The sequence below is a fragment of the Microchirus variegatus genome (assembly GCF_963457635.1).
Source record: "Microchirus variegatus genome assembly, chromosome: 2".
Classification (NCBI taxonomy): Eukaryota; Metazoa; Chordata; class Actinopteri; order Pleuronectiformes; family Soleidae; genus Microchirus; species Microchirus variegatus.
In genome coordinates, this window is record NC_139803.1 from 14,186,031 (window position 1) to 14,330,209 (window position 144,179).

Consider the following 144,179-nt stretch of genomic DNA (forward strand, 5'->3'; position numbering starts at 1 on the left):
GATCACCTGATGAGAATCACAGGGACGTTATAATATAATTATAACACTAAGATGGAGTATAAATGGAAACAGCTGTACCACAATTACCAATTCAATACGTATTTATTGCATGCCTTTTACAAAGAGTGACATTGTGGGACATAAAACTGCATAAGTCGACAAATCCTTACATATTAAAATATTTAAACTGACTACATAAACAGCCCTTTCTATGTATGAATTGTAGGAGTCAGACACCATGGTCGTCTTTTAAAAAAATAATATTATCCAGGAAAAATATGACCTCATTGAAAAATAATGTTGTATTTTTAAGTAGAACATCTGAAAGCATTACAAATCAACAGGTATGCTTCTGCTTGAACTGAAAGCTGACCTTATGCTTCACGGGCAAACGAGTCCTTCTACAAACAACAGGCCACTGTGATTGAATATGTGCGGTATAATGTGCACTTTTAAACCCCAGACAGGCTGACATTTTCAAGCTCCACATTCACCCGTGGCTATTTTTCAACCGAAAATGTACCCAGAGTTTGTCCTCTGTGCGTCCTAAGTGCAAATGGAAATTCCAGCGCTGACTAGAATGGCTCCCCTTTTCCTGTCTACGCCCCAGTGTTTCCTGCCTGCTGCATGACTAGGTGTGTTGACTTTGAGATTGGAGCGGTTGACTTCGGCGGTGCATATTGGTTCAACTGTGGAAAAGGGTGGGAGTTTCTGCGGGTCAGCCGCCCACCAAACACCAATTCTCCACTTTGAGCTTCCTCTGGCTCCTATATAATCTTCTCCTCTTCAATCCAAGGGCACGTCGGATACAAGTATCTGTTTAACATGTAGCTCCGCCTAAATTAGAGGCCTCAGAGCCTGCATCGCGAGTCTTCTTTTGTCCAAATGCAGCGTATACTTACTCCCTGCATGTGCCTGTGCTGCTCTGTCATATACAGTGTCCATTAGTGCTATTAGCTGCCGTGTGACTGCACGTTTTAAAGAATGTCGACTCAAAGAGGTGGCCTTTAGAGGATAACTTCCTCACTTCCTGCGTAGGTAAATATAGTGTTTCATTTCCTCGCCGTATCCACAGCAGAGATGTCTGTATCTGTGATGTGTAGGTGAATCTGTGAAGCACTCAGGAGACTGTGAGTGAGATTACTTTACAAACAGAGGGCTCACAGAAGCCTGCCTGACTGCACAGGAACAATACAGTAATTCATTCACCGACTCTTTCTCACTGTGATATTAATCAAGGCTTTGTGAGCCTCTGCAAAGATGAGGAGAGGAGAGTAAATACTCTGCTGCTTCTTAGAAGTTGTATTTGAGCTAAATAAAGCAGCGGTGAGTAACTTTTGGTGATTTTTTTGTTGTTATTATTCTGCCACTGGTTTGTCCTGCCGAACAGGAAGTATGTAATATTACTGGACCTTGTGAAGCAATACTACCAGACCCGACTGAGGGAGCGTTTGTGTGTATGCAGGGGCGAGCAGGGACTGAAATCAGGGTTGATGGGGATTACCCAGTTGGCAAGATGGAATCCAGCTACAGTTACAAAGTCAGCCTACTAACACCTAAAGAATATATCAAGGATTAAAGGACTTTCCTGTCTCAGCAGGATTTCAAAAAAATGTGTCCATGCATTTATCTTCAGCAGGCTGGACTACTGCAACAGTGTCCTTACAGGTCTCAACAAAAAGTCCATCAGAGAGCTGCAGTTCATTCAGAATGCTGCTGCTGCTAGAGTCCTCACTAAGACCAAAAAAAGTAGATCATATCACTACAGTTCTGAAGTCTTTACACTGGCTTCCTGACTTCAAAATACTATTGTTGATCTACAAGGCGCTGAATGGTTTCGGGCCAAAATACTATCTCTGATCTTCTGCTTTGCTATACGAATCATCCAGAACTATCAGATCGTATGGGACAGGTCTGCTTCTGTGTACCAAGAGTCAGAACTAAACATGGAGAGGTAGCGTTTTCAGTTTCTATGCACCACATATCTGGAACAAACTCCCAGAAAACTGCAGGTGTGCTGCAAATCTCACCTCTTTTAAATCAAGACTGAAGACATTTCTGTTTGTAGTTGTACTTTGAATTGAATGAATGAATGAATGAATGAATGAATGAATGAATGAATCGTTTATTTCGGGCATGACAAGTAACAAACATCTGCACACAATTACCTTGTTGTTGAAATGTGCTGTCCTTTACCTTGCCTTACCGGGCCTCAGGGTTCTGTGAAGGACATATTCAGCCTCACTTTGGCACACTTTGAATTCCTCGACCAGGCTGGTAATTGGTTTTACAAGGGTTAGGCTAAGGCACCTTGGTAGTCCAAGCCACTTCCTCACCTGTGAGTTCACCAGCCTCTGCAACACACCTGATTCAAACGGTCAGATCGTCATCAAGCTCTGCAGAAGCCTAATCTGGATCAGGTGTGTTGGAGCATGGCGACATCTCAAACATACAGGACAGTGCTCCCTGGAAAACACCGATCTAAAGTTTACAGAAATAACAAACCACTGCTCATTAAAAAGGAAATAGAAGATCACAATAATAAAAGATTCTGAAGGCAACAATGAATTAGCTCTTTGTTGGAAACCAATGAATAACTGATGAAGCTTTTATTTATTTATGCCCCCGCTGGTAACTTTAAAATGTAATTAAAATAGTGTATTTATCTCAGTATAATCATAGGGAGCATTTTAAGCCCATCGGCTAATTTCACCATCTTCATTTCTAAACCTGCAATTATTCCTCTTCACTGAAACAAGCAGAAAATGGACTGAAGGGAATCCAGTCACAGACCATGGTCTCCATCGACTTCATCACATTTTTTAAGCCTGAGAGATGTATAAACAGTCAAGTATTTGCTTTGACTGATTGACAGAATAAAGAGAAATTGAGGCAGGGTGGTATGAAGTGATTAAATATGTTTATTTGATTTACAGACATGTACATTTACTATCCACCCCCCGCAGAGGGAGCATCACAGTTCAGTTCTAGAATAATATCCTTTGATTTCTCTGACACTTCTCTTGTACTGACTTGCTCTAAAAAATAAAAATAACCTCTGTTTTCTGTTCAACACCAGAAATAGGTTTCTTTATACAACAGTTCTTGTATAACAAGAAATAGCATACACTCTCAACATCACGTCAGTGATTATTAACATCGAATTAATCAATACAATGGACTTAAATTCCTACAGGATCGATGCGAAATCAATTCAATTTGGCAAAGTGAAACACGATTCATGACCCATCTGACCAGAGCCAACATTCCTTCTGATGACAAGCATGACGTGACAAAACCTCTGTGGTCGAGGTCGTGAAGTTCGATGCTTGCCTACGGTTCAAATCAATCCCTGAATGTAAAGTGTGCAAAAACGATTCAATCAGTTCTTCTTCAAAATAAAATAAAATAAAAATACAAGAGCTTCAAAAAAAAGTGAATGACACCCATTGTGTTATCTTAAAACATCACGTTGCACTTCTATGTGAGAAAAAGGTGTTGACGTATGATCACAGTAAACAGGATGTGACTGTAGAAAGGTATAGTGTCGGTTCATCGTGATACAAAAAGGATGAACACTTCTAAACATTCTAAACCCAAGGACGTACAATAAAGTGTAGTATACTCAAACCTTAAAACTTCCCTTTATAGATTATTCTTCATTATGTAACAAATAAATACATTGCATCCAAGCCATCATTTACAATATATTAAAAGTTGCTGCATGATATAGCTATATATATATATATCTGTTGTAGTTATTACAAAAAAATCATTTGGTAACATTAAAAACAGAAAAGGAAGGTAAGAAGCTTAGTTCATTAAGAGGACGGAGGTGTGTAAACACATCACCTTGGACACAATCACATTCAGAGAGCTCCACGCACGTTGGAGAGAAACTAAAGCTAATGCTCTGGCAACAAGGACACGCGGCCCACACAGCACACCCCACTCACAGCCAGTGAGTCACGCTCGCACACCGATGCTACAAGAAACACCCCGATGTCTCTCTTTATTCCTCTGCTGAGGTCAGCCTATCCCTCTCCTCCTCCTCCTCATACACCTACTGTGTTTTCTTAAAGTCTGCAAAGTGCTTTTATGCACAACTTTGACTTCAGTAAAAATTGTCTCCACCAGGTCGTACACTTCGAAAAAGGAATCCGTCAAGGTAGTTTCTGATGGAGCTACAAGATCTGAAACCCTATCCTTGGATCTTGCATTTAATTTGCATAAAAATTACATGGAATATCATGTTATTAATGCATAGCGTAATCCAATCTAATCCAGATTTTCTGTCAACTGTGTGGGGACTCAGTTACCGCAGTGACATCTGAGGATGTGGTGGTCTGCTTTCAAAGGAGGGGATTCCTTACTTATCCATTATCAGTGATAAGAGGCCGCCTTCACTCAAACCTGGGGCGAAGGGATTTCCTGTTCCTGTCTGGGACCGCAATTTCCCTCGCTAATAAACCAACGACTGCTACCCGAGCGCTTGACAAAGATTCTTTTCTACTCATCGTGCAATGGGATATGTACAATCGCGAGGAGGGAAGAGTTCTTTTCACAATGCCTGCTATTGTAAACCGGCGCTGACTGGACTGGAATCTACCATTAAAGAGTGACTCTGTCTCTGTGAGGGTGTTGTGTCCCAGAAATTCAAAACCAACCATCAGTGAGTGAAACCCAGCTCACTGATAAGGCAGTGTGGATTAAAAAAACATCAGCTTCTTATGTACACAGGTATTACTCCTTTAAAAGCCACCAGAGTAGCATTCCGTGTACTTTTTAAAACAAACAAACGTACAACATACATTATAAACGATAAAGTATAGAATCCAGTGTCTGCTTTAAATAGATTGCTTTGTCGGAAACAATCATAAACAATAGTTTCCAGTTTCGTTAAACAGAAAAGAAGAAAATATATTTTAAAAAAATGTGCAGAAATATCTGATCTCTGTTGTGTTCTCTGGCACCGTCGACACAAAGTTTAAGTGCTAAAAGATACATCTGAAAACACAAAGGAAACAGCTGTTGATGTGATAGCTCCAATTTGTTTTTAAGGCTGATTGACTGACCTTTAGACAGTAACACTTCTTTTTTCTTTTGGCTCTTGATTGATGGCTACGTTTACATGCACAGTGACGGTTCGCCCGGATAATGAAAATACTGATTCGTCGTGTGTAAACACTGTATTTTACGTGTAAAGTTAATACTGAACAAATAAAGCTGTGCAGAGTAAACGGTTGTTTGAGGGTCCGTAATCCTGCAGCACACATTAAGAAGGTACTTAAAGTTGTAAAACCTCAGCAGAACAAATTTTATGATCCTTTGAAAGAAAAAAAGCGTAATTACTAATTTCGATGTAAAAAGCCGAACGACATTGTGCATGTAAACGTAAACAGCGATGAAGTCATGAGGGTTGTTCAGTGATCAGTGCAAAGTCTGAAGGAATGTAAATGACACTGCGGCACTTGGTGCAGATCAACAGCCCATGTAACAGACAGACATACAGACAGACAGACAGGCAGGCAGACAAGTCAGGTTCATGATCAGCATTCAGTAGTATGGCATCAGGACAGGAGTTGAAGGGGATCTTTTTTTTGTTCGTTTTTTTTTTGCCACCCAACCTTCTCCCAAGAAGGTTCAGTGGATCTTCACAGAAAGAAGTGAGAAGGAACAACCAAGTGTTGGTCAAGTGGCTCCTGGTGATTCAGAGGCAAGACGCCTCCCTTCTGTACAGTTCTATGTGTAGACAGGAAGAGCAGCAGGAGTCAGGATGATGATGATGATGAGCGTGGTGATGGTGGGGGGGATAACAGGGAAGGTGACATCACTGTTGTTTTAAAGAGGTGGATCAGCTGCCCTCACTCGCCTCCATCGTGCTCATTAACGTTTGTTAAGTTGCTCCTTCAAACGGCTGCTCATGTGGCTGTCACCTGAGCGAGAGACAGGAAGAGAAGGCAGGAGATGAATATGAGCAAGTAAGAGTCACCACAGGGCATTATTGTGTTATTATCATGGAGGGTGAAAGCTCCTGGGTCAACTAAATATTCTCCTGTACACAGCAAACCAGTTTATCTGTACAACAGTACAGGCCACAGCATCACGGACATGTATTTCATATTGTATTATGTTATACAAAAAATGTTTTTGCTGGTGTTTTGGACGTTTCACTGATAAGTATGACGTGATTTACGGCTGCATTTGATATTTGATGAATCAGTTCAGTTGGTTTTGTTCAATAAAAAAGCTCAGTGACATTTAGCAGATGAATATATGATGGGACATAAACTATTAAGAGCATTGGGAAACATATGGTGTCTGAGGGAAAAAAACTATAGGCTACAAAACATGAACTGCTCAACTGGGATAACATATTTAAATACATTTACTCTACATTTTTAATGGTCTAGGTCAGGGTTTCTCACTCAGTTCAGTTCAGTGAGCTCTGCTGAAGCCTGTTAATGATCCATTTATATGAATCAGGTGTGTCGGAGCTGGGAAAACACCTAAAATATGCACTTCCACTGCAAGAATGTATTAAAATGAACTCAAGCGGGTCAACCAGAGCAGACTCTAGAGTAAATTACACTGTCCCCTTTAGGAAAAGTGTCTTTGGACAAGCTGTATTTTCCTTTTGAGCACCCAAAACCTGGGAAAGAAGTGCAATACGAGAACTGTGGACTCGAAACTCATTGACCAAACACTCGGTAATCTGTAAATTGTCTGTTATTGCTGTATTGTTTCATATATCTAACTTATTCTTATTTAATAGGGACCTAGGGACAAACAATGAAAATGAAATAAAATTTTCATTGATATACGCTGTCCCTGTCTTATATAATTACTCAAATGAGACTATTTCCCAAACAGGCCATGTCTGTGATCTCTTTATACTGGATGAGAAAGACACTCTGCTACACAAGCTCCTACAATGGGATTAGTGCAGGGCGCTTGGCAGAGCAATGTTATAATCTTGTCTTGCACCCCCCCCCCCCCACACACACACACACACAGACACCTTAGAGACACAGTGCAGACATACAAAGTCACATGAATGTGCTCCACTGTCATACAAACATGGCTAATTAGCCTCAACTGGAGGATTAGCTTCTAGGATATAGAAAACGACGTGTTTTGGTACGAAAGATGTATTTTCCTCTCAGGGTTTAACCATTTTTTGTGTCAACTCTCAGCCCATTCTGAAGTTATTTGAATTGAAAGCTGTAAATGTTTAAGATGAAGTGTAAGCAGAGGGGAGATCTGATTGTTCTGGCGGACGTACAAAATCTAATCGGCTGAATTGTGTTTTTTGGCCGCAGATGACGGCGACTGTAACTGGCTTTACGTTGAAGGACAGTTGGACAAAGCAGCGAATGGTTTCTGTAAATGAAACAAAAAGACGTGTTACAGAGAGAGACCTCTGCTTCGGTTTCGTTGATCTGATTACGAAACAAGGAGATGTGAAAGTCGAGAGGGCTTTTCAGAACGCATTGTGAGCCGAGCGCGGGTCACATTAGAGGGAGAATGCACGTGTGTGTATGTGTGTGTGGTTTGTGGTCACTGCCCTGTACTCAGCATCGAGTAACCCACAGAACATTGCTGAGTGAGGACTCTGAGCCTTTGTTGAATGATAAGAGCACAAAGAAGGAAAAGTATGTGCCTGCAGCTGAACAAACAGCTTAATAGTTAAGGTTTGGTCTGCGGTGACGAAAAAAAAAAAGGAATTGTGCCGCGACATAAATTTCCTTTCCTGAGAATTAGAGGGCTACGGTTTTTGAATAAAAGGAGTATGAAACTGTGCTCTCAGATCTGCCGCTGATCTCTTGACAGTCCCCAGATTAGGGATGTCCTCTCGCTCTCTACAGTCGTTATGTGACTCTGGCCAGCAGAGGCTGCTTCTCCCTGCAGAAGAAGTTAAATGAATCGTCGCAAATCTGATCTCAAGTGGGATCAGCAGAGATTAATAAGGTGTATTAAAAGCAGTCTCTTCATCAGTTATTGAGACGTATTTTCTCTCCTCCTCTTCTGACACGTCAGAAAACAATATTTTTCTGTAGTTTATGTCGTGTCACGATCGGCCCCTTTAGAAATCCTACACTCTCAGAAATAAAAGTGCTAAGTTGAACCATATAAGGTTCTTTGGCTTGTAATCATAGGAGAACCCTTTTCTGGTTCAAGGTGGAACCTTGTTACCAAGAACCCTTTTAAAACCCTTTATTCAGGGAAAGGGGTATAAAGGGTTCTCTGGATCAAAATGGTTCTGACTGGAACCATTAGTGTTACCAAGAACCCTTTTCAGAAGCAGTAGAAGAACACTTTTGGAACCCTTATCTCTAAGAGTGTAGGACTTTCTCGTGTTACATTTCTGGATTTGAAATGTGCATTATTGGTGTTATTTTGCAGTGTTTTCACATTGTGTATGTTGCCTGGTGTTAGTTCCTTCCTTGTTTGCCTGTTTGCTTTGACTTCCAGCCCTGGTGATCTTCCTTGATTACCTACACCTGTTTCTCATTGTTTTCACCTGTGTCTCGTTAGCTCACATCTTCCTGAGCAGCTACTATAGCTTCCCTTTTTGTTTGCCTCTGTTTCCCACCAGTTTGACTGGCTGATTGTACTGGAACCTGTGTTTGCCCCTCTGCGAAATGTTTGCTCCAGCTTTTGACAATAAGACCCTGACAATCTCTTCACTGCAACTCGCTCTTTTCCTCTTTTAATTGACTCTTACAGCCACATGTTGTTCCTCTGGGATCATCGGTCATTGATTATAAAGGATGTCATGAACTGTGAACTGTATTGATTTTCGGCTTTACAGTTGTAATGTTGCTTGTAACTGATTGAATTATCCTCAGTTGAAAGTTGGTCATCCAAGAGAATAGAAATAATCAGTTCATTAGAAAATCCAGCTCTGACCTAGTGAAACTGTAATGATCTATAATTATCTCCCTTTTTAGCAGCACAGAGACAAAAATGTAGTGTGACAGAGAACTGATGGGACCTGAGGCTGATGAACTGTCACAGAAACCTGAGCTGTGTAGCAGCCATGTGGGAGTCTCTCATGTCTCCTGTACTTAGCTGAGAATGTTAATGGTATCATGACAACGGGAATAAACATTACAGCATGTTATGCTGTAAATATGGTACTTACAGTGATAACAAAAACTAAAATGTGCTGGAAAACACTGGGCAGTGGGAGGTCAGGACTCACTCCCTGCACTGACTTTGGCCAAGCAGCGGTAAAATGAATGAATGCATTTATGATCATGATAACATCCTCTTCCGTCCACCAGCCAAAGTACACTAACTAATTTAAATGTTGCAAAAGATACTGTAAGTATTGGCAGGTGATAGGTACATAGATAGGAGGCAGTTATGATAAAGGCAGCAGTACAGTATACACAAATGACCCATTTTCTGTTTTATGCACACACAAAAACACAAATAAAGAAACCCTGATAACTGATTAGAAAAGGGGTAAACCTTGACCTTTTGGATAACCTTTACAAATAAGTCACAACAGTCTCCTTATCCTTCTAATCAGTGCGTTAGAGTTTAATCTTAGTCGTTGCTGGCAACTACAGTTACTCTCCATTGTCCCACTGTCTGCAGTTGTCTGGTGCCCTGCCAATATTGTGTATTTTCTTTTCCTTGGTTAATAATTGGAGACGTTTAGCGCTCTGTGCGTGTCTGATAAAGACAGGAAAGAGGGAAGGCAGCTCAGGTCTGATAAGGCTGCCAGAGAGTTGGCCAAATAATCACCACTTTGAGAAAAGCCTCAACACTCCCTGAGTAAAATGGGATGGGGAATGAATCGTTGATCAATCGTTTGAGTCTCTTCATATTTATCATCCAGAGTGTTTACACTGACATGAAGCCCTCAGTAAGTGTCTTACAAGTCCTAATGAAATGTTCCAGGACCATGTTTTTGTTATCAACCGTGTAGACATTTGTTTAAAGCTTCTTTATGGGAGAAGGAAATTTACCTGGTCATACCTTGACTGAGGACGGTGGTCGTGTCAGCTGGCTTAACCTGAGGAGAGAGGAGTAGTTTTGAGACAAAAAATAAAGTCACATACATCAACATAACAGATACTCCGGTGCTTTTGACCCCTGCTGGGTCTTTACACCATCAAAGTGCACTGGCCTGGCGCACGAGACGGTTCTGCGCTCACCCTTCACAGTGTGTAAATGTGGGGAGGCAACACGCACCCGACTCCAGCTATTAATGGCAACCCTGCGGCCAAATAAAGTCGACAACCGAGAAATAATAAAGCATTCTTCGGGGGCTGGAAATAGACAAGCGCGCTCCAGTGAGTAACGCGTTCAACTTTGTGCCTTTTTTATAAATAGAGCTGAGTATCTGAGGATACACTCAGAAGGAGGGCTGCTGCGGCTCTGTAAAGTTGGAGCGGGGGGAAATTTATAGCGTAAAGGGATTCTATATATAGCACAATCATGCAACAACCCTCGTTGTGCAAAGTTGTGGATGCTGTCACCAGTCTTGGTCCCTGAGGTGCTGTTTGCAGCTGGTTGCATAAGAGCTGCTGTTGTTCAAATTAGAGTTTTTTTTCTCCCTTCATTGGAATGTTTAGTACAAATCTGTACATTTCTGTACAGAGGCCCTTGAAAGACTATGTGAGGTATGCAGCTGTATGTTTGCTGTGTATATACATTATAGGTGAACGTTAACCAACCTCCTGGTATATGATTAACCCATCAAGGCTGCAGGTGAAGTTCAAAACAAGCCATTTTCTATGTTGGGTTTACTTTATGATGGATATCTGATGGAATTGTATGAAAATGGTTGGCAAGACACTTTATTAACATGTCTAACACTCGCTTAATATAGTCAGTATATAGTTATTTGTACAAATGAATGGGGCATCAGTAAAATACTGATTAATGATTAACACAGCTGTGAGTTACAGTTTAAATTAATCATTATAAAGGGCATATTATCAGGTTTAGGAAACACAGATCTCTATAAATCACTGTGTTTTTGCATTTTATTGATGAAACAAGATAAATCCATACTGAAAATGATCATTTATGACACCCCCCTTTATTTGAAGTGTATATGCTTTCAAGAATTTGACCTCTAGACATCTCTGTTGGGGAGAAAATGTGTGGAAATATCACAGGAATGACCTCACAGGGACTCTGTGTGTGTGTTTCTGTTTCATATCGAGGCTGTTAAACATCTGCCGCTCCATTAGCTTAGCCCTACAGCGTGTTGTGTGAAAGTCGGGGGGTGGTTGTGGTTAGATATAGCTGGAGTGAACTTGTGCCATCTGCCCACACATGTGCAATGATGTGGACAAGTAGTTTGAACCACATATTTAACCACAAACCAGCATCTATTACTGGCACTAAGGTGGCCAGAGTGTGACTTTTCTTTTAGGTGGTGTCGTGCATTTATACAATTTTTTTCTTTTTTCCTTCGAAGGTGCCAAACATAAACCACATGAAAGTAGTAAAGAACCCTTTAAATATTACACTGAACCTCACATCATAAGTAGACTCCTCCTCCAGTTTGTCTTTCAACAAAACAATTACACATTAGCTCTTAACCTTTGGTTAATTTACACAGAAATCTCCCCCATCTCTCTTCAAGGGAGGGATTTAATCGTGGGAACAACCAGAGCTCGAGCTCCACAGGGTGAAGAAAAAGTGACTGTAGACAGACGTCAGACATCAGACTGCCATCCTGTCTAAAAATGTCCCTCATCTTCAACAGGAAGGAAGTCATTTCTGAGAGCGCTGGCACCAAGGGAGCGAGTCGACGTGATAAAATAGTCGGAAAAAATAGTCTGAAAGGAGTCATGTCTCACGTCTGAAAGAGGATGCGTGAGTTTGTTTTAGCCTTTTAAGGCCATAACTTGTCAGCTGCTGCGCCATTTGCGTTCACGTCTAGGTGAAAAAAAAAAAAATGAACGCACAAATGAGGGAGGAGGCGGTAGCTAGTTAAAGTCCAAGTAAGCACACTTAGACAAATGAATGGCGAGAACAGCTTGTGTCAGCTCTGTAGCACTTTTAGCTGACTGGGACTTTTTATTGGCTGGAGGGCCTTTCTGAATCTTGCAGGGCTGCTGGCACCGTTGCTGGCATCACTAGGCAGCTTGAGTCTGACACATGTCACATCCCTGCATCAGGCTAAAAAGAGCACAGCAGTGTCCAGATCCAGTCTCTAACCTCTTTGAGTCTGCACGGCACTCAGAATATAACCAATATTATTGCACACACAGGGGAGTGTTTGGATTTTCTGAGCTCTTACTTGGAAAGTCGGCGGAAGACAAGTCACGCGAGTATTAAATATTTAAAAGAATGGACGACAAAATAATAAATGAAATAACAATGTCTGAGTCACTTACTGTTTCTCGGCCTTCTCTCTGTCGTCCAGGAAAAACAGGGCAGTGGCCAGGAAAAACATGCCCCCCAGGACGATGATAAAGGGGCAGAGCATGAGGGCATAACCCAAACTGAGGAACTGCCACAGTGCTGACGTTGCATAGCTCTGCTGGAGGCCGTCGGAGATCTGCGCCACGACACGCCACCAAGAATCACACAGACACACACACACGAACACAGCAGACAGGAGAAGAGAAACTTGAGTAAAATGATTCATCCACCAAATGTTCTCTAAATAAACACTGGCGCACACAGCACGACTTGTTGGAAACACACTCACATTAAGAACACCTGTTTTGTATCAATATACCTCAATATTTTTAGGAAAGTGTTAAATTATTTTGACACACAATTAAAAAATGCATGTTTAAATCAGAACACAACTCATGGATTTTGACTGGGGATGTTGTGACAGAGTTGGTCCAATAATGTTTCAAATAAATTTGATTTATAGACAATTTTGTTGAATTTTTTTTATATTATCTGTATTATATATGTATCTGCAAATCTTTGTACAAGACTGTGTTTCAGCATAGTTACAGAAAAAGTAAAAGTATTTTTTAATGTGTGGCAAGATTTTGCAGCGAATAGCTCATGTTGCTGTTGAGGGCTTCTGTAGCTCTGGTGTTCAGTCTGTCATGCGTGGCGCTGAGGAAAACACCAGCTGGAGAATAGTGGGTGTGATGTGATCATTTCTGCCTCCCACTCACAGGGCAGCTCTCAAACCATGGATGGAGAGAGGAGGAGAGGCTGCCTGGAACAGATTGTGTGTAGGTATGCACGGCAGGAACGAGATGGGGCTTCTCGCCTCGAGCCTGAGCGGCCGTAGTTCACCGTGACTGAAGCGCATTGATTGAATGGTCATGTCAACGGGAATGAGGTTGTTTAGTGGGAGAACTGCTGATAAGAGGATGTTGTGTGTAGTGCACATGCTTTCGTTTTCGCTGATGAATCGTTTTAGCTGATTTATCCATTAGAACATTTTACAACCTATCATTATCAGTGGACACATGGACGATTCTCCACATACAGTCCACTACACAAATGCCTGCTGCAGCTGCCACCTTGTGTTATCAGATGCACTACTAATTGGGTAATCATTAAATCACTATTTTTTAATTTCTGATTATTTTTCTTTCTTTGAGACTATGAGGACTATGAGCCGATTAATCATGCTTTCATGCTTCAAACCATCATTATTCGATCCACACTTTAAAAATCCACTATTGGAGACGTGTGAATGTCCAGCGCTCATCAGGTACAGAAAATTACCTGCAAGTTGCAGAGAACAGCTTGGCTAAAAATACACAGCGAACTGAAGCTAAATCTAATTATCGAGGTGGAATTTCTTGGGAGATTGTTCCAAGCGTTCCCCTGCCACCCACTCTGCCTGTGGCCGTGTCCTGACCATGAAGTATACGTAAGAGGAGTCCATTATGGGCTCTTCAGGGAATTGCCTCGGCGTACGAGCTGATAGAGTTGGATTGCGGCTTAAACTCAGAACGGAGGGTTCTGCATGCACTTGAGAACTTTTTCTGAACCAATGGAAGTGGTTAATGTGTGGCACGATGGCACCATGTCTCCCACAAAAAGCAAAACTATGGCGGGCCGGAAACACCACATTGGTTTGCAGCACTGATCACATCATCTGCTGATCTGTTTGCTGCACAAACCAATAGGAAACCAAAAGCGCTCACTTTCTCCTTGTGGTTGCTTAGCAATAAGGACCCAGTCTGTTTTTCTCGCGACGCAGCGCAAAAGGATTTTGTGCCAGTCTACTCGCATATCTGCACATGCATGCTGTGCGTCACGACAGGCCCATCACACTCGCATGCTAAACCTCAGCTCAGGAACTGAGGCAGCGAGTGGTGACGCACTTGGAGCATTCTGCGCTTCCTTGGTCAGGAGTTTGTGGAGTGAGAAACCCCCCGGACAATTTCAACTGTGTTACTCAGAGGAGAGTCGTGACCTTCGAGGCTGGACGGAGAAGACCACAGAGGCTGGTGTGGTGCAAAGTCTGGCTAATCCTGGCTGACAGTGTCTTTGTGTGTTTGCTTGAAAACTGCATTGATCTGACAATTTGAAGTATGACCAAAGCAGTTAAAATTATACTCCCCCTTCAATGAAAGCTGTCAGGTTGAAACTACTCTTTATATGGTTGTTTTGTTGGGTGAGTTTATATTCTTCTGTACTTTATCACACGTCTAAAAATGGCCATAAAATTTTAAAGTGTCATTGTACAATGAGAGGAAGTAAATCGCTCACATTTCAGGAAGTCCAACCAGTAAATGTGTGGCATATCTGCTTAATAACTAAATCTATTATTAAAATTGTAATTTTTTTTTGTAGATTTTTAATCACTAATCTAAACATTTGCTGCAGCAGAATTGCAGTGACTGAGTCAGAAAGCTTTCAAGGTTCTGCATTTCTAATGCTGTATTTGACTTGGTAGGCGGGGTGTGGGCTGTGCCCGATGGACAACAACACAACAGACAACAATAGAGGACATCCAGCAGCTCTTTTTTGTGGCTGTTAAGCTTTGTATGAGAATAGACTGCGGCCGGTTGCCTCAACTTACATTGTATATTTACACCGATCGCAAGGGAGTGAAGTTTTTTTGTTGCCCAATCAGCTGTCACCGTTCTGCATCATTTTACTGTTGTAGCCCAAGGGAAGGGCACCAAACAATGGAACGGTTGGGGCCAGTTATTTTGGTATTATTCCTAATGGAAACGCCAAAAACTACATATGGTACTATACTGAAGTTTTGTTTCATCTGCAGCAGCAATTCAGCACCAGCCTTTGCGTCTGATTTCCAGAGCATGGATTTTGTTTTTCAGATGCCAGTTTTGTTCAGTCGTTGGAAGAACTTGAAAGTTCACGGAGACGACAACAACAAGTTGAACTTTTCCACTCAAAGAGGGGAATGTAGCTCAACACACGTCGGTTTGATTCACTAATCAAAGACTTCCACCGCCTTTTGTTAACATGACCTCGGCTGTGAGCCAGAGCTATGACAATAACACACCATGTAAACACCTTACAAAAACCATTCTTTTTCAGCGTATCATAAATGGCGACAGAAATAGTCACATTGGGATAGATTGCGCAATGATCTATGGCTGTATTGTTGCTCCAGCCAGTGTATGTTTGTGTGTTGTCTATGCAAAGTGACACACTTTCCCCCCCGGTCTTTGTTTGTGCTCAAAAATGCCACACACAATGTTTACCTCGGTGCAGTTACTATTTAACTGCACAGACGTTCACTCTTTGGAACGATAAGAATGCAGCTTGACAGAGGTGAATCCTGTTTCACGCTCCATTGAGCAGAGAGCAGCATTTACATTCTGACGTCCTGGATGCTATTTGATGGGGCATATGCAGGCAGTTTGAAAGGGATGGGAAGGGGAGGGGGGTTTGGCTGTGACCTTGAGAGTCCTACCTAGACACGCTGTCTACTCTCCAATCCAATCAAATACAGTAACACCAATTCATCCTGAGAACCATGGGATTTCCTGGAAAATGCCACTGACAGCCTGAAAAGTGGTGAAATCACAACTCCGTCCACCAGCTCTCCTGAGACATGTGCTAAAATCTCCTCTTCGCACTGGCCCACTTATACTTAAAGCCAGAGCTGAAGTGGTATCTATATGCACGTGTTTATATATTAACGACATACTCGTACAGTAGATACGCTGCAGCAGTGCATTCCAGCTCGGATATCTGACCTGGGGTAAATCCCCTACACACCCTGATCACGACACATAGCTGCCTCTGGGAGAGTCTTACCAGGCCTATCAGGTACGGGCTTCCTGCGTCACCCAGGAGATGTGAGGTGAAACTCTGAAAGGCGACGGCTGTCGATCTCCGCGTGGGAATAACAACAAACTGCGAGGGGACAGAGAGAAACAGAGGGGGTGATAAATACGTGACAGTGTCAGTGAGGTGTCTGTGAGGTGATGAAGACAGAAAGGTGGAATGATTCATGTTTAAACAACTTCTACAGTCATCAATTATGTAGCACAGAGGCCACTTGTCTGGGTCAAGATGACACAGATTCAGACAGAATAATAAAAAATCAGCAATGGGCTGTCTCAATTTTGACATGTCTCCAAACCAATTTACGAATTAAGGAGCTGATTGGTAAAGTGCACCTGTCTTGGCTCGCTTTTTCTCCTGTTTTCACTCTTATGTAGCATGATTATCTGAAGATTTCTTTCACCTGTTTCCTCTCTCATCACTCTCACTTCACTATTCCACAGATGTGTGCTCATGCTTTCAGGACACATGTTTTTGAGTTAATACACAATATAACTAACTAGATAACAGATAACATCTCCTTTCCATTTGTTTACCTGAGCGATAAATGAATCTGTCAAGACAGTAATTATCAGCTCCACCAAAACTGTAGCCTACAGAGTCCAATCACACACGTCACAACTCAAAACTACCTTGAACTAGATCAGTTATTAAGCAAATCAGCAAATTACTTATCATTTCTCTGTACTTACCATTAAAATATCTGCTGTTATTGCCCAGTTGAGGAAAAGCAGCGTCTCTCCTATAAAGATGCAAACCTAAATAAAGGAGAAGAAAAACACACATTTAAATGGTGCTGATTAAGAGAAGCTGCACAAAAGACTACAAACCAGACACAGAGCCAAAAGAGGAGGTTGCGGATATTTCTCCCGTGTGTGGGAATCCGCTGCTGAATAAAAGTGCTTTGGCTGTGGTGGTTTAAAGACATGTTATTATGCTGTGGCCCAATTATATGTGGATGTGTAGGCCTTCATTTTGGTCACATGGAGCCGAGTATTCCGCTGAGCTGAAAGAGCTGCAAAACACCACAGGATGATACAGATTGTGTTGTTTATTCTTGTCAAAGCTGTATCTTCTGTGTGGAAATATTTTAACACTCTCTGCATTTAGATGCAGCTGCGAGATCTGAATTTATGTCCCACTTCTGAATGGGGTGGGGCAGATAATTCTCACTTTAAATAAGATTGTGCTGTTGACATACTTTATGTAGATGTAGGCTACTGTATGCAAACAGACTGGGAGCAGATGCGATTTGGTCACTTTGTCAAAAACAGTCCCGGAGGGATTTTGTTGCAGTGGAATCTCATGTATCTGCATTGACCAGTTTCTTCTGGCACGGTTTAACATGACCACATGATGTGTGTGTGTGTTTCCTGCAAGGGGAATAACACTTGTGCCAATGTGCCAGATCTACAGTACAGTACAGAGGATTACAGAAGGAGCGTGACAGCGAGGATGTTCGGAGAGTTGTGAACCAGACACCGTGACCGACACGTTGCCTCTGAGAAGCGAGAGAAGCCCGGGCCTCGCCTGACTTGATTGTATGTTGACGAGACAACAGCTGCAAGAGGTCAATTGGGCTCGCCGCGGCGCAGCACGGGCGGTAACAACCACATCACGCCTGATAGTATAACACCACTGTCAGCTTTTTGCCATGAACCTGAGTGTATAACTGGAACTGTTTACTGGTACATTCCAATCTGAGAGAAAACCATTTGTATCGCTGCCTCCAGTGTCAGCAAAAAGCTGATGCATGTCTCTATCACACGGTATCTTAATAAATTGGACTGGACAGATATGCTCATGATGTAATTATAATGATTACTTCCACACCTCAGAGCTAATCGGCTGAGTCATACCTCTGTTAAACACTTGATTAGTGGGAACCTTTGACCCACCGGAAGCTTGTGTACATTTTAATCATTATTTATGCCAGTAATTATTTCACACTTTGTTTAGAAGCTATTAAATTACTTAACTGTATTAAACTGACACCTCACATACAGTACACTGTAGCAGAAATCCTGCACTGATCAGACTTACTAATGTCAGCCAAGGTCACATTTTTTAGGATATGGAAGCCGGTATTTGTTATGTTCTCTCGCACGCATGGAAAATATTTTCCATCTTTTGCAGCTTTCCATCATCGCCCAACTTGTTGAGAGTCAGTTCCTATGCTTTGTCTTTTGATAAGAGAGCGTGTGCTTGGTCAGTCCAACAGCTCCGAGCGCATTGTTTCAGGGCAGTGACTGTAATGTTGCACCCTTTTCCGGCTTCACAGGGCAACGGGACGCTCGGGTTTCTCTGTACACTCACTGCTGACTTTTGGCCAGATGTGGTTTGAGCCTCAGATACCTGCAGCAACTCCTGAGGCCAGCTCAGTCTAACCTGCAATTAAACTAGTCATTACACCTCCAGGTGTGAAAGCAAGTGGCATTGTGATTCCAAAATTAACACCACCCTGGGGAGAATTTACAAAGCTTTCTCTTGTTACCAGACATTCTGTTTTAATTCTCAGTCCCTCAGGCTAACCCATAATTATGTGCTAATATCACTCTTTGTCGGGTGGACATTTTTCCTACAGAGGCCTGTTAATTCCTCAAAAAAGAAAATACACAGTGGCATTATGCATAAACGAGAGACATTAGACGTCTTCAGCACCAGGGATTACTGGTGGACCAGTTTATGTACAAGACACTGCAGACAAGTTTTTGGTGGGGAACATGGCTGCACAACACGGCAACTTACATTAGGTTCTTTGGATTTGGTCAATTTGAAGTGTCCAGCTCCTCGGCCTCAATAAGAATGGCCTACATCTGAATGTGTATGAAGGAGCTAAGTGGTAGGTGCAAATAAAAATAAACTTCTCCCGTATACACAAATTATATACACAACAGGAAAAGAGCCTTACGTAAGCTCCTACGATGCTCTTCTTAGCCACCACAAAGATGAGGCAGATGAAGATGGCCGAGCCCAGCATGCTGACAGCACACACCAGCGGGTCGGCTCTTTCGGTCTTCTGGCGACACAGGCGCGTGGTAGCCGCCCCGATCACCACACCTAACAGCCCTGTCACGCAGGTGATCGCCCCAAAGATCAGACTGGGCGGCAGAGCAGAGAAGAGAGGACAAACCTGTTATTTCATTTCATAAATGCAGCAAAGATGGTGCAACACAGAGCAGCTCTAATGCCACCGAAACCCAGGTCGTCCACCCTTTTACACGTGGTTTGCAGAGTCTGTCTCTTTCACAAGTCAAACAGAGGCAGCAGAGACTTCAAAGTCTGCGTTCAGTCGTTGACCTCTCACCTGTCTGTGCTGCTGCAGATCTCTTTTGTGCAAGGCTCTGCCGTCTTCTGCACCACCTGGGCTCGGGCCAGGTATACAGGGATCCACATGCCGAATGCACCTGTGGCAAAGGACACCGCCGATGATGCCAAGGAGGAGAACACATAGCTCCGACTAGGCACAAAGGAAACACACACACACACACAGTCACACCCAAAATTCAAATACGTGATTACATTGGCTTAGAAAAGACAAGTAAAAAAATATTATTCCATAAGTTAAGATAATTAAAAAGAGGATTAAAGCAGCTCTGATCTTAATGGTACATGATGCAGACAGTTTTAAAATAACATTTTACATAGGAGGTGAATGTAGAAGAAAGTGTCACTACAAAGAGACTGAATACTGTATGTGGCTTGTCTCCTTAAAAAGCCAAAATAAACCTGCATGGCTTTATATAGAGTTAATAACATTTTTAAAGGAACACAGCACACAGGTCTTATAATAAAGTGGGTCAACAGTGTCATGAGTAAAGCTCCCACTCAGTGGTGAGGGAATGATTGTCCAATATGTACTTGTGATGACATTCCAGTCCTCTAATAACTACTATAGCTGTGTCGTATTGGTATTTAGAGGCTCTGGTTGAATTTCTATGATCTATGTATCATTTAGACGACGAAACATTACAATTTCCTACAGCTTGTGGTTATGAAATGACCAAACTGTGCCCGGCTCTATGAGATCTGCTAGTGAACTGGTTTCTCCTGGATGATTTTAGAGAATATAAGATCCCCAATAGGCCCCTCTCCCAAAACCCGGTGTTTCCCCCCTGTGAAGCCTTACTTCTTGGCGAGTGCCTTCATGTCACAGAGCCAGGATGTGCGGTGCTTGATGCGTCCTCCCATCTTATCAGCACTGCCTCGCTTCGGCTCCGGCACGAAGAGCAGGATCAGAGTTCCTGCTGTGATCCCTAAAAGTGGGGATACCTACGGGGACAAGGAAGATGTATAAGTCTGGACATCAACACTTGGGTCAGTACTTGGGAGTGGTTCTAAGGGAACAGATGTGAACCACTGGACAAAGAACAGTGTGTTTATAATCTGAATGGACAACCACGCCTGACATACTATACAAGCCCTGTGGAGCTAAGAACATTCCCCCCACTCACGCTGTTGGCAGTGTGTGTTTGTTTATGTGTGTGGGCTTGTCTATGTGTATAACACTCAAAAAGAGCTGTTTGGCTTTGAGAGCTGCTTTGGGAGCTCCACCGCACCAAGGTGAAAACCTCACAAGTGCCCATCTGCGATCATCTTTTCTTTTATGGGTTATGTGGATGCATGTTCGTGCATGTTCGTGCACATGTGTGTGTGTCTCAGTGGGGGGACACAAAGACAAAAGGCAGGGTGGGATGTGTGGGAGAGCATTTTGTGTGAGCAATACAAAGTGCTCACGAAAGCAAAACCAATTTCATCTGTCTGGGGAAAAATCATATTATTCATATGATAGTTTGTAGCCAATGGAACCCCATTTATATGTATAAGCGCTGTGTTAATGGGAAACTTGGTTGTGTGTGGGTGTGTATGAGTGTGAGGCGTTTTTCACTGAGGGAGTAATTGTTCGACGTGGCTCATAACGCAGCTGATAATGCAGCTCAGCGCCGTGGTTATAGCCTCACTGGTGTGAGGGTTGCTCCGACACTGATCATTTCCTTCCTCGTATTGTGTCTTCTTCTCTGCATGTCGAGTGTCTTAATCAAGCGAATAATGTGCTCTCAAATGGAGACAGTTTAAAAGGCAGCTCTTTGAAGAGGAAAATAAAACATTACGCACAACGTTTGCACTCAAGTCCATTCGTTGTTATTCAGCGAGACACGACGACCTTTGACTTTGACTCCCATGAGGACAATTAGATACTTCCTTCATGGGCGATTGGCAATCAAAGAAATGAGTTGCTGCCGTCTCCTGCTCTGCCTTTCTATATACTGTATCTCCCCCCTTCTTATCGGCCACATTTTCAGGAAGGTAGCAGGAATTCATCATGCAAAAACAAACGGAAACGCTATGAGGTTTTTATCCCTAAAGCAGGATACTGCTGCACACAACCTGTTTCATGTTTCTGTATCTGTTTTCCTCTGCATGCCACACCGGTGATTAATTGGTGTTTGAATTGTTTTATTGGAATGTCATTGTGGCTGCTGTGGAACAAGCTGCCCTGCCCTTTGGTTTTTTTTTTGTTTTTTTAAATTCATGTTCCAAAGAATCAAGACAAAATTGACTTCCTGCTTCCTGAAACCCAGTGAGCTGTCATGCCCAGGAATCTCTTCCTACACCACATGCTAAAAGAATGTTTAATGCCTTCCTTTTAAATGTCACTCGGTTCATAAGAATGAGTCGGGTCATAATATGTTGTAATAATTGTAACAGCTGACCCTTAGGTCAGCGGTTCCTATAGTAGTGAGAGTGAGAGTGTTCATTGGTCCTCTCCATTATGAGTGGTATGTCTTATGGAGCTGTTGACCTCTAAGTGTTTACTCTCAGCCACTCAGTAGAATCCCAGTAAAGTCCCATGACAACAGTGATTTATGGCCCTGATTTAACACCTGCATCTAAGACTGCAACTACAGCAGTAACAGTCCATTATTGCAGTATTTATCATTGGAGGTAACATCTTAGTATATATTTTTTTCCAGAGTTGAAGTTAGCCTTTACATAAAAAAGATCACATTAAAGGTCCAGTGTTTAGAATTTAGGATTTAAGTTTATTGACAGACATTGATAAGTGTGGATTTCTTAAAAATATGTTGTATGTTCCAGGTAATGATCCCAAATGAATTTGAAGCCACTGACTTTTGTTTTCTATAAATAAAATTGAGAAGTGCAAACCTGGACTTTCCTCTCCATTGTTCTACCTCTGCTGTTACAATGAGCTGGTGCTTACTGTTGTGTGACTGCTTCTGTAGAATTTGATGTAACATTTGCCGGAGCGACCACAATGAACTTTGTCTACGAAAAGTACCTAGAAGGACCGGCATTTTCCCCGGGAGTGACGAAGAACAAAAACATTTCTGCTCGATTCCGTTTCATTTACTTTCTACAGTGAAAAAGTCACCGACACATTGTTATTTCAGTGAAGCTGACACTGATGTTTTACTACAGATGACGGATGATAAAAGAGAAATGTTTCAAAGCTGAATTGCACACATCGACACAAATATATATATACATATATATATATGTATATATATTATTTTTTTTTTTAATTATTATTATTATTATTATTATTAAAATTGAAATGAATAGAAGTATAGAAGAACAGAAGAGATTTCGATGCAAGGGTTTTGCGCAAAACTGGCAGCTGAGTCGACGGTGATGTGGACACTGTTGTTGTGTAAGTTTTTTAACCTTTAACTTTGTCACCTCCTTGCAATGTCAGGGCCTGTGCAGCAATACACGTCCCCTAGTGCTTCTTCCACCACTGACCCCAGATACAAGACAAGCCTCACCGCCTCTCTCAGCAGGAGGGACTCTTTTTGTTTTCCATTCAATTTCTAAGTGACCCCAAACCTTTGAACGGTAGTGTATATATATGTATATGTCGTGTATGTGGTGGTGGAGGATGATGAGGATTTGATTTGTCCTTACCCTCAGTGACCAATGCCAGTCTCCTGCAGCTACCTTGGCACTGGATCCCAGGATGTAACCCAACCCACTGTGGAGACACAAAGCCTGCATATTAGCAACACAAAGCATACTGTATATGACTGAACAACATTATACAGAAAGTATATGAGTCATTGTCCTGGGTAAACTGAGTCTACCTACACTCATACACATCCTGATTAAAGCTGCATTGAGTGTTTGGATACCTGACACACACAGAGAGAGCTTATGACAGTGTCACTGATCACAGCACCAGGAGCAATTTTGGCTATTTGTGGATATGATGTGTCCATGTAGTTAGAAAGTGCAGGTGCAAAGTTACAGGCTGGGAAGGCAACCAAGTGCAGTACTAACATGGTCGTCCGCCTCCAAGGCTGCGAGTGTGTGTCTGTGTGTGTGTTGTCACAGTGTAATTGAATTTCACAGCATTTTAGCTGAGTTACAGGCTGTTTTTCTTGTGCCACAAAGAGAAACGGCAGTGAAATTCTTTAAGGGCAATGTTACTAGATCAGATCGGATCAGATGAAGTGGGGCCCCTATGCGGTGACAAGCCTCGGCTGTGAGATAACATCAGCATTCAAAGGATGAAGAGGATTTAAATAGTAAACTGAAGGTATGAGTGGCATCCACACACTGAAAGCTGTGTATGTGGATATTATCTATAAAACTGTTATGCACGAGTAAATAAAGAGTTGGTTCTTCAGTGGTATTTGTCAATGATCAGCACAAGCACTTTCTTATGAATGTCCCCTTTTTTGAAGGGCCATTATATGAGATACCAGTAACCAGATCTTATCACGACTAGACTTGGACTGTGGCTCAGATCAAACTAATTGTAAGACATCAGATACTGTAGATGTCTAAATTGTAGTCCTTGTCTATCATCAGTTGGACCAATATGGCACGAATGCTGCATTTGGGGTTAAAAAGGAGGCTAATTATCCCATCAGTCAGGCTCAGGCTAGTTTCCTTCAGCAAATGAAAGATGTTGTCACTGCTCTATGTTTCCAGGAGGTTGTTGAAAACGCTCCTTTCCCAAAATTATGTTTTGGAACAGTAAAACATGGCATGTGCACCACAAATTGTGACCCATGAAACTTGCATTTGAATAAGAGAGCAACATTTCAGGCAGCCGAAGACGAGACAGCAACCTAAATAGCTATTTGAAGCTCAAAAAGGATAAGGTCTGCAGATTTTAGCTGCTTTCGTGCCCCAAAGGTGCCTTCATTTTGTCACACTATATCTTAATTACTAAGTTGCTAATATTCATCACTAAAAGTCAATGAAATGTCTGGATTTCTTTGCTCTTTAAACCCGTTTGTCAGCTCGTAAGGAGCTTGTTTAGCATTTTAATAGCAGATTGTGGCAGTAGATTAATGATCAAATATGACTTGACTTTTCTTATCAGCATTGGCTGCTTAGGGGCCAAAACATGTTAAACTGGATTTACACACACATCGCAAAGAGGGAAGCAGTGTGTACGTTTTTGTGCCTCCATGATTAGTTCTCCAAAAATAACATGGCAGTATAAACAGGCTCAGACAGCATATGATATTTCCAGTGAGTGACTAACGGCTAATCTTATCAGCGTCCACCCAGAGAGTGTTTGGAAAGTTCAACACCGACAATAAAACTTCAGTGTAACAAAATATGCTCACATTAAACACTGGCTTCACCCAGCACCCTCTCTGTGGACCATGGTTCAAAATGATGAGGAAAAATAAAAGAGCAGGGGAATCCATTTCCTGTGAATCTGCTCTAATTCCTGAGGTCATTTCCTGGAGACGGTCATAACAACCTCAGTTTAGAAAACTACTGGGAGGATGGATAGGATGTTTGACTGCACTTTACTGAGGCCCACTCTTTCACCTTCTATTGTCTGTGTTGCTGGGCAGTTTACTGCCACCTAAACATTTTGGCAGGTCAAAACACAACCACTCAGAGGGCGCCTTTGCCTTTCCTTTGCAAATTTGTGTCCAAATAAACACACGGCTTAGTTACATAACCATTCACCATTGTATGGAAGCGCTGCAATGGCACATTTAGGAGACATGTAAATAATTACATATATTTAACATAACACCGTGGTGTTGCAGCACATTTCCCTTTTCCTTTGCTTCTCCTTTTGTGTGATTCTGCGTGCACTAACTGGCAAAGAGCGAAGCATGCTGCTGCGGCTCAGGTTCATGCTATTAGGCACTGTATATAACAATAAAGCTCAAGTGGCTCCAGCGCTGCATCCACGGGTACATTCATCTTTTATTACTTGGCTTTGTTTGTTTACTCCCTGTGGCCCTTTTTCGGATTGAATGAACTGAAAAGGCTGGAGATTTAGTCTGAATAATGCCTCCTATTCCCACATCTCCAAAAAGGCTCCCACCCTGCTTTAAGGTCGACACAGCCAATTGTGATTTTTTTTTTTCCACTATTCTTTCTGCTGAGCTCTTTGTGTGGCTGACGCTGAAAAAAGAGCCAGAGAGTAGAAAGCATGACCTTCACGACGTGAGGATTATTTCAATTATCTTTGCTAATGCCTCTCGCAAACATCTCGGATAATACACCCCACGTCCTTGTTGTTCAGACAGGATCTGTCTGGCTCTCACCTTCCTAGAGGGATGGCCAGGTAGAAGACTGACAGCATCATGGTGCGGCTGTTGTTAGTGAAGAGGTCTCCGATGATGGTGGGAGAGATGGACGAGTAGCTGGACTCGCCGATGCCCACCAGTCCTCTGGAGATCACAAACAGCCAGTAGAACTGCAGAGAGGAGGGAAGAAAGAAGTAGAGGGATATTATCAGGGATTGTTTTGGATGAGTAAATAAATACAGAATTCACTTTACTTGTTCAGATGTCTTTTTCTTATCTACCTTTTGAACTCTGATGGCAATAAATGAAACTAAGCTGGACTTTGAATTCTTGCAATATTAAGCAGCAGGTCTTGTTCAGAGTGCCATCAGTTTTTTTGCAGATCCATATTTTATACAGATTGGAAAGTCTAGACTGCAAGCAAAAAAAGAATAAATAAATCTGCTTTAAATTACTTTGAAGGTAGTATGAAATGTGATTAAAATTCGATTTTTGCAGATGCGTCTCCACTTGAAAGCCCCAGTTGCTCACATTGTCTTTTGATCACAGACACAGACGGGAATCTGTGCTCCAAAGCGAGTACACATGCATTACTACCAAAGCAATCCAAGCTGGATTATTATGGTCTGGACACAGAAATTCAGTTTGATCTTTTGAAAAACACAGCCTGAGATGTGCCAAAGTGCAACATTTAATGATAACATCTATTATCTAATCAAAGCTGGAAAGACAACAGTGGGTTGAGTCAAATGTGACACACAACCAAAACAACAAGTATGTGGTTGTTCCATTCTTAAAATAATTAATGACTTTCAATCATTCATGCCGTGACAGTGACAAATATAAAAGCCACGACACCGAGCCGTTAAATGTTAAGTCACACGTGATCTGCAAAGTTAAAAGAGGCTCATTTTCACTTCATTAAAACTGGGAAATACAACAGATGATCGTGTTTTATCTTCTATGGCATAAAATGAATAATAAAAAAAAGATAAACGCCTTTTATCGAAGCATCACACTGACTGGAGGAAGCATTGCTGTAGGCAGCTGGATTGTAAACTGTTTCCATGGCAACCACAACTCATTGGGGGCCTGTTCTAAAAGCTGCAAAGACATCAGATTTCCCCCCACACAGCGGACTGAAGTGAATTACAAACACTGGCTACAATTTTGTCTCGCGTGCATTATGAAAATGCATGTAGAGCTTATGCAAAATCTAATAGTTAATGATGTCCGTAGCCTGTCTTAAGAATCGTCTTCCTTGTTGGTTTTTGTGGTATATTCCATTCATTTCGACCTTAAACATACACAAGCACACTTGTGTGTTGTAATAATGCAAGTCTACGCTGTGAAGGAGTGCGATAAGGTAACACTTTACAGGGTTTTATCAGCAGTGGGAAGAGATTTATGAAGGCGCTGTGGGCAACAGAGGCAGAGCTAAGACGGTGACCTCAGAGATGACCTGAGCTCCCGTTGCCTGTCACTCAAGGCCTCACTCATGCTGGCGGAGGGGAAATCATGTCATAAGTTCATGCATACATTAGCTGTGTATCCTTATGAGACTACAACCTGCAAATGTGTAGAACAATGAATTTCAACTGACCTACGCATAATAATTGAAGGATTATGATCTGTTGTGGTCATGCAGGAGAAAATATGCAGTTCTAGTTCATGGCAGTGGCAAATTACATAAGATCTGCATTCTGTATCTGCTGCAAACCCGTCCAAATGACCCTGAGTGTCTTAAATGCATCATGTAAGGACTGACGTCGTAAGCAGTAATTAACATTTAATCACATGTCACATCTTTCATCTCATGTGCCGCGGCGCTGTTACATAAGCAGTGTCATTATCTCTTGCCTCATTTGATTGGCACAGGGACATGGAATAAAAGTTGCGGTTGTTGAGGAATGCGGGGTGGATCACTCTCCTTCATCCTCGTCAGCAGCCGGCGACCTTTGTGTCACATGTCAGCGAGGGAGAGCGCTTATTTTTCATCTTAGCCATAAGGAGCCTGAATGTTTTTCCTGCTCTGACAAATGGATGCCTTCTTGTCTCAAGCAGCCCAACTCTAAGAAGGCTTTAAGTTGAAGGATGTCCTCCTGGGATCATCAACATCTCTGAGCTGTCACTTTCGCTTCTTCAGCTCTGGGCTGAAGAGCAGTGAATGGTCGTACACTCAGTGAAGAGACAATACAGCGGGACAGGACTGCTCAGTAGCCGTGCCATGTGCTGCGTAAATGTAGCTGCATGGAAGATTTAATGCTACATATGCTGCATACTCCTCTCCAGTCATTTCCTACTTGCTCTTTGTTGATTTATAGGCAGAGTCATTCTTTATTAATTGCCTTGTCGGCTTTTGTTTCAAAACACACAAAGCATTTTCAGGTAGAAGAAACATTGTGGCACAAGATGAGTGCCTCGGCTCAACGTAAGGCTGCAAAAATAAGACTATTTACACATGCATGTACTACACACACATGCCTTTCACTATTATATGATGGACACTGTCACCATCCCCCACAGCAATTCTGTAATTGTTTGATGTGTGTGACACAGCCCAGCACGCAGAGGCTTTTACAGATATCAAATCTAAATCTTCTTGTCAAGGGCCAGCAAGACTTGTCTTGTAATGGAGACAACGCTGAGACATGGGGGCCTTCATTAGTTGATTGGCTACTGGCCAGTGAGCCACAGAGAGCAAGAGAGAGGCAAAAAGGTTGGACATAATGAGAACGGCTATACAACAGCTAAAGCGGACTTAACAAGCGTGTCATTTCATTTCACCAGCCTTAAGATGAAGCATATCCACATCATAACTGAGTAATTAGCTCGTCAGTGAGGAGAAGTTCTGCTGCTGTCGGAGCATGTGTGTGAGTGAGGCCGTACCTCTTTACTGATGAAGGAGCTCAACAGAGTCACAATGGACCAGAAGAAAATGCCACAGCTCAGGATGACCTTTCTGTTGAAGCGGTCGCCCAGGTAACCAAAGATGGGAGCTGCCACCATGAAGCTGCAGATGAAAACTGCAAATGGAGAGAGAGAGAAAACAAACTTTATGATGTAGTGACAGAAAATGGCTGTTATTGAATATGTATCATAATAATAGTCATGTCTACAGTCTTGTGTTATTTCATTGCATTTTGCTGTTTAAACCCTTGCATTCTGACTGGACTAAGCCGAGCACTTCACTGCTGCCTGGTCCCACTTAGTGAGACAAGACCTGTCGAGATCAGCTGTGTGATACCAGTGAGACTCAGTGAAGGACTGCCAGAGGACAGCTCCATTCAACTCGACCCAATTAAAATTTGCATTACACTTCACCTACATTTGCTCCAAAAACCTGTCAAAAGAGTATTTGAATCAGTTCTGCATGGATATAATGGTCAGAGCGAAAGGTTTATATATTTATTGGTCCTTTTATTGAGATTTTTCCAAGAGGGCAGCACAACAACATGGTCACAGATTACAACAACACAAACAGACACATTTACATATGTGCTTTTATTTTGAATTACAGCTAATTGTTCAGCTCTGGAGTGTGAAAAGCAAAATTGTGTAAAAGTTTATTTATGGTCAGTTTGCTGAGATAAAGCTAATCAGAGAACATTGTCAAGCAATTTGTTACTGACCACATACAAGGCAACACATCGTATAACAGCACCGACTCTTCGTCACTCTCTCATTAGAGGAGAATTGTGGTGACTTTGTGGCCTTGAATAATTCCTCCATCTTAATTTCTTACAGCTGAACGTACAGTATTATATATAGCATGGTGAGAGGAACAGGAGTGGTTACAAAAAATGTGTTCCCCCTAATTGCCTCACTACTGACTGGACAAGTAGGAATCAGTCTTGGGGCTTTTGGTCAATATTCATGAAGCAGGACCAACCCCAAACAGACCTGAATTTTTAATGCTCTCAAACTGAGTTTTGTGTCTTTGCAGAGGAGCGAGGGCAGCAACAAGGGAAGCCGTGGAGAACGGCGTGGAGTGTTCTGACACACCATCAACATAAACATACAGGAGGAGGAAGGAAGGGAGGGAGGAAAACAGATGAGAGAGATAAGAGAAAAGCGGGGTGTGTGACATTAAATAGAGGCATCACTGTCCCACAGCTGCTAGGGCCAACCAATAGGATAAGGGACAGTAATCACATTACAGCACAACTGGAGTTTGTGATAGTATGACATGACAAGAGAAAGTCCTTTCATCATCCCGTTCTGGGAAGAGTTACCCAAAATATAGTGTGACAATAATCCTTTGCTGCAGGTATTTAGATGAGATGACTCATAGCTCTGCTAAATTTAGCGTGTTTTCATTACCTCCGTCGAGTTTGTTTGTCTGTTAGCAACATAACTCGAAAAGTCACAGACGGATTTTGATGAAATTTTCAGGAAATGTCCGCAATGGTACCAGAAACAAGTGATTAAATTTTAGGCGTGATCTGTAGATGCTATCACTGGTTACAACACTGGCTGTCTGACCCAGATGTAATTTGTAGGCACTGAGCTGCCTTGGCAGAGGTCTGCGCTCTCCAAGTGCTTTTCTATTTTTTTTATCATTTTATTAATATTTATTAATGCTTCAATTTTAGTTTAATTTCATTTAATAATGCCGTCCTACAAAAAGAAGTAGTAATATGAACATAAAGTTTAAATTAAAAGCAGTCTTATAATGCTGCACTCATGATGCCAATCATTCTCACTTACTCAATCAATTCCAGAACGACGTTAAAAATGTGAAACTTTTAATTAATATCATGATATATTTATGCACCAAAGAAGAAACATGCATGCACGGCAGTATCCTGCCGTGAAAAAGTAGGTCAAAAAGAGATAAATGTAATTATTGTAAAGCAATGACTGCACTCTTACACGCATACTATTGTAAATGAGACTCTCTCACTTCCTCTGTGTGTTTTATCTCTGTTTATCTCAGTCTTCCTCTTGTTGCCAGTGTGAATTCTTCCTCTCTCTGCATCCTACAGCATTTTCATGGCTAAATACTGCAGGTTTATTGTGTAATATTAAATCACTAAATAACTCTGATACCCCTTATTTTCTGTGCGGCTTTGGCGCTCACCCTGCAGCCACAGAGACACACACACGGGCAGGGTGTTCAGTAGTGCATAGTGTAGATAAGCTAAAGGAGAGGCCAACAATCGCTCGCCACCAGCTGCTTGACCTGGGGGTTTTTAAAAACCAGAGACCAGGAGTAATGATTCTCGCTGTTGAGCGTTTTGTCAAAAATACATCCACTCACATTATTAATAGTGGCTAATTTGAGGTCATTAGCAGGGCCACACATCACCATCTCTGTGTGTGTCCCATTCCATGCAATTTTGTGATTTTGCTGATTAACCACGCCACTTTCCGAAGGCTCATTATCGCCTCTTAGCCGTGTTAATCTGGGAACAAAGTCAGGCCTTAACAGTGAGATCCCATTTATTGGGTGTTAAACTTACCGCTTATTAATCGCGCCTCTTTCTAAGCTGTGTATTATTTGGCGTGCACTATGCAGATGTTCAGATGAATTGGATTCGTAGTTCTATGAGCGTGCAGTGACACAGGTAAACAACGTTTAGTAGCCTCTTTGTATTCTAATGCTATGATGAATTGAGTTACAAAAAGATGTTATCTTTGCGGACATAGCACAACATTGTCACATTTGTGTTCCACCCAGATTCCACAGTGCCTGAGTTTATTTACTTTCTTCTGACCTGTCAGTTCTCATGATGACGGGAAGAGGATGCCATGTTATATTTGACCTTATTTATCAGACGTGTCACATACATACATCAGCAATGCTGCCATTTAAATTAATGTGATGTTTTAACTGATATAAAACGAGATTATGGATTGTGTGCATGTGGCATGGCCCTGAGGATAAAAATTGATAACATGATCCCAATTTATGGAGGATCATGTCCTCCCAGGAAATGCCCTGTCACGATAAAGACTGTCTTTTAAACAACCCCAGTGTACTTCTGTCACTCCTGACTGTATAGGCTGAAAATCTGGGACGTCTGTCTCACTTGAAAACAATGCTTGTCCTCCTTTTGATATAACTCACAGCGCCGTGAGAGATTCAGGATGGTTTCTCTAAAAATAAACAAGGAGTCCTTAAAACTTCTTCCCCGAGACAGCGCCATTTGGGATCAATGGGATTAAGTTGTTTGGTACAGAACACTGACATTTCTGTGGCAACAGCACACACGGCTAAAGTTACTGTACAATTTACACAAATGACGGAATTCATACTGAGCTATCTTAAATGTCTCCATATTCTAGTTTTATTTTGAAAGGTAGAGTGCGTGAAATTTAGCAACCTTTATTGATGAAGCTGCAGCTGATTATTCCTCACCTCACCCTTCCATTCCCTCGAACGATGTTTACACTATTCAGACAAAAAATTAAGTTATAATGAGTTATAAAAGCAAAATAGTCTTATTGACAGTAAAACAAACTCGTTCAGTTGGACTGAACAGGTTAGTGGAAACATGTCGTTGACATCCAGTAAACACTTCCACATTTGCATAAAATGTTGCCTGTCCTCACAAGTCACATTCCTACATTGACCAGTATCATTTTTATAGTTTATTTTTGTTTTTTATAGAGAAAGACCACAAGTCTGAATGAAAGATAAGCCCCTGGTGACTCAACGTGGCCATAACTGCGTCTGAAACAAACAGAACGCAAGAAAGACCCCGACAGTGTGGAGCTCATGATGTGGGGAGTGAACCACAGACGTCCTCCTGTGGATGTTTACACTGCAGGCCGAAAGGGGAGGAAACGTTTTCATAACCTCATTTACAGGACAATGGTCAGCTTTGACTACTTGAGCAGACAGCCACCAACTTTCAGCACATTTACTTAAGCCGTGTTTTCAGCAGAGAAGCAAAATTAGCCTTCATTATTGACTCTCGTTTTTACATCTCACCTCATTATTTGCTTCAAAAAATACATAAAAAATAATTAAAGTTGAATTTTTCGTGTCGGCGATCAAGCATCGCCACATACATTTTTTTAAATTTTATAATAATATTTGCTATTTGCAGAGGGAAGTGACTTTAACAAACTCTGCAGTATCAGCTGTGCCTGACATCCTGCCCTTCTCATTACGCTTGTGTAACATATTCCCCTCTATTAGCTGAACGAACACAGAATACCGTCTTTAAAAACCATTCTTTATGTCCACACCAGCAGCCTTGAGTGGAGAAAAGTGCTTCAGCGAATAAAAGGCAAGGACTCTGGCGACTAAATTGTTGTGCATCCTCATAACAATGCGGCACAGAGCAATGCAGAGAAAATGGGCGATGATTCATTATAACCTTAACGAGTAGTTTGAACTATTAAGCTTGTGTAATAATGTCTCCTCATCAGGCTACTGTGAACCCATTGGGGCTCGTCTAATGGAAACGGTTTGGTATTTTGAAGCCTCTGTGGAGAAGGTGCATTAATCATAACTCCTTATCTAGTTCAATTTCCCTCTGCAGTGAAGGCCTAAAAGAAAGCAAAAAACTTTTGTGTACTTCTGAAAGTACAGATAACAGCAGCCCAGTGACTATCCTCCAACATTTTCTCACAAGGAACACAAAAGAAACCTAATTTCAGTCCTATGTGTGCCTCAGGTACAAGTGTCCAACCTGTTCTGATGGCCTCCTCTCCAGATTCCACATGAGGTGCTGTGCATATTTCTCACAGTCTCTCAAAGGGGAAATTACATCAATTACCATATCGTCTCAGAACATTCCAGGAGAAGACAATGGCTGTGAGGCGTCTAAAAGCAATCACAGTCACAGGTAGACTGCAGACGCTTTAGTCAGGTATTTACTGTGAATCATGTGAATCACGCTGTATATTCATGTGGATGAGGAGGCCTGCAGAAGCCACAGGATACAAACACAAGGAGGAATAAAGTGTGATATTTATATTTATATTTATTTAAGTCCATGGAGTGTAACCATGTATCCATCCATCAAGGACAAAACCTGTTTTAGAATGTGTTTAATCGACGTTCACTCCAGGTCAAATTACTTTGCAATGCACACTGTTTTTTTATCAGCTTTGGCTCCGATTGGCCCGTAAACACGTTAATTACTATTTCGTCATTCTCTATTTTTGTGAGAGTTGCTCCATTTCTGGTGCAACGCTTTGTGTTCTTCTAGGGCAAAGGATCTTCTATTATAGTGATCCTTACTTTTTAATACTTGGAAGAGCACTCAATATAATTGACTTGACAATCAAATTGTCGAAATGATTGAAAGACCTTTTTTGTACCCACAAATGTTAGTGTGAAAGAGGCTGTACAAGTGTAAAAGTTTTTCATTTTAAACTAACCAAATTCTACAGCCATAAATGTATAAATGTCAGAGAGTTCTTATTTGACCATTTATCTTCATTACTTATCATCACCATCATCATCATTTATTCTCTGTTTCCATTAGTGACACCTTATAGCCTAAATTTAACACATCATGAAGTATCTCCCACTGATATTGGTATTAGCGAAAGGGTTGATTGGTTAAATTGTTTTTTCTAATTAGGTTTATAGGGTGTGTGACTGAGACTGAACATTTAGAAACATAGAAAGTAACGATATTGAATGTACTTCAACTAAAAGACAGGAAAACAGACAAACAAGCTCTTCTAAACACACACACACACACACACAAACATGGCAGCCTGTGCTTTCAATGGCCAGTGGAACAATATCTTCGGGATGACTCACCCCCTATATTTCAATGCCGCTTTGAATAGAGCATCAGCAGGAAGTGTGGACACACATATGATTTTTTTGTGTGTGTGTGTGTGTGCGCCCTCACAATTGATATTCACTAAGCCTGTACAGACAGCATTTCCCTATGAACACACTAGTTTCCGGTGAAGAGAGCACCTGTGAGGCTTAGCATCCTCATGATGTGGGATAGCAAGTTCTCAGCATGTGAATGGGCTGTGAGCGTGGGATTTTTCAAATTTGTCACAAAGGTGATGATTCATCTGAGATCAGGCTATAAAAGTGAACGTGGTACTTTGTGCTGTAAAAGGGGCGAAGCGAAACTCTCTCATCGATGTGTTTTAGTCTTCAGGTGATTGAAAACTGAAATGAAAATGAAACCAATATCCAGTGTAATAAATGACATCATTAAGGTGCTCTCTAGTCTCTACCTGCTAAAAGTCCCTATTCCCATGATCCTTTTAGGTTTGTAATTTGGGTATTTTCCACAGTAGCTGAACAGTCATTCTCGCAACTGTGAAACCTGACAATCTGGACAGTCGGTGAAATTCCAGTGTTAAATCACAGAACTGGGGGGGACAGAAGAAGCACATCCTATCTGCAGGCTATACTCTGACCTGTTCACTGTGGTGGACAAGGTGTGTGTTGTCTTAGCGTGGGAGCTCACGACATTGTAAACACGGCTGCTTCTATAAATACATCTTTCGTCAGTGCATTCAGAATGCATGTTGACTCTCTGCTCCACCTTTGTGTCTCCTGTCCTCCATGAGGTTATCTGCTTTCTGCAACTGGGCGTGTTTGTCTGAAGAATACACTACGGATGAGTAATGACTGTTTGTCAGAAAAACAAAACAAAACAGGAGGTCGTCGGTCTTGAATTCTCTCCATTATCAGCCAGATTAGATTATATAGAGCCGTGACTGCTTTTGATAACATTACAAAACAAAGGCTTCAAATAGCTCTGAGGATTATAAACAATGCAATGAAGCAGTGGGCTCATCATGATCATTCATCAAGTTGTTCCTCAAAAACAAAACAATTCTGTCAGATTCATGATGTGATAAACTGAATTAAACTGTGTTTGTATATAAATGAAAAAATATTATTGTCGTTTAAAGGTCCATTGTGTATGAATTAGTGACATCTAATGGTGAGACTGCAGAAGGACGCACCTTATCCGATTTTTATAAGACAGTTACAGTGGCCTTTATGTACCAGAAAGGATGTTTATGTAAAAAGCTTCCACTTAAATGTGACACGTTTGTCCATTCAGGCTGCCATAGAAACATGGTGGCCCAAGATAGCAGCCATCAAGGCCTTTGCCTAAACTAAAACTACTCTATCTATTCTATTCCAACTACTATACTATCACGACTGATAGGTAGTATATTCATTTTCTGGCAATAAACCCTCCGAAATGTTCCAAACTGGATCTTAAAATGAAGTTATTTTTTCATAGTTGTAGAATAAAAGAAAACACAACTGATTGTTTTCCACAAAGTCATTCAAATGTGTGTAAGTGTACGACATTTGGTCATGCATGGTGACGTCACCAGAAATGAGTATTTAAAGTAGACACAAGCAGAGACTGAAGACTATCTTATCAATACAACAGGAAACCCAACCCTGCATACCACTGTCATGGATGTCATCACACACAAAAATCAGATCATTCAGTCAGACACCTGTAGGTAGACATATGTAACCCAGAAAACAAAACACCTCACAGGCTCTTTCACAACTGCTGTACTTAGCAATGGTCAACAGAGGCACAGGGACACAATCACACTGAGACGCTGGAATAATACATCTGTCCATGACATCAGGACTGCTACTACTGTCTGTTTGCCATGAGGTGGGGGTTGACAACGCTGCCCAATAGATCTGCAGTAAAACCAGGTTCTGTGCTTTCTTAATAAGATGGCTCTTTCACAATAAAAGCACTGACTGTGGACAAGAGGCTTTTTGGTAAATGTGGTATCAGTGTCTGCTGATCATATACTACTACTACTATTACCACTACTGCTGCTTCTGCTGCCACTGCTGCTACTACTACTGCTACTACTACTATTACTACTACTACTGCTGCTGCTGCCACTGCTACTACTACTACTACTAATATTACCTCTACTACTACTACTGCTGCTGCTGTTGATACTACTACCTCTACTAATACTACTACTACTACTAATAATAATATTACCACTACGACTATTACTACTACCACCACCACTACTACTAGTACTACTATTACTACTACTGCTGCTGCTGCTGCTACTACTACTACTACTACTACTACTAATAATAATAATACTAATAGCACCCACGGCTCAAGTGCTTAAAACTAAATGAAAAAAACATAACAACATTCTTATTATAGAGATAAAGTGCATAACTGGATACATGGGAATATAGGAAATAGGAGAAGAAATGTACATGTATAGAAATCCTCTTTTAATTTCATCTAACTGTGCAACTGTGTGAGTGAACACACGGTATAATAAAGTATTTCATTGAGAAACATGTACGTTTTACATGTGTACATTAACTGGTTTGATGTCAATCTACAGCTCCAGTAATAAACTGAGTAAAATTGCATGGTACATTTACGACTGAGCTCGTTGCTGTGGAGACTTACCAGCGTGTAGTATTTTAACAGAATGCAGCATGGCGGTTTGCAACATCCCCAGTGTATTATATTCTACACAACGCTAAACATAATGCTGTTTACTGGAGTTGTGGGATTCATAAAAGCTCTGTGTGTGTGTGTGTGTGTGTGTGTGTGTGTGTGTGTGTGTGTGTGTGTGTGTGTGTGTGTGTGTGTGTGTGTGTGTGTGTGTGTGTGTGTGCGTTTCCAAACGCAGCAGAGTAATTTACACTTGGCTCTGACTGCTCGCTATGATATTGAGATGAAATACGAATGAGAGAAAAATCAATATTCATAACCACAGAGGTTGGATAAGACGTTCGGTTGCTTGATCTGCTTCAATGCTGATTTCACACTGTCTGAAAGGCACAGAAGATCTGACAATAACAAAGAAAAAAATTCCTCTAATTCGCTGCTAACCATAGTCACTGTGTGTCCAGTGCACAGTGGCAACACTGTGTTGTGTTTTTCTATGAGGTGAGCAATACTGATGGGAGTGGCAGCTTTGTTTCTCCCTCTAATGATTAATGGGACCGCCTGTGGAGGGTGTGATACACAACATTTGTTTGAATAGGAAACCAGAGCCAACCAATGTGTCTTACTGAAACACAGACATTCTCACCGCATTTCTGCCTCCTGGAATCCCCTTCATGTGGCTCCTCGAACATTTCTACATTCCCCACATTTCTGATCACCACTAATTCTCCAAGAAACCCCTCATCTCAGACTTCACCAGTGTTGGGTTACCGCTGCATTGGCTGCGTCTTGATAAATGCCACATGGAGCCTGGGAAATACCCTCTCTCGCCTTATTTCAGTCAAACTCAGCACTCAAAAGCAGCTCCTGCTTCTACCGAGTGCTAATGCCAACCTAAACCCCATTTTATTTTACTCAATCTTTCAGCTTCTCTCAGAGTTGATAGCTTGTCACTGCAGCTGCGGCACATCTCTCTATACCTGCTCAGTGTGAAAGCTGCAGCTGGGCAGAATTACTCACTGCTACAAATACCATCCTCGCTGCCAGCAGTTCACTGGAACATCATCTTTTGCACATTACCAGTGCATCGTATAAGCAAAAGCACATGGTTAGAGCGAAGAGAGGTGTTTTCATTTTCTGTGCGTGTGCTTTCATCTAAGTGCAAGCTCTGCAGTGCAATCCAGGCTGCAGCATTAATGAAAACATAGTATTTTTTTTTTTTTTTTTTACAAGGACACTTTCTTGTGGCCAGTGAAATTGCACTGAGCTAAAATCCAGCAGCCGAGCACTCAAGCACAAGGCAAGGTGGGTTTTTTTCTGCTATTTTCTTGCACTAACTACAAAGCCAGTTGACTTAATGACAAGCTCCAGAAATGTCTGTGTTTGTGTTTCGCATGTTGCCTTTGTTACTGGGATGAAAACTGGGGCTCACACACACACAAAAGCACAGTTTCCATCACTGACGTAAACACAAACACCTAATTGACCGGTAGACCAAGTGAGCAAGCCGTGTCTTTGACCTTGACTTGCTGAGGTATGTGTTTGAGTAGGAGGGATGTGGTGTGTGTGTGTCTGTGTGTGTGTGTGTGTGTGTGTGTGTGTGTGTGTGTGTGTATGTGTGTGTGTGTGTGTGTGTGTGTGTGTGTGTGTGTGTGTGTGTGTGTGTGTGTGTGTGTGTGTGTTCCTGATTGATCTGTTGATGTCGCTCTGCACAGACAGAGATGTGAAGCCATCGATCGGTGTTCGGCCTCTATTTGGGAGAAGCAGGAGGAAATAACATTTAGAATTGTGTTGTCATTTGTGTTTGTCAAACAGCAAAAAGGCCTTTTTATCCAAATCCACTTCTCCTTCCACCAGAAGGGCTTTTTTCGTGAAAACAGTGCTTTGTCTCACTCTGGACTGGATACTTACTAAAGTATCCACTTACATGTAGTACACTGTGCACACTGTATACTATATAGTGGCTTTCAACAGGGAGTTTTTATGTAAAGCATGGCTGAAATTTGAATTCAATTGCATAGTCACAAGAAAACAAAGAGATTTGAGAACCTCATTGTTCAAAGTGAGTACGAAAGAAGTGTGACATTATTAAGGCTTTTTAAGAATGATCTACACTTTATGTTCCTTCCTAACCTTTTCCACTGTTCCGAGTGCAACATTCTCAAGCTAATAGCGCACTACAGGTTCCCGCCAAGTGGCAAGTGGTCGTGACATCACCTAAAAAGTATCTGACCTCCCACGTTGATGCTTCCAGAAATTGAACTTTTGCAACCAGAAGTTTGGAGGAGTCACCTGCAACCAACCAGCCTCCAATTGGATGCTACCAGCTGTCGGTCATGACTGGTGTCCATTCATGATCTTATGTAACACAAGCTTATCATGGAAATAGTTATTGATGTTGTAAATCAGGTAAAAATTAGCCTAATTTTCCCACAAATTTACATACAAACAAATTTTAATTATAGGTGCCCCCTAGTGGCTATTCAGTATACTGATACAGTGAGGAAACCAGAAGAGTGCGTCCATTTTTATATACGGTCTATGGGTGCTGCAGTTGTTGGTGTTTACACTCTTTGAGAGTATATGGGATAAAACACATTGAGACACAGCCAGGGTTGAGAGACTGCTTGTTTCATTGGCCATAAAATCCCGATTGGATCGGCAGTCACTCAGCAGCAGCGCTATTGGTTTGTCAACAGGAAGTGGAGGGGAAGAAAACACGGCGCACAGTGCCAATCATCACCCAACAGCTGCCCTCCACTGAGACGTGTCCCATAAAAACAGCCTGAGATAGAGACACATATAGACATACACTCACACATGCACGGTGTGATGGTGACGCATCATCAGGTCATTGTTCTATTCTGGTGAGAGCAGGATGCGTGGCTGCTGAACACCATTGCAATGCAATTATTTGGTTTTCGGGAATCAGTAGCAGAGAAGATTAAACCTCGATGCCATGCATGACCAGAAAGAGGAAGCCACAGGTGGCTCCTTCTTCTCCCTCCATTTCCTTTCAAGCCCTCATCTCCTCAAACGCCTATATGGTGCTAGTGGGGGCGACGACAAGGCAGCAGCAGCTGGTAAACTGCTGATAGACTGATAGAGAGAGAGTGAGTGTGTGTACCAAGGGACACCAGTCATGGCTAGAGACAAAATAGGAGCAGCTGTGAGTGGCAAAAGCAGCTGATCAAGCACTGATAACTCAACTACAGGCTGTGTCCAAGGAATCAGAGTAGACTCCATTTAACAGTAGATATATTTGATTGACACCCTCACTGGTCATATGGCTGCACCTTAGACTTAAAGCTTTGTTGTTGTTGTTTTTGCACATGTGGGGAGCATAAGTCTGATGTATTAGCATGGCTCAAGCCTTAAGTCTCACACAGCACCTGTGGCCTCATTCTTCTCAGCTCACAAGCTGGCTGAATGGCAGACTGACACCATGTTAAGACTGGTGATATGTCAGTGGTGTGTGTGCATGTGTGTGTGTGTGTGTTTGGCGGTGTCGACTTTCAGACAAGGTGGACAGCCACACACAGAACAGGACGCAGACAGTCTGCGAGCTGTTTTGAGCGCCGGCTCCTTATTAAGCCGCCGGCCTCCTGTACATCCAGCTTGACTGACCCCAATACCTCTGCTTCCATGCTGCACCAGTGGAGAATAATTATAATGCCAGCTTTCATTATAGGAGATAATTTATCCCATTAACATTTTTTTTTGTTGCCTGGTTTGCCTCAAAGCACTTCAATACAATAACCTCAGCATGTTAACTCTCAGATTTCTCAGTCTTGTTAACAAAAGGGTTCAAAACTGAAGGTAATGCCATCCAGGTGAACCCCCCACCCTCTCCTCTTCCTTTCTTCCATTAACCTTTCCTGCCCTCCATACCCCCAGGACCGGACCTGTTCACAGCTGTGTGTGTATGTCACTCACTTCATACAGCTGCTGCCTTAAGGCCATTTTGACTGGGAGCTCCTGGTGCTCTGACAGGTCCGCTGAGCTCAGGTGAGACCATCTCCACTTGCTAATGGACGGAGCAGTTGAGCTCCAGGCTGACCCAGCATACCTTTACTCTAACCTGACTGACAGCTGTGAGAATCTAGTCGTCTTACGCAGACAGGTGAGACCTCGGGCTCCTCAGGCAACAATAACACGTGCACACACAACAGAAATGAGCACTTACCTCATTTCAATTTGTTGTGTAAGCTGCTTTTTTTTTTAAAAGAGTCGTTGCCAAAGAACAGAAATAACCGGTGCTGTGGTGGCTGAACCTACCACAGGGTGTTTTCCATGTGTTGTCCCTTTACATGTAAACACCACTTTACACCACTGCATGGCAAAAAACATTTATCTGACCACTTACTTTACTGCAAACAGAGCAAATATAATGCAACTTTTGCTTCTAGACTGTTTTAAAGGGACACTGTGTAGTATTTATGGGTTTATATAACCCAAAATCCACTTTTGTATACATATTATGTGCTCCTGCATTGTCTAGTCGCTGTATAATATTCTTTGTTTCATTTTCGTAGTGTTTCAAAAAGTCATGTAAAATAACATGGTCGCGGGCCGCTACTGCATTACCACGACACCATGTTTCTACGGGAGCCTGTAAGGACAAACGCGCGAGAAAAAATCAAGCGTCTCTTTACTTGTAGCGGAAGTCCCGCCTCCTCTCTCTCCGCTTCGTCTGCTACGGCCGCGGTAGCTCGCCCTCTCCCTCGCCTCACGAACCTCATCTGCTGACACGGAGAAAGACGACGAGGACGACATTTGACCGGCTGCGGATACCGTATCGCTCCGGGAAGGGAGGGGGTGAGCAGAGGAGCAGTTCTTTGTTGTAAATTTCAGCCTCTCCTCTAGATGGCACTATAAACTACTTACTTCACCTTTAAAAGCACAATACTAGGGCTGGGGCATAATTCAGTAACAACTGTGCAAACCCACTTTGAGACACAACATGCAAGTGCTATTGAATATTTTACCTCAGATTTGTGAAATGTTTCTGTTCAGCAAGCATATTAAAATGAAGTTTGACTGCTTTCTTCAACTTTCATTAGAAAAAATATATCTTTGGCCAAATCACCCAGCTCTAATTTTACTGCATCATTAGAATCTAAGGCCACTTTTCAAGACAGATAGAAAAGTGACTATTTTGCAGCGCAGCAATCAAAATGCAAATGCCACAGTTGGTCTAAAAGGCTCTTCTTGTGTTCACTCGAGCTAGAATTTCCCCAAAGCAAACAGCTTGCGAATAACAAGGAGATATTGGACATTTTTCATTCCAGTAGTTCTGATCAAGAGCCAAAATAAAGGCTGAAACGCTCCTCTCACTTAACTCGAACCAGATCAGAATTCATAAAGCAATTCTGACTCAGACCTGTGTTTATTGTAGGACTTGGAGCCTGCAGTTTGTGGTCTCTCTTTTTTCTTTTTCTTTTTCGAAAAAGTGTGAGGGTGACCTGGCAGCGAAGAAAGAGAGAAAGCCTCAGCGCGCACACACACAACGCCCACTGCGTTTGAAACACATACGTGGGCAGTTTGGGTTCCCAGGTGCACAAAAGCTGCCAGGAACGGAGTGAAGGCCTGGTCTGCAGGTGCTCACAGAGGCAGGGATTGTTCCCTCTGGAGAGAGCGGGAGGTGGGTGGTATAGGGGTGCTTATTGTAAACATATACACTCGCACACACCGACACTCTCCCTGCAGCGCTCTGATTACATCAACCTCCTAACCTCTTCTTCACATCCAGGCTCTCTGTCTGCGCCCACCCGCGCTCACAGCCCCTGCGCTCGGACACCCAGCATTCCTCAGGCCGGTGTGAGAGAGCGAGGTCGTATGGGGATCAGGGGCCAAGCGGAGTCTGAACCATGACAGAACAGAGGCAGAGACTAGACAACCAAAACACAAAAACACTCTACTTTTAGCCTCTCTGTAACCTTCAAATGCAGACGGTGTAGAGGCTAAATCAGCTACACATGCCTCTCTCTACTAACACACTCACTGTGTGTGTGTGTTAATGTGTGTGATTCTGTGCCAGTGTGGCTGTATGCATGGTCGAAAAACTGAGCCAAGACAAATGGAATTAAGAGTCAAACACCCTTCACAGTTTCCTGGTGCATGTTAATATTTTATACTGACCAGGCATCACCTGGAAATGTGAGGGTGTTTTCACAAATATAGACAATCTGCGGGTTGAGAAACTAATAATGCTCTTTCCTCAGGCTCATTTTTTATCCAAGTTTGATTCTACACATCCGAACCATGACCAGTTTGTAGGTAATGCGAAACACCTGTGGATTTCTTGACTACTGCAGCCAGAAAAAACAATGATATGATCAAAAAATTGTGGATGAGAACTTGAGAAAGAAAAGTGTGCTATTGAAAGAGCAGCTGCGAGAAAACATAGGGTGAAACTGGGTGGAAATGCAACCTGGAAGTGATGAAATGGCTTATTCACTGAAAAGCCAACAAGAATCACAACAGTGATTTATTTTTCCTGGTAGATATTTTTGTCGTCAACGCACCATTCACTCCCCTAAAGTTAGTCTAAGAACATCAAGTGGTGAAAGGGGGGAAACACTGGGCTGTATTCTTTCACCCTCAAACTCAAACCTGCTGGGCCTCAATGGCACTTTGTGTGCACATTTGTGTGTGTTTGAATGACTCTGAGCTCACACAGAGACAAAACGGAGTCCTGTCCTCTAGTGGGAGGACTTTGCAAGGTATCTCTCAAAAAAAGGTGATTCACAGGAGTCCTGAGTGGAGCAGGAAACCCTGCCCTAGAGCTGGAGTCCTCTAGACGCTCTGGGTTCATGCACGTTCTCAAGTGAGAACAGCCTGCATGGCTCCTGACGTTGTTTTCCTTTTAGTTGACCTTCTGTGTTACTGCCGCCGCAGGCTGTGAGGAATTACTGCCACCAGAACACCTTCTCTTAGATCAGCCTGCGACACTTGGGTAACAAGCATCAGTTTAATTGCTTTTACAAGGTTCTAGAGCAGCTTGGAGGTTTGTTCTGTTGCCTCACAGCAAAAAAGGTTCTTTGTTTGTCTTTCTGTGTGGAGTTTCCTGTATTTTCATGGACTTATTATGAGTCCAAAGACATGCAGATTGTTGTTGGGTTAAGCCTGACACTGACACTCATAGAAAGAAAATAAGAAAGAAAGACAGAAAAGGATAGATTGAGAAAATGTTGTTAGCCAGTCTCAGTATGTTGTTATTATCGGCTGAGGTTGACCTATGATCTTTGAGTCAATTTTTATTTGATGAAACAGTTAAGCTGTCAGAGCAGAGGACAAACTCTTGTACCATACAATGATATAATACTGGAGACTGTTCATAATAACAGAAGTAAAAATCACAGGGAGAATTTGTCTGAATCTGACTATGGGTGTGAATCTGAGTATAATGCTTGTAGTGTAACTGGCCTCTCGCTCCTGCAATGAACCTCAAAGGATAACGCAAAACAGATTTCTACAAATCAAAAAAGCTCATAGTTCTTTAGTTGAAATGCTCTACCCAAACAACCCTGGATAATCAGTGATGCAATTTCTTGCCAAGGAAAGCAATACCTTACCTGATTTCATCATGTAAGAGCTAGTTCAACTTTACACTCTTTTTTGATACAACTTCATCAACAGAACATTCTGAATATAATGTTTTCATATATGATTTCTTGTTTAAATTAACTCTTTTATTGGATTGATTATGTGCATAATGTGCATAATTTCTACCTGCACTTTGTACCATCAATATCTACGGCAATGGCAATCTATCGATGATATTTTTCATCGATTTTCATAATCGATTAATCTGTCGATCATTTTCTCGATTAACCGAGTACTTGTTTGGTCCGTAAAATGTCAGCAAATGTTGATCAGTGAATGTCCTGTTTTGTCCACAAATGAAAGTCATTCAGTTTTAATGATTTCTTTGTTATATGGAGCAAAGAAACTGATCTGTTCTAATTTTAGAAAAAAACTCTGAATCGACTGACAAAATTGAGTAATCTATTAATAATGCTGCCCTACCCATTATTACACAGAGTGTACATGTGTTAATCTATGTACTTAAAGAATTAAAGGTCTTACCTGTTTGCAACAAGCCCATTCCACTGTCTGACACGTCATAGTGTCGCTGAATGTCGAGCAGGACACCTGTGCACAAGAGGAGAATGGAAACATAAATGTCTCTTCAGGACTTAATCATGACCATTACCACAGGTATTGAAATAGTCAAGTATCTTTGACATCAAGCTAATCAAATGCTGGCTTCATGCTCATCTTTTGTGGCTTGTGATTATTGGTGGACATGATTGTTAAGCAGTCGCACAGGAGCACGTTCTGTTGATCTGTCTGATAAGTGCTCTCTTGGCTGCAATACAGTGCTCAACTTTTGTTACAAAGTGCTACAAAGATTTCACACAATGCTATACATAGTTTTATACCATTTTTTTTTTAATAGTGCAAGAGCAATTAGTAGTATTAAATTAAACTTTATGTTGAAACACACACAAAAGCAGCCACAAAACCATATGCAAACACAATCTTTGAAGCTGTCCTAATACTGTTAGTGATATATAGAATATTCACATGCTGTGCATGACTCTGAGGATGTGCCCGCACATAAGCAGCTGAATATCTGCTCATGCCCAATTTATGACTGATGTGTTCCGCGTTTCAAAGTCAAAGGAGCTTTTAAGGCTCTCGTAAACTGTTCAAACACGAGTAAACACGCTTCAAGAAGTCTCATCAAATTAATTCTGCTGCTCTTGAGACTGCACCATCTTAAGAAAGTTCAAAGTCTTATATTTCTTTTTTAAAAAGTGAAGATCTTTCTTAGAAACGCATGCAGTCCAGATGCAGCGGTGACGTGCTCGGCGGTGCTGTGTGACTGTGCGAAACCGGCGGGCCAGTCTTTGGGAATTGCAACTCAGCTCATGAAAATGGAACGGCGGTGTGACTAACATTCTAAAAGCTGGTTGCCTCTGATCTGTCCACGCCCTTCGTCTGAGCCCGGCAGACCTACATAACCTAGCATAACCTGACCTTCAGTGCAGGGTGCATCACTGCAACTTTCTGAAATACCTCATGCATCATTTCCTTGTCAACTCGGGGACTTTGCCTCAGAGGCCGGTGAGAAAGATCACAGCCAAGCAGGAACATAACTACATCCGACGTAACAGAAGCTGCTGATTCTCCATTCCTCGACATTGACATCTCATGTATTTGTCAACAGAGAGAGACACGGCGTGTTTCCCAGGCGGCGAGCGGCGGGCTGGACTGTGACTGGGAGCAGAGACACAGGTCGGATTCCTGTCATCTGAGTCAAAACACCTGCTCACATTCTCACACTACAGGCAACATTCCTGTTCAAGCATTATGATCACAACTCCTCCGCCGTCTTTCTCTTTAATTATGACATAAGGCTGCTTGTATTTGTCAATCGGTTTCGGCTTTAGTCACCTACACCAAACATTGGAAAACACCTGTGTCATCAAATCAGCATTCCTGCAGTGAGTAACCTTCGGTGATTCATTTCTTACACGTTATTATTCTGCTATTATATGCTGTGTCCATCTGAAAACAGCCTCTGTCAAGCAATACTATCAGCTCTGACTGAGCGCGGTAGGGGTTTGTGTGTATAGAGCGGCAGCAAAGAGGCGGGTGGGGACAAGAAGCAGTAGAATTCACTTCTGAACCACTACTTTACATTTTCAGTCATACTCCAATGCTCTTTTGTTTGCAGCCGACTTTACTAGCGCAATGTTGCTATTGCCTCCATCAATCACAGCACTGATATACAGAGAAACATAGAGAGTGATCAAGTGTGAACTCATTTGACTTATTTGAATGTAACAGACATGTTTATATGTAAAATAATACACACTACATTTTAGAACTGCATGCTTGCAATTCATCTTCAAGGCCGGTACAACTCAAGTCTCAGTCTAATAGTCCAATGTAGGGTTAATGATGGATAAAAACTAAATCTGACATTCATTCTTCGTCCAAAGGGACTTTAGCTGCGAAGGCAGGTAAAGCTTTGCTGAGCTGGTCTGCCACTCAGTACTGCACTAACACACATGCACACACACACTTGGTACCACTTGCAATCATAAAACACATCAACTTGTCATCCCTACATGGCCGTAGCCGACAGCATGACAGTGAAAACAAATCCCCGAGCACCCAACCCTCGCAGCTCTACGGTCAGCCTGTCACGCAGCGACAACAGCATTCAAGGGTGCACTGTACGGCAGCAGCTGTACTTGTAATTGGCCTGAAAGAAGTGCTTGCACACTCACACTCACTCACACACACACACACACATGCAGCCTGCTGGGAGGGAGACTCCTGTGCCAGATGGTGGAGCGTCCCTTCTGGAGAGAGTCTGCGCTTGTCTGAGGCTGAGCCACACCCGTCTGCACTTACTACACTATTATCACACAACTGAAAAAAAGGTGGTTGGTACAATATAATCTACTGTAAAATGGAGAAGAAAGATAAATAAACAAGAGATAAACTGTTTTCACAACACCACAAAAGATATTGTGTTCCATTTAAATAAATGGTGGAAGTCGTATCAAAAACATCAGTGCTGATTCATGTTCAATGAGCTGTGTAATATGCTGTACTGTAATCTGCATTAGAGATTACAAAGAGCAAGCTGCAGGTCTGTGTTTGTGTAGCAGTGTATCACAGTTATCATCTCTAGTGAGGGTTTATAAAGCCTGGCAAATCCACCACGGCCTTTTTGAATTCACTAAAACATCAGTATTAAGGTGGTTATTTTTCATACGCCACCTAAGGCTAATATTTTTGGATGTTTGAGTCATGTGTGTTTTGACCACGTCTTTAAAAAAAACAAAAAACACTGAGACAAAGAATCAGTGATGTATCTGAAGAGGTACGCACCGCAACCCTCACCCAAGCTGGCAGCGCCCTGCTTAGTTGCCATGGCAACACGGTACGTGCACTCAAAAAAGATAAAGGTCAAGAGACCACAAAGGAACTCAGCTTTCCAAATCTCCAAACTGCCTCTTTATTATTCCTCGCTGCAGCTGGATTCACTGTCTCGATTCAGTATCTGAACATTTCTGTAGCAGAGCCTGTCGAGGTGTTCCTTTTATTACACCTGCTCTGACACCATAGCAACAGTGGAGAAAAAAAAAGTCATATTTCACCACTGCACACTTATATGTGTAATGCTGATCTTTTCAACTGAGCAACATTAATGAGTTTATCAAGTCTCAGGCCTCAGGGGGGTCTGTGTGTGTGTGTCTGAGCAATCGTGCCAAACAAGAAGCATTACAGGAATGTGGATCTTCCTGACTGCACACAACAATTACACCAGGTACTCGCAGTGTGTACACTGCAGTGATAGCTACAGTCTCTCCCTCCCTAAAGTGCTGTACACTCCCTTAGTTTAGTATGATACACAGAAAAACAAGCTAAAAGTAATGAATAAATACAGTCCAGAGTTGATACTTTGGACTCCTTTTATGCATTTATTGTGACGCGGAACAGAAGACGCTACTGTATGTGGCTCCAGTCGCTCACTGCAGTGAAAACACAGTGTTGACACAGCGTCAGGGGCTGACACTTATTCCACTCTCTCGTAAAAAAAAAAACTTTGCCTTTATGACGACGGTGCAGCTCAAAGAATAAGTGAGTCAAATTGGTGAACGCTCGCGAAAACCACAAATGCTACATTTAGAGCCATGAATGGTGAATGATCATTCTTTGATATGAATAGGAGTCAGTCTCAGTTTAAGGCACCAGCTGACTCTTCATTAACTGTACAGACAGGGGATTTGAAACACCACACAAATTGACAGTTTTTTTCCCCTCAACTGCAACGTGTGTGGAAAAAGCAACAATACAGAATAATCTCATTAAGATTTCAGGGAGTGAAAATATGGAATCATTTTTCTCATTTAGCTGAACATTGTTCCTCCAAAGATGCCTTAAAATCATCTCATTGCTTTTTATGTCCTATTGTTTTATATGGGGTCACATTCTATTGTTATATGTTTTGTATAGTCTAGCCATATTGTCTTCTTTATATTTCAGTGGGCTTTTGTATTTAGGTTGAGGCTTCAAATAAGTCCAATCAAATTCACGCCTCTCAGTGAACTGTACCTATTTATTATCTTTGTCATTTTTGAGTATAGTATTGTGCAAAATCCAATCCAATCAAACTAAAACGAACATTTGCCTGTGGATATAGCGTGGTGTTCCTGCAAGTCGGACTTCACCATCACCATTCCTTACACAGTTATCGACAGGTGTCCGAACACGCAGCCTGTTAAAAGCAGATTTTCTATCAAATCCCAGACTGACACTTTCAGATCTTTGGCCCCTCTGATTCTATTTCTGCGCAGAGAAACTAGGCTAAGATGAGGGAGAGAACCACAGTCCAATTTAATAGTGATGGGAGTCAGTGGGAGACACAGCTGAGAGGAGAGGAAATAGGTGGTCAGTTGGCTGGTAAAGTTTTCTATTGTTTATACATTTACTGTATGCACTGTGTGTGTATATGCTATGTGTATTGTTCAACCTTTCCCCTGGTTTCACTGAGTGTGCATATGTGTGTCACAGTGAGAGAGAGAGCCAATGGATGGAAGTCATTCGTTGGCCAGAGTGTGGCAGGCAGCGGTGAGCTGCTCTGCTGATGTGGCCAGATCCTTCCCCTCCGTTTCTCACAAAAAGGGGGTGATTCCTTTTCATCCGTCACCCCCATCAATATAAATAGTCTGGGAAAGGAAGGAGAGGTGGAGGGGCATAATGAGTGAGGAGAAAGTGTGCCTTTTTCTGGTCGTTCTTCCGACCAGTTTGTGGATTGAATGTGTTTGGGAGACAATGAGAAACAGAGGCAGCAGAAGTGCAGAGGCAGGCCCCGGCTGCAGAGCAGCTCAGACTGCAGCAAGGAGAAAGGTGACCACAAATATGCCCGACTGCGGCCGGCGGGCTCCTGACCGACTGCTCTCCTCCCTTGCTATGTGGCCGCAGTGGGCGGGGGAGCTCTTTTTCCATTCCACTTCCTTTCCCTGCCACACAGAAAGGAAACGTGCTGCAGATGTCTGGGAAAACAGTGTCGAGAGCTGCAGTGCTGCAACAGGAGGTGGATTCCCCCCAACGGTAAATTTAAAAAATCAACCAGAGAGTGTGATAGGGTGCTCTACAGAGTTCACACAAAACCACCTACACTGCATGAATGTATGAAAGTGCAGTAATATTAGATTGTGGGTGTGGGTGTGGCTGGCAGTCGGCACGCACGAGGAAGCGAACGTGTGAAAGAAGGCTCATGAAAGCAGTGACAGGTGAGCTAATTGGCACAGCTGTTGCTACTTTGTGATCATGTGCTCCCTTTATACGCAGAAGCTTGCTGGACCTGGAGGGAGACGGACTGCTGCGGAAGGGGTTTTTTCAGCACGGAATCTGACATGTGGAACATGTGCCACTGCATCCATAAAGGCACTGGAATTTTATTCATATGTGTGCAGGCTTTGTGTTCTGTCAAGAGAACTCACAGTGGCAGGGAGACCTGCAACACGTTCCACAAAACTCTTAATCCACCGCAAGCTTTGTTTTAGTTATAATTTCCTTTTGAGAGTGGCCCTACTGTAGCAAAATTGTTATTTAATGTGGGTCATATCCTGAGATCTTTGACATTTAATATGGAATTATGTGAATGAAGGTTGGTCTTATATGTAAAAGCTTCCAATGACATTACCAATGAATTCAAATTATGGTTCCAGTCCATTTAGGTTTGAAGGAGACAGTGTTCATGTGTAACTAGAACTTTGAACTACTATATTATACTATATTATCTGGCTATAATCCAATAAAGTGATAAGTGACAATGTTCATTCAAGCATTGCTAAAACAAAAAAGCATGTTGATGATGACCTAAGACTGTTACACTCCTGTATCCTCTACTTCAGGTTTCCTCTGGGGATCACGTCAAGTTAGTGCAACTATTGTAAAATAATCTACACAACCACTGCACGGCAGTTCTAAACCAAGATGAATCATCTCAGTAAGATGAGTGCAGTGTTGATCCACAGATATTACAAATACTGTGTCATTTGAGACAGATTTCACTCTAATGTGCGCCAGACAACCTGGAGCTGTATCACATTAAAAGGCCTGCCAGCTTTACCACTTTGATTAAAAGGGTTTTCTTTTGCACCTAATTCGCTTTCACTAATCAAAAGCTTAAACTCAGCTCAAGGGCCACGATGCATTAGCCCCAGCCAGCAAGTGCTAAATATTTGATAAAAGCGTAGAGGATGTATCGTGAGTCTTCGAGGGAGCAGACTAAACGTATAGGGTCATCAATAATACAACTCAACGTTCGTGGGAGAAAATGCACGACATGTATCGGAAATGAAAGAGATGCGGTGAAGCGAATGAAGCGGAGGTATTTGAGAGGAGATGAGTCTGCGCGACTGTCGAGGGAATCGCTGCACGGCGTTCACACCAGCAGCTCTCAGGAATACCGATCTGCAAGAGAGTTATTTATGTGGCATTTTGAAAACATTATCCAGAGGCTCGGGCAGTGTTTTTTTGAAGGAGAAGTTGATATGGGCAGCGTCCCATTCACACAGTGCTGAAAAATGGTTTAAATATTCAATTTGACTGTCTTATCAAAAGGAAAACATTTATTCAATGACTTCATACATACCTAGTAAAGCAGAAAAAGAAAAACTCAAGCACCAGCAACAGGGCGGTACAATGATTCACCGACAATAATTATTGCAAAACACTTTTCTTCAATTATAATTATAATAATAATAGAAAAACAAAACTGCTTTGAATGTTTTGCCTTCGATTGTTGTTGCTGTTGTTGTGGTTGGTTTCTGTTGTTGGTTTCGTCATCGTGGACATTTGTCACAATGTGAACATGTATTTTATGATGATAACCTTTGTTCACATCTGGTCCAACACCAACAAGTAATCTCACAAACAACAAACAAGATCTACATGCAAATTTCAGCATGGTAACATGCTTGAAAAGGCAATGTCGATGGTATATGATTACAATTTACATTGCCACGTCTCAGGCACTGAAACGAGGTTAACTTTCTATTTTTAGCAGTATTGATTTGTTCATTTTCTGTTTTATTTGTTGCAATTCAGTTCTCCTGTCCTTCATTTCATCTCTTTCCCTCTCTCGTTGTTACCTTTTCTCTTCCTCTCTATGTATCGCGTGTCCCAGCCTTTAGTTGTCTAATGTTGTTGTTCTATCTGTGCCCAGTCTTGTAATTTAGTTTCGCAATTTAGCATGCTACAAATTGTACGAACAAATGAGTGAACTGAATCAGAATTCATCATGAGTTGGACATTAATTTCAATCTGAACCAAAGTTGTGGAAAAACCATCTGACCGAATGACATTACCATCTATGAACACACACCCAAAGAAAGTATAAACACCCTAACACCTAAAATATTTGAATTTTAACTCAATAGCAGCAGATATAAAACATGTACTAGTTCACTTACATTACCCATGTGTGCACGTGTGCTAGCCTGTGTGTGCACCACTTAGTAATCCCTGTGCTTTTACATAATATTGTGGAGGATTAAAGTCATAATGTAGTGTTTTTTAATGAGATTTCATTTCTCCTCAGTGGTTTTATGAGGATAGGAGGAATCCAATATGGAGGGCTCTGGAAGGGTTTCCTTAATTATCATAAACTGTAAGATAAGCACTGGAAAATTGCTCGACTTAATGACACTCATTTACACAGTGTTTTTAATTACTGAAAGATAAAGAAGAATACATTACAATAGCGGTGATTAATATAGTCATTTCAATATGTGAAGCTTTATTGTATTTAATATAAAGACAGTATGTCTGACAGAGACCTGACCTTACCTGACTTCACCTAAATTCCACCAGAACATCAGTAACAGCTGTGATGTAGTATCACGATAAAAGACGAGGAGACATTACTTTATTCTTAGCTCAATATTGCTTCAAAAATCAAGCACAGTCCAGCTGGTTCCTGACAAATACTAAATTAAGCTATAAATTGTCATTCATACAAAATGCTATTTTGATAAAGCCAGTTAATTAAAAAAGGAAAACTGTCTGTTTTCCACCATAACTGCAAAAAAAAACTACACTACTGCTTATGTGATGTTCTACTGACACCCTAGAGTTCAGAATCATACATACAATAATAGCATTTTTATTCAAATGCAGTCGCAGTGACCTCCCTACAGTCCCATCATTTCCAAAAGCAATCATCGCAATGTCACTCTGACACTGTCTTCATTTAAGGAGGATGTCACTTATTTCCAAAATCTATTTAATCCCAGATGGGATGGAGGAGTATAACGCTGTGCCTGTGCGTCTAATTGCCTCATGAATTATAGATGCACGTCATTACATCCCATGCTTTTTTCATCAAACACTGTGAGCAAACCAAATCTGTCTTTTTGCACAAACTCACAAAGAATGATCTCAGGTGCTTTTTAAAAATAAAATTAACTCAAACCTTTCAGTCCAACAAATCCGAATCCATCACATAGAATAATTCCTTGGCATTTGTGAATAGAATGTTACCGTGTGTCTTATTAAGCCTCTTGCACTGTTGACCTATGGGCTGTCAGTCACATTTCTAAATGATGAGGTGTCACAGTTTTCGGCGTGGGAAAAACCAAGACATCTTTTTTCTTGTTCTTCTCTATCACTTCCCCCCACATACCAGGCCTGTTTCATTAATTGACAGCCCACATACCTGTGGCACAGCACACGGCTTCAGGCTTTCGCTTATCCGTCACGGAACACTACCAATATGCACATAAGCTCTGCTCTGTACACATGCGTGCAGCCTGAACCAAGACATGGACTCAGGTGCAGGAGACTGCAGACTTGTCCGATAGATCAATGAACACCGCAGCATTAAAAGCCACAGCCTCCATGTTCGACAACACAGACCAGCCTGCAGATGGATAATTAAATCTTTGAAGGTTTTGTGCAATCAAAACAATGCTGACAGAAATTCCGCCCATCCATTCTGGCTTTCCAAACTGCACCTGCTATTGTTTCAACCAAAATCAACCACAGAGCAAATTAGGGCTGTCACTTTTTTACCCTGAAACTCAGACATCCATTCGAAACTTGAGAGGGAAAATGATACACACAGATAAAAACAATGTTGTTGTGTGTGTGTGTGTGTGTGTGTGTGCAGGTGAGAGCCAGGGGAGTATCTTTGAAGGAATAACATGTCATGCAATATTCATTTGCCTGCCAAAATTCGACTGTGTTATGACAAATTTGCCTCGGAAATGTGCGAAAATGTGAGGGCTGGACTAATCAGGGAGAATGTGATGCTACTAATTTAACAGCTGTGTGTGTTGTCCTCGTCCTCTCAAGGCAAACCCAATGACACGTTCACAAAGGTATTAAATCCTGAGTGTGAAGCTCTCACATCACAAAGACACACTAGTTCTGTTAGTGTGTGTTTCCACCTTTGACCCGTGGTATTAACAGAGTTACCAGTCTTTGGACAGTGCTCATTCAACCCAGCAACGCATACTCAGCTCACCAGCAATGATAATCCAGCTGCAATCTCATCTCCAGTGCTGACAAGATGAATAAATAATATTCATAAAAAAAAGCTGTGAGGCAACGCTCAAACACACACCGGATTGGTGGATAGAAAAGATTACATTATTCCACTACCAGGCGCCACTATTTACTCAATCACATGTAAATGAGAGGAAGGATTGCGTTTTCCTCAAGAAGGAAAGGCTTTTCAAGAGCAGCTCAGCTGTAAATCAGCACTCTAAATATTATTTTAGCAACTGTGGGAGCTTCCAGGAGCTGAGAGCTAATATTACTTCTAGCTGCAGGTCATAACCGCCGGGTGTAACTTATACCACAAGCAGGTCAATATTAGATTCCAATCCTCTCAAGAACAACTTGTTGATGTGTCAGTGAGAGAGAGAGAGGGAGAAAACGCCAATTTCAGCGCGTCCCAGGACATTACAGTTCCATCACTCGTGACTTCAAACACATTCAAAGCTACTGTCCTCTTGATCAAAATTCAGTGTGTGTGTGTGTGTGTGTGCCAGTGTTTGTGTTTCCCAAGGATACAAAGTAAATTGCATTTTCTTGTATTTCCATTTCATCATTGTTGCATGTGGCACTGGTCTCAACATTGCTCACAGGAACATTTGACGATGACCTAGACAACAAAAAATTTCCTTTACTTGAGCGGCTTTGTTTTCCTCTGTCTTTTTTTTATTTTTATTTTTTTATTTATATTAGAGTGTATTAAAATTGTTGTGTGGAGAAGGGAAAGGAACTATTAATACTACAGTTGTCTGTATTATCTGCATCGTTGATTCGATAATAGGGAATAATAGACGTGGTGAATGAAAGGATTTTTGACTGTCACATTTTAAGTAGGGATGAGCTGTTATTTGACAATGTGTCATACATCGCAAAGTGCTTGACACCTTTCAAAATGTCTCCTCTTTCCATCCTGCCTTAGGAGGTGAATTTTAGCACTTTCCTCAGATTAACACTCCTGTTCTCAGATCATGAGACAGGAAGGTAGAAGGAAGATTATAACATTTTGATGTGGGGGTTTTGTAAAGATTGGAGATCCTCTGAGCCTCGGCTGGCTCATTGATCATGTTGCTGACACTCTGATGTGTCTTTAACAGCCCTCTCAAGGCTGAACTTAGTCGTTACTGTGTTTAACATGGGCCTGTAATCCTAAGCAAACTCTTAACACTAAAGAAAACACCAACGCCCTAACGTCCACTCTGCACTCTCCTCTGATTACGCAGGGGAGGTCAGCGATTATCAGGCTACCACTCACCGTTTATGTCAAAGATCATCAGGCAGCTTGAGTAAGCACTGTTGTCATTGACCGGCCACAGGAAGTTAGAAGATAAGAGAAAAGACATCAAATAAAACACCGTATGATCAAAGCTCTGATATTGGATCCTGTCAAAAACGTGATGTTACAAGGATCATTGTATTGGTTTATTTATATTTTTAGCAAACATAGCTGCAGCAGTTCCTCTTTGCAACGCACCTGTGCACTGAGACATATTTAAATTCCTGAAATTGAATCAGAACTGTTCGTTTAAAATAGAGTGAGAGATGCAGAGGGCGAGATAAAATAAGCAAAGCATCGTATTATGTGTTGCTATTTATTTTATCAGGGTTTAAAAATATGTGCATGGTGTACTGTACGTGTGTAATGTGTGTGTGTGTGTTCAGACTTGACAGAATCAGGTCTCCAAGAACAGCTGGCGACAAAGGGTTTCGATGTAGTTTACTCGCCACCAAGAGCGATGACACGTCTGCAGCACCACCGACTGTGACTGGGCCAATCTAAAAAAGAACTCACACTACAGTATGTTGAGAACAACAGGGTGTACCTGTCCATTTCCCCTACCTTTTAAACTCACAAGATGAAAAACCTCCGGTCTATCGCCACTAAGTAAAAATACCCTTCCCCAGAATGCAGCACATGTAATAGCCTCATAGCTGTGATGAGTGATAGGCTATACAGTAGGATGCAAGGTTGGGGTAATGCCAAAATAACAGCTGTAAGTAGGGGAAGAGTCAAAGAGTCACCCTTTAAGTGGCCAGCAGCCGAGCCATGAAATGGTGCGTTCATAGCTGGAGGGTCACAGGGTGAAAGCGGCTGCGAGGGAAGTACGAGTGCTTGATGGCAAAATCTGGAGTAGCCACATAAAAGGGTCTGCACCAGCACAGGAAGAAGCTCTGTCTAATTCCATGGGTTACTATTACAGACGTCGGCTAAATCAGAGCCTAAAGAACACACAGACTGTTTTCTCACAGCAGTGGGAACGGCACGCTAGGAAATAGACATAAAGAGATTAATGGAATATCTGTGGGAAAACCAGTCTGGAAAAGTCCACTTGGAGGGATGTTGTGTAAAGACTTTAACATCTGCTGAGCGGTGTCAATATTTTGCTGTTAACAGTGTGTGTGTTTTTTTGTTTTTTTTAAATATAAAGGACACAAATTCAAGAAAATGTGCGTAAGTCATGGTGCGGTCTTTTCAAAGAGACGCTCATATTGCACAGCGCAATTTGTCTAATTCAAAACAGCTTGACATCTGATGGTAAAAGCGCAGCAAGAAAGAGGCAATAACCCTATAAAGTAAATTACTCGAAGGCCCCACCATCTTTTTATGCCTCTGCTGTTGTTCGGGGACATTTAATGTGAACGCTATAAACCGAGAGTGGGTGAAATTGGGAGAAAAGTGAAGGGTGAAACAACCGACAGCTAAACCCCAATATAACCGGAGCGCAGCCTCTCATGCTCAGTAGTGAGCAGACACTTGCAGCATATCTATCCATGACATATTCATGTTACTGAGAAGATCTGCTGTGACATGTTTACGTCGACAGCTAAAAAAAAGTCACTTGAGATTTGGGCTGTCATGCTGCTGCAGTGACAGTGTTTTCTCCTTCACCATAGCTGCAAAATTTGATTTCTTTCTAAATCTTGTGTGCAGACACCTACACTGTCTTCACTTCTCTTTGTGTCTCGCCTCTGTGGAACTGAAAGTGGGGTGCACTTTCTTGAACTCTGTCCGAGTCCACACTTCTCAGTTCTTCCAAACTTTGTGATTCTCTCAATCAATACCCAGCAGAACCACGTACAGTTTGGTACCCTATCCTGTTTTTTAAAAAATATACAAAACCATTGTCAGGTCTGATAGTTTTGCCTAAAATAGCCTGTTTTCACATGTAGTACACAATATATATCGTTGCTATTCACAAAGACCAAACAGAGGCAGAATAATAACACACCAGAAATGACTCAAATAGGAAATGCTAATGTGCCAAAGAGCCCCAGGCCTTTGTGGACAGTGATAATGAGTGGCCACGAAGGAACTGGACAAAGCTAACAGGCAATAATCTGCATAGCCTGTCTGACTGGATATATCGCTGCATCATTATGACTGTGTAACAAGGAGATTGCCTTAAGAGGATTTTGACACTGTCATCTGTGTCTATATACGAAATGCCAAAGGTTCACATGTGAGTGTCCAGTGGGATGCAATGCTGTTTTGGCGTATTCTAGGGACGACAGCTTGACAGAGGCTGCTCACCTCAAGGGGCCTGGATGAAGTGTTAATCTGCAGCGCCTCAGTATTTCTGATCAGCACAGATTAGGCTGCGGTCAGTCACCCACAAATGGTCCCTTTGGCGACTGAGAGGGGGGTGAAACTGGGTGCACACGGGGGGATGGCTACAACTAATGCAAGCAAATAACCTAAAGTGCTGAGTGTCTGCCTCACACAACTTCATATTCTTAAAAAAAATCCCTAATCCCCTCTTTATGGTAAGCTGTAGAGGATCTTGGACTGTCTGCTGTGGGACAACAGATAGAGACCATCACCAGGATTTTAAGGTTTCAAAGCCTCCTCAAATTAAATTAAATGCAGTGGTCCTCTTAATCTCTGGACTCTGGTGCAATTCAAACGCCAAATGAAATACACTGAAGTGGCTGAAGGTTAAGTGCCTGCTTCCAAAGGCCAGACACATGTGACCCTATCAGAGCATCGTAATTCATCCAGCTGCACTGACGCCCTCCACTCCAATCTTGGTATGGTTAGATTGCCATCTCATTTCCTTGAGCTATTGCGATCCGTTAAACGCATGGGGACAAAGAGCGAGTGCGTGATCGCCCTCGACATCTTCAAATGTCCCAGACGCTCCCAATTTCTGCCTCGCCTACATCACAGACAGTCATAAAAACAGTCACAGGCTTCTGAAGTGGTGCTTTACATCAGGTCTCAGACACTGTATGAAGAGCTGAAAGCAGAGTTTGGAGGTGGCTTCTGTTAGTCACACCCTCTGCTGCTCCAGCACCCTGAAACTTGTTGAAATGAGTAGTTTACAGGATTAAAAATGTTCAGGTACTGACTATTTATCTATTTTATCTATCTACTGTATATGTTTTGCTTTGTGACTCAAATTAAGCAAAACTGTGTGTTCTTTTCAACCTAAAATATGGCTGACAACAACCAGTAGCTAACGTCTCATATAATTATTTTTGTTTTGAAGCTGCAACTCTTCACAAAGTGCCAGAGTTAAATAAAACATATTGGCAGTAAATCCATTGAACCAAGAACAAAACAACCAACCTCCCATAAAAAAAGGCAAGACATTTGGACGTCTCTCTCTCTTCTTTTGTGGTTCAAACCATCATCTTGGATAAGTGACGCGCTGGAATCATAAACTGTAGTGTCTATGTGGTGTTTTCGTTGTGTTTGTGTGTGGCTTCACCTCTGACATGATTCAAGTCACTGTCAGTGCTGCTGTGCATTGTTGGGGGCGCACTTTTACCATCATTGTAGCGGAGCAGAATGGCCCCGGTGTCTGGAATGGTCACCCTCTGTCTCAGTGACAATGCTTCAGTGATCCACACATTCACTACAGTAATGGCCGTTGGTACAAAGACCTTTTGACGTTGTGTGTGTGTGAGGGAGGGGGGGACATGAGCAGCGCTCAGGCTCAGTGCTGCTTGCATTCTGCGTCCAATTCCCCTCTCTGACTGCCTGCAACTGCAGCAGCAAGCCCCTCCCCTCTCTCATTCAGACCTTTAGAATGTGTGTGTGTGTGCACTCATGCTTGCATAATTGACATTAAGATCTATGAGTATGCGTATACCTGCTACTAAGGGAGCTTAAATGAGAAACAGAACGCAGGAGAGTTGAAAAAGGCAAAGAGAGACAAGTCTCACGGGGATTGAGACCTGATGGGACAAAACAGTGAGGCAAAAACCGATCATTCATTTCAGTTCAAACCATCTGTTAAGCACAGAAATCACATCAGGAAATAACTAAATTAAATTTAAATGTCCAGTTTGTTTTGTCCAGCAGCAAAACTATTAATATATCATACAGAAAACCCCACCACATATGCACCAAGACACACTTGGAGAGAGGAGCTACCAACACAAACGCGCTGCTTCCACCATCTAATTGCTACTACAATGTAGCTCCCACAGCAGGAGAGGAGAGAAAAGCCTTAAAGAGATAGAGGGGAGAGTTGGACGCAGGAGGGTGACCAGCTTTTAATGAATGTACTGGTTATGTTGGGAGCAAATGGCCGCTGGTGCACACTCTGTGTGACAGTCTGATGCACATGCTGCACATACATAATGCAAAACAGTCTGGTAGTGTTCAGGAGGCAGGGAAGGGAAGGGACCCCTTCTGCATCACATGCACTGTGAGCACAGGCTCTCCCCTCAAAACAGCCCCCCCCCCCTCCAACCTCATCATCTCTCTATCTCCCCAGTTCCATACTCTCTTTATCTCTCACTTCCTTCCGTCACAGGACAGCAAGTGCTCGGACGTCCAGCAAAGTTGACAGCTTTGCAGAAGAAGGAAAGGATTTGCTTTTTAATGCACTTTCCAATGTCCAATACAATCCCAGTTTTACAATTTTGAATTTCTACTGACACTGACATTAGTCATGAGTCTTTTTTTATCTCCTTTGCACAACTTAGCTGTTCCTAAGACACGTTCTGCTTAAGAATGTGCCACTTAGCTATTTCAAAAAGATAATGCCCTGACTGTGCGACAGACATCTGCAGCCCTCCCTCACTGAACATCTCTTTACAGCATGTTGCCTGATCATATTTAGGGTTGCCAGATTCTCATTTTGTCTTTTTACATTATTGATCCAATCACTGTGTCCAGTCTCAGACTGATGCTTCTGAATTGGAGGAGAATGGTGGACCCGAAGGTGAACCGAGTTGCTGTTTTGAGCCTCTTTTAATGAGTGCTTTCCTCTGATCAAAGCTTGAGGAGGTGTGAGGAGACAGGAGAACAAATCGCTGCTTTAGAGGGAGACTGACACACCCGGCGACTGAGGATGTGGATGTGGTTCTTTCAAGCTTGTGTTGCTGTGACTGAGTGATGCTTGATGATGCAAAGATTAGATATGCCACTGTACATCAACACATTCTTGGCGTGGCTGGCTGTCTGTCCAGCGACTAATGACCATTTAGGACTTCCATCATCCAAAGCTTTAGCCGATCAACTGCTAAAAGTTGACAGACTGGACCTGAAGCACCTGAAGCCTCTAGGATGACAAGGCATGTGGCTACTTAGCCAGACACATTGTTCTTTAATAGCCACTCCTTTCAAACAGCAGCTTCGGGGAAAACTGCACCCTTTTTCTAATTTATCAGTTACACATATGCTGATAATTAGGGGCTATGTGACAAACAATAGTGCAAATAAGTAAATAGACATGATCAAAAGACCGACTTATGTTGTGTGACCGTATCATATGAGTAAGTCAGCGAGCAAGCTTATCAATAGAAAATTGCACTTTAACCAAGGAAGCGTGTCTTTGTAGAGAAGAGTCTACTCTTGCCATGGACACACTTCCCTGCATCCATGCTGCAGCAAAATGCTTAACCCGTTCAGTGCCACAGTCCAATATCCAAACTGATTAGTACAAAATCAAACATCCACTTATCCACAATGGATCAAACTCAGACAAGGATTGAAATGTTGACCTATGCAGTCTGGTTCATAACAAGACGAATCGTGTTATCATAACCAATTTAAATTAAAAACAAATCTGTCAAATGGATGTCTTCATTTTGTATCCTTACAATAAATAATAATGATGATAAAAACATCTTCATCCTGCTAATCTCTACGACTAACACATAACTAGGCTCAAATATACAGTAGGTGTTCTTTTCTCCACCACACATTTTACTGCAAGACGACAGGCTTGATTTCTATCTGCAGTGTTCACTTTTTCATCAAACATGTGCCGGATCTCGCAGCTACAGGGAGAATATGTGAGGAGGTTCAACACCACGTGGCCTCACTGCAGCATCATATACAAAAACATACACAAAAAAGACCACAATGTATGTCTAAAAGAGACCACAAGAACCTAATGACTGATTTTCATTTTGCATTTACTTAAACATGCTATGACAGACAGCTGAGCTCTCTATCTCTCACACACACATTTTACTTCCATCCATAGAACCATAACCAATAACATAATCAAAATTCAAGTCTTAACCAGCTCCTTAGGACCAGGTTTTGGTCTCCATGAGGACTACTGGTCCATGACAAGGTCAGTGTTTGTGCTAGAAAAATGTCCTAAAGAGGTGACAAGTGACACATACTGATCCATCAGCAGTTATCTACCAGCTCTGGGCAAAAATCATTAATGTCAAGCCTTTACTGAAGTGACCGTGGGTTATCTGTTTGATTTAATCACAACACACACACACAGTTAGCAAGCGTGGAAACACATCTGACAGCCCGGTGGAAGAGCTGATTACCCGCTGCGCCTGGACAAAACCATTGTTCCGTGCGCCTCAGCTGAGATGAGCCCACAGCCAATTAGTACATGTGCCACCATCATTACAGCGAATACAGCACATACTGATAATGAGAAACAGAGAAAAGTGAGGTGTCTCTTACCGACTACAGTGTATCTGTCCAGGTAATTGAGGATGTTCCCAAAGCTGAGGATCACGGCGGCAGCAGTCGGTGTGCGGCATCTGAGCAGCGCGGCGCGGAATTTGTGGCCGGGTTTGCACGGGTGAAGGTCCGGGTTCGATTTCAGTCCGGGGCTCATGCTGCCCGACAGCGTGCGCACCTCGTCCGAACTGCTGCAGCCTTCGATCTCGCATCCATCGCTCTCCACGCACATCTTCTGACACGAAAGATCCAGCGCAGGAAAAAAGAACACAGAAGGTGGAGAGAGACACACAGAGAGAGAGGGAATAGTTGAAGACTCCGGTGATGATGGTATGTGTGATTTTAAATAGAAATGAGTCGTAGTGGAATTGTTGTCTCGGAGTGTTGGAGCGCAGCAGCGGCTCTTCTCGGGAACATATTTCTGTGCCAATGCGCGCTGACTGACTGGCTGACTGTGTGTGTGTGAGCGTGTGTGCGCTCCTGCTCCTCACTTCTTTTTTCTTTCCAATGGACCAAGTGCTACAGTACAGAGTGGGGGGGGGTGTGACCTGGCTGTAAAAACTCCTCCCCTGAAGCCCGCAGCGACGACGACGATGATGATGGTGCACCTGATACACACACAGAACAGGACTGAGCTGCTGCAGATCCACCAGCCTTATTTCTAAGGAGCAGGCGAGAGGGGAATGATGGGGTGGGTGTGACTACATTTAATTTATTCATTTATTATATTATTTAATGAGGTTTGCTGAATCAGCTGAATCAACAACCTTGTAATCACTTCTAAAAAAAAAAAAAAGAATAATTGTTTTTAAGTTGTATTTATCTGCTATAGAAATACACTTCTGTGTATAGTAAATATGATACAAATGGTTTTATAGTGTTGATAAGATACGTCTCAGAAACGTGTGAGCAGAAAGTTTCAAAAAAAATATATATATATATATATATGTCATAAACATAATGATATGACAAAAAAAAGTGGATTTTGTGGATTTTACTCCTGGTAAAAGATTGATTTACCAAATGATGATCTTGTTATAATTTCCAGAAACTGTGAGAAGATCAGCGTAGGGCTTTTATTTCCTTACTTCCTATTGAAGGAAGTGATTTTACATTTAGTAATAGTCAATTTTATTGTACTTTTTTCAATCCCATTGTCCTCTATTGTTTTGAAAATGGGACATGTGTCTTATAGTGATCACATTACACATTTGTCCCTGAATGTGAGAAAAGAAAACTGGTTTTTTTTGGTGGTGTCCCTTAAAAATGTACTTTTTGCCCAGTTGCCCACTGGCTCATAATCTTACTAAATACTATTACTACTGCTACTGCTAATACTCATTCTTCTCATTCTATAATAGACAAAACAACTAATAGTACTTCAGACATATATATTATACCACCTTTGTTTTGTAAAAACAACTGGCAGGGGGGAAAAAATAATAATATCAACCATCACCTACCTGTTTATGTCCTGACGTCTTCGAAAAGTCATAATTACATAGCTGTTATAATGCTAACTAGCCAGCTGACTTGTCTAATTAAATTTTGGCTAGCTGTTTTAAAGTGGAAATAAGTAGTTTAAAGTGCCATCTAGAGGAGAGGCTGAATTTACAACAAAGACCTGCTCCTCTGCTCACCCACTCCCTTCCCTGAGCGCTACGGTATCCGCAGCTGGTCAAATGTCGTCCTCGTCGTCTTTCTCCGTGTCAGCAGATGAGGTTCGTGAGGTGAGGGAGAGGGCGGAGCTACCGCGGCCGTAGCAGACGAAGCGGAGAGAGTGGAGGCGGGACTTCAGCTACAAGTAAAGAGACGCTTGATTTGTTCTCTCGCGTTTGTACTTACAGGCTCCGGTAGAAACATGGCGTCTCGCTGCTAACAGTGGCTATGCAACCGCGGTCCGCGGTCATGTTATTTTACATGACTTTTTGAAACACTACGAAAATGAAACAAAAACTATTATACAGCGACTAGACAATGCAGGAGCACATAATATGTATAAAAAAGTGGATTTTGGGTTAAATAAACCCATACATACTACATATTGTACCTTTAAGTTAACATTACCTGATTCAAATGGACATCAAGCTCTGCAATAGCCTGATGGCGAGCTGTTCATCTGAATCAGGTGTTTTGGAGCAGGGCGACATCTAAAACATGCAGGAAAAAATTAAAAAGAATTCTACCAACATTTTTTTTGTTGTTTTCGTTGGGCAAATATCCACTCGGGCTTCACGTCAATATCCATCTCCTGGTAGATTGCAGGACATTCCCCCGGTTGTTTACACAGATGATAACAACACTTGTTATTGTCAGTGCTCTGAACCACATGTCAAACTGCATTTCCAGTTCAAAGTGTTTGCACTGTTTTGTTTTCCCAGTGATAAGCGGTGGAAAATACAAGAAAATTAACAAAGCGATGCGTCACACCGAGCATGCACAAGTAGCAGAATCCATGTTTGTCATTGACATTCAATGGTGGTTACAGAATAACACTGAAGGAAAAGAAAAACGATGAATGAATGCAATGCCACCGGCAGAGTTCTGTGTCCCATCACTTCTCTATTCTCCATGGCAGAAAGAAAGATGTGGAACACATTTAATGACTGCTGGGACTTTTGTTCTTTTGCTGGCACCAGTAATGTAAGATGACAGTGCCGGAAGGGGAAAAAAAAACAACTACCTGTCTCTGAATGGATGGAAAAGGTGTTATCCGTGTTCTGTTAGAAATCAGGAGTAAAAATATCTTCAGCTAATTGTTAGAATGCTTTGTTTCTGTCACAGAAAGCTGTGTAAAGGAGGGGGTTTATCATTCTCAGAGAAGGTGAGATATTAATTTAAAATGACAGATCAGTGCATGTATAAAAAGGTGAGTGCTTGCTCGAGATGGAGCTTTCCTGACACCATTACAGAGAATCTGCTGAATAACAAGCAAGGACATTTGCCAGGAGGCTCAGACTGAGTAGCCTACTAATGACGTCCCGCCGGTGAGGGCTTACTTTACCTCAATGAAACAAAAGCATGCATCCACATGCAAATGCACACAAAGTGTGAAGATGCAGAAGATGATGGAGGTTGAATCGTGGCATCGGTTTCTTGGCATCCCGACAGGCCCCTCCTGTTCTCACTGTATCCGCTTCCCTTGGGCTTCTATCTTTCGGAAAACCCGGCATGTTGTTTCATTTTTATGCAGGTGGCTGTCTTGCGTAAATGATGCATGATCTCTATTGACATGTGTCAATGACATCACAGCATGGGTGACTTCTGAGACGGCTGAGGTTGAACTCAGACGTCTCAGCACCTCTACCACCCTCTGTCCTTGGAGCCCTTTCAACAAGTTAGTGGTTCGTGGATAAAGCACTAGAGGATGGATGGATGTGGTTTGTAACCTGAGGGCCTAATAATATACTCTATTATTTGATAAACAGATTAGCTGTATAATAAAAAAAATGCTTTATTCAATTAAGGCAAATAGTCAAGGTGAAATCCATTCTGCCAAAACATGACCTTGAAAAACTCATGCGCTCCTGCATCGACTGGATGACTGCAGCACATTTTATGTTGGGAGTTAGTGTCGCCTTCTGCTGCAGCTCACCTTCTAGGCATGAACATATTTCTGGCTTCCCTTCTACTGGCTGCAGGATCCATTCAAAGTCATTATTGTTTGTTTACAAGTGTCTTAATGGCCTCCCTCTGTCTTACATCTCCCACTTGCATCAGCCGTACGGTCCTTCGCGTCCCTAAGGTAACCCGATCGGCTGTTCTGCGTCGTCCCAAAAGCACTCAAAAAGGATCGAGCCTTTGCGGGAGCAGCTCCCAAATTGTGTAATGGTTTGCAGCTACACAGGTCTCATCACTTCCTGTTTTTAAGTCTTAAAAACATCTTTCCTCTTTGGCATTTGGCGTAAGTTGTACTGTATATTTCCTCTGCTATTACCGTAATAAAGTGGTAATCAAAAAGTGGAAATAACAATGAAATAAGTGACATAATGGAGAATGAATGTCAACATTAAACCAATTCCCAAACATTTTAATGCGAAGATATTTCACTTCTGACAGCATACATGGATTTTTACCTGGATATTACCCTGGAAATAACATAGCATTACCCTATGTTAACCATTAGTACCATTACCAAACTGGAAATTGCATTAGCAATAAGACTGTCTTTTTAATAAAATGACATTTTATCACATAAACATACAATGTAAACCTGTTGTTTTAAGCGAAAATTAATATTTAATTAACCCCAGTACTTGTTTGCCTCTTAATTCAACAGAACACAATGCAGCTGGTGTTTACTTTTGGCCCACAGCACACCAGGGGAAAAGGTTTGGTTTCTGCATCCCCTGAATGAGACTGAAATTCAGAACAATTATCCTCTCACTTTAACGTTATAACATCTCTGTCTGTGAATACACAGAGCAGCAGAATGTTTTTTTTCTGGGATGCAGGAAAAGAGAAGAGGTCTAAACTAAACCAGTCAGTGTTCTCTGGGCTTCAGGAGGGAGCCACAGGACACAGTCGGCCCTGTCTCCCCGTCTGAAACCACCACCTCCCCTTCTTTTTCTTTGGGATGTTTGCTATGCTGCTCATGTCTTTGGGATCTTGTGTGTGTGTTTTTTTCCCTCATCTTCAGAGCAGCCCATGGTGGACCTGGACCTAGTATCTCTTGCATTATGCTACCATGTGGCCTGGAGCTCACTGAGTCACTACCCCAGCCTTCCTTCCTGTCTCAGCTCAGGGGCCCGAGCCTCCAGTACAGGATGGGAGATAACTGGCTAATCGCCTGGCGCAGTCGCCTTAGGACGATAACACTGACGCGTTCTGCGGTATAACATGTGTCTGGCCAAAAAAGTTTAAATGTCCCACTGACACATGTCTATCAGCTGTGCCTCTGACGCACATGTCTCCACCTCTTTAACTCAGTTCCAGAGAACATACGCTCTTTTCCACCGAATTTTACCCACATGTTTACAGGTTTTTTTAATAGTTTCTTTGGCACTACCCTCTTAGAAATAAGGGTCATTCTACAAGGGCTGAGGTTCTACCTGGAACCATTAGCTTCTGAGGGTTCTTGGTAACACTAATGGTTCCAGTAAGAACCATTTTGATCCAGAGAACCCTTTAAAACCCCTTTCCTGAATAAAGGGTTTTAAAAGGGTTCTTGGTGGAACCCTCCAAAAGGGTTCTCCTATGAGGGCAAGCCGAAGAACCATATGGTTCTACTTAGCACTTTTATTTCTAAGAGTGTAGTTACAGCACTTTAATGTCCATTTTTCCCATAAATGGCTTGACTATAATCCACATAAACCAAAGATCTTTTGTTTTTTATTCTGTACGACATTATCTAATGGAGAAATATACAACTAAAGAGTGAAAATAACGGTATTTTGTATGTGAGTGATCTAAAGAAATGTCCATGTGATTGAAGATGAGGAAGTGGTGACCAATTTGAGTTTGATAATGTTGTTATGCTATAGCAATCACTCAGATTAGAGTAACCCCAACCTTTTCAGAGCTACACAGGGGTCAAATACAGCGAAATATAATCTGTGCTATTGTTTAATCTGATTTAAAGTTTGCAGTTCTGCTTTCAACTTCTTTTTAATGTATGTAAAACTATTTAATTATTTATCTTTGGTAATCTTTTACGTCAGAAGCAATTAAAGCAATCGACTAAAACAATAATCACACATCTTTTTACGGTTCTCCCATTGTTTCTTCCATCCACAAAACCACGTTTACTTCCAGTTAAACAGTCACGTTTCCTTTTCCTGCACATGTGTCCCGTGTTCTCCGAGTACAATATGTACAGTATGTTAAAGATCCTGTGGGAAGCGAGTGGACATACAACCATCTGACATTTGGTTCTAGTAAGTAGAAAAAAACCCCACCTTCTTTTCATTTGTGAGGGGTTTCCTGCCTGAAAAACGCATGTATTAGTACATTAAATACTTGTAATTCAAATGTATTCTTGGATCATTTCTGCACTTATTTGCCGGTTTATCACTGAACCAGACATTTATGGACAAATAGTCAACTGTTGATCCCTACATTGTCCTCAAAGTCAAGTATGTCCCGTTTGTTTTAAGAACCGTAGCCGTCTCGGCTTTTGCCCGATTGTTTAAGTGTGGGCTCTGCTGCTCTGGCCTGTTCTCCCACCGTGACCTCCTGACCCCTGGACTGTCTGTGCCTGACAGTAGCTTTCTGGAGAATGTCTGGTGCTGGAGCAGCTGAGGATTTGAATAGATCTTTGCTGATGTCCCCACTGATCTGGGGACTATACTGTGCCCTGTTGCAGCAGACAGCAGCGAGAGGGAGAGAGAAGAATGAGAGCAAGCGACTATATATAGTGTTCCGGGTCAGAGACAGCATCTTTTATATGGCCATTTAATTATTTATTTGACAGCTCCCACCAAGCTGGACTCCTTGGTCTTGGTTCATCAGTCTCACTTGATCTGTCTGGGAGGTAAAAACCAGCTCAGACTCCACTGCCCTGCCTCAGTGTCATCACTCTGTTTTCTTGTGTTAGAATAATGTTCCTCCTTTATTCCCACTTAAGCAGAAAATCAAGCTCTCATTTGAAATGTGAACTACCGTGTGGCTGAGAGTGATTTGCAGATCTGGTGCCGTAGTTCATATTTATAGGCTGCATGGGTCTTTGTAATTACCCCATTGCCGGGTTAGGCCTGTGTCTTTGAATGGACTCACGGCAGCCCAGTGGCTGGCAAGCTTCGGGAGCAGGAATGCTAAATACATAGGACCAGAATGTGAATATGCCATTATAAGGAAAACCTCAGATTTGGCCACATTTGCGTTGCCGTCCACTCGCTCCCTGCTCCAAACAAGTCATTTTCTTGACACTGAGAAACGCTTTGATTGGTGCTCTCCAGCCTTTTGTTTTAAAGGTGCATTATGTAATAAATCTAAAGCAACTGGCCATAAAACCCTCCTCATATGTCACAGAGACTCAGGAATAATGTTCATATAACAAACTGAACTCACTAACAACAACAGTATTGCCAAAATATTTGCATTGGAAAAAATATTTTGCAGACTGTAAATCATGTTTATGTTTTGAAATCATGTTTTTTGCATGTGGAGCCACCTACCACTGCTACCAATCATTGCAGTCAGTAGAGTCTCAGCTGCCAAGAAATCACAGGTTGCCAGTTAGAAAACAAAACCTAAAAGACCTCGGTATTTTGAATTTGAATGTAGTAACTGTTTTTGGCCACATTCTTACATATGGCACCTTTAAATCAAAACATAATGATATGCATATATATATGCATATTTCATATCAAGCTGAATAGCACGTTTTTTATGGTTTCTATAATGACTACTGGGGTTTTTCTGCATTTACAATCACCAAACCACTGTGCTAATTAACGCCAACACATTCTCAAGACTTTCGCACACACACGATCCAATTAGCACATTTCATTTGTGCTTGTGTCACCCTTCAAATCGCAGCATATAAACAATCATACTTTGATTTCGTTGGCGACAATCTCACTCACTCGCTCCTCTTCTTCACTGCACTACACCGACTGTAGGTCGGACTGAGGCCTCGAGGACAGGAAGGCCTGTGTGACGCAAGTGTCCAGATAAGGGGCCGGCAGGGGGTGAAGAAGACTTCTTCCTCCGTGTGATGTCACGCCGCTGCAGCAGTTAACTGGCGATAAGCAAAGAGTACAACTTCACATCCACAAATGTGGTCTGACTTCTCTTATCATTCTCCTGCAGCTCATCATTGGAAGAGTGATAAGCTGTGTCTTCAATAGCAGTAAACAATTAAGTACATTTTCTGGTTACTGTTGATATTAAGACGCCGTTCTGACCGTGCACTTCTCCCCTTACTTGTACCAGCATGCAACCATGACCAAAACATGGCTGTTTTCATGACTAAAACGTTCCCTGAGTAAACACTGAGTGCATCCACTCCCTCCTCGGCTCCTTCATTGATCGGGCCTGGACAATTTATTAGCCATTGTGACAGTTTCCTGTGCAGCCAGGGTCGACAGCGGGAAACGGGAAGGTATGCAGATAAAGTGCTCAGAAACATGGCGCACAATACCTATTGTATTTTAATTGCAGGTCGAACAGTTACCTCGAAAATGTTTTCCACATACCTTTCAGTGTGCGTGTATGTGTATGTGTGTGTGAGAGTGCTTTTTTTTTTGTTATTCCACATATACATGTCCTGTTGCCCAAACTATTCCCCCAGCATACCAAGCGATCACGTCACTTCTGGAAAATGACAACTTGAAATGCTGAAATGTTCAAAAACAAGAGGAAATGCCGGTAATCAAACCGTTAACAAGGACTCTGCGGCCTTGAAGGACGGCTTTCTATCGGTAAACGTCAGGTTCCGTCAACATTTCTTGTCCGTATGACGGGAAATACTTTGTCAGAAATCTAATAAATCAGCACATTGAATGTGGCTCAAGGTGCCTGGAAAGTGCCCACGATTTGTTTATGCACAGCTCACGAACCCTGGCTGCTCCAGTGAGAACACGAGCAGCCGGGGTTCAAATTCAGACCAATCCTTTTGTACTCTCTTCACGTATCAGAAAGTGGCTTTCTTTGGATTTGTCCATTTAGAAATGTGGCTTAACAGCCCCCAGAAAATAGGACCCTTGTTGATTCTAAGACTGAAAAACAAGACTTTTTTTTATTATTTTAAAGCGTGTATAAACATGCTTATGCACTCTTAGAAATAAGGGTTCCAAAAGGGTCCTTCTACAAGGACTGAGGTTCTACCTGGAACCATTTGTTTCTGGAAAACCCTTTTCCCGAAGAAAGGGTTTTTCAAGGGTTCTTGGTAACACTAATGGTTCCAGTAAGAACCACTTTGGTCCAGAAAACCCTTTAAAACCCCTTTCCCGAATAAAGGGGTTTAAATAGGTTCTTGGTAACACTAAGGGTTCTCCTATGAAGACAAGCCGAAGAACCTTATATGGTTCTACTTAGCACTTTTATTTTTAAGAGTGTGTGTAGTTTATTAAATGTCTGCCAATAAACTGTAAACAATCTCACATCGGACCTCTTTTTAAAAATATTTTTTGGGCCTTTTTGGATAGGATAGTGGAGAGAGACAGGAAACAGGAGGCAGAGAGGAGGGGAGTGACATGCAGGAAAGACCACTTGGTGCAGGATTCGAACCAGAGTCGCCTGCAGCGAGGACTATAGCCTCATCTGAGCTAAACACTGACCCCACATTGGACCTTTAACAATAAAATACTCGTGACAATCCAGCCCACTTATAGGACGAGCTTGAACCAGTGAGAGACGTTCAGCTCTTGCGAATAGGCGTCCATGTCTGTCTGAAGACTTTAGAAACTTCATACTGGAGTCTGTAAATACGTCTTGTTTGTCTGGTCTGTGCTTGTTTTTGACAAGAGCTGCCACGTCCACATGATGAATGTTTCCACCTATCCTGTTCCATGCAGAGAGGTCGCAGACCCCACACTCACAGTTTAGGGTCCTGTGGACATCAGAAGTACATATTCAAGAGGGGAGACACTCAATATGGGTGTTTAACATGGTGATACATCACACCAGCAAGTGTAAAAGGACATTTTTTATGAGCAGATCATCTAACGTTTGAGAGAACTGGTTAATGAGTTACACATGGTGGTGCAAAAGTCCAAAACTGCTGTATTCCACATTGTGTTTTGCTTATCCATTCACCAGGTTTCAAAGCCTAGTAGCTTTTTGGCTTATACAATGGCGCCATCTTGTGGACATTCGCTTGTTGTACAGTTGTTCTTCTCGAGACACTGCATTGACTTCCATTCATTTGAACAGCCCTAACAGTGTGTTATCCCTAACCTTAACCTAAACACAAGTAAAATATAAGGCCTTAACTTAACCAGCTCTTCATAAATGAGGGAACAAAAAAAGAACACACACATATACAAAAAAAGGATTTAAATTTAGACCAACCTCTATTTCTCATTAACATACATGGTTGATACCATAAATCAAAGTGAACCAATTACTAATAAATAGCTCTACCTCAAGAGAACTGCTTTGCTGACACCAGAATGCATTAACAGCTTCAGTTCTGTGAGTCTCCTCTCTAGATTTCGCTGACGCCTGTGAATACTCATGTGTGTCGTTACCGAGCCTCATCAAGTACATTCAACCCAATATAAAATATCCTGAATTTGCACAATGCGACGTGTGGATCATCAGATCCATGATCCCAGCCAGGTGTTGCCTCCTAATGAGACCCAGAAGTGCCACAAACTGGACCCTGATATCTGCACATAACACATAACTTCCTCTGCTTGCCTCTCCATTTCCCAAGCATGACAGAGAACTATGTTGGCCCTTGCAAACCACACACACTCATTTTGTTTCTTTTGAGAAAAATAAATATACTGATCCTTTGTTCCGATCAGTATGGATCTTTAAATCTGTCAATTGGTAAATTAGTTGGCATCAGGGTGTCCAATTTAGGGTTTCTATTGCGTGGTAAAAGTCCAACTTGACCAGTAACGTTAGACGGAGTGCAATTTTAGATTAAAAGAAAAATAAATGAGCATCTATGAATACTATTTCAAATAGCACAATTATAGTATACTTTAAACTATAACTTGTGAGACAGCTGTTACAAAGTAAAAAGACCACAAACATCAAAGGACTATAATTTATTTATAATATTAATTGATATCAACATGTTTTAATGTAAAGGTTGTAGGAGATGCATTTCTAATGATTTGTTATGTAAATAAATATATAAATAATAATAATATATAATTAATATAAATGTTTTTCATTTTGGGGATGGCATTTGTTGCAGTATGTTTTATCTCGAGAATACTGCAGTTGAAGGTATATATCCAGAAGATGGCAGTACCTCATCCGTAAGGACGTTTGCTGCCGTAAAAGCAGAACGAAGAAGAAGCCGCAGCAGCAGCACTAGCAGTAGGAAAGGCGACGAAGAAGAAGAATGACAATAATGTCGAACGGAAAATAGATTGGACGGAGTCTGTGAAGCGAACGTGAAAAATAACCCGTTTACCTCGAAGTATTGCCATCGAACATAGCTGCATTATAATCGCTAAAGTATGACAGAGCCTCAGTCAGCGCTGTTACTCAGGAGACAGCTTGCAGGTAATACATTCTTGGTGGTAGCTGATGCTGGCTGCCGAGCTGACGATGTACCCTACCTTTAGCTGTGATTCAAATAGTGCTAGCGCAAACTGTTTTCTTCTACCTTCCACACTAACGGTAAGCTCCTGTGACAAATAAACCGCGTGGGAACTGTAGGAGCAGATATTGCCCGGCACATTCCTCTTTTGATAAGAAATGGAATTTGGCGTGTCCGGTGTTACTTAGACTTGAGTTTAGACTTAGCATGCCGATTTCAGTTTGAGCCGCTGTCAGAAGTCCCAACGTCAATCCATTATTGTGCTAGCCTGAAACAGCTAGCCTAACGTTAGCCCCGAACTGGTTCGATGTGTTTACATATATGTTAACCGACATAACAAATAGTGTTGTGCAATTTGTCACGTATGGTTTTGTCCTCTACGGCCTTTGCAGTTGTTACTTTATACATAAATCCAACGAATATTCCATTAGATGACTAATGTTTTGGTTAATCACATAGAGTCCTTAACCTATATAGCTAACTCAGACTGTAGGCTAAAGTTAACGCTGCTGCTTCTGTTGTTAGCATCAACACGACAAGTTAACGAGCTAATGTTAACCTCTGTTAATTTAAAAAGAGTCACCTGCGAATTCAATTTAACCACGTTCTAAAAACGTCTGAGCGGAAGAGACGTCGTATCAGGTTTTGGGGTTGTAGTACTCATTTCAGATAGAGAAGAACACATTTTAATGATATCCAATTGAAAAGAGAAATCCATCTTATTGTCAGGAGGTATTAGCGCACATGGTCCTCCATTTGATTCTTATACATACATTTATTTTGCAGAGGATGTTGAGGTTTATATAAATATAACAGTAGTTTTATCTTCAGCACTCGCTTGCTTGAAACATTTATAAAATGTGCATAAAGTGAGAATATCACCTAGCATAATCCATCCACTTGAGAATTATTCATATATTCAAATAGAGAAAATGTTAAAGTGCAAACCTCCACCAAGACTGCTCAGTTTCCCACAGTGTCAATACATGCAATAGGTGAACTGTATCTGGATAACCACCTAAATTTTACAATTCCATCATTGGGCCAAAATAACCTACATCCCCAGAGAAGTTCATGGAAGTCCATGTCCATTTTTTTGCATTACTGGCAAAAACACAACATAACCTCCTTGGAGGAGACGATAATTGAAAACTGTTACAGAAGTCAAAGCTGGCCAATAAAGACACAATTGAATATGTTCTAATCTTCTCAAACTAGATTCCCTGTTAAAGTAAATGTAGGTTTTCTAGAATCTAGAAAGCCCATATAATAGTAATGTATGCATAATTAACTAATAATGAAATAGTTCTGTATCTTGCAAGTTTGTAAGTTATATGTACATTAAATATGCATTTGGTACAGTTACATGATTTAAGAATCCTGACAAGGTATTTGAATATTTAATCTTTATATAACAAGTATTCCAAGATGAATTTATGAATTGTATTGGTCCTTGTAATCATGTGAAGTCAATCCAAAAATCAGTGGCCTGTTTAGCATATTTTGGGTATGACGATATGAGACATTGTCAGTTAGACTTACTATGTATTGGTTTTTTCTCATCCAGAGCTGAACAAAAACCCAGTTGAGGGATTCTCAGCAGGCTTGATTGAGGATGATGACCTTTACAGATGGGAAGTCCTCATCATTGGCCCTCCAGATACATTGTAGTAAGTCTGTTATATTTTTCTCCTTGTTGCTCTGTTATGATGAATTTACAGTGCTTGCACATTTTTTACAGTGTTGACCTAATATATTGGATTTTCTCTTCGATCTTTTCCGTTCACAGTGAAGGTGGTGTGTTCAAAGCTCATCTGACATTTCCCAAAGATTACCCTCTCAGGCCACCTAAAATGAAATTTATCACAGATATTTGGCACCCGAATGGTAGGTTCACATTTTCCACACTGTCGGTGATGGTTGCTGTTGTTTAGTAGTCAGTTCTTGAAGCTCCAGAAGGTGCAGGTTTCATCTGTTCCAAAGTGATCATGTTATTTCCGTGCCTGTCTGAAAGCAGAGCATGTTTGCTTTATTCGGTGTAATTTATTGAATAAGGTCATTATCTTCAACTGCTTTTATTGAATCACAGAAACAGTGAGGAGAATACTTTACTGCTCAAACGTGACAATCGTAATACACAGTTGACAGATGACAGTTTGCATACATTCAAAATTTCAGCTTCATAAATTTTATTTTTTACATGTTTTTTTTCCCCCAGTTGACAAGAATGGAGATGTATGTATTTCTATTTTGCACGAGCCCGGCGAGGACAAGTATGGTTATGAGAAACCAGAGGAGCGTTGGCTGCCTATCCACACAGTGGAAACCATCATGATAAGCGTAATCTCTATGTTGGCTGACCCAAATGGAGACTCACCGGCCAACGTGGATGCTGCAGTAAGTTGATATGTAAAAAAAAAAAGTTATGCAAAATCAAATAATTTTCTTGGTTTTGAAGGCATTAAAATGTAAATGTATGATAAAGTACATGTTTTGAACTATTTATTTGTTCACATACTCTCACACATTGTTATTTTACCCCATTTTCTTTTGTGCAGAAAGAGTGGAGGGAGGACAGAAATGGTGCATTCAAAAGGAAAGTTGCCCGCTGTGTACGGAAAAGCCAAGAGACTGCGTTTGAGTGATGTTAGCAAGAATCTAGCTTCATGTTTCAGGGCAAGTACTCTCAATTTCCTTTTGTGCCTGAATCCTAACTAACTTGAACTGTTAAGTCTAACTTGTAGTGTAAGTTTATATTGACATTGTAGTTTGATGTCAATATAAACTTACACTACATCTCCAACTATGTTCTCATGTTTGTTTTTTGCCAAGATCACATTTAAGGTTGCTGTCTAGTTTGGTAAATTGCAGCTAAAGGGCATGTGATACTGTACTGTACAACGGCTCAGTCAAGTGTGAAATATTTAAAGACGTAGCCATAGAGACTGACATGTCACAAAACCCAATCTGAAATCGGAATCTGTGAAGACTTAAGCTCACCCAGCCAATTAGAGATGAGACAATAAAGGCTCAGTGGTCAGTCGGGAGGCATGAAACTGAGCTGGACTGTTGGGCCAGTTTCTCTCTGGATGTGTGTGTAGTGCGTGATGGAAGCAGTGCTGATCTGCTGCCTCTTGGCCATGTCTGTCGTTCACACCGTGCGCATGTCTCCTGTTCTTCTACCGCAAAGCATCCACACTGCTTCTGCTATGTTTTAGCTAGAGTTTGCTTTTGGAAAATGTTAAAACATACTTTTAAATACTCCTCTGTACTCAACAAAATGTCAGGACTCTGTTGGTGCTGCCACATAGAGATAGATAGAGATGCTGAAACTGTAAAGATGGATAATTCCTTTATACACTTCTCTTGTGGAAAATAGGTGAGTCAAAACTCAGGCAGATAGTATTTAGTTTCATAAAAAGACAGGTGTGCTGCAGCCTTGAAGTGCCGTACACACTAATCCAGTTAGAAAACAAGCCTTACATGTGTTTTTGTGACTCGTCTTGAGTCAGAGGCTCCTCCTGTTGACAAATGGTGTAGTGAGTGAGTGAGTGAGTGAGTGATGTGTGCATTGTAATGTCTGTTGCTCGACATTGTGTCACTTGTGTCACAAAATTTAAGTCTATATTTTTAGTTAATGCGCTGGCAAACACAAATTGGCTGGTTCTTTCAGTTGCCAGTTTACACGATATCATCCTGGTGGTGTTTGTACTTTCCCAGCAGTACTGCCGTTTATACTGTACATCGTCTCCTTCTACTCTCGTGTTAAAGACCAGTCCATTTAAGCGTATACAAGTTATTTGACTTATCTGAATTGAATCATCTTGGTATGTTAGTCTAACTAAGAGTAGGTTGATTTTACTCAAACTGCTTACATGACACTCAGAAACCTATTGTCTTGGTCTGACTAAAATCAAACTTTAAACATGAGAGAATATGTTCTGGTTCTGTTTCTGGTCTGACAGTTGAAGTTGCTTGCATAGCCATGTTTTAGAAAAAAATGGCAGCTGTCACTCTTCCCACCTTTTAAAATGTTTGATATTCTGAATGTGGTTACATCATAGCTTTTAACTTGCTATTGTATTTCTTCACCTGTTTCTTAAACAAGGATTTGCACATTGGATTGTTTCAGTAAAACAGATTTATTACCACTATTTTAGAGTCGGATCAGCTGCTTCTCCAACTCCATAAAGTAAAAATTACAAGTCTCATAAGTTCAAAGAACACCTGAAACTGTTTGAAAACGTTCACATAAACTACCTGACCTGTTAAAGGCTGGCAGGTGTTGTTATTCTTGGGTTCACCCATTGTGTTTTAGATTTTTCCGTGGCTCAACTTTTTGATTATTTCTTCTGTTCTGTTTTATTGTCCCCCCACAGGTCTTAATTGAAAATCAAGATGGCACTGTTTCCTGAACTCTTCCACCCGCCAGGCTTAATTGCCTTTTGTTTTGGCAGGAACAGACTGGCTATTGTAGGCTACAGTTGAACATAATGACGACAACCAAGGCTGAGAAAACACCAAGCAAGTGCCAACTCCAAAAAAAAAAAAAAAAAGTACAACAAACAAACCCAGAAGATGATAAAACATTTTTCAAGTCTATGAACTGCTCCAACTTTCAGGAAGATATTGTAAAGACATGTATATAGCACAGACTAAACCGGATAATATATAAGCTCCCTTTCCATCCATGAAGACTAGACCAAATGGATAGCGCTGGTTCACATAGAATTTTATCCACTCTCCCTCTCTCCACTCCAGCATGCATTAGTTCTCTTCAGATTGTTTTATCAGAATGTCTTAAATGGAGAGTCGTGATCCTGTCGGAAGGATGTCACCTGTGAAGAGCTTGGTTCATTCAAGTAAGACATACATAATGTGACTGATGAAGGTTATTTGGGGTTTTTTTCCCACCGTAGTTTACAAAGCTGTTCTCTCAGAACTCAACAATGTACCTGAATCGTTTAGTTTGTCCTCATCTCTTGTAAGTCTTACCATCTTTGCTCAGTTGACTTGAGAAAGGCATACATACACCCCCTCCCCCCCCTCCTTACCTCACATACCTTTATGTGCATGCTAAGTTTTGTTTATCTTTTTTCAAAAGTGCCTCCTAATAAAATGCTTGGCCACTTCACCCTGCATTGAACAAGTGTTAATAATGTGGAAAAAGAGGGAGACATTGTGTACCTACAGTATGTGTGATTTTACTGATTAGCCAGTACACAATAAATCATGGATTGGTAACATTTTGGTGTAGCAATAATCCCCCTAGTATGAAGTTCCCCCTGTTAATTTTCCATATCCTGATAAAATTTGAGGTCGTCCTCTCTAATATTCTGTTATTTTAGCAGCCTCTCTTTTCCTTATCTGTGCTGTCCTTGGTAAGAATTGTTATGCATGCGTTAGGTTCATTTTTTTTTTTTTTTGCTTTGTGTCTTGCTGTGTGTTTCTGGGATTATCTTCGAGGGGTTGTGTGTATACAGTATGCTTGCCTGTTTTGTTTTTGTCATGTCATGCCCTGCCCTGACCCACAGTCTCATGATTATTCTGCTTACTGAACTATAGCAGTTTGGCCTAATGTACAAAGACAAAAATACTGGTGTATATTTTTCATGTTATGAAACCTGTTACCTGTAGTGCGATCTTCTAAAACATGACTTGTTTTTTTTTTTTCCAATATTTACTTCTGTTTTTAATTTCGGTTGGGTTTTTTGGTACAACATAAATTTCATATTGCTTGTGGCAAACATGACGGAAAGAAAAAGCCAATATCTATATTTGACCTGGTTTAGTGTTTAAAAGATATCAGGGTATCTCTCTGTCATTATCTGATTCCTCAGCAGGATTAACCCTAAAATTATATTTTGGTTCAATGTTTGCCAGATTAGTTTATAAACTTATACATTTAGACGACAATTAGATAGAATACATTTTCCTCTAATCATAAACTCTTAATATTTCACCATTTACCACAAACATCATTATAATCAACTTTAAATAAAAACACTTCCAGACAAATATTTAGAATGTAAAATATGTAATGAATTTATATAAAATGAAAAATGATTTGTAATATGGTCATCTTTTAAATGACAATTTACACAACCATTTATTTTTAATTTTTATTATTCATTGTTTATTTAGTGGATATTGGTAGACATACATTTCGATACTGACATATAATGTGAAAGGCACAATTCAATGTGTATTATTCAATTTTTGGGTTAGTGTCAATGATGACGAGCCACTCCTCAAATGAATATTGTTTATCTTGTTTACTGATACCTCTTCACAAGCACAATACCATTCACTTAGGAGGTTTGATGATATTTCTTATTGCACACTCAGAATTTTATCCAGTGACTAATACTTAGTGCTCCAAAAATTAAAATAACTGAGCTTTGAGCTCGGAAAGCAAGACCGTATGACATTAACAACCAATGAGTTATATTTGCATATTTTATTTACGTGTTCAATAATTATGTTTATAGACAACCCTAATGCCAAGTGAAAATGATATAAGCAGACAAACAACTTGATGAGAAACAATGTAATGAGAATATCAACTGTTACTGCAGTTGCTGATGGGCAACGCCTTAATTTTACAACAAACGTCTGCAAACTCCAGGAGGTCTTTCATGAGTGTCAGGTAAGTAATATGGGTTTCTTTTAAACAACTCGATTGACTCATTTATTCTTGTTTAATTAAGGATTAGGAGCTGTTTTGTGACAGTGGATCTCCTGCAGTGTGCATGTTTTACCTTCCACATATTTCTGAACAGGACATTCACTGGGAGCACCTGAAGGCAACACCAGTGTTACAACCTTTAGTTACATAGATTTTTAATGCAGTCTATTTTGCTATTCCAACAAATCTTGATTACTCTGTGGTGTTCCACAGGGGTCCATTGTAGGACCGTTATTGCTTATTTATATCAATGATTTGTTTAATTTCTGAGTATACTTTATGAGATAATGCTTGCAGATAACACAAGCCTTGGTCTCTCTCTTTCAAACTTATTTGAATTTCATAATGTATCATAAATACTCTTTGATATATCAAGGAATCATTTTTTATAATCTTTGTTGAAAGTGTTGAAGTGTTGAAAAAATGCGTTAAAATAACTAACTGCAGAAAAATAAATGCATCCATTTGTATAATATGGAGGGTTAATCATATATAATTGTTAGTAACACTTTATTATTATTATTATTATTATGTGGCTCCATATTTTGTTATTAATGTAATCAAGACATAGTCTGAATTGTTTCATGTCATTTAGTGTATGCCATTGTATTAAATAACTCCACAAATCTATTAAATTGTATAAACAAACTGTGGTTTAAATCACGAGTGTAAAAATATCTATAACCCACGAAGAGCAGCTGATATTGGGATGAACTATGTCTTTGAACGCAGCACCGCTGCCTACTATCTGTCTCTCCGTCATATCGCGATAGAAAGACTCCTCCTCGGAGCTAACGCTGAGCAACATGGCGGAAGGTATGAGATTGATTTTTTGGACTATCTGGTACACTCCCTTTCACACTCGTTTATTCGTTGAACTGTCGGACAGAATCAACCAGTGTGTCGGCTGGTTAATATCCGGTATAACGTCTGAGGTTGAAAATACGAAGTATTGCGACAGCCTTCTTGTCACACTTAGCCGACCTACTGTCTAAGCTCTACCGTTAGCTGTCGCCGAATTTGCTAGCTGAATTTTAGAGTTAGCCCGAGCTGGGCAGGAGATGTTTGGTCGACTGGACTGTCTGTGGTGAACTGTTTTTGTTTGAGAACATAGGTTAATTACATGAGTGTGGTTAAAATACTATTGTTAATATTCGCATAAAAATGTTGATATCGGTGTGTAGCTAAATGCCAAAGTCAAGCTGGGCATCAAAGTGTCTTCACTGTGTTGCAATAATTTCAACACAAGTCAACATTTATTTAACCGTCGTTTCAAATTGCTGTGCTGTCCTCAAGGATATTTAATGTAATAAAGGCTTTATGTGTCAGCGACGATCGATGGAGTATATGACCGGGAAGGTGCTAGGTGTCACTGCCTGTCAGGTATTACCTTCATCATCTATGTTATGGCCAAGACATAAGCGCTTGTCTGCTGTGTCCCTCCTTAAATCTGCGTATTAAGTTAAAATTAGAGAACACATAGTCCAACATGAGTATTTATTGTAAACACAATTATCTTATCTGCGTGTCTAATGTGCAGAAAGCATATTCAGATATATTAAATGATGGATCCTTCACTGAAATGAAACGGATGACATTACACTTTCTCCTCTGTATGACTTATTTTGCAATTGTCTACATTCTGTTGCTTGTACTAGTGCCATTAACCTTTACTTTTATTGTGTTATTTTTGTTTGTAAAGAAACCGATTGGGTTTTCAGCCCATCATCTTATAAAATCGTAAACTCAATTTAGTTAAAGTTTTGTTTTCATGTGTTTTATTGTTCTTAAATGTTGATGGCTTGCACATGCATTTGTCTCAGGAGATCTCAAGAGTATTAAGTATTAATTAAGTATTAATTTTACTGATGCAAGATATTAAATACGAATGTCCACTGGCTGGTCGGTTGGTCTTAATGTGCTGCCCCAGCGATACACCCTTCCTGTCCTCTCCGCTTATCAGCTGGTCTTTTTTCGAAACACCCCTTGTTCCTTGTGACCAGTAGCTGTGTCAGTAACGGTTTACGAGGAAGGACAAAATAATGTGCCGCCTCAGCGTTCTTTCTTCACTACAAACTTTTACTGGTTTAAAGGAAGGAAATAGGACCTACTTGCACTCTGAGGACTTGTGGCTGACATGTGATGCAGTGTTGTAATAACAATATGTGTAGAAAGAATAATTCAGTCAGAGGAACACGGAAAGGTTCATCCAAACTGAACTATTGTCGTTAGATTTGACATTTGCAGGTTCTTAAAAATTCAGAGATGTGGTTCCTGCACAGAAAATCATGGAAAACTATTTTTTGTGGTCACTTTGGTCACATGGGTAAAGAGGTTTGAACAAGAATGGATGCCCTTATAAAATTCCCCTTGTCTTTGATTTGCCCTGCCAATTAATTTCCAGTGGGAATAATGCAGTATACGTTAGAATACTATAAAAACTATAAAAAGATGCAACCAATACACTGTGATATTAAGACCCCAGACCACATTTCAAATCCCTCTCATAACATTTATTTAATGGTAGTTATTGTCATATAATTACTGCCATAAAAGCCATCTTTAATCAAAAGTCTTTGGTTTGTCAGACTAATTTTGTGAAATCCATCTCCTCTCTGTAAGTTAAAGTGCATCCAAGGTTCCAGTTCTGACATGCTTTGTATTCCTGCATTTTGTTTTCTTCCTTCACCCTGGCGCGGGGCAGAGGAGGTGGCCAAGCTGCAGAAGCACCTGGCCCTGCTTCGGCAGGAGTATGTGAAGATGCAGCAGAAGCTGGTGGACACAGAGAGGCGCTGTGCGGTGCTTGCTGCCCAGACCTCTGGTCAGGGCTCCTCCAGCCCTGCAGCTGCAGACACCTTCATTAGCCGTCTTCTGGAGATCGTGGCTGACCTCTATCAGCAAGAACAGTACAGGTGAGATTGATGCTGAACAGTTTGAGTGGATGGGTGGACGTTTTATTTTGTCCAGCAGTCCTGCAATTGTCAAAATGTTGTTGGTAAAGTTATTAAATTGAATTAAAATTTGACAAAAATGCATGTTGAAAAGCTGCAGTGCATATTGGAGAATTACACAAAAGAGACAACTCTTAAGCAATTTAGCATTGTCACATCAGCTATTATTATTATGTATTCAGAGAAAAATGAAGCCTTCAAATAAAAGAACACAATACCTACTGTGAAACATGGAGGTTTTGCTGACATGGCACGCCTGGAATCTGTGCTGGGCACAATAAAATCTTAAGACCATCTTTCAGAAAGCTCAGTCACAGTTTATCGTTGCGCCAACAGGACAATAATCCTAAAACACAGTTAAAAGCACCCAAGAATGTCTCATAAAAATGGTGGTGATCCTGCCAGGTCAAGGTCTAGGGTATCCAAGGTACCCAATCCGCAGGAAGGCCAGATCTAGTGTCCCAAGCCTGGATAAATGGGAGAGTTGTGTCAGGATAGAAACAATGCTGTTCTTCCCATTAAGTTATTTAAGGCAGACTTAAATGTGCCAAATCAAATCTGCGGATTATCCACTGTGGCGGCCTCTAGACAGGGAGTGGCCAAAAGGCGTCCTGATTTTAATTCTGTAGAGCATCCACGCAAAGATCTAAAACAGTGTGGAGTTAACACATTTGTCTGTGTCTGCTCTGGTGTATTGTGTGATACAAATGTGCCTACATCTGTTAATATGCTGCTACATTGTTAAACATAGTTAAATTTGTTTTTCACATAACAATGTGAACATCTGCGACTGCGTGCTCTAATCTTGTCTTGACATGTCTACACTTGAATAACCTGAATAATCTGTTTCTTTGTCAGACCTGGCGTAATTTGTATTTTCATGAATGTGTTGCTTTTGCAGCGATCTGAAAGTGAAAGTTGCCGGGGAGAATTTCAGCGCCCATAAGTTTGTGTTGGCTGCTCGCAGTGATGTTTGGAGTCTGGCTAACCTGGCCTCCACCTCTGAACTGGACCTATCTGGTGAGAAACCATGGTGGTGTGATGTCACTGAATTAAAGCAGTAGCTTCAATTATTATAACATACACTCATCCTTTCCATATCCATCATCCAGTCAACATGCTTGGGTTGATAAATAATGAAGGAGTATTTATTTTGGCATAAATTCTGAAGGTTGTCAGAGTCCGATGTAATACAGTAATACAATTATTCTAAGCAATGTCTGTGAATATTTTTCTTTGGATATTTATCCCAGTAATGAATTGCTGTTATTTTGTTGTTTAGTGTTCGCACAAATTATAGATGTATCTGATCAGTTGTTGTACATTTCTAACTTGATGTTATCATTTATTCCCAGATTGCAAGCCTGAGGTTGCCATGGCGATGTTGCGCTGGGCTTACAAAGATGAGTTGGAACTTAGTGAAGATGATGCCTTTCTTATTGACCTGATGAAGCTGGCTAACCGCTTCCAGCTTCAGCTGCTTCGAGAGCGGTCAGCACAACTTCTGTCTCTAACTCCCCCTTGTGCCCCATTTTCCTTTCACACCAACCGACCGAGGCAGATGGCTGCACATCTTTGTGTCTTGTTTCCACTGCATGATGTTGTCTATGTACAGTGCCTTGAGATGATGTATGTTGTGATTTGGTGCTATACAAATTGAATTGAATGCCCTTTCTTGTGCAGGCGTCACTTAAATTGTGCTCATTGGCAAGATTACTGTTCCCGATTATGTTGAAAAGCAACACATGCAGCTTAATTGCCTGAAATACATCCACTTTCTCATTGGGGACAGGTGTGAAAAAGGTGTAATGTCTTCAGTAAATGTCAGGAACTGCATTCGCTTCTACCAAACTGCAGAGGAACTGAATGCCACCACCCTGATGAACTACTGTGGGGAGATCATCGCCAGCCACTGGGTAAGACCTTTCAGATGTTGATTCTGTATGGTTATTGAACAACTTGGAACAAATTAGAATAGGTGTTTTCTTTCTTTTTGATACATCAGAAACATGTTGGGCCCTATTTAGACAATCTAAAGTGCATTTCCATGGCGTGTAAGCTGAAAATCTGTGATTAAAAGGAATAGTTGAAGGAATCCATTTAAATAAGTATTAAAAGATATTGCACCATTGAGTTAAGACTATGTTTTTGTTGGTCGGTGATGGCACAGTGGCTTTCTGCTGCCTCAAGATAGCAGTGTGCCAACATTGAGCCTGACCACTCCTCATTTTAAGACCAACACACACATGGGCTCACGAATGAGCACAAATGCATTTTGGTACCTGTATAACGTGGGAGCTGGGCATGAAAATGGCACTGGTTGGAAACTAGCATCAACACTTGCACTGTGAAACGACCAGTCTCATTTTCTCTGCATAACATTATGATATTTTGAGATTTCTATCTGTAGAAAATGGGGGTTGTGTTGTCGATGTTTCTCTTCACTGGCCAGTTTTGATTTTTGGCCCTAATCATTTTATTCCTTTGACATTGTCATTTATAAGGATGATCTGAGGAAAGAAGACTTCAGCACCATGAGTGCCCAACTTCTGTACAAGATGATCAAATCGAAAACAGAATTTCCTCTCCACAAAGCCATCAAAGTTGAGCGAGAAGATGTTGTCTTTCTTTATCTCATTGAGATGGACTCACAGGTCAGTTGACACAAGATATTCACTGTTATCTTCTATTTTTTTATTTGTATAGAGTGTAACCAGGAGGATAAATTAAAGTTGTTTGTTTAAGTTGCAACAAACATGTTGGTTTCTCTTCCAGTTACCTGCCAAGCTGAACGAATTAGACAACAATGGTGACTTGGCATTGGACTTGGCACTCTCTCGCAAATTAGAAAGTATTGCCACTACTTTAGTTAACAACAAAGCTGATGTGGATATGGTGGATCAGAGCGGCTGGAGTCTCCTCCATAAAGCCATCCAAAGAGGTGAGGAATCACTATTTTAATGCATTTTTATATGACATGTACACTTTCAATTTGGCTGTAAAATTGTGAATAAACAATGTCTGTGATTGGGGCTAGGTCATTTTTCATTAACATGTTTTTCACAGTGTAATATTCTTCAATATCATTATAACAAAGGTTCCATTAACCACAATTTCTTTAGCTCTCATTTAGGGGAAAAACTAAAATAATTATCAGTATTGACTGATATTAAACATTCTTATCAATACATCATTTTTGAACATCACCCAGCCCTATCTCGGATCATTCTACCTCAACATTGCCGCTTTGTAAACACAAGAATCCACCAATGAGCAACATTTCTTTCCTGCATTCCAGGTGACGAATTTGCATCCATCTTCCTGATTCGCCACTCAGCTCAGGTGAACGCCGCCACAGTAGGTGCGGTGGAAACCCCACTTCACCTGGTCTGCTCTTTCAGCCCCAAGAAACACTCCGTGGAAGTGATGAGTGGCATGGCGCGAATCGCAGAGGCTCTGCTCAAAACTGGAGCCAACCCCAACATGCAGAACAGCAGGGGCAGGTGTGTTGCTGGGCCCTTGGTTTTCTGGGTTTTAATGAATTGCAGAGGAGGGCAACTACATTGTAAAGCATCACGATGCTCCAACCTCCAATCGTGTTTTGTTTTTTTGCAGAACTCCCTTGCATGAAGCCGTGGCATCAGGGAACGAGCCAGTGTTCAGCCAGCTACTACAATGCAAACAGTAAGTATCTGTCTTCATGTGGAATTAGTGGGTTTGTTTCTGACATCCAACGTTGCATACAGTTTGCTCGGTTTAGATTTGTGACCAGAAGGAAACCAAAGCTAGTTAGTAATTAAAATAACAATGAAAATGATGGCATTTGTAAAATAACATTACTGCCTTCTGCTGTATTTAGTCATGCATCACCTCTCTCTCCATCCAATTAGGCTTGACCTCGAACTCAAGGACCACGAGGGCAGCACAGCTCTGTGGCTCGCCCTGCAGTATATCACTGTGTCCTCTGGCACGTCAGTAAATCCATTTGAGGATGACGTACCGGTCGTGAACGGCACCTCATTTGATGAGAACAGCTTTGCAGCACAGCTCATTCAGAGAGGAAGCAACCCAGATGCACCCGACACTACCACAGGTGATTTCTTTAATTCATGTTGTTGCAGTAATGTCTGTCCAGGTGGAATGATACTTGTGATATTAAATAAAATATATATTCTGGTCATTATTCTAGGAAACTGCCTCATGCAAAGAGCAGCTGGGGCAGGCAACGAGGCAGCATCTCTTTTCCTCGCTACCCACGGAGCAAAGGTCAACCATGTCAACAAATGGGTGTGTAAGAACATAAATTCACATGAATCGTGTGCATCTTATTCTGAGCTTTATTAAATGGTTTGTGGCATCAAAGATGTTCACTCCCTGTTTTATTCAAGGGTAAAAAAAAGATTTTAACTCCTGCATAAGTGTAATACTAACTGAAATCTTATGGATCCCTGTGCCTTTTTCAGGGTGAGAGCCCGCTTCATACAGCATGTCGCTGTGGCCTTGCAAGCCTGACAGCAGAGCTGCTCCAGCAGGGTGCCAACCCCAACCTGCAGACCCAGAAGGCCATTCTGGACGAAACCAATGGTGTGGCTCTGCAGTCCCCTCTCCACATGGCCATTGCTCACAACCATCCAGATGTTGTCTCTGTCATCCTTGAGCAGAAAGGTCAGCAACCTGTAATACCTGTAAATAACTGTAACTGTAAAACTAGTTACACTCGTCCATTCTCTACCGCCTTATCCTCCACATGAGGGTCGTGGGGGGAGCTGCGCCAATCTCAGCTGACAATCCTTCTTCATTTTTTGCAGCCAATGCACTTCATGCTACCAACAACTTCCAGATAATTCCTGACTTCAGTCTCAAAGACTCCATGGACCAGACTGTGTTGGGTCTCGCCCTCTGGACAGGTACACAGCTCTGCAACTACTGTAGTAATACTGTTGATTCTGCTTTAACAGTTTAATCTGAATTGTTTAGATAGATATGAAATATATCTGTTATAATTCTGCTCTTTCAGGTATGCACACCATAGCAGCTCAGCTGTTGGGCTCAGGCGCTTCTATCAATGACACTATGTCCAATGGACAAACCCTTCTTCACATGGCCATCCAGAGACAGGACAGCAAAAGTGCCCTCTTCCTTCTTGAACATCAGGCAGACATCAATGTTAGGTAATCTCAGGGTTATGCCGCAGATGTAAGATTTATGGGTTACGAGTTTCACATTGTACCTGATTCTTCGGCATTGTATATTGATGTATTTTCCTTCCACACAAGGACCCAAGAGGGACAAACAGCGTTACAGTTGGCCATTAGTAACCAGCTCCCCCTGGTGGTAGATGCCATTTGCACAAGAGGAGCTGATATGTCTGTGGTTGATGACAAAGGCGACCCTCCACTGTGGCTGGCTCTGGAGAATGGCCTGGAAGATATTGCCTCCACACTGGTGAGACTCTTTATCAGCCACTAAAGCCAAAGATTTCCACAAAATCTTAGACCTATGATGCATTTTGAGTGTTTTGTTTCCTGTTTGTCTCACCTAGGTCCGCCATGGCTGTGATGCGACGTGTTGGAACATAGGGCCTTCAGGATGCCAGCAGACCCTCCTGCACAGAGCTGTCGATGAGAATAATGAGGTTTCTGCCTGCTTCCTCATCCGCAGGTCTGTCAGTCCTTCTTAACAGTAATGACCAATATGTGCAGAGATTGTGAATCTTTTCGATGTGAGCAAGCTATTATGATTTTCACAAAGCTTGTTAATGCAAAATATGTCAAAAATGAGGGTATAATACCCACTGAGAAGTTGCGATGCTTGATGCACTGAAGTAAAGGTATTATAATTGAATATGTGTTGTGTGTTTGTAGTGGGTGTGACGTGAACAGCCCCAGGAAGCCAGGACCAAATGGAGACGGAGACGAAGAAGCCCGGGATGGACAAACACCTCTACACCTAGCAAGCAGTTGGGGGTTGGAGGAGGTGGTGCAGTGCCTTTTGGAGTTTGGAGCTAATGTTAACACACAGGTCAGTCCCATTACATACAGAGGGGTGGGTAAGGGTGGGGTATGTGGTGTTGCATTGACCGTAGCCACATGCACTGGTCAGGGTAATGGTGAATTGTGATGTAGAGGCTAAAATGATCTTAATTTTATGCAATTCTTGTGTTTGATCCATTTTTTTGTTGTTGCCATTATCGTTGTTATTCTGCATGTTCGTACATAGAATTTTAAAGTATTAAAAAGGCAATTATTCAGTCTTGTGTTTGACAGAGGACTGATAGATGTCAGTTTTTTCTAAATTTCCCGTGGTATAAAAAGAAGCTTAAATAACAGAATTTCACAATCATCCCCAAAGTATACTTCTACTTGTACTTTACACTACAGAATGAACTGTTTACTCCTGTCATTTCATCAGGATGCAGAGGGCAGAGCTCCCATCCACGCTGCCATCAGCAGCCAGCACAACGTCATCATACAGCTCCTCATTTCCCATCCAGACATTCGTCTTAATATCCGTGACCGCCAAGGAACGACCCCCTTTGCCTGCGCCATGACGCACAAGAACAACAAGGCTGCAGAGGCGATCCTCAAGAGGGAGCCAGGCGCTGCTGAGCAGGTGAAAGAGACTAAAATGCATCCGTTTACAGTAATCATAATTATGTACATTTACAAAATTCCATGAACTGACGTTTTTAAAATTCCATTTCCATCCAGGTTGACAACAAAGGGCGTAATTTTCTCCATGTGGCGGTGCAAAATTCCGACATTGAGAGTGTCCTGTTCCTCATCAGTGTCCAAGCAAATGTCAACTCCAGGGTTCAGGATGCAGCCAAACTCACACCCCTCCACCTGGCTGTCCAGGCTGGATCTGAGATCATCGTCCGCAACTTGGTAAATCTTTGCTGCTCCTCCTGTGTTTAGTCCATTTTAAGTGTTAATGAAATATTTGTGCCGGTGATACTGTTTTTTTTTTTAATATTTCTGTTTCCAGCTGCTTGCTGGAGCCAAAGTAAATGAGCTGACAAAACACAGGCAGACGGCACTGCATTTGGCTGCTCAACAGGACCTGGCCACTATTTGTTCTGTGTTGCTGGAGAATGGAGTAGACTTTGCAGCTGAGGATGAAAATGGAAATAATGGTACAATTTATAATTTTATCTATGTATCTTTTTTAATACAAATGCAACCAGTTGAGTCTGTTTAGTCTCTTGCAATTTACTTATTGCCAACATAGATAGACGATGACATGATATTTGTAGATATTGCTTTATCCATGGAGTCATTCTCTTTAATAATAGTCTTTTAACTATTCCATTTGGAGTTGCTGTACAATATTTGTGTGGTTGACTATACACGGTTACTCACTTTTCCTGCTGCTGTCTTTCCAGCTCTGCATCTGGCAGTGATGCAAGCCCGCCTTAATAATGTCAGAATCCTTCTCACAGAGTCCAACGTTGATGCTGAGGCTTTTAATCTCAGGTAAGGAAACAGTGCTAATAATACCTTTTTAGCGAAATTGCCCGAAACATAACATTTGTTAAGATACACGTTGTCAACCTGTGTGTGTGTGTGTTCTCCTTAGGGGTCAGTCACCAATGCATGTACTTGGCCATTACGGCAAAGAGAATGCTGCAGCCATTTTTGAGTTGTTCCTGGAGTGTATGCCGGAATACCCTCTGGACAAACCAGACAATGAAGGCAACACAGGTACTGTAGCATACTTAATTATTCCAATCTCATGTTTTAATACCATTATAACTACACGTCTTAAAAATACCTGTGACTGCTATTTTCTTGCAGTTCTGCTCCTGGCCTACATGAAAGGAAATGCAAATCTGTGCCGTGCGATTGTGAGGGCTGGGGCACGGCTGGGCATCAATAATAATCAGGGCATTAATATTTTCAACTATCAAGTTGCAACCAAACAGTTGCTCTTCCGCCTTCTAGGTATGTTTGTACACTTACACCACTTATCCTAATTGTGCTCATTAGGCTAATAATTACTATTTTACATTTGTTTAGACATGCTGTCCAAAGAGCCGCCTTGGTGTGATGGGTCCAACTGCTATGAATGTGCTGCCAAGTTCGGGGTTACAACGAGGAAACATCACTGGTTCGTACTTTTTTTTTATCTACACAAATTTAGGTTTTATTAAAGCTGTAGTGTGCAACTTCACACACTGCTGAATAAGTCTATCTGCTCCACAGTTTCTCAGTATAGCAGCATGTAGGTCTTGCGACATTCCCACACTGCACTTCGGGAGAGATTTGTTTTGTGTTGCAACACAACAGTACCGTTGTGCAAGTAAAGCGAGACGGCTGCAAACAGGTTGGAGTGTACGAAAGGTCCATGGTCTACTGCTTTGTTCTCCACATGAGGGTTGCAGGGCCGCTGGTGCCAGGGTACACTCTGGACAGGTCACTCTCACACCCATGGTCAATTTAGAGAGTGTCCAATTAACTTTTTGGACTGGGAGGAAACTGGAAAAAAAACCACTTTTTGCTAGCAACAGCCCTGTCATGAAAAGTTTCAGAAGGGAATTCTACTTCTAAAGTTGTTAATGCTTCTTGTCCCCACCTGTGTGCTACTGTAGTATTGCTTGCCTGTTGTCAGATGGACACAACATATGTGACATAATTCCTGTTTATGGAGACCAGAGGCAGAATAATAACAACAAAGTTACGCACTGCAGCTTGAATAATTACCCTCTGTGTCATCTTTTATAATTAATCCTCAGTCTCTCCTTTGTTTTAACTCCAGCCGCCACTGTGGGCGCCTCTTGTGTCACAAGTGCTCTATAAAGGAGATCCCCATCATCAAGTTCGACTTGAACAAGCCTGTGAGAGTGTGCGACATCTGCTTTGACGTATTAACTCTGGGTGGGGTATCGTAATGCAGTGGCCTGGATCTCCCCCCCACGCTCTGACAGTGGCCACGCCAGGATCAACTTGACGCAGATAATCAGGCACACCAGGAGAAGGAATATCAAGCGGGCCAGGGACACACAAACAAGAGATTCCTGGACAGTAATGGACCATTGCCTTTATACTATTACAGTATGAGAAACTATTAACATTCTAGAGGGACATTTCAAATAGAAAGTCAAACATTTGTCTTTTTTTTTTTGTTTCCGTTTCGATCAAAGTGTCTTTGAGTGGATCAAAGGAGCTCCTCCCGCTTGGTGACAGCCAGTTAGCCAAAAAAATATGTGGAAATTCTAATCACAGCAAATTAGGAGATTCTGACTGTAAAAAAAAAAAAAAAAATGTTTTCAATGTTGAAAACAACTATCCCATGATCCTCCTCCTCGGATAAATAATAGCCTATTATGCCTGTGAATGTCAATTAGTAGTCTTAAAAGTATCATGGTCATAATCCAAAAAATCATCACTCACACTAAATATTACATTCCATTTTTGACCTGCCAGGTCGTCGTCGGAAGAGTGTAGACCCCCACGATGTTGCCTCAAGTCAAGTTGTCGTCTTGACCCGTCATAATTAACGCTTTTGATTTCTTAGCCTAACAGGTGCACTTTATCAACATCACATGACATTTCCGATCATTGGGTAGAATGTGGAGAAGAGGGAGCGCCGGGGGGCGGTGGGGCCTCTTTAAGTATTGTTAAATTGTACAGATAAATGTGTGATATTTTTGACCACTACAACTGTTTTGTACTTCAATGCAGTTTGTGCTTGTCATTGTGACAAACCTAAATCTTGCCTCTGTTAATCTTTTATGCACATTGTTTAATCTTTTATGCACATTGTATTGTATCTGTATGCTCAGATATCTAGCCTGTCTCTTTCTGGTGTATCCTTTTAGAGAAAGGGAGGACAACTTTACATAAAGGTCATCAAAAACAAGGCAATTGAATTTTGAATTTCTTCCTTCTCGCTCATATTGCGGGATTAGTAGAAGTCCCTGTGTTTTCTTGAGGTTTGTGCTACAGAAGAACAGGCCATGAATATGCCCTTTTTTTCCCAGACTGGCTCAGCGACTAATTCTCTCCAACAGGACATGACTCAGCATGTGGAGGGCAGCCTTCGTATTCCTGCAGGTGGGGGTTTTTCGCTGCTGCTCTCAGATCCTGAACACAGACACAACGAGGACGAGGGGATCCTGTAGAGTAGAGCTTCCTCGGGACGCCCGTCCAGTCTCTCACCACTCCACCACTGGAAAGGATACCAATAATTAATTTTAAAAAGAATTCTTTAATTTGATGATGTCAGAGCTTTTCCATACCTCTTAGTTGAGCACCAGACTCTTCCTCCTCTGGAAGAGCTCCACTCTGAATTGCAGGTCGGAAAGCGGACCTTCTCAGCCTCGGACTTGGCTTTGATTTGCTGGCCTTCAGCCAATGACGCCTCTACCTGCGACAGGGCCTCTGTTGGCTGTCCAGCATCGCTATAGAATCGACCATTTAGCACACCTGGAATTCGAGATGGGAGGATTTTTTATATTGTTATTTAAGATGATGGACATTTGTTGACAAGGAGTAACTAGACCCAAAAAAATGGAAAACTCTTGGTTTGATATGGATCTCCTTTAGCTCAACGACATCTACAAAAGGTCACATACCCACACTCTGGTAGTCCCTCTGATAGAAGGCCAACCAGTCATACAAGGCCACCACCTGCAGAGGAGAGAGACTGGACACATCATCAGTCTGGCCACTCTCTGTGAAGTCTCCAGTGACGAAGGCCAGAGAAGCATCTTTGCCTGAAAATACGAACATATACGACACAATAATTATTTTAGTCAGAATCAACATTTCATATATTGAGTGACAGATGTCTTCATTTCAATCATCAATCTACATTTAAATGTATGCAATGTGAATTTTATAGTGTATGAATGTAGATCTATAAATGTCATTTTTTTTTACATAATCGATTAATTTGTTGATTCTTTTCTCAATTATCCGAGTAATCGTTTGGTCTAGAAAATGTCAGAAAATGCAGAAAAACCTCAAAACGATGTTGTTTTGGCCACAAACCAAAGTTATTCAGTCTTAATGAATATGTATATTTCTTCCTGTTTTCCCCCCATTTGGTTTGGCACATTTTTTATTATGATATATTTTGTAATACCCTACTAATATACACATTTAGATCCCCTGTTTATGGTCAGTGACAGTGTTAAGACCCACCCAGCATTATTTGGGTGCGAGTGTGGAATGGAGTATAGAGAATATTTGATTATTTGATGTTTGTCTGTGTTTAGTTTGATTGATGGATAAATGTCCATGCTGTTTGATAAGCATAGGCTGTACTGCAGGTGGGGAGGGATGGAGAAGGCCCCCTTCTTTGCCTGGGGCCCCTCGGAGTCTAGGATCACCACTGATTATGACAATGACAAAACAATAGACTTTTGCACATTTCTCTCAGTCATGTACACAGTCGATGGATAAAGTGTGGAATCACCTGCCATGAAGTGATAAGCACCGTCTGGTCCATAGTGCTTGTTTCCCTTGTTTACATCAAACACCTGTCCCAGTATGGCCAGGTAAAGTCCTCTGCTGCCTTCCTCTCCGTCGTACAGGGACAGTTCATGTCTGCTCAGGATCCTCTTACGCTCCTGTGTTCGTTCCTTTTCCAATCCCACGAACCACTCGCGAGGAAGGAACAACGCTGCGAGCGACACGGCGAAAAACGCCACCAGCGCGGGGCCGAGCATGCTGTTCATTCATGCATTTATTAATGTATTAATGTATTAATCGATTCATTCAACCTGACTGCGTGATCCGTTTATTTACATCATCTCATATCCAAATCAAACCACTTGCCTACCGGGACAACAGCGAGCGCTTCCGTGAACGGGAACACACTGCGCATGCGCACAAGTCGTAAAAGAAATTGAAGCATGGGGGTATTTTATTTTGAAATATTATAATAAATCATACTGTCAAGGCAAATGGACTTATTTGACGCTTCTAAACAGGGCCGGCCCAAGTCATAAGCGAACTAAGTCGCTGCTTAGGGCCCCGTGACCACTAGAGGGCCCCCAAGAGCAATTAACTAAAAAAATAAAATAAAAGTTTGGATTGCTGTAGTTTATTGAGAATTTTTCTCCCCGTTTTTACCAAAGCTTTTTCACAGTTTTAACATAGTTGTCAGATGTGATTATTTAACTTTATATTTTATTTACAAACCATTTTTATTACCTTCTTCCGGGTGCCTCTGTTGATTTACATTATTTGTTTGATATGTGTCTGTTTATTTTATTTAATGCTCTGTTTTTTTTACATATAAAAGTCAAATCTTTGTATTACAGGAGTGTATTTTGAATCCCCCCCAAAGATTGTGCACATTTTTAGAATTTTAGACCTTAATATCTTAATATTTTATTTATAAACCGTTTGGTTTTATGTATTGATTCTCTGTGTCGCCAGTAGGGGGAGTTGCTGAGTTTGCCAAATATTAATTGAAAGATTTTTCTGTAAGTTTGCAAATCTGGTGTCTGCTTCCATGCAACAAAAAGTTCTCACATTTAGTTTTACAAGTGTATTCATATTTGTGAGAGAGTAAAATAAGTAGCATACCTTTAATATAGTAGGTGTGTGAATGATCAATAATCATTATTATTGGCAGTAACAGAGGGCCCCAAAATCAAATTTTGCTTAGGGCCCATTGGAGGCGTGGGTCGGCCCTGCTTCTAAAATATGTATTAACTTGAAATGATTAACAATAGTATTGACATTAAGAATGTGCCGTATTTGTAAAGCATTTTTCTGAACAACAACAATACAACAAGTATGTTAAAATAAAACCAACAAGAGAAATGGAAACATGAACCAACAGCACAATAACAAAAGAAAACAACAATAAAACACGAAACAAACTAATAAAAAAAATCACAAACATCAAGAACAGAACAATACAACAACAAGACAGGCAACCTACAACAGACAGTAAAACTTCACAATAAAACAAAACAAAACAAAAAAAAATGGCAGTGCAGAAAGTCCTGATTTTCACCAAATAGCTAGAATCCAAATTATGTTGAAACACTACCTTTTAAATTACCTGACTTTATGGAAGAACAATGTCTGGAAAAATGACAAAGAATGTTGTCGACCATGGTTTTATATGGTTTCACTAACAAAATCCCCAGGGACGATTACACGTTTTTACAATTGGAACACGTAATTTACAAAACACTATATAAACATGCATGTGAATGTGTCTTAATGAGGGCAATTTTCCATTATACAAGAAGAAGAAGGCGAGGATAAGAATAAGAGAAATAAATAATTCACAATGTCATGAAAATAAATGTACAGTATGACATAATACTTATTCTATAACAGAACTCAAAAAGTGAATAAGAGAAAAGAAAATCATTAAAATGACATTATTATTACTGCTATTATACATTATTGTACTGACACTCCCTATCACTTGGTGGCGGTAATGCGCCAAGTTTCGCTGTTCAGCCGCCCAAAAACAACAACAAGGAAGAAGAAAAGGCTGACGTACAGTACGTCAATGCGGTAGTAGTGAACGGCAGAGTTTCGCTGTAGGTGAATGTTGGAAAGGTCTGACCGGCACTACGTCGCTAAACTGACAGCCAACGGGCCGCGGGGATTGTCGGAGCCGCCGTAGGTCGGTGAAACAGTCATGGGGAACGTAGAGAGTGGCTGCGGTGGAGGCAGCGGCGACGAGGAAGACGTAGAAACGGAGAGCCCCGGCTTCGCGGAAGACAGTCCGGCCTCTGCGGCCACTGGCGGCGGTGTCGGAGCGGTCGGAGGCTCCGGTTCTGCCAAAAGCGGAAGGGGGTCGAATAACGTGGCCGTGCCTACCGGTGGACCACCCAGCCCCGGTGTCCTCTTAGAACAAGTGAAACTCAGAGAGGCGGCGGCCCGTATCGGCGACTCGGGGGTCGCCATTCAGGAATCTGTCCTGGCAGGGAATGAAGGGGCCCTGGTGCGGTGGCTGGAGGACCGTTTAAACCGAGGAGAGGAGTCTGTTAATGTCGAACAGTTCTGTGAGATGTTGGAGAGCAGGGATGCTCCGAGAGAAGAATGTGAAGAGGTATAAAGTGCTTTGAAGTGTCATAATTGTAGCTGTGTCCCTCGTAGGTGAGAGGGCAGAACTGCTGATAGCTGATGCCATGCCCATTTACGATGACAGATCAGGAAATATCGACCAGTGAGCTCATAAGAGCCGTAGATATGCTATATAATCTTGTGAGGTTGGCAGCGAAACAAGGGGAATGAACTGTCAACATGTCACCTTTGCCTGCCAGGTTTATTGTCCCTGGCAATTGTGCTCTGGTCTCTTTGGGCATAAAGAGTTGCTTAGTTGTCTGTTTGCTGTCATTTGGTGTTTAACCAATGGATGCTAACTTAATTATTGTGCACTTTATTTTACTTTTGGCTTCGTGTGACCATTGCTCATTGATTTCCTCAAAGTATTCAGATTTAGAGTAGTACTCCACCAAGGCTTCAGTGTCACTTTCCTATCTCGCGACAGTGATTTAAAGAAATCCTCAATCCATGTCTGTATCACCACCAAAATATGATAGTGTTTGGGCCATAACATATCACCAGAAAATGTAATCAAAACAATGTGTCTAGTCAAAAACATAATGTCAAGAGAATAAATCGAGTGGCTTTAGCAGAGCTTAGCACTCAGAGAGTGCAAAGCTCTGCTAAAGCCACTCGATTTGCCGTAGTATCTAGGTTCGGATCTCTACCCAACTACACGGTAACATAGACCTAATTGATGTTCTATAACTTGACATTTTTCAAATTAAAATTAACATTCTTTTGTTTAATAATGTTATTAAACAAAAGACTCTCCTAACTTGCAAGGTCAACACTTATTTCAAAGAAAATACAAATCTATCAGATTACCCATAACATTTTATAATTCCTTCCTTGTGCCATAACCTACATCTGCAGAAAATACATTTGAATCTAAATTTGTAAGAGTCACTGTTTGTTGTCTTAGTTTTTTGATTACTCAACGTATGTGTATTGTCCCTGTTCCCATCTCAGGCTTTTGGACAGTTTGACGCTGAGGGTGATGGGGTGGTGGATGTCGAGAGCATGCTGATTGCGTTGAAGAACTCCAATGGAGCTAATCTACAGGGAGAGCTCAGTCATGTGATAAGACAGCTACAGTCTTGCTCTCTAACCCCAGGTACAAGATATGATTTGTTTACCTGACACTGAACAAGATCAACCTCATTTGAGTAGGCACTGCAGATGGGTTAACCCTTTAAACTAACACAGCCTTGTTTTTTGAATTTCTTCCACAGGATTTGTTGACATTTTCTCCAAGACCAAAGACCGGTTAGGGGCACATGCATCCAAGATCCTTAAGTTCTTACACAGGAATCGTATCCCCAGCAGTGCCATTCCATTCCCTGTCTTAGAGGGCTACAATAATATCTGCACCATGAGGTCCAGTGTGGTCCAGGACTACTTGGAATTCCTCTTGCAAAAAGAGAAAGGTGAACACCAAAGATGCAGTATTCTAAACAATATCTTGTGTATTTTAAGCATATACCATAGACTTAATTAAATAAAGGGACTCCGCTTCTCGCAAAAAACAATTACATTTGAATGGAAGTCCACGGAAAAATGATCCTACTTCTTACTTGATTTATAACATCAGTAAACGTTTTTCCAAGGAGTTAATGTTCTTAATTGCTAGTTCCAGGTCTTCTTCAATAGAAAATTTGGTAAATTTGTAAATTAGTGTGATTGCCAGTTTGTACTGCCCATTTGTTGCCTGGTTGTAAGGGTGTCTGTGAACTTCTGCTTTCAAAAACATGCTAAGTGCTCGTCAAAATTGCACATTTTGGGGCTTCATTTTGCTGGAAGACTATGTCCACTTTTTATAAACAGTCAATGATGAATGGTAACGGTAAACGCATATTTAGCACAGCAGCTGTATCCTTTTTGCTCCACTACATCCACACGGTCTGTATTTGTTTCTTTCAGATTTAGATATCCAATACAGAGCAGAACTGGACCGCGATCCCGAGGTGGACAAGGTCAAGGTGGTCACTCAGTGCTACAGCGCAATAGAAGCTTCGTCTAATGTTGCCGACGTTTACAAGATAACAAATGGGGAAACTTCATCTTTCTGGCAGTCAGATGGGAGTCCACGCTCGCACTGGATCAGGTAATGATATGTGACTCAAGACTTTGTAGTGTTCTGAATCATACATCTTAAGGAGGAATCCTGACTCTTTTCTGTTTTCCAGGTTGAAAATGAAACCAGATGTGGTTTTGAGGCGGCTGGCCATAGCTGTGGCTTCAAATGACCACAGCTACATGCCTCAGCTGATCTCATTGGCCGTGGGGAAAAAACGTCGCTCCCTGCAAGAAATCAAAGAGGTCCGCATCCCGAGCAATGTCACGGGCTATGTTGTTCTCCTGGAGAATGCAAACATCACGCTCCCCTGTGAGTCACTACCTTACTATGTGTGTCTGTGTAGTTGAGTGTTTATTTTTTATCATTTTTTTTTTTTAATCTATGGCTTGTGTTTTTACTTTACTGATTCCTCCAGACAAACATCCTGCAGAGACAGGGATAGGTTCTATGGTACTGGTTTACGTGAAACGCCTCACTTTTAAATCAGCATATCAGCTACCATTTGCCACGCTCCTGAAATACCACCTGTGTAGGCACCTGTTTACTTAATAGAAGCTGTCAATCCACACCCCTATGGACTAAAACTGCCAAAGCTATTTTTTGTTCATGGGGATAATTTAGTTAAAATCAGATGCAGCTAGAACAGATATTAGCATAGATTAAAAAGATGGTGGAAAAAAACCCATCTGGATTTTAAAAGCAGTCTTCTGTTCTGAACTATTGTCTGGTCTTGTTGTTTCAAATCAAATCCTTGTATTTCAATTGAACAAGCAGCCACTGCGGTCAGGTACCCAGGGTTAACATATCTGCACTTTACATCTCTTACATCAACGTCATTTCCTTACCACAAGTCTCATAGATCTATCCACAGTGAAGGAGTTGGTACTAGTTTCACAGACATTGTGAATGCTTCTCTCGATCTCTGAACATCAGGGTCCAGTTTTGACAAATATTTTCTTTTGCCAATCTTTAATAGATGACATGCACTTGTCTCTGGAGAAGGGAAGGAATAAAGTTATTATATCTATCTGAATTCAGATTACCTAATATTATTGACTTCCGCCATGGAGGTATATGTTTTCGCCGGAGTTTGTCTGTCTGTTAGTGACCAACATAACTCGAAAAGTCATGGATTTTGATGAAATTTTCAGGAAATGTCCGCAATGGGACCAGGAACAAGTGATTACATTTTGGCCGTGATCTGTAGACGCAATCACTGGTTACAACACTCACGATTTGGCAACGCAACAACGCGACGGCAAGGTGTATTTTGTAGGCACTGAGCTGCCTTGGCGGAGGCCTGCGCTCTCTGAGTGCTTTTCTACTAACCTCAGACATGTGTTTGTTCCCTGCCCTAAATTGAAAATCTATACTCTTCTTATAAAAGCCATAGTATGTGCTCCCTCCATTCTTTACCTCATTTAATTCTAAACAAGTAAACAACATTGTTGCTTTCACAAATTTCTCTTTCAGTCGTTACAACTTTAATTTGAAAAAATAGTTCCCTTTGCTGAACTAAACATCTTAAAAAAAACCTGAACCAAAATACTCAAATTTCTCTGGTTTATTTCGTCTCACATCACAAACAAATGCTTCAAACTTGGCAGGTGACTGACTCGGAGCACAATGTGTGCAGTGCCAAATTTGTTGTGGTTTGGATAAGAAATGCAAGCGATATCAGTAAAAACCTGGCACACAGTGAACAGGTACTGCACTAGTATAATATAAGAGTGAAATACTTGCCGCTTCATTTTTGTGTTTGTGAAAGTGGTTGTTTGTAGCAGTGATGCGTTTCACTCTTGGCTCCCTTTGTCAAGATCTTTTTATAGCATTCTCAGAAGACCCGAGTAATGACTGCGGCATTTTTTGCACTATGTATTCCATCACTGTGCCCTATAACCAAATTATCTCTTCAACAAATCCCAGACATTCAAATCAACATCAAGCGATGTCTGAGCGACGGATGTGACACCAGGATTCATGGCTTGAAGACTCTTGGTTATCAGATTACCAAGAGTAAAGAGGTGTCTGTTTCGGATGCTTCAGCCATCTGGTACCTGTCTCTCCTCACTTCCTTGGTCACTGCTTCTATGGAGACTAACCCTGCACTGGCTCAGACTGTCCTTCAGAGCACACAGTAAGATACTCAATTTAAACGTTGAAACGAACATCAATAACCTTTGTATTAAAAAAGATATGATGTTTCACTTTCTAGGTTTTCACTTTTGTTTGTATTCTCCTTCTAGAAAAGCCTTGCGGCACATGCCACCATTATCCCTGACACCGTCATCCACGGAGTTTCCCAAGTTCTTCTCTTTGAACATCCTGGAGGAGGTGGATGGATTTCTGCTCAGGATAGCAGAGTAATGACCTCAACACACACACACATCCATTGCTGCCACACTGAGCTCATAATGCTGATGTCATCACAATGAAAGCAATGGAGTCGATCAACAATAGCTGCAACAAAAGGGCCAAAACACGCTCCATAGTCATTTAATTATCATGTTATTGTTGTGGCGCACAACACTGGCTCTGCGGACCAATACCAACTTGGTGTTTTTCCCTGTCACACCTGCACTGTACTTGAAGTTAGAATCAAGTTAGATTTAGGAAAAGATGTACTATATGTCTGAAACATCACAATTAGGTGTTTTACTCAAATTGTTGAGTTGGTGTTGAGTCACCAAACTTTACCACAACCTGGAATTACTAGGGACACAAAACTTCAAAACTAACACTTTTGCTGTTTTGCTCCCCGTGTAGCTGCTGTGTGAGCCGTGATGCAGAACTGACCCTGTTGGCCTTCGCTCTGGCCAGAGGCAGCGTGGCAAAAGTGCTCCAGGCCCTGTCCTGCCTCAACAATCACTTAAAAACTGAGTACAAGGCGTCCTCCCTCATCGCATCTATGGCCTCCGTTAGGCTGCGACTACACTACCACAACGGTAACGTAACTAAGCTAACTAACTTGTATGATTAAAAAGCTGTTATCGTTGTCATAATGACTTGTATTGCATTGCAGGAAAGCCCCTCCAGCTGCACCTACAGGCCTGTGATGTAAAGAGTAAAGAGGAGAAATCAGGACCAGAGAACATGCTCACAGAGTCTTCCACAGGAGATGGTACAACTAAGACAAATAACACTTTATCTCTAAGTGCAGTATAAACACGCCAAGTATAACGTAAATGTTCCTCTGCAGGTTTTCTCACCGAGACCGGCAGAAAGAAAGCCAGCGTGATTCTGTCCACTGAGGACCAGAGCAACTTCCAGGTCACTCAGATGAAGATCAAAGTAAGGCTCCCTACGATTTGACAGAATTTGTGGCAACACAGACGTTAATGGAGAAGTTATTGTTCATAACTGCTGCTCTCTGATAAGGTGCGGAAAGGAGCCATTGGAGCAAAATGTGGCTTGGTGTTTGCGTACAAAGACGAAGACCCTTTCGATGCAGAGAAACATTTCAGGAGGTTCAAAAAGTATGACATGTGGAGCTACAAGGACTATAAAAAGTTTGTTCAGGCCAGGTAAGCATCCATTATTAAATATATGACTTTCTTATATACATCTAGTTTGCTTTTGTGTCTACAATTTGTACGTGTAACAAACTTTAAGAGAAGGCGGCTGTGATTAGCAAATTTAAGGCTTTAGTGAAGATTGTGGTACAAGTCGTTTACCCATATTGTATATGCACCGTAACAGAGTGAGGGTCTATCTTGGTGAATGTGAATGTGAGTCGCTGACACACCATGCTTGTCACCTGACCTGCAGTGTGAAGATTCCAGCAGAGACTGAGGACGAGCCGATTGGCTGGTTTGAGCTCGAGGAGGACTGGAACGGCGTGGAGATCAAGCTGCAGCAGTATCGAGTTGCAAAGGTACTGTACTGCATCCGCTGAACAGTACAGTAGTCTGTAATGATTTGATCCACACTGTCATATTTTGTATCTCACCCCTCAAGTAGTTTATTTTTTAAACAATAACATGCTATTTTTCTGAGACTGGGACAGTGGGGGAAAATAAACAATGAACTTATTCTACTACTGGATATTTTCTGTGTATCTGAAACATTATACCATACCATATATCATATTCCGCATAAACCATAGAGTGTTGTGGTAAATGTACGTCACGTTAGACTGATACCAAGGAACTGGGTGGCGTGTTATGTTGTTATAGAAAACTCAAGCATTGTGTTTTGTGTCAGTCAAGCACACATTGCTTCTCAAGTGTAAACACTGTTATATTCCCATCTGTTATAAGAAAATGAACTTACTCCTTAAACAGTTTTTAAATCATTGTGATTCTTTTTGTCTTTCCAGTTCCTCATGGTGAAATTCCTCTGCACCAGGCAAGACTCTGCCGAGCGTCTTGGTGTACAGTCCATCAGCTTTAGTGGCTACTTGTGTCCTGGGATGGAGAAGCTGGGAGACCTGGATGACCTCAGTCTAAAGGGAGAGAGCGTCGACTGTGATGCTGTCACTGGCCTTTGTCTGCTTAACAAGACACTTTTCTTCATTCAGCAGCTCACACGAGACATGGTAAATACTACTCCATTTGGGACAGTATGACATTTTTAGTACTAGTAAACAGACTATTCTATGCCTGAAAATACTGAAAACCACATGTGTTAAAACTATGGTATACATAGTTTTAAATCTGGGGTAAATGTGATGAATTGTTCTATTACGCTGCACACAAAAACACACATTTTCATCCTTTTTTTTCTCTCCAATTTTTTTAGAATACTTCTCAATTCAAGCAGAAATGTCTCCTGGACTTCAGTGGCCTCAACCTCTGCCTCTTCTGGAAATTCTACAGTAAACTCAGAGAGATGTGAGTAATGGCACCTTGTGTCTGTATGCTCCTTACATCAGTTATAACCATTTAAAGCCACATTAAGTTGTAATAACGCTCATGTCTTTGTCTCAGTGAGGGAGAAGAGGTGTTGAAGAGTAGAGTTCTGCTGCTCCAGATGATGGAGAACTGTTTCCCTGTGCTGCCAAACCCACTGGAGTATGAGGGCGTACAGGAGAGTAGGGGGCCAGATGCAGAAGGTGCTGCAGCAGCAGCAGATTGTCCGTCCACATCCAGCAGTGAAGAGCCTCTGAATGACTCAGTTAAGGCTGTGTGTGAATTTTACACTCACCTCTGCCAAAGTAAGAACATGTTTGCTTTCATTCAAGTTTAAGACGTTGATGAAAATTGTAACAGAAAGTTACCAAGTATTTGTTGTCCTATGTTGATTTTTAAAATGTTCTTCTGATTTCTTCTGCATTGTAATGATGTTATGTTGACCTGTCTTGGTCAGGATTCCCTCAAAAACCTAAATAAATAGGTTCAGTTGACAGGTAGAGCTGGGTGTATTTGGCATAGCAATGGAAATCGATGTTAAATGTATGGAAGCTATGGCCAAGACGTAAGAGATAGATTATGAACAGAAGTAGCCCCAGGATAGAGCCCAGGGGAACGCCGGTGGTAACTGGAAATGGCTGGGATTTGAAAGGTTTGAGATGGATGTTGTGATAATATTTTATTTATTATGTTTGTGTTTTTAGTTGTGGACGATCCAGTGGGTGAAACATTGGTGGAGAAAGCTTTGCACAGCGAAGCAGTCAAGGCCATTCTTAATGGTGCCGCTGTTTTCTTTCCTGATAAACACGTGCGGCGAGACAGACTCTTCCACATGATGGTAAGTGGCCTAACATTAAGAATAATAACAACAGCAATATAATAATAATAATAGTGATATAATCAATGTTCTTTGTCACAGAAACATATTACTGATGATGATCAGCCAGAGTCAGTAAAGGTGACATTTGAGTCACTCTGTAATTACTTCAGGTTGGTATGCTGCACGAATGTAAACACACCATGACTTTCTCATCACGAATCACAATGGATCAGTAACACATCAGGTTTTTTTTTTACTGCGTAGTGATCAGGATCCAAGTGGCCTTCTTCTGCTACCGCCTAAAGGAGCTCCTGCAGACTTTGACATCAGCCCCATACTGTCAGTCATGGAGACACTGCTTCTGGTGGCAACACGAGAGGTAAGGCTTCTGGCTCAGTCTCATATGTTTCATCATCTTGTTTACTATTTATCAACAACCCTCTCTGTCTTATATTGCCTTGGTGTAAAATCACATGTTTTTAATCTATTTTTCTATGTTCTGCTTTGTCGAATGTGTCGCCCATCTCTCAGTGTGAAGTCATTATGGTGGATGGGAGTAGTGGAGCCAGCAGGGCGGTGCTGCTGTCCTTGTTCTGGGCACTGCAAGGAAGTCTGCTCTCCTGGTGCTACCTGCAGCTTAAAGGAGGAACTTCAACAGCCATCGCCATGGAGTTGGCAAGAGACATCCTGCTAAAATGTGAGATACAGAGATGGTAGATTATGTATTGCAAATGTTATCATTTTCAAAAAATCAAGTAAAAGAAAATGGGCATTAATTTGTGAGTAACCAGTAGGTGGTGCAAAAGTCCAGGTTACCACAGAAGAACAAAAAGGCGTAACTTGATGACATCATTTAAGAGCACCAAGCAATCTTGTTATGATAAAGCATACTGTTGCTACTTCCCATCTATTATTAGTAATATTTGCTTCTTGCACTCAGTGGACGGATGCTGTGGTTTCCTCATTAGCCCATGTGTGCCTCCAGAAGATCACTTCAGTCTTGTGATTTTCCCATAGCACTTCCATTTATCTTTAATTATAATCTAACAGATACCAGTTTTAGCAGAAGGGTAGACTAGAAAAGGTTATTGTCTCAACCTGCTTTCTCAACAGATGTGGATCAGTTCTTGGGAAATGTCAAGACTGCCTTTCTTTCCCTCCTGGAGCGATACACTGGTGCTGAAATTACTGACAAACTTGGCAACTCCATCCTAGCCACAGTCTTCAGACAACTGGTAATGGAGTTTTGAAATAGTTCTCTGGCACAGATTTTCTTGCGCTCTGCCAAAGTGTGAATGTGTTAATGAAATGTTTTCTGGTCCTGGTAGTTGATCTTCTTCCTGGAGCTGTGTTCTTTGGACATCCCTCACAGTGTGCTGCTGAAGAGCTTCTCCTCCCTTGTTGAGCTCTTCAAAAACCTGACCACTGACACCGGAGACATACTTTCAAAGGTCAGTCCACTTCAACTTTAGATGTTAATGCTCCTGACTTTGCATGAATGCAGTGTCCCATGCTACTGTAAGAGCTTCGTTGGAAAGTACAGTCCAGCATTTAGTGCATGGGGTATGAAAAGTTCAGTAGCACTCTACTTAAATGGCAATCTATCTATCATCAGAAATTGACTATTTATATTTTCATTAATTTGTTGTAACCTAAACATTTAGAAGTGGTGTCTTTCTTAGGCGTTCATGTTGTAAATGTGTATTATTTCGCTATAAGTTGCAATGTTGCTCTGCACTGTTAGGTGGATCAAGAAAGCTGGCACCAGCCGCAGCAGCCAGTGGTGTTGAGAACCTGGAACATGGAATCTCCTCACAACTATGAGAACAGCCGCCATGAGACCACCATCTTTGCGTGTCCCGGTGCGACGTCCTTTGAGGTGGAGTTTGATGAGCGCTGTGAGACAGAGAAGAGGTGATTTATGTAAAATTTATAATAAAATAGTTTTTTATTTTATAACCCACGATGAGGATTTTACCTAGCCCTCCTGCATGTTTTTTTATGTCAACAGATATGACTACCTAGAATTTACAGATTCTAGAGGTGGCAAAGTTCGTTATGACATGAAAGTTGGAACTGAGAAGTGGCCAAAGGTAGGATATGGCAAACGAATGAATAAATGGAAACACTATTGTTGTTGAATTGCTTTTATTCATTATTGTTTCATGTTGCTCCTCCAGAAAGTGACGTTTGATGCCGGCCCTCAGCTCCAGTTCCTCTTCCACTCTGACAGCAATAATAATGAGTGGGGTTACAAGTTCACTGTGACAGCCATGGGTTTGCCGGACATCACCATTTCCTGGATGTCAGACCTTCAGCTGCTTGTGGCTCGCCTGATGGGTCGTCTTGCATCGAGAACTCTTGCACTGAAATCCCCTCATGGTAAAACTGTTTATTGCTTTCTTTATTTTACTAAATAAAGACATCTCTGTGTTTTAAACCGATGTTGTAGCAGTCGAGCAATTGCAGACCAATTTTGACTGCTATGCTGACATTCGTGGGGTTTTCTCTATTCCAGAGATACGCACCATTAAAGAGCTTCCATTAGGGAAAATGTCCCATGTTCACTCATCTCCTTTGTGGAAACCCATCCTGCGACACGGCATGTGTGAAACGAATCAGAAGAAAACACACTCAGATCAGGTATGGTCAATTCTGCTGTCTTGCGGTTATGTAAAAGAAGAAAAATCAATTTTTTCATTTCCTCAGCTGGTCAGTATTTCTCCATGTCTGTTTTTTTCTCCCTTTCCTGTGCGGTAGACAAATACATGGACTCTTGATGACGTAATGAGCTTCCTGGAGGACTTTGCTCGATGGAATCCTTCACAGGAAATGACAGACAGCAGAACAGAGTTGATGAAGACGCTCATGCACTCCTGCAGAAAACAAACGATGAGGAACGAGATCGCAGCCGGGTCAAAGACAGACCAAGCTGTGAATGCCATTTGGGCAGTTATGGTTTACCACACGCCGGCCCTCAACCAAGCCCTGATGACATATGGTAATACTTGACACATTTTCTCGCTGTCTTTTCGATATTAATTCCACACGATGGATTCATTTAGCTGACTCACTTTTTTGTTGATCTCTTTTTCCAAATGTGTAGTTAATCAGGATTGCAAGTGCTGTCTTAGTGAAGAGTTTGTGCAGGTGTATACATTAGCGGACGGCATCAGAATGTGGATGGTGAGTGACGGGACTGATATCTTTGATTATATGCTGCTGAAGTAATATGCGGTTGTGTTACTTGACTGTTGTGCTGATGATGTGTTTTCTTCCCGTCAGCTGGAGATGAAGCAGCGACACCTAGTTGGCAAAATGAATGTTCCTGATGAGAATGAAGGTGTTACTGATGAGGTTACTGCAGAGACTTTATGTAAGGATTTTAGCAAATGCAAATCCAAATTACTCCATAATATACCTGAATATTTCTGACTGTGTTATTTTGTGTCATTCTAGCTGAGATGTGTATCGAGAAGAGCCTCTTACTGTTCAGATTTGCCCCTTGTGGAGTAACATACCAGGACAGTGAGTCATTGAAAGCTACAGGGGGGACCAGTGTGACGCTCTTCCACTCCAGTTCCATCCTGGAAGGAGACTTCCAGCCCAGCTCCTCTCCGGGACCTCAGACTGCAGGGGCTGATGAGGGCAGTGAGAGCAAAGCTGCACAGGACAACTCCCACGGTGCTCAAGGCCAAAACTCTACTACTTGTGTGCACAGCAGACAAGGCCACAGAGGCTCCACAGAGAGTCTCTCATCTCAGACAGGAGAGCCAGCCTCACCCTCAGCTTTCCCCCGTAAACCCCCATTCAGTCGGGCACGCCTACGACTCCTTTCCTGCCGATCGATGGAGGAGCCCCACATGACTCCTTCTGTCAAGGATCGCCACCCGATACTCAAACACATACTTAACTTTATAAGGGACCAGGCTCTCACAACTGCAAGGTTATTGTCTTTTGCATTTTATATTAGTGTCATTTGTCACATGCATGGTGAGGTTAACAGATTCCTCTTCTCTTAGCATTCTGCAGACACTCTCTCTGAACAAAGCCCAGGCTCTGAGCGTGTGCAAGGTCCTTGAGATGGTGCAGCAGTGTTTGCATTCCCTTGGAAAGCCACATCTATTCCAAGCCCCCTGCATCTTATTCCTACAAGAACTGGTGGCATGCCAGAAAGACTTCACCAGGTACATCCAAAGGCAATCCTTTCACTTTTTTTAATGTAATTATTCTGTTTGGTCTTCATGAACATAAATGATAACATTATTTGTATGCTGGAAATGGGCTCTGTCAAACAAGACTATCAGACCTGACTGACCGAGCATTTGTGTATACTACAGTAAGGACTACAGATGGAATTTAGTGTTCTGCAAAATCTGGTGCACCCAACGTTTCATTTTATTTATATTATTATTGTACGTGCACTCTGTAAATAAAATAACATACATCGGCAGTGCAGGGACAGGCGGGAGCAAGAGACATTTTTTAAGCAGTAGAATTCACTCCTGAAACTTTCTGTGAATGCTTTTTCACTAAAACTGGCTGTTCAAAAGTATTTTTTAAGCGTTTTCCTTTGTCTTTGTCTTTTTCAGTTATTTCTCCCACCTGTCAGACAGTGGGCAGAAGCTCGGAGAGGAGGTGAGGCGTTCCTATCATCACTTGATGCTCATGCTTGTAGAAGCGGTACAAGGCTTCAGCGGCCTCAATGAGAAGTAAGCGCTTATCCTTGAAATCCACCATGTTCACTCGCATACCTAATTTAAAAAGCGATTGCAGCAGTGATTTGTATAATTCCAAGTGTTCATGCAGTGGTGAATTGTGACCAGCAAGTCTTTTCTCCAGAGCCCTGCTTCCAGCCCTGTCATGTGTGCAGACATGCTTGTTGCACCTTCTCGACATGAGCTGGGAACTGCATGACCTACCTCTCTTCCTGAACATCAAGCTTCCTGACCTCCTACTTAGCATGTCCCAGGAGAACATCAGTGTCCATGACATTGCCATCAGGTAAAATCCTGCATTTCCTTGTGACAACATTCTTATGGCTTTCAAAAAGCCTTTTCAAGATATTTAATAGTTTATATTGTAGTCATATTGCACAAGTGATTGATCCATTTGTGGTTTGAATTTACCATCAGTCAGTGGACAGAGGAAGATGAAATTGCAGACTACAAGAAGAACCAGGAGTGGATGGATGAGTGTATGGACGGGATGTTTGAGAAGTGGTATGACAAAATAGATGAGGAGGAGTCCACGGAAGACAGGAGAAAGGTAATGTACATTCCATTGCATATACAAGTGCAACCATTAGTAAACAATTAAATAAACCAGGGAAACAAAAGGCCCTTACTGTTAAACTTGACATGCCCTAAGTGCATCATAGCTCTGCTTTCTTCTGTTTCCCTGTGCATAACATAGGCAGATATGAGCTTGTAGGTCATGTAATGAAAGACAACTTTCTATTTAAACAGTATGGGTTTAAAGCCATGCTCATAGCAGCTCTACCATGCTTATGTGCATACGTCTAGCTGATTTAATGCTCATCCCATCTCACTAACTTAAGCGCAGATTTTGTCAAATCTGGTTAACAAGACAAACCCATGCATACTAATGGTAAAGGCTGGGGTTGATAATATGACTCAATCTATCAAATTTAATATGCTGTGTCTTTGGATAGAGATTCAAAAGATTCAGGTCATTAAATGTTTGTGAAATGATTGAACATGGATCTGTGTGCACAGGTTTACTGATAATGATGTTTTTTTGATTCACAGATGCACATGTTCATTGCACGCTACTGTGACCTGCTCAACGTCGTCATCTCCTGCGACGGCTGCGAGAGGATGGCACCGTGGCACCGCTACCGATGTCTGCAGTGCATGGACATGGACCTCTGCAAGACGTGCTTCCTGAGTGAGCTCACACACTTCACCATCTCACTCATACACTCGCAGTACTTGCTTTAATCGTAAGATGGATAAAATAAAAAATGTGGACGTGTGTGCATTGAACTAGGTGGTGCCAAACCTGAAGGCCACGAGGATGACCATGAGATGGTGAACATGGAATATGCGTGTGACCACTGCCAGGGTCTCATTGTTGGCAGCAGGATCAACTGCAACGTGTGTGAAGACTTTGACCTGTGCTTCGGGTGTTATAATGCGAAGAAGTATCCTGACAGGTGAAACATTTAAACTTTAATCTTGGGGTGTTAAAACTCTTTTTTTTGCTGTAACTTTTCAACTTAATGGTGTTCTTATTATTCCTGTCTCTAGCCATCTGCCCACCCATCGGATCACAGTGTACCCCATGGTGACCATACGAATCAGCGACCGCCACCGTCTGATCCAGCCTTACATCCACAACTACTCGTGGCTCTTGTTTGCTGCTTTGGCCCTGTACACGTCAGAACTGAGCAGCGAGAGGCAGATGGAGGGAGAGATGTTGGACAGCAGCACGTTGAGCGAGGCCTCGGCCCTGCAGACGCGCTGCTCACAACTCATCACTGACTGTTTGCTCAAGGGGCAAACAGGAAAAGGTGAGGCCTATATACAATGTTTTGCTTAGACCATAGAGTATTAGCAATGTTGTATTATTCTTGTATTGACCGATTTCAAACCACTGATTTATGTGCTGCTTTAAATTTTTGTGTCAAAAACACATTAATTGAATGTATTAATGACCCCAGTCTTGTACACTATGATGAGTTTCAGCTGCTGCCATAATTTCTTTTTAGATTAGTTTTTGTTTTTCAGCTATTTCAGACTTGTATATGGATGAGTTGTTAATGCACCGTTTGTGTGTTTGTTTGCAGACCCACTTGCTTTAAATTGGCCCCTTGGGGTTGAATAAAGTATATTTAAATTTAATTAGATTGTCAAGATTTAGCTGAGAAGATTTTCCCCTTGTAAATATATTGCTAAATGTGATGCAAGACTGAGCAGACTGTCAGTTTAAGGAAAAACAACAAAACAAGAGAAAGGGGCTCGTCTCGCTTCGTTCAACCTTAAAAACATAATAACAACAACATGGGTAGATTATTTCTTATCTGGGAGCATTGACCTCTGCTGGTCACAAACTTACAGCAATGACGCAACAGTCTTGTTGAGCTTCTCTTTCTTCTAGCTTACATCATTGTTAATGCGTGTTGCTTAATTGTTAATCAGTTTGTCACATACTGTCTTTTGATTCTTACACCTGTAACTTTAAGGCCAACTTTTCAATGTCACTCCCTGTGTAGGTCTACGTTCCTCGGCTTTGCTCGCACTGCTGTCCTCCACTGAATCGGCGTCTGATAGTGAGCTGTGTCCGGTCTCTCCTGAGTCGTCTCAGGAGCTCAGCACAGCCACTGACACCTCCTCTCTTCCTGGCAGCACTGCAGCGATCTGCTCCCCCTCATCGCCCAAGGACACGGTAAAGAACCACAGTCATTTTAAAATATAATGTTACAGTCCGGGCGAGGATATTTGTTTAATACGCATTTATAATTATTGAGTTCAATGCAGGAGCAGGTCCTCGAGGAAAACATTACTGGTAGTTTTATAGCTGATGTACAAAGGGTATACAGTACATTTAATGCTGAGTTTGGATTTCAAGGTCTGCTTTGGATCAATATATTGTTGTAAAAGCCAGACTTCTCTGCCATTTTATAAATGCCAGAGCTGTCACTTTTGTCACCTTTCTCTTGCTTCTGCTTCAAGCGTGGTGTGAGATTGAGAGGCTTGTCTCACTGAGCACCTCACGCAGCTACAACTCGGTGTCACATTTTACAACCAGATTGCACTCTTCCTCCCTCAGCTCTTAGCCCACTCTTAGCATTTTTCAAAATCAGGCATTAGGCGGAATTAGCATCAGAAGAGATCTTATAGACTCCTCCTGCTTTATCGTTATTTATGTTCGGAGCCTCAGTCTGTTGCTTATAGCAACCTGTGAGTGTAACCACAATCTTTTATTTTTCTACTCCTACTCTTGTCTGTTCTAAGATGTTTTTCTTGTTTTTGCTCCAAAAATGTGTTATTTGACCAGGAGTTTTCAAATTTGCACGCAACTTTACAGAATATATATAAGCATTTAATTATTCTATGACATTGTCCTCTCTCCACCAGAGTAAACCACCAGAAAAAGAGAAAAATGTAAAAGAGGTGGACTCTCCTCCCCCTGCTCCCCCTGAGGTGTTGTCACCGCCAAGCACCATAGAAGGAGAGAAAAAGAAGCTGGTTGCTCAAGATACTCTGGATTCCTCGAGTCTTAGCCAGACACCCTCAGTATCCAGTGAGGATCCTCTCTCTCCATTGATCCGACGTAAGAACATAGACAGACATAACCAGCCTTATAATCAGAGTGGTGGAGGTAATCTATTAGTTGACTACATTAATCATGTATGTTCTGTTATAACTTTCAGCTTCAGAATCTGCACCAGGAACAGTCAACTCCCCGTCATCTGACCTTGTCAAGGAGACGGATGGGAGGCTGCCACAGGTTCCCCTTCAGGAGCATGTGTTTTCAGAGTGTTCCAGAGAGAGGATCCTGGGACTACTCGCAGCCATGCTGCCGCCAGCCAAACCAGTATGTCAAAACCAAAGACCAGTACTTATGGTATCGACAAATCATTGTTTTACATATTGAAATAATAAGATATGTGAGATAGTCACTTATTTTTTAATCTTTGGAGCAACTAAACTACCTGACACTGACTATTGTACATTTTTAGCAAGAAACCATATTGTTTTTTAAATATCACACTATTTCTTTAGATATTGAAATTAGTGGCTCAATTTTATTAGTTGAAGCAAAAGCTACACATTGCCTCACAACATACCAAACAAAGTATGGCAATATTATTCATTTTCTTAAAAATGTGTAATGCAATCATGTTATTTATTGTATCCTCAGGGCAGGACACTGTCTCTACGCAGTCTGAGTTCCATCCTGCCCCAGCTGTTCAGGGCCATCATTTCCAATGCCGGGTCTCTCAACGAGACCTACCACCTCACCCTGGGGCTGCTGGGTCAGCTGCTGCTCCAAGTCCCTCCACTGGAGGCCGACATTGCTGTTACAGAAGCACTGGCTGACAAGTATGAGTTGCTGACACAAGGAGAGAGGGTCACTTCAGACACTGAGGGATGGAGGACAACACAGCTGCTGTTCAGCCTGGGAGCCATCTGTTTGGACAGGTAATACAAAGCGAATCATCGCAGGGAGGTTTTTCTTGCTGGCACAGCTGCAGACATAAATATGTTTTGCACTTGTTGGCACCCACATGTTTGTCGAAATAATTTTAGTTTTAACAGTGTCAACATGCATGAAGCATGATGTGGTTTTAACCTTACAATTTCACACAATAAAAGTGATCAATTTAGTTCATCAAATGTCTTTCATTTACATTTACACCATTCACACTGTAATGTGATGTATAATGTATTAATAGATATTAATCTGGAACCCATCTCTCCGTATCAGACAGTTGGGATCTTATTTTGTTTATCAAGATCTTTGTGAAGAAACAGTTGCCATCTGTCGTTTTTTGACATGAAATTATCTTTTGTTCTTGTGCAGTCGTATCGGTCTGGATTGGGCTTGCACAGTTGCCGATATTTTACACAGTCTGAATGCTTGTCCCGAGTGGAGCCCTGTCATTGCTGCCTTCACTGACCATTGCGTTCAACAGTTGCCACAAACTCTCAAACGCACCAACCTCTTCACCCTGCTGGTGCTTGTTGGCTTCCCTGAGGTATGGAGAATACACTTCTTACTAATTCACTGGGTTCTACACCTATTTCCAATATCCCATAGCGTGACTCCTCTCTGTTTTCTTATGTTCGTCAGGTGTTGTGTGTGGGCACTCAGACGGTGTTTATCGACAACGCCAATGAGCAGCACAACATGATTTTGCTCAAACACTTCACAGAAAAGAACCATGCCGCAGTGGTTGATGTTAAGACTCGCAAGAGGAAAACAGGTTAGAGTTGTAAAATGCTAACGACAGCATTGATGTAAACATAGAATTAGTCCAATCTGAGCTGTTCCTTCATTCTTTTATAGTGAAGGACTACCAACTCATTCAGTCTCAGGACTCCACAACAGCCAGTCTCCCAGGACAATCAGAGGGCCAAGAGTGCCCAAAGACACTGCTCAGCCGCTACTTGAGTAATTTCACCTCCATCATCAGCCACCTACTGCAGGCCAGTCAGGATAATGGCTCCCATGATGCTGTGGAGGCCTCCTGGGTCCTGTCGTTGGCCCTCAAAGGTCTCTACAACACACTCAAGGTACCTGCCCAAATCTAACAAAGTGGTAATGGATTTTATGTCCATTGTAGAATTTGACTTGTGGGATTAACTTGATGTTTTTTGTTTTTTTCATTCCTCGTTTTCTTGTGTAGAAACATGGAGTGGAGCAATCTCAAGAGGCCATCCAGCAGTCAGGACTGACCCAGCTTCTGGTCAGGAAGTGCAGCAAGGGGACGGGCTTTAGCAAGCTCTGGTTGCTGCGAGACCTCGAGATTCTCTCCATCATGCTCTACTCCTCTAAAAGGGAGATCCACTCCATGGCCCAGGACCCAGAGAGAGACCAAAGAGAGCAGGACAAGGAGCACGACTCGGACCATTCCAGTTGCTGCACTGATGACGCTGACGTCAACAGGCCGGACCCTTTAGAAGGTCTCGATGAGGAGACCAAGATTTGCTTCCAGGTGATGAAGGATACTACACTTTATTAGATACAAGGGTAGACTAACAAAGTAGCAGGTGTGGTATTCTGACCTCAAGCATAGAAAAAGCATTTTCACTCAGAGAATGGCAGCTCACTGGAATTTGTTGGACCCTTCTCAGTAAACACTAGAGATAATTGTGCTTGTGCCCATCTGTCACCAACAACCAAGACATTTACTGTAAATCAACTTTCTTCCACATTCTGATGCTTGATTTGAACTTCAGCAGCTTGTCTGGACTATGTCTAAATGCATTAAGTTGCCATGTGAATGGCTGATTAGATATTTGTGATGATACCTGATTGGGTGCCTAATAAAGTGGCTGATGAGTGTAATTGCTGCTGAATATAATATGATGTGAAATAATCTTAAGTCTTTGTTTTCAACGCAGATCACCCATGATGCCTTAAACGCCCCTCTGCCCATCCTGCGGGCAATGTACGAGTTGCAAATGAAGAGAACTGACTCGTTCTTCCTGGAAGTGCAAAAGAGGTCAGTCCCAATTTCCCACAGAGAGAATTTCGTGGCAAAAAAACACCCACCATTACAAACCTGTCTCCATTTTATGCATTGTGCCTTTCTGTTGTTGTCAGATTCGATGGCGAAGAGATCAAAACAGATGAGACGATTCGCACACTGGCTCAGAAGTGGCAGCCGAGCAGACGGCCTCACTCGGAGGAGAGGAACACCAGGGCTGTGGACACTGATATGATTGTGGTGTCCTGCATGGTACGACTTTTATGCTTAACAGCAGACATTATGAGAAGCTAACTACATTCAGTAAAATTTCAGTCACTGCTGTTCTTGATTTTTTTGCTGCCAATACAATACACTGCAGTACAATATAATACAGTGACGGAAAGTTTGACGAAAAAGTTTTTCCATGTTACCTTACATATCCTCATCAATACCTTCCTCCCACAGTCTAAACCCAGTCACTGTGAAAAGGCCACAGAGGAGCTCAACGTAGTGGCCCAGAAGCTCATCACTTATTCAGAGAGTGACCTCCAGCTCAGCTATGCCAAACAGAGGCGCACCAAAAGCTCAGCCCTTTTGCACAAGGAGCTGGATGTGCGCAGCAACCGGGCAGTTCGTCAATATCTGGTGAAGGTCAACCAGGCCATAGCAACGCTGTATGCCAGGCACGTGCTGGCCTCACTGCTGGCTGACTGGCCTGCAGAAGCTGCACTCAGTGAGGAGGCACTAGAACTGAGTGGTGCCTCACACATGGCTTACATCCTGGACATGCTGATGCAGCTCGAGGAGAGGCCTCTCTGGGAGAGGGTAAGTACAAGAGTGGTTATGTGAAAGTTTGTATTTTATGCAAAGGTTACACATATCTCATTATTGCCGATTGTGATACTCTGTTTATGATCAGATTCTCCAGAGGGTGCTGAAGGGTTGCAGTCAGAGTATGCTGTGTAGTCTGTCTCTCACTGCTTGCCAGTTCATGGAGGAGCCGGGTATGGCTGTGCAGATCAGGGAGTCCAAACACCCATATGACAACAACACCAACTTTGAGGTTAGAGAATTGCACATTATATGTTTTCCATCTTCTCATTTATCCTACTTTTTCCTCAGGATCATTTAATGATGATTGGATTAATATGCTTTTTTTTAAAATTCTGAACTCTTTTATCCTTTTTTTCTGTTAATTTGAAGACTTACTTATGTCCATCATCTCTTTGCAGGACAAGGTGCACATCCCAGGGGCCATCTACCTGTCCATAAAATTTGACTCCCGTTGCTACACAGAAGAAGGCTGTGATGAGCTCACCATGTCCAGCAGTGCTGATTTTCTCCAGGATGTCCACAATTTCAGTGGCTCTCCTCAGAAATGGTCTGATTTTGAGATCCCTGGTGAGGCCATTTCTTCAAGATCAATAATTTCTATTCATTTTCTTCACCGTAAAGTATCTGCGATTTAATAATTATGTGGTGGTTTCCCTCAGGTGATACCCTGTACTACAGATTTATGTCGGATATGAGCAACACAGAATGGGGCTACAAATTCACTGTTACAGGAGGCCACAGAGGACGATTTCAGACAGGTACCTTACATTAAAGCTGATACACACGCTTCAGTCACTCTGCACAGATAAACCTCAACATTATGATTTCTCAACTGAATGTCATCCTCTCTGAACTTGTGCTTGTGTCTAATTAGGGTTTGAGATCCTGAAGCAAATGTTAGCTGATGATCAAGTGCTCAGTCACCTGCCACTGTCTGACATATGGGAGTGGCAGGTGGGTGTCGCCTGCCGCCAGACTGGTAACCAGCGACTCAGAGCCATTCACTTGTTGCTCCGCCTCCTGCAGTGTCAATCCGAGACGTAAGCCTAGCCATGCTTATACACTTTTCTTCCCATTTCTTTCCCATTCTTCTCACACTTTTTTCTGTCATGACTTAAATTCTTTTACATTTTTTGGGATTATATTGTCACGTAGATAGAAATTTGGGTACCAATCCTTTTAACCGTATATGGTTCAAAAGATCCAGTACAGGTGCAGAATTGCATCACCACATAAAATTCCACATGCAGTTCCGGGGTATTTGTAGTGGTCATCACCACGGAAATGAGGTTACGGATGTGTTTAGGGATTTGCATATGTGCAGAATCACCCAGCCACTGCCTGACATCGGACAAAGATGGCAGTGCAGCAACGCCATTAGCTGTCACCGCAATGACGTTGCATGCCGCTCATGTAAAGTCATGCAAATTGAATCCTCCGGTTCACAATGTAGACTGAGGAGGGACTCATTTGAGATATAAGTGTGAAATTTATATCCAATAAAAACCTTTTATATGTATTATTCACCAGACACACGTTGCCTTATTAATGTGTACAAATATGTGTTTATAATAGTGTACTTCACATAGATAGCTTTTAGCTTCTGACAGAAAAAGAACCAAACATATTTGTATTTGTCTCTCCAGAGCCTGTGAGCTGACACTGCTGCGACCTCTGTGGCAGCTCTTCATGACTATGGAAAACACCCTCAACCAGGATCCCACCAGTATCACTGTGCTGCTGCCTCTTCACAGAGCGCTCACTGAACTCTTCTTTATTGCAGAGGCCCGAGCCATGGTGAGTGATGCACTCACACACACACGCAGGCATACGCAGGTACATGTGCACACATGGTCAAAAAACCTGTGTATGTGTTGTAGTAGAAGCTGGGCGTGTGGGAAAAGTGACATTTCCATATTTATTTAGTCATGTTTGTTTTTTTTCCCTCTTGTGCTCACAACATTACTGACTTTGTAGGCAACATGTAAAGTGGATTCAACAACAGTGAATGTGTAGGAACTGGGGCAGCACAAAAAAAATGTTAAAAAGCAATCTCGATTCACAACTGCACGTGATCTCATTTCTATTTGAAATGTGTCATAGAATCGTGATCTGAATTTGAAGCAAAATTAAAAAAAATTCTTGAATCCCTCGTAGGAACCATCTTTCCATGCCGCCCTCCTTTAATACAATCTCTCCGTTCTGCTTTATTCTAACGGTTTGATAGAATGGCATATGCAGAATGAGGCAATTTGAATGAAATGAGGAGAGTAGTAATTACTGAACATTTTATTCTTAACCTTTATCCCCCCCTCACTCTGTCTGTATATGTCTCTCAGTGAGATTAGCATGTTTTTCTTCAACCCACCTGTTCTGTGCTGGGCATTGGGCCAAAGCCTGGCCCTGCCATCTGCCAGGCAGCAGAGTCCCACACAGCTTTGGGAGAGCAAGCGATTCTATCCTTTCTGCAACAAGCTTGGGTTCTCTCGCTTTCTAAATTTTCATAAATTATTAATTAAGAAACGTCCCAAGGTCTGTGAGCACGTTGTCAGCCTGGAGTTTCCCATCTGTGTGGATGTAATTGAACCAGACAGTCTCAGAAAAGTTGCTCTCTTCAGGTCTGTCGTCGAGGCCCGAGGCTGCTGATCTGACAGCAGAATTACATCATCTGACTTCTCATTCATGATGGATTCTGTGCTCCCATCTGCACCCACTGAAAGCAGTTGAATGAGAGGGCGAACCAGATGCTCAGGTGCAGCGTTGTGCGTTGACAAACCACTAGGGGGCAGTAGACACACTCGGCATCCATGCTCAGTGGTTTTAAGCCTCACAAAATGTATTCAGTATTCGAAATGGTCTGAGATGGAGGTCTCAGTAGAGGGAAAATTCAGACATACATGCATGATTTATATTCGTTTTTTGCTTTTTTGAGCATTTTAAACCAGGGCGCATTGCTGTCTGCATTGCTTTTGTCAAATAAAGCAATTAAATGCAGTGAAATCATTGACACTGGACACTGCAGTGATGTCTATTAATTTAGACACCACAGTGTTATCCCTAACCTTAACCATAACCACATAATGATCAACCTAACCACAATTCAAATATTCGCCCTAAACATAAACAGTTCCTTAGATATAATGTTCTGCCTCATTAGGACCAGATCTCCAAGAGGAGTATTGGTCCTGACGTAAATTTTTATTGCCAGAAAAGGTTCCTACAAAGATAACATATACACGTTTACGCACTCACTTTCTGTGTTTTGCAGCAGTGGTTAAAGTGAGTTGCAGACAGCTGTGTTGTCCTTGGTTCAGTAATTGGTTTTAAGTCTTGAGAAATGAAGTGGCTGTTAAATTAACCTGAATAAAGCCAGTGAAAGTGATTCTGATCTGAGATAAACAGGCTAAAAACAATAGACCGTATGTCGGAAATGGACACGATCTTCTGGTTTACTCATGGAACACAAGAATATATTGAATAGCCACTAAAAGGCAGTTTTGATTGCTGCAAAAAGAACTCTGTTTGAATGGAAGTCTATTGGAAAATGAGCCCACTTATCAGTTGATTTGCAATGTAAAAAAAACTTGTCCCTGAGGAGTTAATGGCTAGTGTCAGGCCTTCTTCAATAAAACGTCACATCAGTTTTGTAAATTATGTTCCCACTTAGAATAGATTAGATAATCTTGAGGCTTCAAAACAGAGGTTCAGATTCTTACGGGTGATGTTACTACCTGTTGCCAGGTTTTGACTGGACCCTAAGTGAACCTGGACTGTTGTTGTTCACATCACATCATGTCATAATGTGACAGGACTGGTGCGATGCAAATATAGAGGGAAACATCTGTGACAATCTCTGCTCTACTTGGAACACAGCACGCCATCTGTCAGCTTCCTCCCTAAAAGTAAAGATTGTCGTGGACTAAGGTGATTGTCAGTCGTGTCATGTTGACATATGAGCTGAAACGCATTGATGGTTAATAGAACAGTTCAGAATCAGCTCTATGTGACCTATAAAATCAATTAGGACACACTGTGGATCCATCTGTGGTCATCACAGTTCTGAAGCCTTCTCGATTCTTCTAGGTCACCAGCATCATTTACATACTAGCATCACGTCTTTGAATTTCTAGCTCTCTCTCTAGTTATTTGCATCCCCATGCAGATCATGGCCACATTGACACAGATTCAGTGCACTCTGTACCCCAGGAAGTTAGTTATATTTAGGAATCAAAACAGTATGGCATGTGCTATTGAGTGTACAAATTGTCAGAGGATATTGCCCAGCATAAACATCTGGGGTGCTTTTGAGATGGATGACGGACTCTGGCTCTGGACTGTGTCTTCAGCTTTGTAAAAGCTCCATTTGGCCTGTTTCAGTCCATTTACCTCGATGCACTTCTTCTCTGTAGCCTTATCTGTTCCCTTCCCCCCCATCTCCTTGTGCTTATTTAAGACAAGGTACGTCTTTCCACTGGGCCTCAGTGGAAGATGTTTTTACTTTGTTTATAACTTTGAAGAACTTTTCCAACATTCCACTGTTCAGTCTGACACTGAGATGAAAGGGAAGAGCAGTGAGGGAACCAAGCCTCATTTATAACTACATTCATGTCATTATGTAACCTCTTATGATGGCGTGTTTCAGGAAGTTCATTCTATTCTTTTATCTGCTTATGTTGCCTGTGAGGTTAACTGTGTTTCTTTTTGGATGCTGGAAATGAAGTACTAATTATTAACAACCTTTGATCCATTCCCCAGGCAAAGGGCATCCTTCAGGAGTACTTATTAGCCATGACTACTGATGAGCAGCTCCTCAATCACACTGCTATGGTAAGACTTTTACTCTTTGTTTGTCTTGACATAAAACAGCTTGCCTTTATAGATGTAAAGACTTTCATCAAACCAAGCACCCTCAGGTCATCTCTGATTGTTTCTGTTCAGCTGTTATCTGATGTACATGAAACCTCAGAGTAGTTGCCCGCACCCTGAAATGTTGTGATATTATGCAACTATCTTACTTAACCACGCAGTCCCATTGACTGAATGGTCTTTAGTTGCTGTGAGTCAGCGAGTCTCTCTTGCTCGTGAATCACCAAGCTGTGCTGACACCCAGCAGATCCCTTGGTGCCCCCTCCTCCCCTTATTTTGAATGTGTGGGCCGCACTTAGGACTAATGCACTTGGTAATTACAGGCCATTAGCATTTGTGGCAACATGCGAGCCACAGCTCTGTACTCTGGACCCAGTGTAACAGCAGAGCAACAGGAGCAGAGGATTGTGGGTGATGGAAAAAACACTGTGGGTGGTTCTGTTGAGCAGTTACCCAATACCTGTCAGGTTGAAAAGTGACTCGAGTTCAATCATAACTATAATGATAACAATGATTGAGTCCAAGAGTAAATTAGCGGAGGTATAAAGGACTATGTTGCAAAGCTGCCCAATTCAAAACATTTTTAGATTCACATTATTTATCTCATCAAATGTTTTTCATCTTCACTTTGCTTTTGCTGTCATTTCTCTTCCATCTGTTTTTGAGAAGCATAACTTTATGATGTAGGTTTTGGCTCAAGAAATAAATTATTTCACTGTGGTGGTGGTGGTGATCCAAATTTTGTTTTTGAAAGCAATATTTAATTTTACGTGTGGGGAACTGAGCACCGTTGGCAGAGGTTTGCTGCGCTCTGCTTTCACTAATTTCATTTTAGTTAAGTTTCTTGTACCACAACACAAGCTGCAGATTGTTTAGAGGACCTGGTTCACTTTTACTCACTGGCTTTTATTTGTCCTTTTGCTCACTCTGTTAAACCTAGATCGCGAACTTCACTATTAACCAGATTAAGACATTTGTCTGACACGTAAACAGTATGGTCAATTACCCTAACGATATATGGGTCATTGTAGTGCTTGAATTTTGTGCCCATGTTTTTTACGACGCCACCTACTATTTCATGAGTCCTGCATTGCTTGATGCACGAAGACGAGGCCTACGTAGAACATCGAATCCTAATTCCACGATACACTGTATCCATGCTGAACAATGAACAAGTAACGTTAAGCAAGAGAAAGGAAATTCCATGATCTCTGGCTCAACAAAGGAAATTACAGAGACTGTATTGTCCAAGATCTCAAGGACAATCACTTGGCCAGATGCAGAGCATGCTGCAAATCAATAAAAGTGGACGCCACGAGCGAAGCGGCTCTTAAAAGTTGCCCCTTCAATCTTCAGCTGCGTGAGCACATTCAGACCTTGACTATGAGGAATTTGTTCCTGGAAAGTCCTTTTAAATGTCCTTGAACTTGATGTCACCCAAGGTGCGGGAACCCTGTCCTATGTTATTGTAGTTTTCACAGCACTGTATGTAAGTCATATTCAGATTGTGCAAACATGAATATGAATGGAATACTTCACTTCAGCAAGGAAATGATTTGTGCCCGTAAATGCAGTCAGTCCAACTCTGGCTCAAGTCACAGGTAAAAAAAAAAAGGTATAAGCTATTGGATAGCCACTTAAGTTGAGGTGCAAAGGGAAGCATAATCATTTACACTGACCTAAAAAAAATCTGGCACTGCACATATTCTGACCTCCAAATACTAGGCAATGTAAAAATAAACAGATGTTGCACATAGATTATGTGTAAAATATTATTACGCTGTGCACTAAATAGGCATGAATGGCCTAATTAGCATAGAGAGGCTATAATAATAAATATAATAATAATACAGGGGTTCCTAATCCCCTGGCTGGGCATCCAGTGCTGAGTTTTAGCTTGGCCTGAACAGAGCCATGAAAACCTATAGAAATATATATATATTTTTTGTGTGTTAAGTACAGTGGTTAAAGTTGAATTGTGTTAAGATGACATTCTATCAGCTCTGTAGCTGTGTTACAACCCCAGCTCGTTGGGGGAAGGGAAATAACAAAAAGAACCCGATGGAATTGGTTTAGCAAAAATTTAATAGTTTTATTAATAAGGACGGTAAATTTAAACACAAATCAAAACCCGATAAACTAAGGGAGGAGGAGGCTATTCCCAAATAAAAATACAAAAACCCAAACCGAAATACAGAACTGGAATAGCACCCTTAAGTCCGATGTAGGAAAATTCAATTCAAATAAAAAAGAGCTGAATGAAAGGAACACTTTCAGCTGCTAAGAGCACATGTCAAACATTTCAAAATAAATGACACCGCAACTATAACAAATTTTCCCCCTGAAAAATCCATACCAAGTGAAGAAGAAGAAGTGTTCTGGTCAGTTGGAGCACTAATCTAATGCAGGACACTTGAAACAACAGAAAAACAACGGTACCGTTTACAACGGTAAACAACAGAAGCACCAACCTGCAGCTCGAGGTGAACGGATGCCAGTGAAGAAAACTACAGCACTGTCTGCAGCTCAGCACAATCTGTCAAGCACTTTTAGATTTTAAAGAAGCTGAAAGTAAAACACGTTGGTGTCCTTACAACGTCATTTATCCACCCTCACTTTGCCTTTTCATCATCACTCAACATGCAGAGCAGGACGTTGATAGTGAACATAACATCACACTGCTGGAGTTTTCTCCTTGTGCCAGTTCCTTTTGTTTCATTCACTTACTAATGCACATTTTTATTGTTTTTTTTTAGGCTCTGAAGAACATCGCCGCCATCAGCCTGGCTATAAATTACCCCAATAAATCTACCAAGCTACTCAACATGTCCCCCTGAGCTAGCTACTGAGAGAGGACAAGGATGAGGAAGAGAGCAACCTGAAGGGGACACGTCCTACCTTGGCCAGTTCACGCTGGTCGAGGTGCAGAGATGTGATGGAGGGAAGCCTCTCCCTCTCTCTGACCACTCAGTACTTTTCTTCTAACAGGACCCCCCCGTCCCCGTCCCCCGCCTTCCACGCTGGTAACTCCCTGAAGTGCTGTGGACATGAGCTGTGGCAGTGATGGTGGTGGGGACACACAGCGCACTTTCCACACTTATTTACAATCCTTTTTGCCTTAGGTGAATCCAGTATATCAGCATGTCCATTCACTGGAACAGGAACAGAATCATACATTTTTTTTTTTTTTACTTGAAGATGCCATGCAAAAGGACATGATGCGTGCCAAATTCTTGACCTTTGCTAACATTGTTCCTTTTTGTCCCTGGTTTTCATTATCTCCATCCTCAACATTAGCCACTTTAACATAGTCGATGATGCTGAAAACAGGTCACCTTGGTGACTTGCGTGCCTCAGTGGACATGTAGAGCATCCTAAAAATACTGTCCAGGACAGAAGAGTCTCATTAGTCACCACTGGGAGAGAGTACTGACCTAGTAGCTCCCTCCACTCATTTCCTTCCTTCCTTTTGTCCTTTTATCCCAACCTTTTCTCTCATTCCTCCTTTGCTTCTCAGACAGCAGAGGTAGACGATGGCATTTTTGGGGGGCTCTGATTGGAAATTAGGATCATTACATCCTCCTAAGTTATCTGAAACATGCATCACATCTGCAACTTCCTGCAAGCGTAGTTGGAGGAGAGCCCCACTTCTGATTGAATAGGATAAGGATGATACTCGCATACAGTCGCTAAAATCTTTGCATAGGATAAGAATTAAACATTACAGCTGAGGGAAAACTGTGATATCATATCACACCATTGCGATGCATTCCTCCACATTATTCTGTTACTATGTCTACATATTTTCATCTGGGAATCCTGAATTCATGGTTTTATTCACCTTTTTTTTTTATTGTTATTATTTTATTTAATGTATACATAGATTTCAACAGTCTGAATCAATAATCATAGCCTATGACGCTATGATGTCCCACTACCTTCTGGAAAATCTTGCCACTGTTAAGGATTGAAGTTTATTCATTGATAAATATGAAGGTGACTGTTCAGTAGATGCCCGATCCACCTTTTACACGGCTAAAGCTGAAAAGGCTGGATTCTTAAATACTGAATCACCTCATCTTTTGTAATAACACACACACATTTGGTGTGACGCTTCCTCAGATGTTATAATGCGATTTTAACTCTTCATGTGATTTAAAAACGAAGTCACATCATGCACATAAGTCATAAATATCATTATACACACTCATCCAGTTTTGACTGTCGGTGCATTTAGTTACAAAGAGAGTGTTTTCCAATCATCACTGTAAGAACTTCAGACGAAGAGGTTTTTAGCTGTAAGAGACGGTGGTGGTTTTATACCAAAGAAACCAGTCATTGTGAGCCATGAAACATCCGTGAGTTCTTTTTTCTGTTAATCACACATCAGAAACCATGTGAGACGCTGGAGCAAAAGACACCTTTAGACATCGTTCATTTTCCCTTTTTTTCTTTTTTCTTTTGATCCGGTCCGTACAAGGACCCAATGATAGATCAGTGGTTTTGTTTACACAAGCATTGGCTGCAGTGGGAAAAGAGGAAGAGATAATAGTTCCTGCATTTGGCTTCTACAATGCCTCACCTATCTACAACGTGCCTATGGTTAAAAATGAAGCAATCATAATTTAACTCATGTTCGTGGAATACTTATTAATTATATTTTAAAGAGAAATATATTGTTTAATTTGAGGTTTTTTTGTAACTTTTTACTTTTAATGTTGGTTTCTTTTTTCGCGAGGATGCTTGATATTCGAAGCTGACTAATTTGAATGTACATATCTGTGAATATTAATTGCACAAAAGAAAAAAAGACTTTGATATTTACTCCTTACAAATGTTAACTTCATTGGGCACTAACGGATGGATACTGATTTTGATTTTGTATGCATGGCACATTGAAGGTATGAAAACAAACGAAAAAAAATCAACAAAAGTACATCTTGGGTTGAAATGTGATTCATTTGTAATTAAAATAGAAATTACTTGAATTTAACTTCTGATGTCATTTTTTATTATGACGGGGGCGGAGCTACGGGGGGCGGGGGGGGTAAGTGGCCCCCCTAACTTTTGTGTTTCTAAAACTTTACTTGTAAAAACATCTGCCACTATGTCCACAAGCTTTTCAAAGTGTTGAAACAAACAATAAATTGACTAAAAGTGAATACTTGTAAAACAATTTTAGGCCCCTGACTCACTTAGCTACGGCCCTGCATCAAACGTGCATTGCGCTGTTCACAGTCTGGCGCACACACAGCGAGTCTGCTGCAGTGCCGTAGCCCTGCATCCCGGCACAGAGAAGAGGGACTTCGCTGCTCCCCCGACCGTCTAAAGGTGAAGTCCGTTTCTCCAGGTGAAGTTTAAACACACCAATTTAACTTAAAGTTACATTTCGTTAGCCTAATAGCATAATTGTCCAAGTCATTTTTTGGTAATTGTGATATCTGCTTAACTTTACCAAGGTGCAAGCCAAAACATATAGGCAACTATGCTATTAGGCTAGCTATTTATTAAGAATGTAATCTATGCTAAAGGTGATTTAGTATCAGCAATAACAGCGTGGCCGTTAATTAAATGTGAACTCGTTCGCTCGTGATTTGTAAGAGCGTTTTCCCCTTTGATTAGTTTTTATTTTCGTAAAAACCACAGCTTCATACAATTTATTAAAACCTAGTTGTTTTAATCCATAACGTTTACACAGGGTCGCCGTTTTGCGGGCGTTACGTCACAACACACTGTACACAGCTGTAGCAAGATCATATTGATTTGCTTAGCTAAGCAGTTAGCCTGCTATAAAACCACTTACTGTCACCTATCACAGCAATGGGTTAAACCAGGTGACATCCTTTGCTGTCTTACTTGGAGAATAACAATACTATTAACTAGTCTAACCATAACTGTTGTGTGTAATAAATATTTTCTGATATTATGTTTATTATACTACTAGCTACATGGCTCTACAGTGTTGTGATAGAAGGAGTAGCTGGAGAGAGCAGAACAATGAAAAGGAGGGCAAAAAGTGCTAAAAAGCCACCCCATGTAGCATTTCAGGCCATGGCCAAGAGTAAGAGAAAGGAAATGGGTTTGTTAATTTCAATACCCCCTGAAAAAAAGTTTCCCCCAGGCACATTTAAGTGCTTCCCACTGCTCAGGTCACATTCACAAGTTGGTGTGTGTTCAAAAAATGACAAATTCTTCTCTAACTTGATTAGAGGAAAAGAGGAAGACCGCAGAGGAGGAGGAGGTTCATGGATGTTGTGATGCAGGACATGAGGACAGTTGGTGTAGCAGAAGAGGACACAAGATGATTTGCTGCGTCTCTCAATCAAAACAATAACGTCAGGTAACGGGATGGGATCATGGGGATTGTTGTCATTTCTTGTAGTCATGAAAATACACTCCATGAAAGTGTAGCAGAGACGTTAAAGCAGATGGCATTAAATGCCGACCAAAATAAAATGGCCTGATTTGTCCAACAAAATATAGAGCATTATCAGCATTTTGAGTTATTTTAATGCTGAAAAGTGACATAGTTTATCTTAAAGCCCACACACTTGCCTCCGGCAGATACTGTACTTCTCTTGCGGTTTATCACACATTCCTACAGTATGTTTATGTTTGCTCTTTTCTTCTTTCGACTTCTCCTTTAGGTGTCTCCACAGTGGATTACCTGCATCCATCTTGCCCTCTTTCTTTTCAGCATCTTTTTTACAATATAATCACAATCCCTCCCCTGCACATGATCAAACTGTCTCAAGCTCATGTTGGCTCTTTTCTCCTCCCTAATATTGAGTCTATTTCTGTGCTTTTGTGGCCAGACAGTACATGGGTAAGTCTCTTTTCTCTTTATATCATCGTGTACACTTGGTTTTGACCTCAGAAGCCCCCTCAGCATGTGGCGTTCCTCTCTATTTCCTCCATTGCTCCACTTGCCTATAATCTGGAGTCTCGAGGAGGGTGCTGATGACGGGGAGAGATGATCACTGTTGGCGATAATGACATCAAATAGAGGAAATGTTCAATAAGGCAACAGATGATTCAGTGCCCCCTCTGCGCCACCGAACCAAAGCCCCCACACCAGAGTGAGTCAGCTCTCCTTACCCCTCTCACCTCACCCTCCCGATCCCTCCCACCTACTGCTTCTCCTCTCTCCGCTCTGACTCCTGCTTGTGCTGATTGTTCACCCAGGATCCCACTGCTGTCATTTACTCGAGATGACAAGAACCAGCTGTGAAGGTTTCGAGATAAAAGAAGAGGCTCATAATAGCTGCAGTGCCGTCGTGAGAGGGGGGGAAGCCTTTGGAAGAGACGTGTGAGGCTCTGCTGAGATCACTCATTTGTGATTCAGGTGAGAGTATTTCTGTGATCTTTATGAGAAATGTATGAATCACAGGTATTCAAACTGCAGGCGTTGAATATGGTAAACTAAAGGCATCCTATACTATGTCAAATGACAGTATAGGATCAATTAAGACACTTTTCTAGGACATAATAAAAACAGAACATTCAAAGCAACACACCAGAAATAAATGAACAAAATAGAGGGACACAAGTTGTCCTTTCTATATCTGTTTAAAATTACATGTTTTTCCATAGATTAACTCCACCAGTATTACATCAAAATGCCCATAATTTAATCAATAAATACAGAAGCGTATAACTATTATTATACAATTCATTCAAACTGAACTTTCAATTATACAATTTTCATTATCAATGTGTTTGTTACTGCTAGGTGAACAACTGCTATCAGAAATATATTCTCAGCCATCTTGAAATTAAATCTATGATTTATTTAATTATTATTATTAATTTAAATTACCTGGTCAAAAACATCATTGTTCCATAGTCTTCAGTATGAAGTGCTTCACATAAAATACTGTATCTTAATAAAACTTATATAATAAGTGACAAAAGCTCGCCTGAAGAGCTTTTAATACAAAGTGCCTAATTTTAGTGGAAGGACATTTGTAGTTGGACTCGACTGCACGAGAGGACACAGACGCAGTATTTTAAAAATGCCAGGTGCAATTTGTGTTGAAGGGAACACGGAGCAATCTGTGTAGGAACTTCAACTTATTTTTGTCATGTGAAGTGTTAAAGTCATACTCGAATGCTGTGAAAAGGAACAGAATGTGTTTTTGTATACAGTATTTAATACATCTTAGGTGTGAAGAAAATAAACAATGGAAAAAAGGGCACACTCAATTACTTAATGTAATCAATCAGTAAAAGTTAAAGGTACAATGTGTCAAACTTAGCTATATTTATTTGTTTATGTACTCTATACATAAGCTGTGATTGTTCAATAAGACATTGAAAAGGCATTAAAACAAAAAGAGTTTTATCTCACAATTTGAAAAAGACAAGTATGATTAATTAGGATGCTATATAGAAAATAAGTTATTTAAATGTATGGAAATGTGAAATCAAAATGGGAGGAGCTGAACAAATGGCAAATTACCTAAATCAATTGACTGTATATAGAAAGGGAAAATAAAAATGGACCGTTTTGAATAATGAAACCAAGGGATTAATGAGGGAGGAGGCTTCCCTCGAGATATATTCTGTGGTATACAGTGTGACGGATTCGTTTTTACAGAGTGTCATGATGCACACTTAAACATGACAGCAGCGCCATGCCTCAGACTCACTGGCCATTTATGTTCATCGCCATCAGCTGTTTACACATATGAATCACATGCCCTTAGTACTCCAATTAATCAAAACATTTTAATGTTTCCCCAAAACGTTGCCTTCAGCGCAAACACAGCGGCAACCTCCTATACCGCGTCCCTAAATTTATACGCTGTGTCGCCTCACTTCCTCTTCTCCTCACCTCATTTTCCTGCAAGAACGTTGAGATAAATGAAGCGACTGCAGCTTGACTCCCATTATCAAGGTCAGCTGAGGGACATGTTTTTCCATTTGTATGTCTTCATCTCATCTCTCTCCTGTTGTGTGGATCATTTGTGACCACCAGTGTGTTCTGTTTGGCTCTCCACTGTTCTCTGGGACTACCATTCTAATTATTTTTACCGTATCTGACTGTGAAACATGTGAATAGTGGTTATAGGTCAAGTTTAAGTTATTGTATGATTAAGGTTGGGCAGGACCTGGTTAGGCTGATGTCTTAAATAAGCTGTGTGGACCATTTGTCAAACAAACTTATCTTTGTGAGGACATTTTGACCTTGTGAGGTACTACTAGTACTGGTTTTAGGGTTAGAATTAGATTTAGCTTTAGGTTAAAGGTTAGGCATTTAGTTGTGATGGTTAAAGTTAGGATAAGGGGTGAGGGAATCCATTATCTATGGGTGTGTGTATGTCTGCCTGTCATGGGCTAATTTGGGGGACGAAGTCCAGCTAATTGGGGACAAAAGCCAAGTTTGCAATTTTCTCATCAACGGTTGAGGTTAAGGTTAGAGTAAATTTTGGGGCTCAGGCAAGTCACGTAACGTCTTCCACTTGTACGTTTCCAACATTAACTGAAGTTAATTTAATGCGGACTCTTTCAGACACTGTTCAACAGAAGGTGTCTCATTAAAGTAACGCCATGCAACCTTTTCAACATTAAAATAACAAGCCTCAATGTCATTTGATGGCTGACTGAGTTGTAATAAGGAGAACGGAGCCTCTTTCATTAACACTCTTGTAACTGAACCCCCGGCCCTTGCGCTATGTGAGTTTGGTGAGTGCGTAGGAACACGGTGAGAAGTGTGTAACAATGATAGTCTGCCACAATCAGACCCTGCAGATTTAAGAGTAATGCTCCACTGAGGTCATCAAAGATCTGCCTTCATTGTGGAGCGTCTGAGTCAGAGAAGGCTCATAAAGCAAAAGTGACACAGTGACATTGTGTCGCTTACCTTTTCTGGGCTTTTCCCGTCCATGTACTCGTCATTTTCCCATCACCTCTGACTCCACCTGAACCTGCAACTCTGCTGATCAAACTGTTGCCGCGCTGCAGGAGACTCCGCCTCTGTTTTTTCATAATGAGTCCTTCTTCCTGTCAACCTTCTGGGACAGAAGCCCATGTGGGTCACCTCTCTTGAGGCCTGGGGGATAATTGCTTAGTTAAAACAATCCAGTGAGAATAAGACGCAGTGAAAGGCTACCCCCCATATTTAGCAGCTCTGCACATACTATTGTCTGATTGCACTGCAGGAGAGAAGCTTTGCTGTTTTTTGATCTCATTTCTCTGGCCTGCCTCCTATCTGGGTTAGAGGTGGGCTGTTATTGGAACAGCCACCTGTGGCACCAGGAGAAGGTGCACTATAATGGAAGGCTGGGGCTTCCAGCATGACAGCATCTGTGCCAAGCCTCTTTACTAATATGGACCATTGAGAGAGAGAGAGAGAGAGAGAGAGAGAGAGAGAGAGAGCGATTGTGTATGACTAAAAAGGAGGACAATAGATCTAATGTGATGGGGATCAGAATAGATGTGCACAGAGCCGGTGTCAAATGGAATCCTGCACTGTGTTATTTTGGAAAGCAACTGGTCTCTTAACAGCCAAAGTTGCTCGAGGACAGGCTGATGCACTGATCCTGCAGGGCCAGAGACAATCTTTAGCTTACAGTAAGACAAGGTATTTGCTGCTTTAATGGTTTGTATGACTCAAATAAATCTGAGCAAAAGACATTTAAAACGCTGAAGTCACAAAATAACACATTTGAGCTTGTAGGCGGAGGCAGCAGTGGATCAACAACTCCTGTGTGACTGATTTTCTCTCTGGACTTTGGGGCAGGGAGTGGTGTTTTTGTCTTGTGCCTTCCTGGAAAATGTCTTCAGTTGTGTGTATGCTAAATAGGTGTTGTCTGGGTCCTGAACTGGGTGTGTGTTTCTACCATTGGCTGCAGCACCTTGTTGTCCTCGAAGCTTCTGTCATGGCCTGTTGAAGAGCTTGTCTGTAGATTCCTATATGTTTTTTGAACAGCCTCATGTTGGATATTGCAGTAAAGCCCCATGCAACCAACCTCCACTGGCCTGGAGCATTGCTTTCCAGCCATGTTGTGTTAATCCTCAAACTGTATGTCATCTCCCTTTGTAAACAAAAGTCTAAAGCTTTAGATGTGACAGCACCAGAAGTACCTAAAAGGGATGCTGGAGTAAAAGTATCTTACCAGAAACTGACTTTGGTAGAAGTTGAAGTCACTTTTAAAACCTTAAAGTATATGACACTTGCGTATCTAATCTAGTCTTTCAACTGGAAGGTTGTGGGTTCAATTCCTGGCCATACTTGTCTATATGTGTCCTTGAGAAAGACACTTAACCCCATGTTGAAGCATGTGAATGTGTGAAAACTATAATGTAAAGCTAGAAAAGCACCTTATAAATACAGACCGTTACCAACTCTTCTTCTGATTTTATTTGCTCGTAACCAGTAGCAAAGATATTTATAGGAAATATATTGCAGTAAAAGTTGCTAGAAATTTAAATAACAAAGTAAAGTACAGATACATGAATTTTTAATACAGTAATAATGTACTTTTCTTGCTCCATCTCTACTCATGTATTCCTCTTATTAGAAACAAGAATCCACCTTGTTTTTAGCCGTTTACAGACAGTCCTTCAGTGTGGTGAATCTTTCTCCAGCTACAGTATAAACACGGCTGCAGAGGAAATCAGTGACTCTTAAACATCAAGTGGGCTGTCAGAGTTGAGTTTGTGTATCCTGCTTCCTCCTTTTCTACATCTCCGAGCCCTGTAAAAAAAAAAAAAAGCAGCGCAAATATCGAGTAAGATATCACCACAGGATACAGTGTCATCAGCTGAAGACACAGGAGGACCGTTTGTTGTGATGCCCTCTCTTGTAGGAGGCTGTTTGCCGCTGAGAGAGACGCCTGAAAGCTTGTATTATCATAAGAATCATAAACCCCTCCATTAATATGTGTCTCCACATTGCTGAAGCAGCTGCCCACGCCAGGTGAACCCAGCACCAACTGTACGCCTGAAGGACGGCAGCGCCGATCCTTCGTCTCTCTTTTATCTTCATTCCGTGTTTGTGTTTTCTCTTTGTCTGATTTCCTCTCTTCTTTTGAAGGTTAGTGTATTCATTTATTTTCTACTCTAGCTACAAACTTGCACAGCTATTCATTAGAGGGCACTTACACTAACTCACTGATCCTGTAACTTTGTTGTTAAATTGAATTTATTGATTTGTTTGGCACAATGCAAAAAAAAAAACATTGTGTAATTTGCAATTCCTGTTCCTGGGTAAGCCTTTTCCTTGTTATAAAAAAGGAGGCCATTATGAAATGGAAGAATACAGATGTATTGTTGTCTTCATGGTTATTTCTGAACTCCAAAGGAAGTGGGCATATATTAAATAGCCACTAGGGGGTGACGCCACTAGTTGCAACAAGAATTCCATTTGGAAGTCTATGGAAAGTCCAATTACCACTTGATTTATAAGATCAGTAAACGACTTCCCGAGGATTTGTATTTTCCTCGAAAGAATTAGGATCCCTCAGGTGACATCTGGTTGCAATATCTCAACACACCACCGTCCAAATAATGATCCTGTGTTTCAAAATAGGACTTCTGTGTACATTATCTTGATAGGTTTGCTTGTGTGTGTTTGAATAATGTGTGTGTCAGGCTGTCTTGTCCCTGTCTGTGTATTTAAGTAAGTAAACTTTGTTTTAATAGTACATTTCAAGAGCAAATATGTCACAATGTGGATCACTGAACACACACCTATGGAGACATCTAATGTGATAAAGGTAAAATAAACAGAACATTGAGAACACAAATGCATGTATAAAGAAAACTGAACAAAGCAGCTTTTTAATTCATTCTATGTTTTCCAAAGTTTAGGCGTGGAGAAGTTGCTATTTGAGCACTGGCAACAGCTGCCTATGCTGTAAAGTAACCTACAAAATGAAAACAGAACAAGGGGAAAGTAAATGGGTAGGATCACAAGTCCAGTGTGAAACTGCCTACTGTGGTTTTAATGTGGCCTCTGAATACTTCCTACATAACTGCAAATACAATTTTTGCACAGTAACTGCACACGTGAATACTGTGTGTTTCCCTCACATGAATGCAAAATCAAAGTCTCTTGGGTAAATGTTCTGTTAAAGACCCTGTCTGTGCATGGAATTCAGCTGAAAAATGTAATTTATGTTGTTTATTTACATGAAATATTGTCCCAAATTTACTTAATGACCCCTGCTTTAGATTACGGATAAGAAGAGTAAGGATGTGATGTGTGATGGGACTGAAAGTTGGTCTAATCACATGTTTTGAGCTATTTTTCAAGTGTAGGTCACATTAAATACTGAATTTTATACGTTCCAAGAAAGTAATTGAGAAATAATTACGCTGTATTGTTTTTCACATTGCTAAATCAAAAAATCAAATGGTGGCCTCACAACAAGTGCCTTTGTTTTTATGACAGTTTGGTTATAGTGCCAGGTATTCCTTTGATTAAATTAATTAAATTAAGTGCTTACATATATGTAACATTCCTGCCAAGATTAATGAGACTAATGAGTCTTCATTGTTATATATTTATTGAACTTACTTCAGAATAAAAGTCCAACACTTTTTAAATCCATGGAAATCTGCATTTTTATTAAAGTTAATGGACCGTTTCATTTTGGGAGCCTTTTTAGTGTCCACTTTACTATCTCGGCTATAAATTCCAGGGCAAAGCCTCCGTGAAACATCAGAGTGAGTAAGGAAATGCTCGGCACTACGAGTGAGCCATTGTGTTGTCTTTGTTTTTTGACCTCCGCCAGGAGGTATATGTTTGTTGTTGGCAACATAACTCGAAAAGTCTTGGACGGATTTGGATGACATTTTCAGGATATGTCCGCAATGGGACCAGGAACAAGTGATTACATTTTGGGCGTGATCCGTATATGCTATCATTATCTTTTATCCCTATTTTGTGGGAGGCTGAGCTGCCTTGGCGGAGGTCTGCATTCTTGTTTTCTAGTTTTTTTCTAGTTTTTATTTGATATTGTGTGTATTTTTCACTGATGCATCGCGACAACTTAGTGCTGTTTGCTGCGAGTTCTGCCACAGAAGCTCCCCCTGTTAAGTACAAACTCACAGGGGAACCAAAGACAATAAGACAACAATTTCCATGAGCCCCTGCTGCTTCCTGATGTCCTCAAACTGAGCCTTTTGTTGTTGTTACTGAGAGACGTTTGGCGGGAAGGGTTTGCCAACTGTGCGTTTAAGTGTGCTTTATAAAAAGAAAAATCTTGTCAGGTTGAGAAGTGTCAGGCTTATTTTTAGCTCTTGGTTTCAAAGGAAAAAGGTTGGGTCACATGCACATCCAGTTCATACAGTCAATCTTTCTTTCATGAAACACCAACTTGGAGTATAACGGCGTGCTGCAAATCGTTGCCTCACTCGTTCCACATCCTGCCCTCGATTCAGGTCACAATTTGGTGCACAGCAATGTGCTGCAGTGGTCTACTTCTAACTCTATCATTAACTCGGAGCCCTGCTTCTTTCACAATGTGATATTCTTGAGTGTTCACTGTACTAGAACACATTCGGGTTGAATAGCAATGGATCATGGAGTCATGGCCGTGTAAGATGATATTTTAATTCCCTTATTTTTTTACACAGGCCCTCCTGCCTTGGTATCTTTTCCTCAGACAATGACCTTGACAGACAAAGACATGGCCCAACATAAATGAAAAGGAGCTGGTTAATAGTTAATGATCGCCTCTATTATTACTTGGAGCTGTGCCGATGGGTTTGTTTGTTCGGTTATCGAGCGTGTGTTTGACCGAGAAAGATGGGGCTTTTTTGCGAGAAAGGAAACCTTCTTGTTTACAAATGACAAAAGGGAAAATGTCTTAAATAAATGTTTTAAATAAATGGCCAAATTTATTGGAAATTTTGCTGTCAGCGGGAATGACTCTGGAAAACAGATCATTAAAGAACTGAGAGGGAAAAATAAGCCTGGATGATCGTGTCTTTGGGATTTCCCTTTTCCAAATTGTCATGTATTTTTTTCTTCTTCTGACAGAGAGAATCATGAGGTAATTGTGCTTACAATGTAGCATGTAGCCTCTGTCAGAGGCAGCTGCTTTGTCAGGAGTCGGGTGTCTCAGCCACCTGTGTGAGCGCCGGCACATAAACCAAAGTAATGTTCCATTACACATGCTCTAATGGAGTCCAGGAATAAGACGCGCAGACATGGCACTTCCTTTCTGCACATCTTTGAAGTCAGCATCCTTTTAACACATCTCAACATCCATCAGATATTATGTCCCCTCTGTGCTGTATCTCTCTCTCAGATCATCCTGTTTTTAATCAAGTGTTAATGTGGATAAGTGAATGACGGACTGCGACGGTGACCCTGTGCCGGAAAACGTTGCTTCCGATTTCATGTTCATGACATTTATTTGACAGTGCAGAGTCAGAGTTTTCTCAACCAGGTGAAGTTGAATTAATAAACATAACATAAAGTTATAGTTTTAATTTCAAGTGCCTTTAAACATTCCCTTTAATTGCGTTTGTTTTGTATGCTATAAGGACGACTGACCGTTACACCAACAGGGACTGTAATGACTTGTTCAGATACATATACAGGACTTTTTGCAGCTATAACAGCTTCTTGGAAGACTTTCCTTAAGATTTTGAAGTGTTTCTAGAGCGAATTTGTGTCCATTCATTGTGTAGAGCATTTATGAGGTCAGGCACTGATGTTTGATCACAATCTCCAGTTCCAGTTCATCACAAAGGTGCTCAATGTGGTTCTGCACCAAACCAGTCAAACCATGTCTTTATAGGCCTTTTTGAACACTGAGGCACAGTCGTGTATGGAATAAAAAAGTTGCCTTCCTCAAACTGTCGCCAGAAAGTTGGGAGCATAGCATTGTCTGAAATATCTTGGTGATGGTGTGGCCAAACACTTTTGTCCATATAGTGTATCTCATTATGGAAAAACATCCCCTGCTTGACCTTATCAAAAGCACAAATGTCATTACGCCAGCCCTAATTGGCTGTCACTGATGTCTTTGTAAGAAGAGACTGGGACTCTCCTAATAGGAGGCTGATTTAACACAGGTGACTATGCATGGTCACTTCCAGGCTTTCAGAAAGCCATCCCGACTATTTCCGGTACGCTATCATGCAAAGACGCAGAGATGTTCTACAGTATAGGTGTCTGCAGGAATTACCAAGAGTATTTTAAGTCTTACAACCTTTTTTTTTAAATTTTAGATCTTGTGATCTTGTTTGTATCCCTCTGGCCTCACTGCTAAAACAACTATTAAAAGACTTTGCTATCGATATTAGCACGAAATGGAAAATTAGAAACCTGTTTGTTTATTTTTATGACCTGTCATGTACCTGCAGTACTTATGTAGCCCATTAGGGGGCATGGCTCACAAATCCACTTAATTTATTTGAGTATTTTGTTCTTTGTTGGGTATTTTTACAGTGGGGTGTATGAGGTTTTTAAAACAGAGCATAGATATTCGTTGGTAGAATATTAATGTTGGGGCTGATAATCACCCACAGCATGTCATTAATGTCTTCTGAAAATGACCCTTTTAGATTGACTGCATGCCAGATAGCATAGAACATTAATTAACCTTATCCCAGCAGGTATAGACGCTCATCACAACTCATCTTTTTCGCTCTCTTTTTTAATCTCTAAATGATGACACTGTGAGACACACAGAGACCAGACTCTGAGTCCCTGTTACCTCACCCTCATTTGCATCCAAGTCCCTTCCCTGGCTGCTGTCGTTTGTTAAGCAAATATCGTACAGGTTGACCAGCGTTTACCTAATGTCCTACACAGAATGCTGCTTGTCACAGAGAACACGACAGTAATGTGTATTCTTGTTGACTAATGTCATTCAAATGGGATTGTTGTCACAGAGATAACTTGACGAATGTGGTTTAAAAAACAGGACTATAAAGACATGGTTTGACGAGTTTGACATAGAGGAACGTGACTGACCCGCACAGAACCTTGACCTCAACTTGACCGGAGCAGCTTTGGGATGAACTGGAACAGATACGTGTGAGCCAGGTCTTCTCGTCCATCCTCAGTACCTCCTCATAAATGCTCTTCAGAATGAAAGAGCACAAATTCACATAGAAACACTTCAAAATCTTGAAGAAAGTCTTCCAAAAAGTTGTTGTTATAGCTGCAAAAGAGGACCAACTCCATATTAAAATACAATATGTATTTGAATACATCATTACAGTATGGACAGATGGACATATGTCATGTTTCTTTGATTAAATGGGCAAAGGAAGAACACTCGGGGTCATTTTCGCTAGATGCACATTTCAAAATTGGCCTGAACCAGATTTTACACAATAACAAAAATCTTGAAGCAGACATTTTGTATTTTGAATGAAGCCGATTCGTAGTCAGATAACCTTAAAGGCATGGTTCCAACAAAAGTCACTATTTATTTTAAATAATACAGAGGATAATATGCAGACTGAACAGTATTCTTTTCTTTTTTGACTTAACTTTGTTTATGGCCTGTTTTAGTGAAAACAATCACGGCGAATCACTTACCTCATTCAGTGATTCGCACTGGAAACAAGGTGAAATGATCTCACTGCTCTGGCAGCATGTTCACTGTGTGTAGGTGGCGTCTTAGATAACGCGTCGATATCTGTGGCGTCATCTTACTTTTCCACTTTCGCTCTTGTTTGAGTCTTGTTGGACTTGGCCACCCTACCACCCGGTGCTGTGTTGAACTGCACTTTACTGTACTGTGCTGGCCTTTGCATCTAGGCCATGTGGGCACGCTGCTTTCTGCTGCATGTGTCTGAAACCGAGCGCTTGTACCAGGAAGAGAGCAGTATATTAAGGCCAGCGTTTTATTTAAAGACTGTAACGTGGGCAGCAGCAATCCTCGGGGACCTTCATGCTTCACAGCACAGCTCTCATAGAGGTGATCAGATCTCCTTCTAACTTTTTAGCACCTCAGCCCTTTTCTACCCTGACTTGGTGCTGCAGTGCGTTCTGGTGCTGGACAGTGTGTGCCGGGGTTCTTTGAAGCATTGTTAGTGATTATTTCAGGCAAAAGAGGACAGTGTGGACATCTGCTCAGTCCATTTGTCACTGGTGCTATAAACATGTGGGTGGGCCTGTGTACTGAATGTCATGTGCACAGTGACTGTTTGCTGTTGTGCTTGTAACAACATGACATATCCATTAATTGTGTGTGTGTGTGTGGTTTTCTTCTGTAATTGTAAGTGTGAGCCTGGAGAAAACACTCTCACCAAACTCTCTCATGTGTGTTTCAGTGGGTGACTGCGAGGCCCAGTTACTCTAACAACACCATCCAGATTAGTGTATTAGATGTCGTATCTCAAAGGACAAACGTGTTTGAGTACAATAGTGGAAAAATGGTTGCCTTGTGCTTAAACAGTTACAAAGTGCATAAATACAACAATACTAAGTTAATAGTACGTTACTGTCCAGGGCTCTATGTCAGCTGAGATTGGAATGGATGGAAGTTTTTGCATGGGCCACACGGTGGGTGGTTTGCCCTCTTGCCTTTGCAGCAAGAAGACCCAGGTTTGAGGAACAAGGGACTTTCTGCATGGAGTTTGCATGTTCTCCCTGTGTGTGTGTGGGTTTTCTCCGGGTTCTCCAGTTTCCTCCCACTGTCCAAAAACATGCAATATGGGGATTTGGTAAATTGGACACTCTAAATTGACCGTAGGTGCAAGTGAGAGAGTGAATGGTTGTTTGTCTCTGTGTGTGGCCCTGTGATGGACTGGGTGCCTTGCTCAGGGGCACCCCAGTCCTTTATCCGTCCCAGGATTGAACTGGCAACCACCCGGTTACCAATTATTTTCCTCTTGGCTGTGCAGGCTTGTGAATGAGAAGCGTCACATTTGCTTATTTGAATACTTCATGATCATTGACATTATGCATTCTGATTGGTTTGATGTGAAACTGTCAAAAACAAAACTATGAAAAATTGTAAAAAAAAAAAGGAAGAAAAAGCCACAATATCGCTCTCATGACCAAAGTCCTTTAGTCATGCTAAATTGAATCATCACAGCGAATGAATTGCATGAAAAAAGAACCTGTCTGGTTTGCAAATACATCAAGTTGTGGTTTTTGGAGGTGCTGTGATGGTTACATTGTATTATTAGAGTAATATTTGATGTCCATTAGCCTTTGGAGAATGAAAAATGATATTGCAACTGTGACTAGTGTTTGTGAAGCGCATGGCTGTTGGACTGTTGCATTCTATACAATCTGAAAACGGCAGACGGAGTCTTGGCTGACAGATGAGAAGGTTTTTTTGTTTTGTACACTAATTAGGTGGGAGACGATGAAGGTGTGATTTAACAGTTGGAGGTCTCTGTGGAGAAGCACGGCTTTGATTTTGGCCAGGTTTCTTAATTGGGAAAACATGTTTGAACAAGTTTATTTATTTGGAGGTCTAAATTTAGATTTAGTTTTGATCTGACGTTGTGCCAAACTTTTTTTCTTTCGGAATTCAACCTGGAGGGGAGTGAGCCCATGTAGGGATGTGAACCAGTAGAAGGAGGAGGTCACATGCAGAAAATATGCATAGTGTAGTTCAGTATTATGACACTCACTGCTCAGGGGACGGACTGCTTAGACCGTTTAGATATCTGTCCATGAAAAGCGGGTTTATACGCATTAGCATTGTGGCTGCAGCTGTTTTGGGCAGGTGTTAGATGCTGTAAAGTAAGAATGAATATCAATTTACAAAATGCAAAGTGAGCTTACAGGAGTTAAATCAACATTTGGTGTGACCATCCTTTGTGACCATCCTAAGTACACCTAGGCATTGCCAGGGATTTCGTAAGATTACAGTGATGTTACAGTTATTTTTTTATAATGTAGGTTCAAACACGGACAGTAACAGAAACATAAACAGCTGTGTTTGAGGCTTAAAATTGTGTGAGGAATACTCCACACCATGGCAAGACTGAGTACAGCAACAAGACTCTAGTAATTATACTAACATCATGCAGTAAGATCTCTCAAACCAGACTGGAGTTTCAAGATGTTCTTAAGAAGCAAAAAAAAGAAACGTTGAAGACTGTAGACGCAGTGCATGGTCTGCCAAGGAAACTTGGTGTGCCCAGATGAAAGACACATCATGCTCATTTCCCTTTGAAATGGAAAGATGTCCAGCAGTGCTATCAGCTTACAACTGGCAGAAACCTGTGTGACCCAGATGCACCCGTCTACTGTATGCTCATAAATATGCTTGTTTGCTCATTTGGATGTGGTAGTTTGATAGTTCATGATTTATAGTATGTGAAGACTGAAAAGTCTGGTGGGTGTGGCTGACAGTCGTCTGCAGAGGGACGTTGAGGAATCACAGCTGGTGCTTTTTCGCAATCATGCGCTCCCTTCAAATGCAGTAGCGTGCTGGTCCTCGTGGGGTTTTTTGACTGCTGCACATGCAAGAGAAAGACATTTGGAAGCGTTCATGCTGGGGACACATGATCATAAAAGCCAGGACAATGCGTACTATTACTATTTGAGACTGTTGTTTATGTGAGTGAAGTTATTAAAGTTTTATGAGTTGTGAATTGACATTATCTGTTATGAGTTATGTTGAGTGAACTCATGATGGAGCGAGACCTGTAACAGACAGTTTTACTAGGCTTAAGCCACTACGTGATGTGACTCAGAACTAACTTTTTGTCAGGGTTGAGAGGACACTCATGCTAATTTTGATATTCAAATCAGACTTGTAGGCTCGGTTGGGGTTTTTTCCCCCCTAAAAATAAGTCAGATTCCATCGAACAACATAATATAATAACTCTAATATAATATATGTGTCTAAATACGTGAACATATGTGATGTATACATCCCAATGGTCCAGTAAAACCGTTCTAATCTTATTGTATGTCACTTAAAGCTGCGGTGTACTTGTAAGTTAGGTGTTTATCTGTCTTTTATTATAGCTTTACTTTTTCAGACTGCATTCAGGAGGCTAGGAGCAGTGAGGTGTGGACACAGGAAGATTGGCACAAGCAGGCACATAGTCAGGCAGTTTTTTTTTTTGAGGGGGGGGCCCTATTGATGACGTTGGTGAAAACTGTGATAATACGATTGTGAAGTCCAGGTTTATTTTTAGCAGCATGGTCACATGAAAGTCAAATGCAACACTTCAGAATGAGAATCAGAATCAGACAAAAAAAGAAAGACAGATTGCATGCAATCACATCAATTTATGGATTCTTGATTTTTGAATGAAGCAGGTAGAAGGACGAGCATACAAGACATAGGTATATATAAGTATTTGCTGTACTGCAACTGTATGAAATCCAGAGAGTATCCTGACGATGACCTTTGTCATCCTTGTCACTTGTTAACACCGTGACAAAGATGTGTTTACTGACACTTTTGAAATCTGCGACCCAACCCGTTTCGTCAACATTCTCCTCCACCAAAGATATGAGCTGATGTGAGTGACCTTTGGGTGACCAGTCCTTTCATTTCATACACCTGAACAATGGAATCTTAAGCTCATCAAACTAAGGTCACAGGTGAACAGGTGGAGCACACAAGTGCATTCAAATGTTACTTAAACAAATGTAAATATCCCATGTTAAAAAAAAATCTCGAGTCAAAGTAAACATGAGTCACTTGAGCCTGGTAAACTGAATATAAGCTCTTTTTTTATCGTGGGATGGGAGGACAACCTGTAAAATAGTGACCTCAGATAATGTACATTCCATGCATTTATGTGGGGGTGGAGCTTCTGACCTAAGGGAGGGGTGTGTTTGTTTTTGTTGATGAGTTCAAATGTCTAGTCTTTACAGCTTACCCCTCCTTTAAGTCTTAGTGTTACCTCAACCAATGAGGTTATGTTGTTGCTGGGCTTTGACTGACAGCAGAATAAAAAATAAAAAGGCTGGATTTTTATAACATTTTCTGGAAATGTACATCACATACAGTACATATGGTGTCAATAGTCATAACATTTGTAGTTTCCAACTTGGAAAATGAGGAGTGGGTGTCACCTGCTTCATGGTTCAATGTGTTGTGGGCTTAGTTAAGTTCCTGTTCCCCTGATATCATCTTGAAGCAGTCAGGCAATTCTCCTCTGACCTCTGGCATCAACACGACAATTTTCATATTATAGTTTTGTAGCGATTTTCTCTTTTTGCATCAATCTC

The 144,179-nt window shown here is 41.5% G+C and overlaps 5 protein-coding genes across 6 annotated transcripts; 3 read left to right on the forward strand and 2 right to left on the reverse strand.

Moving 5' to 3' along the window:
- Positions 1–2,952: 2,952 nt before the first annotated feature.
- Positions 2,953–63,046, reverse strand: spns2 (SPNS lysolipid transporter 2, sphingosine-1-phosphate). Of its 2 annotated transcripts, none has more exons than XM_083908530.1 (13): positions 62,604–63,046; positions 45,209–45,274; positions 28,647–28,783; positions 25,776–25,927; positions 23,155–23,221; positions 20,357–20,499; positions 19,535–19,687; positions 19,139–19,328; positions 16,920–16,985; positions 16,198–16,296; positions 12,372–12,535; positions 9,994–10,030; positions 2,953–5,936 (listed from the first exon to the last, which is right to left on the reverse strand). In XM_083908530.1, the coding sequence occupies exons 1-13, from the start codon at positions 62,833–62,835 to the stop codon at positions 5,922–5,924; spliced, it is 1,521 nt and encodes a 506-aa protein (XP_083764656.1). In that variant the 5' UTR covers positions 62,836–63,046; the 3' UTR covers positions 2,953–5,921. The 2 variants fall into 2 exon arrangements, with proteins under 2 accessions (XP_083764656.1, XP_083764657.1); XM_083908531.1 differs by having other exon boundaries at positions 9,984–10,030.
- Positions 63,047–73,563: 10,517 nt separating this feature from the next.
- On the forward strand, positions 73,564–79,356 carry ube2g1a (ubiquitin-conjugating enzyme E2G 1a). Its single transcript, XM_083910304.1, has 6 exons — positions 73,564–73,733; positions 75,338–75,440; positions 75,560–75,657; positions 75,989–76,167; positions 76,329–76,446; positions 78,150–79,356. The coding sequence occupies exons 1-5, from the start codon at positions 73,688–73,690 to the stop codon at positions 76,413–76,415; spliced, it is 513 nt and encodes a 170-aa protein (XP_083766430.1). The 5' UTR covers positions 73,564–73,687; the 3' UTR covers positions 76,416–76,446; positions 78,150–79,356.
- Positions 79,357–81,253: 1,897 nt separating this feature from the next.
- On the forward strand, positions 81,254–93,386 carry ankfy1 (ankyrin repeat and FYVE domain containing 1). The gene is made up of 25 exons (XM_083903075.1): positions 81,254–81,274; positions 83,163–83,370; positions 84,311–84,429; positions 84,765–84,900; positions 85,202–85,325; positions 85,914–86,063; positions 86,185–86,350; positions 86,708–86,912; positions 87,025–87,093; positions 87,300–87,502; positions 87,599–87,696; positions 87,873–88,074; positions 88,218–88,316; positions 88,427–88,580; positions 88,686–88,854; positions 88,952–89,070; positions 89,274–89,430; positions 89,821–90,021; positions 90,120–90,296; positions 90,397–90,544; positions 90,794–90,884; positions 90,988–91,112; positions 91,206–91,352; positions 91,428–91,518; positions 92,167–93,386. The coding sequence occupies exons 1-25, from the start codon at positions 81,265–81,267 to the stop codon at positions 92,297–92,299; spliced, it is 3,501 nt and encodes a 1,166-aa protein (XP_083759201.1). The 5' UTR covers positions 81,254–81,264; the 3' UTR covers positions 92,300–93,386.
- An 18-nt stretch (positions 93,387–93,404) lies between these two features.
- Positions 93,405–95,101, reverse strand: cyb5d2 (cytochrome b5 domain containing 2; the record flags this gene model as incomplete). The annotated part of the gene is made up of 4 exons (XM_083903086.1): positions 94,831–95,101; positions 93,986–94,126; positions 93,650–93,836; positions 93,405–93,579 (listed from the first exon to the last, which is right to left on the reverse strand). Exons 1-4 carry the CDS (start codon positions 95,090–95,092, stop codon positions 93,405–93,407), a joined length of 765 nt encoding a protein of 254 aa, XP_083759212.1. The 5' UTR covers positions 95,093–95,101.
- Positions 95,102–96,974: 1,873 nt separating this feature from the next.
- On the forward strand, positions 96,975–124,939 carry zzef1 (zinc finger, ZZ-type with EF hand domain 1). The gene is made up of 54 exons (XM_083910328.1): positions 96,975–97,440; positions 98,409–98,553; positions 98,672–98,866; positions 99,360–99,543; positions 99,626–99,825; positions 101,443–101,653; positions 101,763–101,879; positions 102,283–102,461; positions 102,539–102,637; positions 102,716–102,807; positions 102,895–103,040; positions 103,285–103,390; positions 103,835–104,053; positions 104,257–104,348; positions 104,445–104,671; positions 105,071–105,204; positions 105,286–105,356; positions 105,451–105,565; positions 105,718–105,883; positions 106,300–106,421; positions 106,515–106,637; positions 106,931–107,100; positions 107,198–107,279; positions 107,367–107,568; positions 107,705–107,829; positions 107,947–108,187; positions 108,293–108,372; positions 108,472–108,562; positions 108,646–109,132; positions 109,209–109,373; positions 109,779–109,898; positions 110,029–110,190; positions 110,322–110,454; positions 110,958–111,096; positions 111,199–111,364; positions 111,459–111,721; positions 112,424–112,596; positions 113,289–113,484; positions 113,585–113,748; positions 114,076–114,356; positions 114,739–114,913; positions 115,009–115,141; positions 115,225–115,451; positions 115,565–115,873; positions 116,283–116,383; positions 116,485–116,620; positions 116,816–117,175; positions 117,270–117,413; positions 117,583–117,751; positions 117,844–117,942; positions 118,059–118,224; positions 118,831–118,981; positions 121,940–122,011; positions 124,807–124,939. The coding sequence occupies exons 1-54, from the start codon at positions 97,027–97,029 to the stop codon at positions 124,885–124,887; spliced, it is 9,120 nt and encodes a 3,039-aa protein (XP_083766454.1). The 5' UTR covers positions 96,975–97,026; the 3' UTR covers positions 124,888–124,939.
- Positions 124,940–144,179: the final 19,240 nt, after the last annotated feature.

What these genes read in the sequence shown, in the direction of transcription:
- spns2 (XM_083908530.1), bottom strand. Translation starts at nt 62,835, where the DNA reads ATGTGCGTGGAGAGCGATGGATGCGAGATCGAAGGCTGCAGCAGTTCG. An exon ending in TAACAGCAGATATTTTAATG is followed by an intron (nt 16,297 to 16,919) that starts GTAAGTACAGAG and finishes GTCCCCTCGCAG; the next exon opens with TTTGTTGTTATTCCCACGCG. An exon ending in GCCCGTACCTGATAGGCCTG is followed by an intron (nt 12,536 to 16,197) that starts GTAAGACTCTCC and finishes GTCGTGGCGCAG; the next exon opens with ATCTCCGACGGCCTCCAGCA.
- ube2g1a (XM_083910304.1), top strand. Translation starts at nt 73,688, where the DNA reads ATGACAGAGCCTCAGTCAGCGCTGTTACTCAGGAGACAGCTTGCAG. An exon ending in ACTCAGGAGACAGCTTGCAG is followed by an intron (nt 73,734 to 75,337) that starts GTAATACATTCT and finishes TTTCTCATCCAG; the next exon opens with AGCTGAACAAAAACCCAGTT. An exon ending in AGATATTTGGCACCCGAATG is followed by an intron (nt 75,658 to 75,988) that starts GTAGGTTCACAT and finishes TTTTTCCCCCAG; the next exon opens with TTGACAAGAATGGAGATGTA.
- ankfy1 (XM_083903075.1), top strand. An exon ending in TCATTGAGATGGACTCACAG is followed by an intron (nt 86,064 to 86,184) that starts GTCAGTTGACAC and finishes TTTCTCTTCCAG; the next exon opens with TTACCTGCCAAGCTGAACGA. An exon ending in TCAACCATGTCAACAAATGG is followed by an intron (nt 87,697 to 87,872) that starts GTGTGTAAGAAC and finishes TGCCTTTTTCAG; the next exon opens with GGTGAGAGCCCGCTTCATAC.
- zzef1 (XM_083910328.1), top strand. Translation starts at nt 97,027, where the DNA reads ATGGGGAACGTAGAGAGTGGCTGCGGTGGAGGCAGCGGCGACGAGGAA. An exon ending in CCACAGTCTTCAGACAACTG is followed by an intron (nt 106,422 to 106,514) that starts GTAATGGAGTTT and finishes TGGTCCTGGTAG; the next exon opens with TTGATCTTCTTCCTGGAGCT. An exon ending in GGTTACTGCAGAGACTTTAT is followed by an intron (nt 108,563 to 108,645) that starts GTAAGGATTTTA and finishes GTGTCATTCTAG; the next exon opens with CTGAGATGTGTATCGAGAAG.